At 34.4% G+C, this 110,366-nt stretch overlaps 1 protein-coding gene across 1 annotated transcript; it reads right to left on the bottom strand.

The window, feature by feature from the left end:
• Window positions 1-18,569: 18,569 nt before the first annotated feature.
• On the bottom strand, window positions 18,570-87,077 carry LOC129233726 (UTP--glucose-1-phosphate uridylyltransferase-like). Its single transcript, XM_054867703.1, has 14 exons — window positions 86,946-87,077; window positions 85,163-85,267; window positions 78,227-78,409; window positions 72,135-72,268; window positions 68,306-68,374; window positions 63,406-63,539; window positions 55,671-55,759; window positions 53,355-53,423; window positions 50,801-50,832; window positions 48,752-48,848; window positions 30,831-30,909; window positions 22,668-22,834; window positions 21,608-21,712; window positions 18,570-18,830 (listed from the first exon to the last, which is right to left on the bottom strand). Exons 1-14 carry the CDS (start codon window positions 87,075-87,077, stop codon window positions 18,723-18,725), a joined length of 1,503 nt encoding a protein of 500 aa, XP_054723678.1. The 3' UTR covers window positions 18,570-18,722.
• Window positions 87,078-110,366: the final 23,289 nt, after the last annotated feature.

A 110,366-nucleotide genomic window follows, 5' to 3' on the forward strand; every position in this document is an offset into this window, starting at 1 on the left:
CATGTTTTGAGCTTTCAGAAAACGTAATTGTAATTGAATATTTTCCCCTTTTTGGATTGTAATGTGCAAAAAAAGACTTTTTTTTTCAATAAATGTTTTTCTAATAAATTTTGCTTTTTTTTCTTTCTGTTTATTTTCCTGGTAGTTAGTAAAACTTTTCGCTTGCGTTTAATTAGGATGTTTCAAATCTAAATTAATGGCTGTTGGATTACGATATACTTACTAAACATATTTATTCCTTTCAAGCGTTAATTACAAAATTTTTATTTCTCATAAAAATCCTTCATTAACATTTTCCGCATTTCGTTAATGCTCCCATTATAACGCACAGCGTGCGAAATATTTCTTAATTACTTTTGGTGATTATGCTTATTATCTTAGCCAGTTTCCATAAGCTCTCGCAGTTAAGAAAATACTTCAAATTCTTCATTTTTGAAGTATTAACCAGATGTTAGTATTTGAGGTATGAGAATAGTTCTAATTTGTGGATGTTTTGAACGCAGTGTTCCATGCGAATAGGTAATTGTGTTTAAATTGTGTACTAATTATGAGTTTCTCAAAATTTTACACAATCTCAACCTTTCAGAAATTAAATTTATTTTCAACCTTATTTATTCTCTAAATATATGGACAAATCTAAGCCATTACAGCCAAATTTGATAAAAAATGTAGCCATTTAAGGTAGCTTTGAACCATGTGGCTCACTAGTTGCGCCATTTCGTATTTTTTAGCATATTTTGCGTTACAGCGTACGCAGAAGAAAAAGTGTTGTAGTTTGTTGGGAAGGATATAATATTAGTTTTTTACTTTCGACATTAAGAAATAAATGATGACAACATTGCAGATGTAATCATGGACGTAGGCAAAGGGGGGAAGGAGCAACTGACTTCCTCCCTTATGTAGAACCTCCGACTCCCACGCTCTTTTCAAATGTCACCAGAAATAATTTAAAAATTTTAATGTTAGGATTTCAATTTCGAAAAATTTCCGGGAGAGAGCAACATATTGGCATTTTCTGCCTCATCTGACCAAAAATAGCAGAAAGGTTTTTAGGGGGACAGGAGGACTGTAATTTCAAGAAATCTCTGAGGTCTCTATTGGAGGGAGGAACCTAAAAACCATTATCTTGTTGCTCCTATGCTTGCCGCTCCCTAACTGGAATCCTGGTTACGCCCATGCATGCAATGTACCGACAGTTTGGTTATTACATAGAGAGACTGCAGTTTCATCCCAGTGATGGACTCGTCAGTATGGAATAGTCAATAACCGACCTAGAGGCAGAAGTCAGTTCATTGGAGCTGAGAGTGCGAACAAACTGGTAAAGCTTGACAACGGTGAGATGGCGAACGAACTGGAAGCAAAAACGGATCACTTCATTTTAAAATAGTTAGAATCGGCGAGAACGCGCAAGGCAGTCAAGTCTTGCTGATCGTACCAACAACAAAATGCAGTGGTTCGTTTCCGCTTCGAGTTCATGTGCCATTCTCTCCGTGGTCATTCGCTAAATCCCACTATTGCTGCGGACTCTCGCTGGTGAGCTTAATTTACTTTAGCAACCAGTTTGTTGGCACCCTCAGTTTCAGTGATATGACATCCGCCTCTGGCTCAATTATTGATTATTGCAGACTAATGAGTCCATAATAAAAAAAACTGCAGTCTCTGGATGTCATAGTGGGCTGCCAGTATACTACATGTAGTTCTGTTTCAATCCTGGGTTAAGGGCCGTAACTTACTGCTTACTACACAGCTAATTACAAAATTCAATAACTCTGAAGTTTCAGTTAGGAAATTATTTAAGACTTCTGATTTGAAGTTATTGAAATATCTCGTCTTTCGCTTGAATATCTCATCCAAACTAATAAAGCATAGAGATCTAGTGGTGTTATGAATAAACATGATGAAAAGTTTTTATACTTTTAGTTGTTGTTGTTTTTTTTTTTTTTTTTTTTTTTTTGAGCAATCACATTGCTTATTGTTCTCACTTGACGGTTTTGATGTTCCTATGATTTTATTTCCCCCCCGCCATCCACTGCAGCAACAACGTCGACCGGCCTCACGATGCTACTCCTCTAACGAAAACCGTCTCCAGGTTGCGTCCATATCCTACACTTACAAGCATACAAACACGCACGCACACACTCAAACACATACACACACACGCATACATACTTATACACACACACGCACACATACACATACACACACATGTGCACACATACACGCGCACACATACACACACGCACGCACACACATACACCCACGTACCCACACACATACACGCACGCACACGCATACATACACACACCTACATACACGCATACACACACACATACACACACGCTCATGCCTGCACACAGACACAAACACACACGTAACTTCGAAAGACATAATTTGAATTCCAGAGGTCAAAATTCAAATTAATTGTTAAACTTTTTTTTTTCAGAGTGTGATCCTACTCAATCTCATCAAAGTCTTCAGTTCTTTGAGAAAGGAATAAAACAGTCTCTATAAAATTGTTAAACTTTGTTCACACCCACACCCACGCACACACAATGGATTGCTCGAAGCATTTAAAATAAGGTTTCGTGATTTTTTAAGGCTTTAGAAGGTCATCAAAATGTAATTTTAATAAGCTATTTTGTGAAATTTAAAAAACATCAAATTGCCAGTGGTTTGGGGACTTTTTTTGCGCAAGAGCCTTATACGACAAAAATAAAAAATTTTGCTCTTTTTTCTTTTTTTGTTTTTTGTTTTACCTTTGTCTCTGTTTCCAACCAACCGAAAAAAAAAAAAAACATTTTTACACGTCAAAAGTATATTGATAAACAGAAATGAATTTATTAAACGTGGATGCCTCAATTGCCAAATCGATTAACTCCACTTTTAAAGAAAAACCCTCATTTCTGTTTTAATAGTGCTTAAAAATCAGTAACCACAATAACGGGTAAACCACCTATGACCACATATAACTAATGAACACAATAACCACAATAAGCAAACATCAATGCTTAGTATGTGAATTTATATTAAAGTTTTGGTTCAGTACATTTCTAACTCTGTGATGGCAGAAAATGTAACACGAGGGGCAATTTACTCCTATGAATAACAGTCTATTCTTCAGATTCATCACTGAATATAATCATTTTCCAACCTTGTTGCACTTGTATGAGCAGATTTTTGCTCCAGGAGAGTCATGCACGTTTCTGCTTCATGTTTATCGTTGGTCATACTTCGTAGATCCTCGATTAAAACTGCAGTTTATGCAACCGTCCAAGTGTAGTTGGCATGGACAAGATAACTGTACGTTCTTTCCAACACTTATGGACGTAAGAAGCATTTTTCAACGATTACTTTGGACGATTTACTTTATTTGAGTTCATCTCTGCCAGGTGCAACAATTTTTCTACCTCGTTTACTTAAGTTACTTTTTAGTTGGTCAGTCCTTCTATGTTCCTTTAAAATCTTACATATCATAGATTGTAAAACGTTCATTTGAGTTGAGTTAAATATTTTTTTTTCTAACTTTAAGAAATGTTACAATAATTTAACTCCGTTTTTTTCCTATTTAACACTTTGACGACCCATTTTGTGCAACAAAAGGCTTTTAAAAGAGCGTAAAATAATCTAGGCGCCAAGTTCCGTACTTTTGACGAACTATCGGTTGACAGATATGCAAATATTTTAGCTACTTTTTAAATTCACATTTAATGAATAGATTATTCTAATTTTTTGACCCGTATAAAACATCTATCTACTTTTCCAATCTGTTAATGATCCATAAGTTGTTTAAATGATATCTGAAAAGTTGTTTGAATAGATTTACCCATTCATGAATAATGAGTTTCACTCTTTTTAATTTGCATGCTTTCATTTTTCCCGACTCAGATGCAAGTTTTGTTCAAACAGTTCTGATCTTCGATTATTTTGAATTTGGGTTGTATTAGTAAACATAACAAAAGCAGTAGGGTTTAAAAAAAAAACTGCTGACGTTGATTAATAGTAAGACAAAAACTCTAATGTAACAACAAGTGATTTCGCTGAAAGGTAACGAGAAAACCATGTTTTTTGGTTGAGTAATCATTCTTTGCTAGTTTTCGCTGGAACAAAGATAAATATCCATAAAAATGTTGAGCTAGTAAACCAATTAGATTCTATCCGGCCAAATCGGGAGCTTTCTTTTCTATTATTTGGCATCCATTAAAAGATATTTCTACTGGGAGAACAAAAAAGTGGTTCGCTACAAACCGGTTTGAAACAACACACAAAAGTAGATGACATGAAAATAAAAGGCATGAAAATAAATCTACACTGATAATTTAACTTCTTTTTTTAATATAATGTAATTTAAAAAAAAAAAATAGTTGTAAAGATGTCCTTTATTTTGAGTGAATTAGGGCAAGCGAGAACTCAGTGAGAAACTAGTTGAAACCAGTTGCTGTAAACTCGCGATTATCCGCGGAATAGGGTGGCACGGTAACCGCGGATAAGGGAAAGCCACGAACAATCCGAATAATAGGTGAAAAACGATACGACTGTATACAATACCTAAAAAATATGAATATCACTCACACACATACATTTTAATTATAGCTGAAAACATTGCTACACTGCATCTACTAACTATTCAATGTAAAAAATATTATGTAAAGGCTAAAAACTCACAATAACACAATCATAAGTTTAAAACACATTTAATGACTGATAACAATTTATTTTAAAAATTGTGAAAAGATCCATGAATAATCCGAACCGCGGCTAATCGGCTAATCCGAACTACGGATAATCCGACCGCCGATTAACGGGAGTTTACTGTATTCACATTTGTAGACCTGCTGGAGAGGAAAATGTGAGATCACTAAACTAAAAACCAACTCTTCACAGCGCCATCTTCAAAAATAATGGCGCCTACATAGTTGATTGGGAAACCGCGAAACTCTCAGAATCTCTTCCATAAGTTTCCTACTTTTCACTCATCCACAGTTTAGTTTCAAAAACAACCACCCGTGTAATAATAGAGTTTGTTACAGCTCTATTACCATCTCTGCTATACCTACTTTTCACTCATCAACAGTTTAATTTCAAAAGCAACCACCCGTGTGGTAATAGAGTTTGTTACAGTTATGTTACCATTTCTTCTATACCTACTTTTCACTCATCAACAATTTAATTTCAAAAGCAACCACCCGTGTGGTAATAGAGTTCGTTACAGCTCTATTACCATCTCTTCTATACCTACTTTTCACTCATCAACAGTTTAATTTTAAAAACAACCACCCGTGTGGTAATAGAGTTTGTTACAGCTCTATTACCATCTCTTCTATACCTACTTTTCACTCATCAACAGTTTAATTTCAAAAACAGCCACCCGTGTGGTAATAGAGTTCGTTACAGCTCTATTACCATCTCTTCTATACCTACTTTTCACTCATCAACAGTTTAATTTCAAAAACAACCACCCGTGTGGTAATAGAGTTTGTTTCTGTTTACCCCATATTTTCTTTTACACCAACTGACCCTATATATTTAAAATATGATTTTTTCTTTTAAAGCTAAAATTTATGATATATACCAAAACTAAGCCTTGAAACAAGTTTTTATTAATCGAACTATTGCTTGCAAATGTAATCAAAATTAAGATTAATTAAAACTAAGCAGACAAAATGATATTGAAAAAGAAAAATTCAATACCAGTCAACAGAAACCAGCTATAAAAATGACTTTTTCATCTTCTTACAAAATACCCGACTTTTGTTCGGTACCACTGTAATTCAATTTTGAATCTGATTTGAAAGCAAGAAATTAAAATAGCTAATCGCATGAAAATGAAAATAAATGTCAATTTTTTCTTTTGCACATCATTTATTTGACAAATAATTCGGAAGCTTAAATTCAATTACTGAATGCATTTCAAATTATATCCTACAACTACAATCTTCTTAAAGTCTCCTGTAATCTCAGAATTACTAATGAAAATATGAAAGAAAGTATCTTAATAAGATTTGAAGTAAAATGTTCTAATGCCAAGTTGAAAGGGATTAAGAATTCTATAATTTAAGAATTTTACATGGAGTAGTGTAAAAGCTATTTTTATTACACTTGAAATAATACGCTTATCAGCTAAAGGGAATTCGCATAAAAATAACTGGGGATTGGGATTTATTTCTGTTACATTAATGCAATTACAAGCAATCATCGACTTGGGCAAATAGCTCAATCCTGAGTTTTCTGTGCAAATAATAAGATAAGTCGTTATTAAAGTCTTTTATCACTGCCTTTGTACTTTACTCTGTTACCTAAATATCTTACAACGAAGAAATTTTGCATCTAATACAAAGTCAGAAAATTGGGGACATTATGTAACAACATACGTAACTAATGCAATCCTCAATATAATAGCCAAAATCACTGACCGAGTAATGTTCTGACGTCCCCGACAATGAAACTCGCGCCATAGCTTGCGTAGCGGCATCATTTCATTGTTGAAGCACCAAAAATTCAGTAAGATATTTATAGTTTGATAATATTATTTGGCAATGTTAGACATCCAGGGAAATGCTTTATTTTGACAAGGCTGAACTGGATCCGGTAACTTAACTGTTTTACTGGTAAGACTGTCATTTTAGGAGAATGAAGAAAGAAAAAAGTGGTCAACAATGAGCGCTATCTACTGGAGTTTAGGGTTCATCCACTGGAGTTATGATTAAAATTTCAACTATCAAAATATCACCAAACAGGCAATGGCTTCGTTTAAATGTAGAAGCAATTTTCACCCTTCATGCATTAACCGACGACTTTCTAGTACTTAAGATTAACAAATAACTGTTTCGTTTCAATGTTCCTCAGGAGAAAAATATTGAATGTGTCAATAAGTTTCAATATTTATTGAAATGGCATCTTCTTTTGTAATAATGTATTCTCATTTCTCAGAAATATTGCAGGAGCAACGTAACGGTTACATGGTCATAGCGAGTTATCAAAAATTTTGGTGCCAACTAAATATGATCCAAGTTACTGAGCTTTTAACTAGTGATGTGCCGGATCGTTAAAAAAGTAGATCCGCGGATACGGATCCGGGTCATTAGTGTCAAGATCCGCGGATACGGATACGGATCTCAATTTTTTTTACCCAATTCAACTATACAAGGGTAAAATTTGTTACGGAAGGTATTCCCGTCAGAATAATGGCAGTTTCTTTAAAAAATGTTAAATGCGGCAAAAATATAATCATGACTATGATTTACTCTTTAAAGAATCCTCCGTTAAAATTGAGGGAGAGTCGGAATTAATGAGCCAGCGCTACGTTAATACTTAGATGGAATGTAAAAAAATTATTTCTAGCTTATTCGGTAGATATAGGATACAGGAGCAAGAGTAAAGCTGCTACTGGACAGGCTAGAAATAATTTTCCGCATTTTATTTCAGCATAAATGCAGCGCTGACCTTTGAACGAAAAATGAACTATCAAAATCAGTTCATCTGTTTAGGAGCTACGATGCCACAAAAAGACACACTGATACACACTTTTAAAACTTGTTTCCCCTTCCTTTTTCAACGGGGGGGGGGGGGACAAATTGGCTTCTGAAATGATACCTTATAATTCAAATAGAGAATAAAACCTAATTTAAATGGTATTTAAGAGTCTTTCATTCAAGTATTTAAAACTTTTTTGAATGGAAATGATCCGTTTAAGATCCGTCAAAAAAGTAACGGATACGGAAACAGATCTTTATTTTCCCTCGGATATCCGCGGATACGGAAATCCGGAACATCACTATTTTTAACACCTCCCCGCTCGTTCCCGTCAAAATCGCGGGCTGAGCTTTCGTCTCCAATTTCTAGAGCCCGTGATATTTTGAGGCTAGAGCGCACATAGTTCAAGCTAAAAAATTCAAAAAATCAAAAATAGATTTGCATACAGTAAAATCTGTAAAGTTGACAACCCATGTAAGCTGACCACTTTTGTCAGAAACAGAATCGGCCCTTTATCATATTATCAATCTCAATAAATTGATCACTTGTCAAAGTTGAGAACGATACCGCACGGAAACTGGTCAACTTACATAAGTTTCACTGTATTGCACAAACACATTTATTTGTATAACTTTATTGAATCACAATAGATGCAAACAGTTTTCTTGAAAATAACGGGATTTTAAAGGGGTACGTAAACACATTTCCAACAAAACACATTTCCGCAAAACTTATATAAAAACCGAAAATTTGTATGTAAAGTCAAGTATCGACTTGGCATTTTTAGATTATAGAATAACATTCAGTCACAGCATATTGTTTTAAGAACTCTTAATATTCTTATGTAAGTTGAATTCAAGATACTACAAAATATCCTCCCATATTATACAAATACAAATACAAATACAAATGTGACGACCAGCAACAGGCACTGGGCCCAGCTAGGCTGGTCCTAGTCAATTAATTAGTCCCCAATGAAGATCAATGGCCCTCTTAAAGCTATCCACTCCCTTGCTCATTACCGCCTCTTCCGGTAAGCTATTCCAAGTGCCCACGACCCTGCTAAAGTAGTAGTTTTTCCTGATTTCCAAGTTAGCCTGAGATTTAAATAGCTTAAAACAATGACCCCTTGTCCTGCTTTCCCCGCAAAAATTTAATCCATTTACATCTTTCATTTTGATAAATTTAAATAACTGAATCATGTCCCCTCTGACTCTCCTTTGCTCCAGGCTATACATGTTAAGCCTATTAAGTCTGGTATCATAATCTAAATCTGAGAGTCCCCTTACTAATTTAGTTACCCTTCTTTGAACCCTTTCCAATACAAAAATATCTTTCTTCAGATAAGGCGACCAAAACTGAACAGCATACTCCAAATGAGGTCTTACTAAACTCCTATATAAAGGCAGAAGAACTTTCTTAGATTTGTTTGAAATAGATCTATTGATGAACCCAAGCATTTTGTTGGCTTTGTTACTAGCAATACTGCACTGTTGACTAAACTTGAAGTCCTGATTTATAAAGACACCCAGATCCATAACATTATCTGCCTGATTTATGACTGAACCCTGTAAACGATATCTCATACGCTTATTTCCAAGACCTAAGTGTAGCACTTGACATTTCCCTACATTAACTGCCATACCCCATTTATCTGCCCACTTAGTAATATGATCTAAATCCTCTTGCAGCTGTTTTACTTGTTCTTCATTTTCGACAATCCCCATAACTTTTACATCGTCAGCAAAACAATTCATGCTTCCAGAAATATTTTCATTGATGTCATTCATAAATATAATAAACAAAAGAGGCCCTAAAACTGATCCCTGAGGAACCCCACTTAAAACATCACTCCAATTAGAATAATTTCCTCTCACAACTACTCTTTGCTTCCTACCAGTAAGCCAATTTCTAACCCAAAGTAAAGTTTTTCCTCCTATTCCAATGTCAGCTAACTTGCTGAGAAGAGCAACATGCGGTACCTTATCAAAAGCTTTTTGAAAATCAATATAAACAACATCCACACATTTTTTGTTATCTAAAGCTGAGGTAACCTTGTCGTAGAAATGCAATAAATTAGTAGTACAGGATTTACCTTTCCTGAAACCATACTGCAAACTAGTCAACAGACTATTAGTCTCTAAGAACATCATGATCTTAATTTTGATCAAAGTTTCGAAAATCTTACAAATCACCGAAGTCAAACTTACAGGTCTATAATTCCCAGCAATACCTTTAGACCCCTTCTTGAAGAGTGGCGTTATGTTAGCCAGCTTCCAGTCCTCTGGCACCGTCCCCGAGTTATAAGAAGCATTGAAAATATTCAAAATAACATCCACTAATTCCTCTGCACACTCAACTAAAATTTTTGGATAAATATTATCTGGTCCCGGAGCTTTAGTTGCTTTAATCTTTTTCAAATGAAATAAAACCTCCTCCCTGGAAAATACAAAATCCTCAAGCTGTATAATAGCTTGTGTCTTGTTAGTGTCAACTGTTGAGATACAGTTATCGTTAAACACACTGGAAAAAAAGTTATTTAGAACATTTGCAATATCCCTATCGTTTTGGATTAAATTTCCATGCTCATCAACCAAAGGCCCAATTTGACTGTTTCGAGCTTTCCCGGAATTAGCGTAAGCAAAAAACCTCTTAGGGTTCCCATCAATGTCATCTGCCAGCCTTTGCTCCAATTCCCTTTTCTGAATCCGTACCAAATACTTAAAATTTCGCCTTGCCTTACCATACTGGAGCCTCTCCGCACTCTGACCAGTTTCTTTAAACTTACGAAAAGTGGCTTGCTTATAATTAAGAGCTTCTTTAGTCTCCCTGGAGAACCACATGGGCCAAATTTTGGTACTAACACCTTTTCTCCTAAATGGAACATAGTCCCTAACGGTTTTAGCAAGTTTATCCTTAAATTCCGTCCACTGCTGATCTACGTCGCTATTTTCCAACCTTGATGAAAAAACCTCTTTCAAGCTCTGCCTAAGTGCAACAAAATCGGTGTTTCTGAAATTGGGCACAAACCTAAAATTATCATCTTTGCACACTTCAAATTTAACCCGGAACCTAATGCTGTTATGATCACTATCTCCAATATGCTCCCCTACACTCAACCCCTGAACAAAACTACCTATGTCACAAAAAACTAGATCCAAAATGGCCTCCTCTCGAGTTCCCTGAGTTACAACTTGATCTAAGAAACAGTCACCAATTACTTTTAAAAATTCCTCTTCTTTGCCATTACCAGGATAAAAATTATTCCAATCAATACCCGGAAAATTGAAATCCCCCATTATGATAACGGATCCCTTACTAGACATGTCACTAATAATACGGTACATCTGTTCATCTTGTCCCTGGTTTGAATTAGGTGGCCTATAAATGTTTCCAAAGCGTAGCTTTATGCCCTTACTGCTCATCAACTCCAGCCAAACCATATCAATATCAGTAGGCTTATCATTTATGACCAATTCATTGCAAATAAAATTGTCTCTAACATAAAATAAAACCCCACCACCTCTTTTACCTACTCTATCCTGTCTGAACAAATTATACCCAGCAATATGTAATAACTCTGCATCAGATTCGGTAGCCCATGTCTCTGTAATTCCGATAACATCCAACTTCTCATCCATAACTATGCTTTTCAATTCATCCATCTTGTTCCTAATACTGCGAGCATTGGTATAGAAAACTTTAAGCATGCCTAAGTTGCTTTTATTTAACACCCTGAAATTTCCTAAATTACAATTGTTAACATTACTACTCTTGTTTGTCACTTTATTTCCATTTCTAGCAATACCCAAAAACATTACATTCTCTCGATACCTGGTGCTTGAACCATGCCCCCCATTCCAACTTAGTTTTTTGACTCCAAAGCCCTTAAAATCAATCCACTAACCATTTTGACCCCTGTAGAGCTCAGATGCAGGCCATCCCTAGCAATCCAATCCCGTTTACAGTGACTCCATACATCAATGAACCTGATACTGCGCTTTTCGCAAATTGACTTCAGTAGCAAGTTCATACACCTAGCACGTTGATTTAGCCAGCTCCTATGCACTCCATACCTGGGAAGCAAACCAACCACTTGGACATTCGTCGAAAAGCTGGTTGCTTTATCCAACAGGGATTCCCATTCCCTAGAAAACTCCTCATTTTTACTGTGGCCTACATCATTTGTTCCCACCCACAAAGTAACCATGTCCTCCTTATTCAATACTCCCTTCTTTTCAGCAACCATATTAACGTCTTTTACCCGAGCCCCTGGTAAACAACACCTAGCCACCTTACGCTTTACTCTCCCAACTGTGTTACCCACCTCCCTTACCATAGAGTCCCCCAAAATTACACCCTTAGTTTCCCAATCTAACTCCTCATTTGAAACTTCCCCCTGAATCTCTGGAACATTTATACCCTCTACAACTGGCTTACACCCTAATGCTAACTGGGCTTCCAAAACTAGCATCTTAAGTCTTAAGTCTGAGAGTTCAGCACATTTAGTGCAAATATAATCCTCTTCAAAAACAGACTCATTTTCCCCCTTATACAGGCAGAACATATGACATAAATCACAAGAGATCCACCTGTCCCCCTTCCCACTCTTTACCTCTTTCATAATGCATATAACACCCATTTCTACTCAGTGAATATGTTCCAAAAGGCAAAACAGTAAGATAAAAATGCAAAAAAACACAGAATAAATACTAAAAAACAGCAGTAAATAAACAGAGTTGCTACACCCAATAAAGCACACAAGATCAAAAACCAGGAGATCACCACATGTTAGGCTTAGCTCCAAAAAATGCAAAAACACTTCAAGAATACAATAACAGCAAAAATGAGCCCCCAAAACACAATAAAACTAAATTACATGATAAAGTGAAGTAAAAAAACCTAAAACTAGACAGTAATAATGAAAAATTATAGTAAAAAAACACTTATCAAATTAGCAGCAAAAAACACTCCCTGCATCACAGGCGCCCTCTAGCGGCCGAAAAGCAATTATGTAGCCATTATGTATGAAAAGCAATTATGTAGCCGATGATCGAGTAACGTGCGTGTTTCAACAATTAAACTCGCGCCACAGCATGATAATATGTTTTGGTAATGTTTAACATGCAGGGAAAGGCTTTATTGTGACAAGGCTGAACTCGATCCGGTCACTTAACTGTTTTACTGGTAAGACTGTGTCCTTTCAGGGGAATGAAGAAACAAACAAGGGGTCAACAATGAACGTTATCTACTGGAGTTCAAGGCCGTCCATATGAAAAATTCTAAGGGTAGGTGATCAAAAATTTTCTTTATGGTTAGCAGAATATTTTTCCCATGGAAACCGATTTCAGTACAGATTAGAGATATTAAAGTGTGACATTTTTAATAGCTTATTCATTAATGGCTCGAAAAGAAATTTCTATACATTTTAGCAAAGAAAAAAGCACTAAAAGCAAGGAAGTTCGCATTTCTAAGGGGAGGTTTGAGCCCCCACTCCCCCCCCCCCTATATGGGCGCCTTCGCTGGAGTTTAGGGTTAATCCACTGGGGTTAAAATGCCAATTATCAAAATATCACCAAACAGGCCATTGCTTCATTCAAATGTAGAAGCAATTTTCACCCGTCATATCTTAAACAATAGTTAAACCTTTCTTCAAACGATTCTATGTACAGGAATATGTTAAAAATGAAATTTTAACATAATATACTTAATAGAATCGTCTTTCGATATTCTAATCGTCCAACCATAATAAATCGAAAGCGATTTAAATTCGATTGAAGTATAAAGATAGCATTTCGTATACAAATCGGAGTTCCAAATGGACTTCCAAAGGTCGAATAAGCACAAACACGCCAAGCTGAGCGTCTTTGACGAAATTTCCATGGAACTTGGCACATTTGAAATGTTAATGACGAACGAAGTGAAACGTATTGGAAATAACGGCATTTTAAGTTTTGGAAGAAAGATAAATATTTACTAGCGTAAAGTTCATGGCGCGTGAAAGCAAATTTAAAGCATTTATCATTCAAATGGAAGCATGCACTTCAAAATAAAAGGAGTTTCTGGGAATTATATTATAAAACTTTTGATATAATTTGTTTGGTATTAATTCACTGTTTCATTCTTTGAGAAAAATTGCATTTATGGTATGAACATAGGTTTATTATGTGGATGCCTCACTTGCCAAATCGACTAAATCCATAAAACGAGCTGATGTGTGTATCACATGACTTCCTTTTATTCCAATTTTATGTCATTTTCTTATTATTGGCAGTTTTAATGTGATTCAATAGTTTACTCTCTAAATATCACCAACAGTGGCCAAATTGAAACCAGATTTAAAAAAAAAAATTTTTTAATTGCCAAATTTGTCGCCAAGTTATCTAAAAAACTTTACGTCCAAAAGACTGGCGATATATCGCCAAGTGTGCGCCAAATTATAACACCACTTGAGTTTACATCGAAATTAACAATGATTCCGCCTCAAAAAGGGTCAAAAGACTCCCTTTAGAGTATCCGAATGCAACCAAAAAGGGAGGTACACAACTAGACTCCACTAGGAGTCTAAGTACCAAATTTCAACTTTCTAGGACATTCCGTTCTTGAGTTATGCGACATACGTACTCACATACACACATACGCACATACATGTGACCAAGGACGGATCCAGAAAATGTTTAAGGAGGTGGCGATTGATTTTTGATACCTACCCTTTTATGAATTCCAAACCTTCGCCCCCTAACATCATGAAAGATCATCTAAATTTTTTATTTATTTTATTTTATTTATTTATTTATTTATTTTGGAATTTCCAATTCTAAAAAACTTTGGAGGATTTTACTGATCGCGATCTTTTACATTAACTTCATCAAAGGTGTCCTGCAATTTCGTTTTATTTTTTCTTTTACTATTTTGTACTTTAATTTGAAAAACTGTTCAGGGGAGAGCTTTCGAACTCCATCCAATTGGGGTTACCTAAGGTCGCTTAAATTTGAGTTTTTGAAACACCGAAAAACTTCCTATCCCTATCACTTAAGTGTTAAGAGATGTGCTACAGCTGCGTTTTCAAGGCAAAAATTCTGAAAATTCCGAAGGAGATTTTGGTGACATTATTGAAAACCGCCTTAAACTACGTTTCTGAAACCTCACTATCGAAAAGATGCCGAGTGAAATTCCTTGCATATCTCGGGTCAAGGAGGGGGCGATCACCCCTCCCTTGTATCTGTCCTTGACTGTGACATTATTTTGAGAAAAAAACTCGAAAACATTGTACTAAACCACAAGAAGCAAAATTACACGACGTAATTGAAAATATAAAGGCAAGTGAAAAAAAAGTGTCACGAAATTTGCAAATGGTGTGTCGCATCTCAACTCGAAAGATGAAGTGGCAGTGGCGCCCCCGTAGTAATTAAAGGCTTTTATAAAGAGTGCAATATTACTAGAGATTACGAATTTGAAAGCGACTTTTCAAATTTACAAAACGGTCGTTTTGCTATGTACAAGATGCCATTAAGTTGTGAAATTTGGTACAAGTTAGTTTGGACTCTAAAGGAGGGATGCTCTTTGAGGTACTTTTTTTTTCTTTCGAAATAACTTTGCTATAATAGTATTTTCATCCAGTTCTTTTTGTTTTCGGCGTGGAGAGGGACTTTAAGTATTTTCTCAAATTTAATGAGCTTTTTACTCAAACTCTACTTTCCACAGGAAGGGGAGCGTAATTTTAATTTTGTCCTAATCGTATCGTGCATTCTAATTTGTTTCTTCTGAACAAGAACTTCAAATATTTGCGAACCAAAAAAGATTGCGAAGCAATCTTTGGTGGTTGGTGAGCGCCAACGAGCAGGGGGTGGAGTCCCCTAGATAAATATTTTTTAAAAATACACAGGTAATATACTAAAAAAATTAAAAGGTTAAATCAGTCCCCCAAATCTGTCTTATGAAAAGAATAGGATTTCTACGGACATTCAGGGTAACTCTGGTACGTACTTTCTATCTTTCGAACTGTAATATTCGCATTTTAATATCACTGTATCTATTGTTTTAGAACTGAAAAAAAAATTCCTTAAGTACATAACTTATTCAAAATCAATATATAACAATTACACTCAAGAGTGCCCCGATGGAAGGTGACGGGAAGTCACTGTGAGCTCCCAAAAAAATTCCTTATTCGGCAAATTTATCTGACAACAAATTTTGATACCTCTCCCCCCCCCCCCCCCCCCCCCCGCAGCACCAGAATACTGTTTTTTTTTTTTTAAATTCATAATGGTTGCTGTAGGTTTTTTTTTTTTTAGTTAAATCAATGTAGGTACGTATGCATATTTATATTTTATCATCTGGTAAAATCCGGTGCTTCATTCGGTAAATTGAGAAATTCCCGCCACTAGTTAGAGGCGCCCCTGGCGGTGACTCGTGCGAATCCAGTCTTGGAAATCAGTACTATACCCTTAGAGAAGGAATCAAAATGAAGGAAGCAAGTCCAATCTTTGGCTTAGCAAAAGCTGACCCAAAAACCCCAAGTCACGTGCCTCGACAACGACGAATGGTTGACTCGTTTAAAGAGAAACAAGCGAAAGAAACCTGATTTCTTCAAATGATATGCTTTAAAATGGAGTGAAAGTCGTCACTCTCCATTTTATCTCTTCCCAATGACGTTGCAATGGGAACGGGTCAGATCAGAAATCCCTATTCTCGGCTTTCATGCGTTTCCGGTGTAAACACGTCATTAATTTTTTAGGTGTTGTCCGACTTAATCAGATATTTTGGAAGATGATCAACAATAATTGATTACTAGACATAACAAAAAATATGTGTTTACTAGCTGCGTGCCCGGCGTTGCACGGGCTACCTAAAAAATGAAAGCCGATAGAAAGATGCGCCAAAGTACATCATTTGTGACGTATAAAGACCACGGCTTGTTTGAAAAATCGGATATTTTAAAAAAATAATTAAAAAATAACTGTTGGGAAAATAAAATTATTTTCTGGGTCCTTGTTTTTTTTTTTTTTGCTTGTTCTATCAATTTCTGTGACTAAAAGTAGTACTCTTGTTTGAATTAAACAATCCTATTATCAAAATCTTCTCACCAAGATTTATATCAGTGGGAAGTGATTGTTTAATTTACACGAAGATTTACACCATTAATTTACACCAAGATTGTTTATATTACACGAAAACAGGAAAATTCACATTCTAAATCAGTACTATGCAAACTAATAATAAATTGCATGTAAATCACTCATTTACTTTACGACGTGAAATAAAACTTAAATGCTTCATTTATTGTATTTGTTATGATTCCCTAAAGTATTTTAGGTCGAATACTCCCGAAAGAAACATTACTTAATTCGAAATACACCGCCAGCTCAGACATTCCCAGCTCGACTGGGAATGTCTGAGCTGGCGATGTATTTCGAGTATTTCTGCCTAAGCCCTGGCTATAGGCATCACCACACTAGAGTGACTCTAGTGTGGTGGTGCTATAGGGCGGTAATTTACTTAAATTACTTAATTATTTGACTTGAGAAAAGCCTCAAAAAATCACTCATGAAACAAAGACAATATGAAACGTTAAATTAGCAATCGACGGAAAGCTGAAATGAAGCACGGTGCACCTCGAAAATAATAGTAGTTGTGACGCATGTTCAACAATCAGGCTTGAACAAAAAAAAAATCAGATTGCGGAAAAATAACCAAAAAGTAAACATTTTAAATTCTTCGATTTCAGGAAAAGCCTCAAAACAAAGCTCAAAATTTTATTTGTTCATATTCGAGGAAAAAATGGCAACAGATATTTTTTCTCAGTGATTTTCTTCACGCTACAAATTTTAATAAAAGTGTTGTTACGGAAAGTTGAGATGGAGCATTCAATAATAATTTGAATGGAGGAAAGCCTTATTATTTTACCTTAAAACACAAAATATGATGTTTTAATTGAATATTTATGACTTGAATTTCTCAATTCCAAAGATATTTGAATTTTTTTGCGCCGACTAAGTTTTTAGAAGCACCCCCCCCCCCTCTCCCCGCTCCTTGTAATGTTTTACAAATGAACTCCCTCATTGTGGCCGTGTGACATTTAATTCGCATCTTTACTCACGTGTTTTGGAAACGATAGGGTTGATAGCAAGCGTAGAGCGCCATATTTAATTCGCTTCTTGATTATCATAACGTGGGAATGCCACGGAAAGATGCGTCAAAGTGCATCATTTGTGACGTAATAAAGACAACGCAAAGTTTGAAAAATCTGGCATATAAAAAAATAATTAAAAAATAAGTTGAAAAAAAAGGTATTTTCAGGGTCCATGTTATTTTATTTATTTTTTTATTTTTTGCTTATTTAATCAATTTCAGTGACGAAAAGTAGTACTCTTCACTGAAGGAAATAACCCCATTATCAAAATCTTCCCACCAAGATTTATATCAGTGGGAAGTGTTCTCTAAGATTGTCCACACGAAAACAGGGAAACTCACATTCTAAATCAGTACTATGCAAACTAAAAATAAACTGCATGTAAATCACTCATTTACTTTACGACGTGCACGGTCCTCCTCGAAAATGAAAGTTATGTCATGTGACGCGTATTTAACAAACAGGCTTGAACAAAAAAAAAAAAAACAGCAAAATTTTGCTGCAGATTACGGCAAAATAATCGAAAAGTAAACAACTTAAACACCCTGATTACAGGAAAAGCCTTAAAACAAAAGCCTAATTTTATTTCTTTATATTCGAGAAAAAAAATGGCAACAGATCTCTCATCTCAATGATTTTCTTCACCCGCTATACATTTTAATAAAAGCATTGTTATGGAAAGTTGAGATGAAGCACTGAATAATAATTTGAATGGAGGAAAGCCTTCGAAAAATAGGGATTTGATTTTGAAATCTAAGAGTCATAATTAATAGTTTTTAATTGATATCTCCGCTAATTATTATCGGAGGATTATGTTAAATAGCCAAACATGAAGACGGGAAGATGACGAATCCATCGATACCTGGTTCGATGGTCAGTTCACTGTCGTTCGGGAGAAGAAGCTTGGACATAGATAGATAGATAGATAGATAGATAGATACTCAGATTTTATATGTATAAGATTGCTTTCAAATTTCATACACAAAATGGTAAATATAAACTCTAAACATTAAGATAAGACTTTGATATCATGTCAACTGAATGATGGGTACTCCAATAACTTTCATCATTCGACTTATTAATACGTTTATGTGAATCTTATTACTGATTTCATTTCTTTTCAGTGAGTAAGAATGCGAAGGTTGCCGGATACAATTTTGTTCTCCAGACACGCACCATTTGGAATGTCGATTCGATCGCCATGATTCGCAATGATGATGACTGTTCCCTGTAAATAAAATGGTTTTTTAGGTTAGCAATAGAGTAGTTTTTAATAGAGCCGCTATAAAATAGAAGCATCCATTTTGAATCTAGAAAAAACGAATTACTATACTGGCACAGTTACCGCTGTTTTGTCCAGAAAGTAATGTAAATGAGTCGAAAGAGTTTATAGATTGCTTCCAGCGAGCAAGCCGGTCATTGAAGGATCCACGGTTGGCTTTTTAATTATGTACTTTAGAGTTTCTTTGACTCTGTGAAATATCTCAAAATGATGTTTTTTCATGTTAATTTTCAAGTAGGGTAGCGAGAATAAGTTGAAGGGGGTCGCGTCAAGATAGTAGAGCGGCTGCAAATTTGTTGATACTTTGAATATCGGCAAAGAAGTTGGTCACTATAGTTTCCTGCAGATTGCAATCTCTAGAACAGTCATTTTTGAACTGTCTACTTTGTGTTCCTCAAAAACATTCAACAGACAATATATTGAACGTCGTTCTTCTGCCTTTCGCCCTGGCTTACGGACGGTAACTTACTGCTTACATGACTCTCGCTGGTGAGCGTAATGTACTTTAGCTACCAGTTTGTTGGCGCTCTCAGCTTCAATGAGATGACACCTGCCTGCAGCTTGGTTATTCACTATTCCTGACAGAGGAGTTCTAATAAGAACGAGAGTGCAGTCTCAGGGTATAATAGCCGGACAGTCTGGTATTAGTTGCATGTAGTTCAGTCTTAGCCCTTTCTTAAAAGTGGTAGCTTAATGCTTAAAATAATGAGTTCATGATTTCAGTCACACATTTTAGTTTGTCGGGTTATTAATGGCCTTTCAGAGCAGGATGCCGTATTTATAGCTGATTTTTTCATGCTTTCAAAAATCACCTCAAACCTTTAAAATCTCGTATAACAGAACGGCCGACTTGCCCTTCCGTGAAACGCGATGATCTTAGAACTTTAACTGATCTTAAATACAGAAATATCAAGACATGTTCGTAGCTTTTTCCAGAGTATACAGCGGTGAACTACAGAATATGCTATCTCACGATTATAGAAGGTAGATGAAAATGACAGTCGCCAAGTTGAACAAGTTCTGATGAAAGAATTGTTTTAAAACCATCGTAAATGTATAGAAATTTTCAAAAAGAAACGCCTTCTGGTGACAAAATTTTAAGCTATTTTCTTATTTGCGCGAACGAATTCTCATTCTTTCACTATGTTCTACACAAAATTTCGTAAATTTCTGAGCAATAGTTTCGCACAATTTTAAAGTACAGTGAAACCTGTGTAAGTTGACCACTTGCGGTGCACTACTTTAATGGTCAACTTACAGAGGTTGATTTATATGGTAATGGCTAATTCCGTGCCTGATAAAAACGGTCAACTTGGACAGGTGGTCAACTTCACAGTTTTTACTGTACAGTCGTTTAACTATGGACACACTGTACAACAAAATGTAATTTTTAAATTCCAAAAATTTTATTGTCTCGTTGGAGATTTAATTTCTTAGTCTTATTCCGAAGCGGAAACAAGTCCAACTCGTGATTGTCTTCAAAAAACAAAAAAATAATGAACAACTTAGCTCTGACCATCGCAATATTTAATGTTAGTAGAAAGTAAATGGCTTTAACTCTCATCATCATCATAACTGACTAAACATGTCAGTTATGGACCTAAACCATGGTTCGAAGATTTTTCCATAATGACTTCTGATTAATCTTTGATTTCCAGTTCCTTTTAAATGGTTGCGAGAAAATCATATTCTATCGAATCAGCCCGTCTCAACCGCGGTATTTTGATCTAAAAAGCAATAACGTTTTTATTGTGCTGTTCACATGCATTCGTTCACGTGGGTTAATGATGAGATTAACGGTTAATGATAAGAAAGAAAGGTCTTGAAGAATATTCAAGTGATGTTCAGTAAATTTTTTACCCCATGAGGTCCAAATTTATGTTCAGAATTTTTTCAACAGATGGCGCTTCAGATATTATGCCCAGAAGTTAAAAAGGAAGCATTGAAATTCACCGATTTTTTTTCCGATTGCGACATGTGATTGCAGCTGACGGTAGCATTTTTAAAAAATTGTTATGTAGTTTTGTTCATTAAAAACATTTTTAGAAAGATGAAATTTAGTATCTTTCTTTTATTTACTGGTTTACAATCTGCTGCGCCATCTATTGACAAATTTCTGAACTAAAATTTGCAACTCTGGGAGGAAAAATTTGCCGCCCATCACATGAATTTTCTGCAGTTTTTTTTTTTTTTTTTTTTTTTTTGTGTCATTAACCGTTTTTTCGGTTACAAATTGAAAATAGTCAGTCTATTTCAGGACACACTGTATTTAATAATGTTAGGGTGTTCATATGCACTACACAGTTCAAAATTGAATCTTCTCCAATTACCATTTTCATTCATACCACCAAGTATAAGTCGCAGAATCTTCCTTTCAAAAACTGCAATCGTGCTGTCCTCCTGTTTTTGGTAAAGTCAAATTTTCAGAAGTATAAGTTATGACAGGCCAGTGTACATTTCTACAAATTAAAAATGTAGGGCAATATTTGGGTTAAGAAGTTTTTTTAAATCTCAGGTTCCTTACTTAAGAGACAAAGTTTTTAATTTACAAGACCCTATTCAGGTATTAACTTGACTAGACAAAAAATCCTCTTCCATCTGATGAGTCAGACCATGGCTATCTGAGATCTGCCCTGCGTAGATAGACATGGTGAGACCATGCACCAGATGTTGCAAGTGAAAAAAAAGTGAAAACTTTCGTACAAATAAAATGAAACACTTACTTTTAAAGAAACTCCACGGCCGAAGGTAACGTCCCCTGAAACGGTTAAGTGATCCAGTTCTAACATGTCTGGAATGGTATCGAACCTCGATAAGAAATCACGAACCTATTTGAAGAAAAGTTGAATGAATATTATGACTATTTTAATTGTCAATTCACTGCCTACGTCAACCAGCTGGTTTGCAAATTACAGTCAGATCCCGATTTAACGAAACCCTATATAACGAATTTCGCGATTTAGCGAACTTTTCTTTTTCCCCGAATAAAATGAAAGCAAAAATCTCTATTTACCGAATAATAAACCCCGAAATAACGAATTTTTTTAACAGCCGAAAAAAAAGAGAACTATTTCGAGTGAAGTATTAAGGAAATTATCCAAATATCTATTACTCTGTAGTTTAAATTTTCAAATTAACTAGCGTGTAATAAGTCGTGGAATGCTGAATAACAAGTGTGAACTTTCTAATTACGTGTATTTTGCACAGTTGCTTATTAGGGGTTTTAGATAAGGTAAGTGCTTTTTTTTTTTAATTTCACACCCTGATATTACGAATAACCCCCATTTAACGTATAAAAGTTTCGGTCCCGGTGAATTCGTTAAATCGTATAAATTAATGGCAATACGGTAAATAAAGCTTAAATTTTCATCAATTAAGTAACCAAATAATTTCCATAAAAATACCGACAGGAGTCCCTAAAATTCTTGATTAAAGAGAGGTAATTCTTGGAATAAGAACAACGTTTCTAAAAGAATTGTCAATGGAATAAGGTCAAAAAGATTTAAGTACCCACCTTAATATACAAATTTAATTTAGTGCGTTAATGTTGTTTTGCTCATATAATCGCAGAAGAAAGCATTTATAGTTAACAATCGTTTAATGCATTGGGAAATTTACGTTAAAAATTTCCTTAACACTATTGGAAATGTTACGAAACTTTTCAGCTGTAATAAAAAGGTTGCTTTAGGTAACCAATGGAACAGTTTGCCAAGTAACCTTATTTGATGTTTATCGCCAAATTGCTGCATCATTGAAATTGTCACCAAAATCAAGCCAACTTACTTTCAGGAAGTGTTTGTCTCCCAGCTTGACCAGAGGAGTTGTTGGAAACAGCCTCAGCGGACTCATCGCCAAACTACCGTTCCTCATGTTGTAGATGTTGCTCATCACCAGCAGCAAATCCGAAGTCTTCTTTACAGGCAAAAAGCGACTGCGAGGTACGTTGATGCCTGTATATTGAAAATATATGAAGCACTTAATCTAATAGACAAACATTATATCGCATATACTCTGTAGGAAGTAATATAATAGATTGTGCTACTTTAAGGCTGGTTGCTCTGTTCATAGACGCATCAGTTTAGGTTTAGCCATTTTGGATCGGATTTTACATTGTTGCGCTGCTAGGGTTACCACAGCAAAGTTTCGGATTTCGCCAAATTTGCCGAAAATAATATTTTATTTGATAAACAATTCATGTGTGTGAAGGTGTGTGCCGCTAATGATTCCTTAGAGTGAACATTACCCAAACGCGACAACTCGCCAGAAAAGACAACCACTCAAATACGCGCTCCGATACTGATGCATCGAATCGTATAGCGTATCCTTAGTTCAAAAGGGGTCATCCACAAAATGATGTCATGCATTAGAGAGAATAACCAGAAGTGTTACATCACGCAAATTTTTAATAAGAATATGTTTATGAAAACAAAAACGTGACATCATGTGACAAGGGAATTGGAGGGGATCAAATGAAGGGTGACACTTTGTGATAAAGGGAGAGGGAGGGTCAAAACTGTTTGAAAAAGGTGTGATACATTTATGGAAAGCCACTAAATGAACGTCACGTCTAATTTCACCGTCTCAGACTTCTCTGACGTCTCAGGTTAATAGCTGGAGCACCAACTAAGTCAGGGATCGAAAGAGGTGGGGGGGGGGGGGGGAGTGAGGGGTAGCGTCCTAAATAGGTTTCTTTTTTGTTATTTGTTTAAGTTTTATTTTTATTCATTTTATTTTTTTTTATTTATTTATTTATTTGAAAATTGGGCTATATTTTAGGACATCAACATTTAAAAAAAGATGACCTCAAAAAATCGGGACGAATAGGTAACGCACACTTCTTCCTTCTGGGCGAAGTTACATTTCAATTTGTAAGAAATATTTGCAAGAAAAAAGCTTATTTATTTGAAATTGTTAAGATTTAATTTTTACTTTTGTGAAATAAATCAATCTATTCTGTAAGAAAAATCATTTTTTTATATTTAGCCTTTTCCCCCTTACCCAGTTGCCCATACGTCACACGTTCTGTAGTGCGCGTGCATTCGCATTTTACGTCACAGCAGTCTGAGACGCTGAGCTGTAACGTGGCGTTCGTTTAAATATCTTCTCGTGATATTTTTATTATTTTAATAATCACCCTTTACTGCTCACATTTGTTGTGTTTCGAAAAATTTAAAGAAAAAAATGAAAGAAAGAAAAGTTGTCAGTAGACAAACTGCGAGGAACTGGCAGTATTGAACTTCTAACGCAATTTTATTCTCCCACTAAAAAGAGAATTTTTTTTGCAAAAAATATCAGACCCAACTGTGACAACAAAACTTGTCACAATTTCAAATAATACCTCATACTGAAAATCAATTAACTCCATGCACCCGACCTAGATGTCAGCACCATACAGCGCATCGAATGAAAACCCGTTTTTCTCCCAGCCTATCTGGAGAGAGATCATTTTTTTCTCCTTCCCGCCACTTGCTCGGGTAGCCATGGAGAGACGCGGTCGGGAGAAGAAGGAGGCCTGGAAGAAGCGGAGAAAGAGAGAAGCTTTTCTTTGGTAGAATGACTCAAGTATGAAACAATAGAAAAATCAACTCTCCACCCCAAAGATCACCGTCTTCGGCCCAAGTGGAATTAAAATGCAGGCTTGAATAAAACACATAGTGCCCGATGGAAGCAGATGGTGGCCAGAAACGAGCAACTCTGAACATCTGAAACATAGCCCCGGCACGACTGATCACGTGTGAAAATGGCGCAACGACTTCCCACCGCCTGAGCCATTATCGTATTCCCGGAGCAAAGAGCCTGACACAGCGGAGCAGCCCCAGCGCAGCAGAGCAGCCCCGGCACGACTGCACGTGTGAAAATGGCGCAACGACTTCCCACCGCCTGAGCCATTATCCGTATTCCCGGAGCAAAGAGCCTGGCACAGCGGAGCAGCCCCAGCGCAGCCGAGCAGCCCCTGCACGACTGAGCACGTGTGAAAATGGCGCAACGACTTCCCACCGCATGAACATTACAATATCCCCGGAGCAAGGGTAGGAAACATCCTAGCACTGTTGGAGAAATGTCCGGCTCCCTCGCCGAGTAAAGGTGAAATCTGTGGCCGATAAGGCGAAGAATCTGTATCTAGTGCGCGTGTCACTCAAGCGAGGGCTCGTAGACGTCGATTCTACGGCCCGCGCGCGACCTAAGGTCGCTGCTATGCTCCAAAATACCTCCGGCGTCGTCGTACAAGTGTTTGATCTGGACTCTGTGGGTGAGATTGATTTTTTCTTGTACATGTCTATTTTCTTTGCCTTGTTTAACCCCTAGGCGCATGCATTTTACTTTCACCATGTTTGTTTAATCGGAATAATTTCTAATGATACCATAATTTGCAATCATGTTCATTTTAAGGTGTACACCTAGTTCAAGTTATTGTAATGTCTAATGTCTCCTAGAGAGAATAAAGAAGTGTTTTTCTGACCTAACGTTAATCGCTTTTGATGCAGCCTAACTCATACTCCTAACTCCTGTAACCAGGAGACTCTTGTACTAACCACTATACGCAAACAGTCCGACCTGCTGGCGGTAAGTCAACACCCCAGCATAACACCAACTAATAAAAAAACTGTATGAAGTACCTCATTTAAAAAAAAAAAAAAATCAGGCTATGCAAAATACGCTACTTGTTCAGCTGCTTTGTGTATTACAAATTATAATGTATGCGTTTAATTAGAAACTAATGGTGAACAAAAAGATTATCCTTATCAAAAAAAAAAAAAAGATTACAACTTCATTCCCTAAAGATAGCCAAATGTGTTTTACATTATGATCTCTTTCAATCAAAATTAAACTGCTGTTCAATATTTGGCGACAAATAAATTTTATTCCAATGTAAGCCATAGTGTTTTCTTATTTATTTATTTATTTTTTTATTTATTTTAAGGAAAGATTGTTAGGATAGTTTTCACCATTGAAACAATTTGTCATTGCCAGATTCAAGCTTATCTCCCAGACGACACGAACTAATGCGCAGGCACAGCTAAGACTACGAGAGAAAAACATTCTACGGATTAAGATCAGATGCAAGAGACAAAGTCAGTAACTACTTTCAGGAAAAAAAGGGAAAACAACAACTGTGTGAGTTCAGCTGAAAAACAACGTAACGTATGTTAGTTCAAGTCTGCATGTTTTTCACAAAAATTGTGCTAGAAAATTACTTGCACAAAAGAATATTTCAGAAGGAATAAATTACGGATAAATCATAGCATTTGTATCACAATATATAATTCAACTAGTATGTTGTGGCCATCACGAAACTTTCTTCTATATTTTTCTTTTTTTTTTCTGATCCCTCCCCATGCTTGACGAGGAAGCAATATTCCCAACAAAAACAAAATGACACATGCAAAAACTTGACGACTATCCCAATGTCTGAATTATTGCGAAAGCAAAGCAAAGAGCGAAAATTGAAAGTTATTTTAAAAGCCTTGCTTGAATGAATTACAAATATTTTATTTGTTAACAAACATAAGATGGCAACAGTTAAAAATTTTAAATCATTGCGATAATATTTCCTATCATTTCCATACAATTAAAATCACGAGAAATACGCAGACGACAATCTATTACGATTTATCTTTCTTATTGTTGCATTAATAAAAATATTTTTATTCGAAAAAAAAAAAATCAACACCTCTTGGAGCGATCGGCGTCAAAATAGAACCAAAGCCTGTTTACATATGGATTCACATATATTCCAAATTTCAACCAGAACGTAGCATTACTTCTTGAGATAGGGCACTCAAAATGGAAAAAAAGAACGGGTGATTGCGCTACCCCCTTTTTAGCTGTTGACACAAAAATAAAATCAGTTCTTATACCCACTAAGGGCTACTTGCCGATAAATTTTTCTTTCATTCCGTTCATTATTTCTTGAGATACAGCAGTCACAATTGACGACAAAAAACGTTCTATAGCTCAACCCCCGTTTGAGTTATTGACACCAAAATTGAATCAGCACCTGTTCCTGTTAATACCAACATATGGATCAAATTTTGTTTGATTCCGCCAGTTACTTCCTGAGGAATAGCAAGCACGCGTAACTCGAAAAACGTCCCATTGCTCCACCCCCCTTGGAGGAATTCGCGCCAAAAACTAATGGGCACACGTTCACATAGGGGCACATATGTGTACCAAATTTCGTTCGATTTCATGCGGTAGTTTTTGTTGTAGAGCGGCCACAAAAAACTGGTCACACACAGACGTGACACACATACACACACACATACAGACAGACAGACATTTTCCAAAAATGATCGAAATGGACTCAGCACACCTCAAAACGTTCGAATCCGTCAAAATTCGAAATTCGAAAATTTGCACGAATCCAATACTTTCTTCTATATATTAGATATAGAAGAAAGTAAAAATTGGTTTAAAGGAATGAATCCGGCATTAATACAGAACTCGTGAATTTAAGTATAGCTACAAAAAATTAATTCAGCAAAATATAAACGAACTTATTTTTAAACTTTTGAGTGCTTCATTTTTTAAGTCCTATTAGGTAGAGTTAAAAAAAACTGCTCTATAAAGATATTATCCTCTTTGTGCCTGTTCGCTTCTTTGCGCTTTTTTAACCCTCTGCTTCCCGCTGTGACTCTGGGGTTATGTCAAATTTCATAATTAAATTTGTCTATAAGAGTGTTATTAAGTTTTGACCAGCGGGACTTAAATAGTTCCAGAAAATGTTCGCTCTTATTTTGTTGGTGAATAACAAAGAAAATTTGCAGGTAATAAAAAAATGTCTTTGTGCATTGATAAAAATAAACATTATGATTTTATTAAACACGAGTGGTACCCGCATGGTTTTGCCCGTAGTAGAAAATTAAAGGGTCTTTTGGTTCGATTGTATATTTACACTAGTATGTTGTGGCCATCACGAAACTTTCTTCTATATTTTTCTTTTTTTTTTCTGATCCCTCCCCATGCTTGACGGGGAAGCAATATTCCCAACAAACACAAAATGACACATGCAAAAACTTGACGACCATCCCAATGTCTGAATTATTGCAAAAGCAAAGCAAAGAGCGAAAATTGAAAGTTATTTTAAAAGCCTTGCTTGAATTAATTACAAATATTTTATTTGTTAGCAAACATAAGATGGCAACAGTTAAAAATTTTAAATCATTGAGATAATATTTCCGATAAGACGATAATCTATTACGATTTACCTTTCTTATTGTTGCATTAATAAAGCTATTTTTATTCGCTAAAAAATAATGATAATAAAAATAAATCAGCACCTCTTGGCGCGATTGGCACCAAAATTGAACCAAAGCCAGTTTACATATGGATTCACATATATTCCAAATTTCAACCAGAACGTAGCATTACTTCTTGAGATAGAGGACTCACAATGGAAAAAAAGAACGGGCGATTGCGCTACCCCCTTTTTAGCTGTTGACACCAAAATAAAATCAGCTTTTATACCCACTAAAAGCTACTTGCCGATAAATTTTTCTTTCATTCCGTTCATTATTTCTTGAGATACTTCAGTCACAATTGACGACAAAAAACGTTCTATAGCTCAACCCCCGTTTGAGTTATTGACACCAAAATTGAATCAGCACCTGTTCCTGTTACTGGCAACATATGGACCAAATGTTGTTCGATTCCGCCAGTTACTTCCTGAGGAATAGCAATCACGCGTAACTCAAAAAACGTCCCATTGCTCCACCCCCCTTGGAGGAATTCGTGCCAAAAACCAATGGGCACAAGTCCACATAGGGGCACATATGCGTACCAAATTTCGTTCGATTTCATGCGGTAGTTTTTGCTGTAGAGCGGCCACAAAAAACTGGTCACACACAGACGTGACAAACATACACACACATACACACACACACACACACACACACACACACACACACACAGACATTTTCCAAAAATAGTCGAAGTGGACTCAGCACACCTCAAAACGTTCGAATCCTTCGAAATTCGAAAATTTGCACGAATCCAATACTTTCTTCTATATATTAGATATAGAAGAAAGTAAAAAAAAATGTATGGTGAGTTTCTCGCCAATTGGCTGGCCCATTTTACGGTTTCACTGTGATTCAGCCGATGAATATCGGCTGAACGGTCTAGGCGCTATGCGCGTCACAGACATCCAGACATCAAGACAGAGAGACTTTCAGCTTTATTATAAGTAAAGATTAGGAAATAGTTTTTACTTTTCCTTGATAGTGTACAGCAATTTCTGCACAATTTTCATTAAACATGTTTGTTCCCTTAACGTCCTGAAAGTTGTGAAATTTCAGCATATCTCCCATATTATTCAAAGTATCGGTTTAGCAAAGATAATTTAGATAGATACTCAAGGCCTGGAACAAAGAAACACAATTTTTTTTTTTTTTTTTTTTTTTTTTTTTTTGCAGGAAAAAGCAGTTTTAACATAACATTTGTGTACAAACTGTTGTTAACTTCAGAATTTGATAAATATTCAACATCCAATTACAGTGAAACCTGTGTAAGTTAACCACTTGTGGTGCACTACTTTCAACTGAAACAGGTGGTCAACTTACAAAGGTAGATTTGTATGATAAGTGCTGATTCCGTGCCTGAAAAAAGCGGTCAACTTAGACAGGTGGTCAACTTACAAGGATGGTCTACTTCACAGGTTTTACTGTATTTCGGATTTAAGGATTTTGTCAAAGATTGCAAAATATAATTAAAATCCGTAACTGTTTAAGACTTAAAGAAAACAACTGGTATTGATTGATTTAGAACGTAGCGTGCGATCGACAAATTACACCTAAGGCAGTAAGAACAGCCTAGCTGGGCACAGGACCTGTTGTTAATCATCACATTTGTATTTGTATTACAAGAACAAATTTCATATCATGATAAAAAAAATTTCTTTATTAATGTCAATTATGTCTTTTCTTTCCCCATATGGTTTCTAATATTTTGAGACTCCAACCTTTTAAAACTTTTTATTTCTCCGTTTTAATTTTATAAATACGTACATTTATTATGGGCAATAAACCTCCCATGTCACAGGTAAGCATCTTAAAATTTACTGTTTTATAAATGCTATTACATGTATTATAACTTAATAATGTTCATCTGAGGCAGTGAGAAGCAAAAGGATGTAAGCGGCAAGATTAAAAATTTGGAGGTAACCAGTACACATGGTAGGTGAACCTCTCCTCTATCTTGGGGCAAGAGATGGTACTAGTAGCCCTGGTAGTTGCTGCTATACAGCATGATTTTGAAAAATAAAATCAATGAAAGCTTACCAAGAACGTTTTCTTTAAACACGTTTTACTCAAAACTTGAAAATGTCCACTAACATCCCTTTGCTTCTCCCTGCCTCATCTGAACATCAACATTTCTCTAGTAACAATATTCAATTAGACTGTGTTACATATTTTAAGTAACTGCCCAAATTTTAATCAAATACGTTTTAAATATTTTAATGATTTTAACCCTACTTTGAAGGAGTTGCTTGGGGTCCAACCCCATCACAATTTGTACTCCTTCCTCCGGGAGATTGGTTTCTCCCTTTTAATTTAGTGCTTGTATCATTATATATGTGTCGTTATGTGATTTTGTCCTTTTCATATTTTTATTTTATATGGTTTCTTCTTTTTTGTTTTCAAAGACTTTATATTTTAAGCTACTTAGTTTTATGTTTTCTACTTCAACATACTTTTACTTTTAAAGTTTACTTGTTTTGTACTTGGATAAGAAATTAATAGTATAAAGTATAGAATTGTTTGGCGCAGTATAGCCCTGAAGGGCTCTTGCGCCATTAAATTCAAATAAACCAACCAACCAATATTCAATAAACGAAATAAATTATCATAAATATAGACACATTTTCCCAGGATCAACCATCAAAGACCGCTACTATAAAAATAAAGTTATTTTTTCCTTAAATCTTTTCAACAAATATATGCTTACCAAGTGCTCCTTCAAAATCTTTCATCGCAGCACCAGCGGCAGTTTCTAGCTGAAGAACGTTTATTCCAGTGTCTAAATGCTACAAAGATACGAAAAACTATTTAATGTTATGTCCCAGCAAAGAGGAAACTACTTTTAAAAGGAAAAGAATCTGTCATCTTCCTACGATGGTCTACAACAATAGAATCAAATACAAAACAAAAAGTCCTTTTTTGACTAAAAAATGAGCTGATGTGAGCCTCACGTGATTTCCTTTTATTCCAATTTAATGTCATTTTCCCGATATTGACAATTTTAATGTGATTCAATAGTTTACTCTCTAAATATCATCAACAATGCCCAAATTAAAACCAGATTTTTAAAAAAAATCTCCAAAGTTGTCGCCAAGTTGACGAAAAAAATGGGCGACCAAAAGACTGGCGATGTATCGCCAAGTGTTCGACAAATTGTAACAGCACTTGAGTTTACATCGAAATTAACAATGATTTCCCTTCAAAAAGGGGCAAAAGACTCCCTTAGAAACACCCGAATGCAACTAAAAGGGGAGGTGTACAACTAGACCCCACTAGGAGTCTACGTACCAAATTTCAACTTTCTAGGCCATACCGTTCTTGAGTTATGCGACATACATTCGCACATCCGCATATACGCACATACATACATACATACGTACATACAGACGTCACGAGAAAACTCGTTGTAACTAACTCGGGAATCGTCAAAATGGATATTTCGCGTGTACGTTCTTAGGCACTTATCCACGTGTGGTCGAGTTGCAAAAAAAAACTTAACATTCATTCGGAGGTGTGCAAAATGGAAATTAAGGTCGATTTTTGAGTAAAAATTTTTTCGCGAATACAATATTCCCTTTTTGTAAAAGGAAGTAAAAAAGACGACTCATACTAATTACTCTTGAATGATATAAGGGGTCATGGGGAACCTCGGTCGTTGCCCCCAGTCAGTCGTTGGCTGCGGACAACTAATAAGTTCTGGCTCAGTCGTACGGAGAAGATTTCTTTCCTCTTCAGCCTTATGTCCAAATTGTGAACGTGAAGATAACTTTTGGAGCCATCTCTCGGTGGTTACGTCAGTCAGCGTCGTTTTAGTGTCCGGCATATCAAGCTCCCGAATTTGGAAGTGGGCATGAGCTGTGGTACGGATAAGGAGGTGAAAGTGTTATCTATTTAGATAGCAGCGTACGTGCCTTTTGCAGCAATAGCAGGGAAATTATGGTGCGGTAAGCATCGTCATGTGTTAGTTGTGAAAGAGTATTCATAATGGTGGTTCTTTGATTACTACTCAGCAAAGAATTTTGTGCTCGGTTCCAGTTTCCCCTACATGACCCAGTTCCAGATAGAAAAAAAAATCATGTTTTGATATCAAACATTGTCGTGAAGCTCGACATATATTTTACGGATCTCCTCTCTTTCTCCACTATCCTTGATCTCTATGTACGCAACGCTGACCTCCATTCCTCTCGGACAGAAGAAGAAGCACTTCGGTCGAAATGTTTTAAAAATGTGTATGGCAACACAGAGTTGAGCTCGGCTGTGGCGCACGTGGGAAAAAGTCAGTTGAGCCACATCCGTTGCCTGTATCGTCGTGTCTCCTTTTTTTTCTCTTCAACAATTATCATCACCCGTCTTTTTTTTTTTTTTTTTTTTTTTAATGGAATATATATAAAATAAGTTCTACATCAGATGACCGGCGGACATGTAAGAATCGCCTGAACGCTCCACTACGGTCCTGAATAGTGAAAGATATAAATGACCCGAGAGCGTGGAATTTCGCATGGACTCTTCAACTGCGTTTCGTGAATGAGAAAGAGGTCCTCTAGGAATGGATCGGGCAGGGCTGCCCGCTGCTCACCGGGATCAGAACTGTGCCATACGAACTGAACCATGCCCAAAGTGATGATATGAAGCGTTCCATTGTGTGATCGTCCATTTATTTTCTGGAGTCCGGATATATGTGGAGTTAATGGAAGGAGATCGCCGGCATCCGCACCAGCCAGTCATGTCCCCAAAGTAACAGTAAATGTATCGTCTTTTTATCTACAATTTGTGTCCTCATTTCTCCAGGTAACATTTTTATATCTCCAATCCCAGATGATAAGTCACCATGGATACATTACCTTTTTCTATGCATGTGCACAAACTGGGGAGGATCGTGATACGAATGGGTTATACATACATATTTCACACAACGCAAAAATCTAAGTCCTTTAACAATTTAATTTAAAATTCTACTACAACTTCCCCATAAACATTAGAGCCACAGGTACTGCACTAAAACACAAACTCCCAGCCGATTCAGGATGTTTCTAGCTAACGTTTCACCAGACATGTCTCATGCTTCTTCAAATAAAGAAGTAGTTTATAATTCTTTCTAAAATTGCAAGAGCACGAATGAAACTTCTGAACTGATGCTTACCCCCCCCCCCACACACACACATAGAAAATTGGAAAATTTAGGAATTGTCCGTAAATGATGTCTTACATTTTTTCAACATATTTGACCCCCTCCTCCACTTTGTCACAAACCGTCATAGGTAATACTTCATCTTACCTCCTCCACTTCATTTGTCACATCACCAAATTGTTATGCAGATGTGCAATGTCACATTTCTTGTTGCCCTCTCCCTCCCCCTTGTCACAAACTCACATTTTCATGAATGGCCTTTCCCTTAAAGCGTGACATAATTTGTGGGCGGTCCTTTATGTGGAAGTGGATGGGAATTGAATAAAACAAAATTGATTCTTTTTTTTTAATAACTCTTTTTGTTTATGGTTGCGAATCAACTTTAAATGTATTTACAAAAGAAAACATACTTCTTTTTTTCATGCTCCGTCTCAAAAAAAAAACCTTGTGACTAATAAATACATGTCTTAATTTTTTTCATGAATTTAAAGCCCACTCCTTGAATCCCCCGGGAGCTAGTTTGGAACTCGATGGAATTCATTTCCATGAAGCACACAGAGATTCCAGCACTTGTTAAACAATTGGCTATGGAGACCACATCCATGAAATTCCGCATTCTTCTTTGAAGATTTATACAGATGGTATCAGGGGTGATGGGGGAATTTCGAAGAGTGGAGTGTACATTCCTATTCCTACCGGAGCTTTGGAGTTCAAAATTAAAAACCCAGGTTTTTACTCTGTGTTTAGATCGGAGCTTATTGCTCCAATCTAAAGACTCCGATCTTGCCAGAGAAAAGGCTCTGGATATTTTGAATCTTCTTCAGAAACTTTCGCCCGAACACAGTATTCATTTCCAGTGGATTCCTTCACATGTCGGTGTTGAAGGCAATAAAAGAGCAGACTCCCTGGCTGCTTCTCACTGCCTCATATGATCTCGATATTTATTTCCATGTAACATTCCAAATTTTTATTTCTCCAAAATACGTTGTTTTACGCCAAAATGGGAGATTTAACATTAATTTATGTAAAATTACCAACTTTAAATTAACATTAATTATGTTTCTTATGATGATGAAATTTGTATGTAATCAAAAAATGGAAAATAAAGTGATTTTCCAGTTCTATTTACATGTGCCAATCACTGGATCACAAGGTGTCATACACTTTGTTTTCATTAAAAAGTATTTTTTTGTAACCGCAAACACTGGTATTTGCAATTATTTTATCTAGGGTATTCAGTTGTAACATTATTGTATCATTTTTATCTAATCCGACAAGAAAAACATTTTATTTGTAAAATATATATATATATATATATATATATATATATATATATATATATTTGAGCAATCACGATTGCTTATTGTTCTCACTTGACTGTTTTGATGTCCTTTGATTTTATTTTCCCACCGCCACCCTCTGCAGCATCACTGTCGACCGGCTCCTCACGATGCTGCTCCTATAGCGAAAGCCGTCTCCAGGTTGCATCCATGTCCTACACACATGCGCAGACATACACAACTACACACGCACGCACACAAACACATACACACATACACCTACACACACATACACACAACTACCCACACATTCGTGTCTGCACACAGACACAAACACATATGCCTACACACACATACACATACCCCCCTCCCCCACACACACACATTCATATACACAACTACCCACACACTTATGCCAGCACACAGACACAAACACAAATGTCTACACACGCATACACATACCCCTACACACAAACACGCATATCCCCCACACCCAAACGCACACGCCTACATACACACACTCGTGATTGCGAAAAACATAATTTGAATTCAAGATGTCAAAATTCATTTTTTTTTTTTTTTTTTTTTTTTTTTTTTAGATCCGATTCTTCCGTCAAACGAAATTTTATATTTTCATCGATATTTATGAGAGTGAAAAAGGACATTAAAAGTCACCACTTCAGGTTATAAAGATCAAAATTTACCTGCACGTTTAAAATTTATCTCTTAAAGAGATAGAAATGCAACTTTTGCTCCAACTAACAGAAGAAAAAAAAGAAATTCCACCACTCATTCAGATTCTCCTCTCTGATCCCGAGGTAGAAAAAAAACTAAACAAAGAGAAGCGGGGGAAAATATATGATGGTACACAGCTGCTTTCGTGTGATATAGAGTAGGTCTTCTGTTAAAGACAGCTCAGATTGAACCCCAACAACGCAATATATATTGATATTACTCTGGGCGAAAGTAAATCCGTTTAAAGATTCAACGACTTGAGTTTGGATGGAGAGATGGTGGAAGCAGGCGCCATCTGTTGATGAAGTGTGGCAGTTTTTATTGCCGGAATATTTTAATTAGATCACGGGTACGTCTGCAGAAAAACCGAATATTTAGCATAATTTAGAATTGCGAGAAAAACTTCAATGTACTTGATCTCCAAAAAGAATAAAACACAAAAAGTAGGGTCTGGTGGGGGAAAGTGGTCAATGGGGTAAAGTGGTCATACTTCAAATAAACGGCTATAGTTTGTAAATTAAAGTTCGAATGAATGTGAAAATTTTATTTTAGAGTAGGGCAGTTAGAAACTACATTTTGAATACAAAATTTTACAACTGGCAAAATCCTATTTGGTAAAAAAAAATATTTTGCGTAAATATGAAAATTTTCAAAATATAAACACCTATTTTGACTTCCTTGGGAAATTTTGTTTATTATAATTAGGAACAGATTGACTGCACAGGAAGCTTCTTACATGTCTCAAGAACTCTTACTCATACGCAGTTAGCTGAATCTGTTTTAGATAATTTTTTAGAACAATTTAAGTAAGATGGGGTAAAGTGGTCATAATATTAGGCTTAACGAATACTGTTCTTCTAAAGTCACTTAATATTTAAGTATAAGGCAGATATAAATTAAATATTAATTTTACTTAATATGTATTGTTTTTACAGTAAACGGGGCTAAATATTCGAGTATATTCGCGTATATACGCATATACACTCGTGTTCACATAAATGCGCCAATAAATACGTATATGGGTGTCTGCCAGTATTTTTTATCCATACAGCTATACATTCTACTATACATGTATATGCTCGCTTATACTCGTATAATATAAGAATACTTATATACTCAGGTAGACACGTATATACGCGTACGTACTCGAGTAGACACTTACGTACAAGCATAAGAAACACAAGTATACAGGGTGAGTTTAAACTCTTGAGCAAATTGTTAAAAGGTGTTAAAGGGGAGGATAAGAAGCAAGAATCATAAAGAACATATGGTCACAAACACAATGCTGACGCGCTACATGCACGCAAAGCCAGAAACTGATGGATGCAAAAAAGTCACAAATTTATATATTACACAAAGACAATTTTACACAACATTTTAGGTCTTAAGAAAGTTTTAAAGCGATTGATGAAATTAGTGACGTGCAGCTGTGATACATGCGTCGCAATCACAAGTCAATCTTGTTGCAATAACGAAACTTTTGAAAAACTTTCATCAGTCGTTGCGCTTTTGTTGCGATGCGTGTATTAGAGCTACTACAGGCCGTAACTTTTAACAACTTCTCTAAATATTTCTTAAAAACTAAAATGTTAGGTATAATCATCTTTGTGCAAACAATTTGTGCCCTGCTTTGCATCCATCAGTTTCTGGCTTTGTGTGCATGTAGCTCGTCAGTGATTATAACTTCCTTATGATTCTATGCTTCTTATCCTCCCCTCTCACACCCCTTTGATTTTTGCCCAAGAGCTTAGATTCACTCTGTGGGCCGACATGTATATAAGCGTATATACTCGTGCTTCCAGATGATACATACGTGAGTAGACACGTACAAAGATGCACTGGATGTATCGACGAATTAACTTGTGTATACCCGTATATGTATGTATGTACACTTATATATGCGTACATACGTCTACTATACACATATATACTCAAGTATGCACTTATTTTCTCGAGATACAAGTGCATACGCGCATATGATGTTCGTTTATACGCATATATACTCGAATATACACGTGACACGTATGCACTTCTGTATGTAATTACGTATACATGCTTATATACTCATATATACACGTATATACTTGAGTAGTCACATGTATGCATGTATCTGATGTATACATGTATCTACTCATATAGGAACGTGTTTACTCGTGTATAACAAACGACACGTATATATTCGTATATACACGCATGTACTCGTGAATCTACTTGTAACTATAAAAATAGCCGAAGTATACAAGTATTAGGATTATTTATAATGGTTTTACATCTATTTTTAACTATGACCACTTTACCCCATGCTATGACCACTTTCCCCCACCCCATGGGGTAAAGTGGTCATAAAAACATAGGGAAAAAAAGTGCTATAAAACTACTAAAATCAATATTTTTCTTCCTAAAATTCAATGTACCGTGTTCATTAATACTGCAATGTAAAATAACAACAAAAAAAGTTCAAGTGTTTAAAGAATTTGTTGTACTTACTATCCACCTAAATTGAAAACCTACGATTTTATGACCACTTTACCCCACCAGACCCTATAAAATGAGAGTTTTTTTAAAGGGTGATCATTCATAAAATGACGTCACAATGATGTCAACTATTGACCCCCTTCTCTCCTTCGGCAGAAAGTATCACACTTCACCTTACCCGATCCCCTCCCCTTGTCACATGTCACGCTATATTACTTAAACATATCGTTGTAAAAATAATTTTTAATTCAATAAAAATGTATCATCAGTTTTTCTTGCACCCCTCTCCCTCCCACTTGTCATAACTTCACAATCCCTGCTCCCCTCGCAAAGTCTGACATCATTTGTAGACAACCCCTTATTTCACACGTTCGCCTGCAGAAAAACCGATTTTTTCGTAAAATTTTAGAATAGCGAGAATAATTTTAACGTGCTTAATCTTTTAAATTTTTTTTAAGGTATGCAATGAGGTTTTTGGATAGCACAATACTTTTAATAATCACATGTTGATATTATAATATTTTCCCTGTATTCGGAAGTCATATTTTATTGGACGCTGTTCGGTGTAACGTCTTGGAATCTTTGTGCTTATTTAGAAACATTTCCTTTCATTTGTACTTCAATAAAGCCTGAATCGTTTCGATCTTCTTTTGAGCTATGGATATTTTTAAAACAAATACCAAGAAGCTTGTTACGGAATCCAGAGACTACAGTTTCAGCTCAATTTTGGAAAGTTCCATAGCCATAGACAGACTATGTCCGTTACAACAATTTTATTTTACTGCTATCTACAGTGCTGTAGTTGGAGGGAACGCCATTCCCCGTAATATTTGTTTTATTGCTGTAGAAATACTGCAAATTTAATGTTAATCGGTTTCAAAGTACCTTTTTTTAAATAAAAATGTCTGTTTTTAAAATTAGAGCTTGCAAATGAAATTAAACTTGACTTTTTTTTTTCGGCCAAACGAAATTTTTTTTAACTATGACATGTATTTTGTAAAAAAGTGCGTTCCTCCAAATATTTATCTCCAACTACAGCACTGTGGAACTACACTACAGTTATCACAATAAGTTGGATACCACTATGAAACCGAAGAACAGGGAAACAAAGCACAGACCAAAAAAAAAACGAAGAAGAAAGAGAGAAACTGTGAAGTGATGTTGTCCTACGACTTTACTAATCCAGTGTTAGGCATTTACAGGAACTAGTTTTCTTTTCTTTTTTTTTTCTGGTATGAGTTTAGGAAACTGTTATTAAAGTTAGGTGGGCGGAAGTCAAAGGGCTGACTCGGTGTGGGGGGGGGGGGGGGGTACTTCGGTGCCCCAGCAGAATCCAAAATATTTGGTACTGAATTTGACAATAACATGCTTAACCATCGAGACATAGCGTCATCAGTAACTTCCACTTGCACAATTTAGACATGAGCTGATGGGGAAGGAAATCTTCATTATCCTGTGCTCGTGGTAGCTGACACACAGGGCTTTCTGAGCACGATTTAATGAGCACGTTCTCCATATACTTTGCCCACAAATGATGTCACAATGATGGTGGAGAAGGAGTTGTGAAATTGTGAGTTTGTGACACTGGGGAGAGGAGGGATAATAAGAAGTGTAACATCACACATTTTTTTATTTGAACATGCTTATAAAAAAAGGGCGAAACGTGTGATAAGGGGAGGGGAGAGGATAAGGTGAAATGTGCCTTTTTGTGACACGCGGGGAGCGGGCATCAAGTTTGTTGAAAAAAATGTGACATAAGTTATATAAAGGGTGTTTTTTTAGAGGTATAGAACTTTAAGTTGGCAACAATGTTTGATATGTGTGCCATTTTGATAGCTGTCACTTATTTTGTGTTCAGTTCGATTTGCCATTTCATGATGAATAGACAGCAAGGCGGTGCAACATGCCACACAGCGCGTGTCACAATTGATTTATTGAAAGAAACGGTCGGTGAACGAATAGTTTCGCGTAATGGATCCGTGAATTGGCCTGCAAGATCATGCGATTTAACACCGCTGGACTACTTTTTGTGGGGCTATGTGGAGTCTCTGGTCTGCACCGATAAGCCACAGACGATTGACGCCTTGGAAGAGAACATTCGCCACCTTATTACTGACATACGGCCGCTAATGCTGCAAAAAGTGAGAAAATTGGACTTTCCAATTGGACTTTCTCCGAGCCAGCCGAGGTGGCCATATGCCAGAAATCATATTTAAATAAAAATGGCAAAAAATCATGTTTCGAATAAAGCAACATTCATGGCAATTAACAACATTTAACTGTGTTTTATTTGAACCTAAAGTTCTCTACCAAAAAAAAAAAAAAAAAAAAACCCTCTATATGATCAGCCCCTGAGTTTTTAAGACTGCCTAAATACTACCCGCTCTTATTATTTACTCTATGTGAATGTGGAAACTCCTGTTGTTGAAGCAGATCGCAGTACAATATCCCTCCAGCGAGTTCATATATTAATATCCGTATCATGTTGCAAAATGCAGAAACATCAATGTTGACAACGATACTAATATAATCATTGATATCTGATTAGTATTAGAAATGGAAATATTGAAGTTCGATAACATCGATGTTTCGGCGGCATTAGAGAATACATTAATAAGATATCATTTTTACGAGGAAAAACTTTTTCTGTAGAACTAAAGCATTAAAATCTAAATTGTAGGCTTGAGATCTATTAAATTTAATGTTAAGAACATGATGGAGTATTCAAATTGTTAATGACTGCATAAAACATCTTATTCTTTAACAAAATTCGGTACTTTTTTCTTTCAGTTTGATCGTTCGTTGCATTTGCATGTATTCTGCGAACTTTTTTAATAATTATTCTAAAGATTATTTCAGAATTTCTGTTAGCGTTTAATCAGCTAATGAAAACTAAACAAGAAAAAGATTTCTCCATAATTTTCGATACTAAAAGATTTCTGTCTAATCGAAAGAATTTTAACTTAAAATCTTGTGCAATACAACTTTATTCAGCCGGTCCTCGAAGATTTGGATTTCACAATTTTGCGGAATAAATTCGTAACTTTTTAAAAAGTTTTATGTTGACACAAAGGATTCCATTAAAATTTCCTCATTACACGCATGAAAATTTTGAGGGATATACCTATTTCTGATTTTGCAGTTATAATGAACATCGTTAGGCCGACTCTTGGATCTCGATTTCTTTTATGTTCGTGCTCACCTAGAATAATTTTAAACCGTGATAGCAAGCGCGCAACAATAACTGCGATAAATATGTTTTTTTTTTTTTTTTTTTTTTTTTTTTTTGCAAAAAAAAAAAAAAAAGATTTTTTTACCGCAATGAACTTTAAGTCTGCTTATTCATGAATTCGCTTTGAATATTATTCGGCTTTCGTTTCTCCAATTCGTTTTCGGTCCCAGTAGTCCGGATATAAGAGGTTGTACTGCAGTCAAAATGTTTTTTTTTTAAATATAGGGGATGGCGGCCCAAAGCGGGTAGGCCTTCGTAACCCCCCCCCCCCCCCGATGGTGTGTAAGCGGCGATGCATACGTATGTCGTGCTTACATGAACTCCCCGAGTTTTAATCAGTCCCAGTGAAGCAGCAGTTGCGCAACCAGACTTAAAATTTAAAAAAATTGATACATTTCTTTTTTTTTAAAAAAAATAAGTTTTGTAACTTGTGATTAGTCGAAGACCAGCTAATTTTTTTTATTGACAATAACATTACGTTATTCTGACACCATCCACCTACAAACAACGATTGTCATTTCGTTTGTTTCTTTTTTAAATGTAGTGTAATAATTATTGAAATAAAAAACGTGCCTTCGGGCAAAGCGGGTTGGACAAAGCGGGTGTAGAATTTAATCATATATTTATTTATGATATCTTAACTCGTGTGGTGACTTAGATTTTCTATTTCAATAGGATAAGTTATTACTTTAAAATGTTATTTTTTAGGATGGCAATTAATTAATCTATTAATTTAATCAATTATTTATTTATGTTTTATAAACAAATGTGCTGATTTTAAATTAGATAAGCACAACTTTTTAATATTATTTTTTTAAATGGCAGGTAGGTAGTAAACAATTTTAATCATTTATAGCTTCATATTTGATTGGTAAATGTAACAAATCACAATGGTAGGGCAAAGCGGGTTTTTCAAATGTTTGTAAAGTTTGATAATAAATAAATATTGAATTTGAAATAATACAGAAATCCCTTTTTGTTTTCAAGTTCAAGAACCCTGCTAGGAAATAGAACCAAAATTGTTGCAATAAAAATCGAAAAATTACAATTTTCGAGCGTTCTTCGAAAACTTACCGGCTTGGGCCACCCTCCCCTAATTCTATAAAAAAATAAAATACCAAAAGCCTGAAAAAATTACATGAGCACATATAACTCTATAGTGGATAATTAGCTAAATCCTGTAAAAATTCTAAACCCTAAAATCTTTACGCAAAAATTCTTTCAAATGAAAATATTTAAACCTTGGGCTTTAACTGTTAAACGGGCTGTATGCGATGACTTTTCAATTTCGATGACGTTTAGGAAAGAAACTCTAAAACTTTTTTTTTTTTTTTTTAATGTGATTGCACAAAACTTTCTCGTCTACTGTAACGATTCTTTCTAAACTTAGTTAATATTCTACAATATCAGTCAGAGTCAATATACAGTCATTCCATGTCATGTGACCTCGTGATCCCCGCTCGACCATCTCCAATTTAGACGAAATTTTAAAGAGAAAACTAAGCTATGCAAATTTTTTAGCTTCCGAGATCCAAATCCTGAGAATCTAGGATTTCCTAGAAAACTGATCCAAAATGGCGGATCAGCCTGATATTTAGGGAGCTTTAAGTACGGTATGTTGTTAATACATTCAAGTATTTTTGTGAATTTTCGTTCATTAACTTTTGTGTAGTACGTATGGTACCGCAGACCAGGGGCGGCATTTCAACATTTCATTTGGGGGGTCGAGTTTTTTAAACATGAATTTTCTCAGTGTGGAATAAAATGCGAGTACATTTTTTTTTAAGTAAGGTCATTAAAGAAATTCAAATTTTAATATCCACATTTTTAATTTATTTTATAGTCAGCTATAACAGAAAAGATCTTGATACTACCGTTTTCTAAAGTAAATTTTTAATGCACGATTTTTGGAATCCAGAAGAAGAGGAAATCTTGGTACTATATTCCGTCAATATCCAGCGGCATGCTCTTGGCAGTATAGCTGAAGATGAAAGTCTCGCTTGTCCCATCATGCACCAAAAAAAAAAAAAAAAAATCTCTAACCTTCTGAGACACGAAAATGATCTTTCACAGTTAGCTGAGTTGATTGGAATTGGTGAAAAAATAATTGAAACTACAAAGTTATGTTAGAAAACGCATCTTTAAAATTTTTCTCTTTAAAAAAAAATCATGCAAGTTTAAAATTTGTGCTCTAGTCTTCATTTTTCATCATTGAAGTACACTGGCTCTTCGCAAAACAATTCTTTTTGATTCGTTCAACAACTTTTACTTGTACCTGAAATATTTTATTTATCTTGTTCACTAACCTGCACATATAATATTGAACTTAGATTTATCACTAAATCTTGTGTTAATTTCATTAGAAACTGAATGAATCTATTATTTGATACAAAATATTGAGTCAATCATTTGACTTTGCATCATCATGTGGATTTTTGTCACTTTTTTATTTATTTATTTTTTAATATGTCCAATAAATCCAAATTAACAAGAAGTTCTTAATAGGAGCTCGATCAAGAGTTCTAGCTTTAACTTTTAAAGACCATTTTGTACCTCATCCAGCAAAAGTATCTGTTGATGCACGAATTGTTTTCAAAAATAGCGTGTCTTTTGTAAGAAGTTTCCATGAAAGTATACAATATATTGAACTGCTCAAATATGCCTCTTAACAGGAGGATCAATGTTCACTCACTAACTGAACGTACATTTAAAATATGAGCTCAACAATGAACTCAAAATACCAAGAAACTTCTCGTAAAAATCGGGCTAGTCACACTGCACTGCCCTTTCACATTGGAAGCAGAAGCATCATCTTAACACTGCACTTACAAGTACTATGAGACATTTAAACCATATGAGGAAATTTCTTCTTTAGTTGAAACAAACTTATTCTCCATCTATTTTTTTATTATGAAAGTTCTGAAAATGATTCATGAATTTCAAATTTTTTATCCAAATAGCGAAAAACACTTGCTCGTGGCTGGACAGGTCTCGAGTTTCATCAACTTTTACTAAAGATCATCTGCAGATTTTTTTTTTTAACTTCCTATTGCATATGATCACTGATTTGCGCGTTAGGTAAATTGAATTTCCTGATTTCTTAATATTCTGCGCAAAATATTTGGGGGTGCAACCGCCCCCTCTTGCTCCCCCTATTTGCCGCCCCTGCCGCAGACAGAACAATTATGTTTTTGTTTCTCTCACATTTAATTTTCTAACTAACATGTAACAAGAAGAATAAAAAACTTCCAGACTAATATTAGTTGTAAAATTACTATAAATCGGTTCCCATGGCAACCACCATTCATTATACATTATCAAGTCAGCTTTTCGCGTGAACGACAGGCAGTGTTTCAAGCTGATTTTTTCATGCTTACCTGAAAAAACACCACCGGAAAAAAAGAGTTATTTCTAGATGGAAAAATCTGTTCTTTTTAATGGTACCAACAAAAAGAAGATGCAAGGTGATAAACTTCAGTCACAGTGCATTGAAAATAGTCTATTATTTCACTTGAACGATTTTGATAGCCACTTTGGAGGACAATATCTTTCATCAAATAGACATTTAAGCTCTGCAACTGTTAACCATTAAAAACAAGTATCTTGACAATAGAATCACGTAGTACGATCCCTTGAATTATCTTTGTTCAGAATTTATACGTCTAAAATTCAGGAAAAAATTTCCCACCTCGCATTTTCGCGAGTTTGCATGCATGCTACACAAAATCTAATGAGCTTAAACTCACAAAAATACTTGAAGGTATTAACAGCCGCAAAAGTACTTTAAGCTTCAAAAATTTCAGGTTTCCAGCATGAAAAAACGTTTCTGAAATCTCAGCCTAAAGATGGCAATTTATCACGAAAAGCTGATCCGCCATTTTGACTCACTTTTTTGTGACATCCTAAATCCTCAGGAATTGGATCTCGGAAGCAGAAAATTTGCATAGGTTAGTTTCAAAGGCATCTCTACACATCAATAAAATCTCATCCAATTCGGAGATGATTGAGCGGGGACGATTTGAAACATTAAGTCAGCTGACGTAGAATGACTTGATACTGTAATATGATACACATAATCCAACGCAAAAATGTATCAGTGACCAATTTGATGATATTTTATAAGTACACTGTAAAAAAAATTCGGAAACGTTTCTGAGTATATCGTGCAGCTGCGGTTCATGAAATTTTCAAAAACGTTTCTGAGTATTTCGGAATTCTCTTTCTGTAATGTCCGGAAACGTGTCCGAGTATTTCGGAATCCTCTTTCTGTAATGTCCAGAAACGTGTCTGAGTATTTCGGAATCCTCTTTCTATAATTTCCAGAAATGTTTCTGAGTATTTTGGAATCCTCTTTCTGTAATTTTCAGAAACGTTTCTGAGTATTTCGGAATCCTCTTTCCGTAATTTCCAGAAATGTTTCTGAGTATTCTGTGCAGCTGTGGTTCATGAAAGTTTCGAAAACGTTTCCGAGTATTTCGGAATTCTCCAAACAATTTTCAAAAACGTTTCTGAGAATTTCGGAATCCTTTTTCCGTGTTTTTTCTAAAAAATAATTCTTTTTTAATAGTATTGCATGCCATATCAGTTTCAATTCTTTGATATCTAAGAGCAATGAAACAAGCAATTTTAGAATCATTCGTGGATTTTTTTTTTCTGAATTTCTAATGACAAATAGCATGGTTAACAGCATAACATATGCACAGTTATAAATTTTTGAAAATTTCTGAAATAATATAGTAGTTTCATTCATAATCACAAAATCGTCGGGGGAGGGAAGGGGAGCACTTTCTCAAAAGTGGGATTGTTTGTTAAACAATATTAAACTTCAGTTTTTCTCTCAATATTTTCAAGACAAAATTATCAACATACTGTATTTTTAATGCAGAACTTAAAAACATATCTTGTATCAAACTTGATAGCTTTTATTTTCGGATAAAATTTGACAGAACTTACCTACACTTTTCGTTCCGAAATTATTTCACGTCAAGTCAATTTCTTTGACGAACAAAGTGTACCGAAAAGTACCAACAGAGAAATTGATGAATTTAAATATGACACCAAAGTCCCCCTGCTGGAACCATTCGGGTTTATTCCTCTGTTCTTGCCCTTTTCCAGTTTATCACAAATATAGATACTTAATCAAAATAGGTTACTGATTTAGAGTGTGCGCAAAATGCATTATATATTTTATTTATTAAAACATTGAACTCTATTACATGATTATTCCATTTCATATATACGAGAGCTCCCCCCCCCCCACACACCATAAGAGTGATGGTGCACCCATAAAATGATATAAAGCGCCCCCCACCTTAAAAAAAGCAACCCCATGAAAATGTCAATGGCACAGTCTGCGTGGTTAACGCCCCTCGTCTTCTCACCATATGTGCATTGCATATTAATAACATAGTATTTAAAAACTGATCACTTTTAAAACGATGACATGAAATAATATTACTTTTTATTTCAGCATGTAAATGCAGCTGTTCCATTTTTGCCACTGACTCATTCCTCCTGACTGTCCTACATTAAACTAGTATATCCACGAAGGAAATGTTATTTTCGGAACTAATGTCAAGGAATTTTTTTATTGTTAACCACATTTAACAAAATGAATAAGCAGATGAATTAATTTCATAACTATGTTCTTACTAATAGATAACATGGTCATTTTCTAATGGTATAAATATTTTTAAATGAATGAATAAATTATAATAAAAAAAGATAAATTATACCGGCACATTTTTTGTGAAGCATATTACAATACTAGAAAATATTTGCATTACCATATTTCTAATGAATTAAACAATTGATTTTTTTTTCTTTTTGAACCAAAATGTATGTACATCCAAGTATTTCGAAATAACTTTTCTGTGATTGCTTCTCAAATATAAATCTTACTTCTTTTGCGTAATTAATCAGTTTCAGTTAGTTACAACAAATAGTACACCGCGCACATAGGTATGTAGGATAACTTTAAATTAATTCGATAAACCCAAAAACAGTTACAATTGGAGCCTCATCAAATGCAAATCAACAAAAATATAAATGTATATAACAACATGTTTTAAAATATTCATTAATACTTACAAGTGAACATGAGCGGAAGAAAATCTAAGTACCTCCATTACAACTGAATAAGTAATCCAAAGGGTTTCGTTTCATTAAGTATAAACACGGATGTTGAAACTATTCACGCTTGAACACACAATATATATCTAATTATGGTCGCATTGGAAATTGTAAAGAAGCAAATGGTTATTAACTAACTTAATAGCTGCGTACATCGTCTAAAAAATCAAGGGCAGTCCAAAATGCAAAGGCGTAAAATTAGTTTCGACACATTTCACTACTCTCTAGACATGAAATAACAAGCAATCCAATGCTCTGCAGCAACCATAGATAAGAAAAAAAGAAGTTCTCGTTATTTCCGACTCATTGGCGCCTGTGTTGGAAGGATGAAATAGGTATCGAAGCGTTGCGTCATCACTTCCGCTTCTAGATATCTTGAAATAACAAAAAGCTTTCTGAATATTGAGGAATTCGCTATTGGATGAAGGATTCCTACTATTTCGGAAACGTTTCCGATATATCTAGAAACGTTTCCGAAATTTGTTACAGTGTAGGGAAAGTTGGGGAAGAATAGGATAGTGTAGAAAAGAGTTATATACCACCATTTTATCAAATTATTATGATAAACCGCGCAGAAAGTCCTTCTAATGCTTTTGTAAGCTGAAAAGAGGCATTTATCCTCAGGGCTGAGGAGTCGAAGGGAAAATGACCGATTCTAGATCCACTCCAACCCTTGGGATTTCAGGACCTGCGACTCTGACTCCTTTACTCCAAAATCTGTCCGGCATCCATTCCACGACTCTGGCTCCACCTCCACAGCCCTGTAAATCCTTAGTTTGAAAGAGTTCTGTCAAGTAATTTGAGTGGTTCTCAGAGATTTTTACTTTTCCGTGTTTTAAATCTAAAAAAATCTTCTAAAATAACTGCTCTAGTTCAGCGAATTTTAAGTTTTGAAGTGTCACAAAACTGTTTGAAAACATAATCATACATTTTTTCTTCCTTTTACAAAAAAGGAAGTATTGCATTCGCGAAAAAAATTTCACTCAAAAATCGACCTTAATTTCCATTTTACTCACCCCCGAATGAATACTGAGTTTTTTTTTTGACTCGATCACACGTGGATAAGTGCCTAAGAACGTATAGACATGCGGAATATCCATAATGATGATTCCCGAGTTAGTTACACCGAATTTTCCCTTGACGTCTGTATGTACGTGTGCGTATGTATGTCGCGTAACTCAAGAACGGTAAGTCATAGAAAGTTGAAATTTGGTACATAGACTTCTAGTGGAGTCTAATTATGCATCTCCCCTTTTGGTTGCATTCGGGTGTTTCTTAAGGGGTCTTTTGCCCGTTTTGGGGGGGGGGGAATCATTGTTAATTTCGATGTAAACTCAAGTGGGGTTATAATTTGGTGGACACTTGGCGATATATCGCCAGTCTTTTGGTCGCCAAGTTTTGTCGCCAACTTAGCGACAAATTTGGCGATTTTTTTTTTTTTTAATTTGTTTCAATTTAGCCACAGTTGGTGATATTTAGATATTAAACTATTGAATCACATTAACATTGCCAGTAATGAGGAAATGATATTAAATTGGAGTAAAAGGAAGTCATGTGATGCCCAACATCAGCTCGTTGTTAGTAAATATTCCCCTTTTCGCTAGATAACAATCATTTTTGACAAAATCTTTTTATGCTGATCTCACCTTTGGATTCACGATGACTTCCATATTCAATCTTTGTTCTTCAACCAAACTGGCAATTGTCTTCAATTTCATCCACAAGTTGTTTGTATTGAAAATTCTAGAAAAGAAATAAATAACTTTACAGATACAGAGTTCAGTCATTCTGAAGAAAAAAATGAGATTTCCTCCGCAGATCCTCTCTCATTTTTATGGACAATCTTAGGTGGTATGTGGTGCATTTCGTTTGAGAGGCTGTGAAATACATTTTTAAAATATAAAATCAATGAAGCATCTTCGCCGAAGTTTGAAGAACGTTGTGTCTGCGTGCTACCGCCATTTTTTGACATAAACAAAGAAACCTAAAAGAAGAGAGAGGTGGCACACAGTGTGTCTCTGCAGCTAAGAAGCATTTTTGCCCGAGGTCAAATAATTGTGACGATTTGCAAAGAGCGATGAAAAATAATATGTGCTAGTGTGTTGCTAAGCATAAACCAACGTCAAGAAACATTTTTGCTGAAACACAAATGATTATGACGGTTTTAGGGAGGGGTGGAAAGCATAATTGCTGCCAAGCGACAAGCAACACAATTAGCCATTTTCCGGAGTGAAAATGATGATGATTTATAGGTAGAGGTGAAAAACAGTATAAATCTGCCCCTAAGCAACAAGCAGCATGAAGAAGCATGTTTCTGGAGTGCGAATGATTATAACGATTTACCGAAAAAGATGAAAAACAGTATAATATGTGGCTTAGCAACAAGCATCACCAAGAAGTATTTTCCTGGAGTGCAAATGATTATAACGATTTATAGGAAAAGAGGAAAAACAGTACAATCTGCGGCTTAGCAACAAGCATCACCAAGAAGCATTTTTCAGGAGTGCAAATGATTATAACGATTTATAGGAAAGATGGAAAACAGTATATACCTGCTGCTGAGCAACAAACAACACCAAGAAGCATTTTTATGGTGTGAAAATGATCGTGACGATTTGTAGGGAGTTCTAGAAAACTATATGTGTCTGCCACTTAAAAATTTTTTTGCTGGAGTTCAAAAGATCATGACGATTTGTGAAGTACCTTTTGAATTTGTGTCCTAATGCTGTTGAGTGTGCGAAGAAAAGTCAACTTTGCTGACTTAAAGCCTATACTCTAATTGTGTTATGTGTGTAATGTATTTTCTCATAACAAAGCTACAGAGTTATTTATGTTAAAATACTATAAGTCAAATTGAACTAATAATTTGTATTATATACGATGCTCTGTACACTCACTCAAATAGTTTAAGTTTTAAATACTAAAATGTTGCTTGCAAAGCAACATTAATCAAAAATAAAACGTCCTTTCTTCGTATTTTAAACAATGCTTACGTTCAAAGAGCACAAACGGTAGCGACCGGTTGGTTATTCACGTGACAGCAATGACGTCAGCGGTTACTAACCGGTTGTTCACGAACCAATGCTTTATCAAACGCTTTCGGTTGATCACCAGTTAATTGCGAAAACATGACGCAGACGAATAACACGCAGGTGAAAAATACATATAATTGGTCAAAAATGTCACGTGGTTCCATCAACCAACTAGAGTTGCGGTCGACCGGTAGATCAACCGATGAGGCTCATAAAACGACATCGGAAGCAACCAGTTAACCGGTAGCTCTCAAGAACGCTGCGATTAGCAACCGGTTACTCACCGGTCGATTGGTGAGGTTCGTCGAACGCAAGCAATATGTAGCAGGCTCATAACAGGCCAAAGCATTTGAATTTTCACAAGCACCGACTCAATTGCAACAGTATCAAAGTTAATAAAATTCAAACTAAGCGTCTAACAATTTTGAACAAAGTACTTCATGACTCAAATCAAGCTAAAATCATTATTACATTCTTTCACATGTCAAAAATTCGATTATATGAAAAAATAGCCTTGAAGACATATAATATATCTTCTCTCTCTCAGATATTTTAACTGAACCATAAAAGGTTTTGATATTCGGTGTTGCCAGTTTCACATCGATTATTGATCTTTTAAAAAAGAATGTTATTTTATTTATTTCTTTTTCTTTTTATACTTACTTGAATTTGTTAACACTTTTGAATTCGTCCACCTGGAAAAGAAAAACGAAAATTACTCTAAAAGAGTGTTTTCGCATTTAACTAAAGCGCAGTTGAATTCTGTAAAAGAAGTATTTTAAGCCGTGCTGATTTTTTTTACGCGAAATTTCTAATAAAAGCTCTCAACAATTATTGATCATCGATATTTTCTGCCTTTCTGTAAAAAATAAATTTTGAAACTACTTCCAATTTTCGTTTTTGTGGGGAACATTGCAAGAAATTATTGATTGCCAGAACTTTTCAGTGCAGTTCATTGGATACATTTTTCAACCGAAATTCTATAAGAGATTTAATACTCCTTTTTTGTTGTAAAAAAAGTTTGTTGTGTAGCTCGAAATTCATCTTTTGTGAGTCGCGATACATGTAATTGAACGGAGCCACACGCCAACATTTTTACAGAACAATATTTCATGTCACATTATATTCAAAGGTTTGCTAACAACTAATCCATTTGTAAATGTTTTTAAAATTACATATTTGACATTGAAATGAAAGAAATATTATGTAGGAAAAAAACACTGCTTAACAATTAGTGAACATATTTAAAAAGGTTAACAAGAGCAATTTAATAGAACAAATAGGGAAATGTGGGGAAAAGTGAAATAGAGAAGATAACTGTTTCAAAGTGAACAAATTAGACATTTATTTTGAAAATTATAGCACATAAAGGAAGAAAAAAGTATTTTGCAATAAAAATTGCATTGAAACATTTTTAATTTTTGCAGTTACTTTGTGCTTTAAAGAAAAATAAGCGGAAAATTTTACTTTTTTTTTTTCTCATGGAGCGCAGCGAAAAATGAATAACTTTTCTATTGAAATATTTGATATAATGAATGTGTAAATAAAAAGAGTGAATTATCGAAAAGATATTGAAACAATAAACTAATTGGTTAAAATATTATCAGATGGATGGCGCTAAAAGCAGAGCAAAAATTTTACCATTTCACTTTGCACCACATTTTCCTACTTTGATGAAAATAAGAGAACAACTGTGTCTCTTCTAAAGCTTGACCGCGAAGAGAAGGCGGCTGACCTTGAAGCAAACACATCATTTGTGTCGTTTGTAATAGGTTGAATGTTATTATTTTGTGATAGATAGGATGAGTAAGAACGACTCTCACTTTTAGGGGCTTTCTGGTTGATTCCACCTATTACAAATGATACAAAATGAGGTTTCGCTTCAAGGTCACCCGCCTTCTCTTCGTGGTCAAGCTATACCTTTACCTCTCAATTTTTTAAACCACGCTTAAATTATTGCATCGCAATTATTACAGCGATTTGAATCATTATAGCGATATTTGGATTTTCGCGTTGCAGTGCACATAATGGGGTCGTTTCCTTCAGTCAAAAGTACTACTTTTAGTCACTGAAATTGATGGAATAAGCAAAAAAAAATAACATGGAGCGAGGAAAAAAATTTCATTTTCACAACGTTTCATTTTTAATTAACTTTTTAAAAGGTCCGATTTTGAAAATAAGGCGTGGTTTTTATGACGTCCCAAATGATGTACTTTGGCGAATCTGTCTACCGTGTTTCCACGCTATGACAATCAAGAAGTGAGTTAACTGCGCTCTACACTTGCTATCAACCATATCGTTGCAAGTGCACGTGAGTAATGATATTGCGCTCTGTGAATGGCATCAGTGAATGGCTTTTCATCATTTGTGACGCCATCGGCAGAAGCGTAAACAATGAAAGCGCATCGATTGAAATAATTTTTTAAAAATATTAAACTCAATCAAATTATTTAAGAAATGTTCAGATCCTATGTTTTTAAGCATGCTCTCTCAGAAAAAAATACTTTTGAAATTTCGGAGACGACCCCATTAGCATCTATATATTTACTAAATATAAAGATTTTTAAAGTTTAATAAATTACTAAAGCGCTCTCAAGAACTGGCCAGCTGTAATTCCTTTTATATGCGAAATAGGCTGCGATGAATTAAATCAGATGGGCTTCACAAACTTAATGAAGTACGGTAAAAGTAACCGAAGTCACTGAGAAAAGCATCAATTTTTTTTTTTTTTTTTTAATGTCCGTTTTATTTTTTAGTCATTGTACAATATTATGTACTAGTGGTAAACGCACAGTTTTGCCCGTAATAGAAAAATTAGAAGGTCTTTTGGTTCGGCTGTATATTTACAAATAATGTATGGTGAATTTTCTTGCTAATTGGCTTGTACCCATGTTACAGTTCCTCGTTATGATAATTTCGTATCTTGCCAATTGGCTTGTGCCCGTGTTACGGTTCCACGTTATGATAATTTCGTAATTTACTCGTTCATCTTATAATAAGTTTGTTCTTAAAATTGGAATAGAAAAAGAACCACATCGAATTTTCGAAAAATCGCTTCGAGGTGCACACCCCTATGCTACGAACTAACTTTGTGCCAAATTTCATGAAAATCGGCCAAACGGTCTAGGCGCTATGCGCGTCACAAAGATCCTGACAGACAGACAGAGATTCTGACAGACAGAGCTTTATTATTAGTAAAGATTATAAGTAAACTCACCTTGTCTTTTGGCACTTGAGGTAGTTCTAGTAGACGAATCTTGTTTTCATATTGGATCAAGGTTCCACCCTAAAAAGTTTTCAAAAGTGAAATCGTTTTTAGCAAGGTGAAAAGCTGGATTATTTTATATTTTCAAAACATTTAATACTTTTTCGTTAAAGAATAACTTGTAAGTTGTTTTAATAAAAGTTACATTTCGATAAAAAGCTTTTAAAATAGAAGCCTAAATCGTTTATTCAAAGCATTGCTTCCACACTAAGTTCAGAAGTTTAAGGAAAAGAAAGACCAAATAAACTAAAAATGAAGGAAAGCTTTTTATTCCGTTAAATTCTAGATCCAAAATGTAACAGAAAAAACATCGATGTGCTTGAAAATAACATATATATTTTGGAGAGTATATAAAATAACTTCAAACTTTTTGAGAAATAAATTTTATACACGGTAACGGCACCAGTAACAGACATGCTTAACACATCGCTCTCAGGTTAACTCAATTTTCCGAGCCTTTTAACCCCTTAACGATCGGATAATTTTCAAGAAAACGGTCTGCATTCATTTTTTCATTTTCAGTATTTTTTACATTAAAATTTTTAAAAAATTTAAAATTTTATGAAAAGTCAACAAGAAAACCCAAGCAAGCAGCGAAAATTTAAGAAATGCGTCTTTTATACATTAAAAAATAATTTTAATATTTTGTGTAATATAAGTAAAGATAAGTAAATTTTCTTGTGTGGTTAAGTTCAAAGCTTGAGATACAGAGATCAACGTAACAATCTGGTAAGTTAGAACCAAATTTCATTTCTTCATCTCTGCAATTACGGGCGAGCGGGAAGGGGTTAATGTATTTAGATTTTTAAAACTATTTTTTCGCTCATGCAACTACATCTCATCTAATGTTTGGCTGCTTTTGGATCCTCTAAATTAGTTAATTCGAGTTTTATTTGCTCAACAACGAAAAAAGGTCTGACCTCCAGTAACAGACACCGACAATTCTGATGATACCCAGTAATAGAAAGGATGAAGAAAGGATAAGTAATGGACAGAATTCACTTCAAATCTGAACCGGTATCTCCCTAAGGTCTTCGATCTGAAACCTTATTAAATTGAAATAAACATAAAACACTGACAGACCTCGTGGTGACTGCTCATAACCTGTCTTGTAAATACCAACACAATACAAACACATAAGACACCAAACACATAAGACACCAAACACATAAGACACCAAACACATAAGACACCAAATACATAAGACACCAAACACATAAGACACCAAATACATAAGACACCAAACACATAAGACACCAAACACATAAGACACCACCCATACAACCTAACACATAAGACCACTGTCTTGTAAATACCAACTGGCTCATAAAATTTACTCTAATAACACTAGATGGTTGCACCGTATTCATGGGTCGCAGCAACATCAGTTTTACCCGCCTAAGTTTCTTATTATTCAAATCCAAACTTACGACTGTATGTTACCTGACCATTGTCTGTTACTGGTGCCGTTACCCGTTATTTTTCCAACATTGTTAAAAATTATATAATACATGTTACCGTTAAAGTATGAAATCCGTTATTTTATAGAATACCTAGTTATTTCATGGAATAACTGATCGTGTCCGTTAAAGTGTAAAACTCTCTTGTATTTCATGGTTTAACTAGTTATTTCATAGAATAACGATCTGCAGCCCGTTAAAGTGTAAAATGATCTATATCATATATCTTGCACGACAAATACATTCACCTTCCACCCCTACTGCATTTATGAACTATTCTATGCCATAGGGAGAGAACTTGTTTAGCGCGTTGGCGCCAGTTCATTCCGGTTAATTGATTGCTTGAGCGTACATTGCCGTCATTTTAGTAATCCTTGTTGTAACAAACTATTTTATGGTACGTTTCCATAAATATCATTTATACGCTGCATAAATTAGATAAATTGCTTCTTTTTCATTTTAATTATCAATCATTAGTTTATTTAGAGAATAACTGGTTATTTCATTTTAGACAAATTGTTTATTTTACACTTTAACTGTCTCTCATTAGTTAATTTATAGAATACCTAGTTATTTCATAGAATAACTAGTTAAAGTGTCAAAGTAACAACATATTACACACATTAACGGACTCGATCAGTTATTTCATGGAATAACTAGGTATTCTATAAAATAACTGCATTATATTCTTTAACGGTAAAACATACATTAAAACGCATTTTTCTGTATGATATTTACAATGATATTTACATAAAGAAATATATTTTCTATTATAATTTATTATTATATAAAAAAATCGTTCACGTACCTTTACATCACTTTTCGTTTTATCTGTTAATTCCATCACAAATTCATGACCTTGAGATTTTGTCGGATGTACAAGTGATTTTAAAATGTCTAAATAAAGTTAAGGACATACTTTACTGCGAAGTAAAAATTAAAAAATTGCCAGACATACATCTTCAGTGAATAGATAGAATTGTATTTTCTATAGATAAATAGATAGAGGCCGACAAAAATTGTAAAATCTTTGGTGTCAGTAAATTTACAAGGTCCGGCTATTAGTTTTCAGGACTGACGTAACTGTAGGAGAACGAAAAGCCGGAAGATGACGCTAATGATTGCATATTGAAGAGCGTTTTCTTGCGCACGTGCGGTGCAATCGGCGTCATTCTAAAGTAAGAAGTTCTCGTGGAAAGGGCGCACTAAAACGTAGCTCTCAAATTCCTGTCCTCGAAGCGAAACTGGAGCAAAGAATTAACATTAAATTTTGCTTCAAATTCTGCAAGACAGTTGCAGAAACATACGAAATTTTGAAACAAGTTTACGGCGGGGAAGCGTTATCCCGCTCAAGAACTTTTGAATGGTTTTAACACTTTCCGGACGGGCGCGAAAGCGTCAATGATCCTCACACAGGTCGGCCGCAGTCCGTACTTACGCTGGAAACAATTGAAAAATTTCGCATTATGGTGACAACAGGAATTGAAGAGGTACGTTTTACGGTACGGTGCGCCTTTCCACAAGAACCACTTACTTCAGAATGGCGCCGATTGCACTGCACATGCGCAAGAAAACGCTCTTCAATATGTTATCATTAGCACCATCTTCCGGCTTTCGTTCTCTTACAGTTACGTCAGTCCTGGAAATTAATAGCCGGACCTTGTATTTCTCAGAATTTATAGGAAGGTACACAGTAGGGGGTGAGCTAAAGAATATTTTTTTATTTTTATATGGATGATGGGTAGTGCAGAAACGGTGCCATTGGTGGAGCAAAGTGCACGTAAAAAATTTGAATTTTTTTCTAAAATTTCTTGATCTGCCGCAATTGTGTTGAAGTTGCAACTATTTTTTGATGTATTTAAGCAAAATTATGCAATGCCCATTTTGCAAATTTATTAATGTATTCTTTCCTTCGGAAAATTTAAACAATACTCAAGTAAAATGCTATTTCTCCTATAGAAAAGTTTCAAACTTAATTTTATGTGTTTGACTTGCTTACATTATGTGTTACAGAAATTATATTGCAACTGTAACGAAAACCCTTTGAAGCGACCTCCCCTACTCTAAGCGGCCGAAATTTTACGAAACGGAGTGGTAGCCTCTCAGAGGGGTTTCACTGTATTAGAAAACTTTGTGCGGCGCTTTATTTGCTTTGCGTTCAAAACCAACGGAACAACCCAGAACTCATAATCAGTACGGATCCAGGGGGGTCTAAGGGGGACATAGTCCCCATCCCCATGAGGTCGGAACTTACACTAGGTAAAATCTAAATTTCGGAGATTTTTACTACTGCAACACTTTTGCGAATTTCAGTTTGTATTATGTTTAAATAAATATACGTATACACTACATATATATAGTGGCGGAGTGGTGGATAAATTTGGGGGGGAGGAGGATAAGAGGGCTATAGTTCCCTCCCATGAGGTCTGAACTTACACTAGATAAAATCGAAACTTCAGAGATTTTCAATACTGAAATACTTTTGCGAATTTAAAGCTGTATTATATTTAAGTAAATATATACACTGTACAATAGTGGCGTATTATTGGAGGGGGGGGTGGATAGAGAATGTAGCCTCGTCTCCTATTTGGTTAAAACTTACAACAGATTAAATTTTGATCTGCAATGGTATGGAAAGATTTGGAGGAAATCCTAGGCAAAAATGATAAAGAATTAAAATATAATGATATCATTTTTTTTTCTAGCAGATAAGAACGAAAATCGTGTTGCCATTACTACAATTATAAATTTTCAGAATTCCACTTAAAAAATTAGCAAAGCGAGAGAATGGAACATTACATAACTTTTGAACTTGCTCTTAATAATTTGTGTTGAAAACTATTCCGTTTCCAAAAATTGAACTGATTCAACAAAATGTCCATCGAACATTTTTGATTCATTACGCAATTAGCACAATATTTGCATATTGGAAAATAATTATTTTCAAAAATGATTACTTCAGGCATCAAAAAAACACCAAACTATCCGAGATCTGAATGCTATTCGATGCAATTATTATGGTTAAGAAAATGCCTACACATGCAATTACTCGAGAAAATGAGGTTTTAATACTTATATAACATTGCGTTTCGAAAAAGAAACATCAATTGAGACAATCAGAAGCAAAGAGATGTAATGGACTTTTTAAAGTTTCGAGTAAAACACATTTTAACTTCAGATCCTTAGTAAGCTTTCTTTCGTTTTTTTCTAAATCATTCAAGGCAGCATCCACCAGAGTTATCTAAAACAGAGGAGAATTTATCCCACCATAATTGTACTGATTATCTCCAAATTTTTAATTTTGGTCCTTTGCTTCTCACTGCCTCAATTGACCATTTTTCCACACACAAAAAAAAAATCTTATTAACTAGCTCGTTAATTCGATATAAATAATGGTTAATGGGGTCGTTTCCAAAATTTTAAAAGTATTTTATTCTGAAAGAACATGCTTAAAAACATAGGATCTAACCATTTTTGAAATAATTTGTTTAAGTTTAATATTTTTAAAAATTTACTTTAATCGATGCGCTTTTATTGTTTACATTTCTTGCCAATGACATCACAAATGATGAAATGCCATTCTGTGTTGCAATTCATAGAGCAAAATATTTAATTTGCATCTTTACTCATGTGTATTGGCAACGATATTGTTGATCGCAAGCGTAAAGCGCAATTTTAATTCGCTGCTTGGTTATCATAACGTGGAAACACGATACAAAGATGCGCCAAAGATAATCATTTGTGACGTCATCAAAACCACGCTTTGTTTGAAAAATCGGACATTTAAAAAAAATAATTAAAAAATAACTGTTGGGAAAATGATGGAATTTTCTGGGTCCATGTTATTGTTTTTGCTGATTCAATCAGTTTCAGTGACTAAAAGTACTACTTTTGACTGAAGGAAACAACCCCATTCGCAACTCCAACGAACTATAGGGGGCACTGAAGTCACTGTCTAATGGCGGAATTGAAAACTAAAACAAACGCACATGGTAACGAAGAAAATGCTAAAAGTGTTGTGATTTTTGTTCGTACGTATGATTTTTTCGCTTTATTCTTTTTAAATTAATTTTCAAAGTCTTGTGGATATTCTGGCCCACGTAGAAAGAAATGAGAATTCAAGAAGCATTACTAAACGTCAAAGATTAATGCAAACTACGTAGTTCGAAGTTCTAAGCAGCTATTTCCACGATGTTGAATTCGATATTTATCAATTTTTGATAAAACTAAATAATAATTGTGGCCTGACAAGAATAACAATTAATGCTAGAAAATTCAATGTGACATTACAAATTGTTATCGGAAGAAGATGATACTTTTTTGCCTTGATTGGCTAGAGCTTATTTTTTTTCCATTTGTAGAGCTGAGTTATTTCTCTCGAATTCCCGAATCGGTTCATTTAAAAATTTTCTGTTTCGATTTTTCTAATTTCTGAGTTACGATTTAATTGTGTCATGTTATGCAAATCATCAACAAAATTCTCACGATTATATGGTGGTAGTTTTCTTTTCAGTTGACTGACCATTATTTTCCTTTCACTTATCGAATTCTGTAATCTTACTACCATTTTATTCCACTCATGATAAAAATTAAAAATGGTTTAACTAAAAACGCGAAATCTCGCCAAGGCTACTTTGCTCGCACTATACAAAAACTATAACCCTAAACAAATTTGGCGAAACCTTTCAGCTGAGAATAAAAGGAATAAAGTAAATTCTTTCTCGGTTATTCATTTTGTTCTACGATAATATATTCAAGAAAATATTTTGCATACTGTCCATTCCAACTAAATGCTGCTGTAAAATATGGTAAGTTTAATTAATTTAAGATTAAAAAAAACCCCATATTCTTACAAATTCATACAAAACAATAAAATTTTTTACCTTGTATAACGTTATCCAAGTTTGTTAATCCAAAATTTTCGCTTTCACCAATTATTAAGGAAATAATGAAAACTAACATTATTTTGAGAAGCTCGAGAATACTACTAAGGGACGAATTAATTTCTGTAGCTGAAAGCAAACTAAGACACATCGATTGCGTTAATAAATACTCAGAACAAACTGCCTGTGTTTACGTCAACAGACACACGTTGTTACGCAACGTGGCAATGCTTTAGTTTCATTTGCAGTTTTGTAAATCACCGCAAGGTAGCGTATTCGAGCGCTGGAGTTCCGAATTGTTAAATGGCAAGTGCGTTTTCAAGTTGTCATGTAACCTATTACAATTTTTTTAAATTTATATTTATTTATTTATTTATATATATATTTTCTATTCATTATCATTTTTTTTACTGAAATCTATCTACGTCTTAAATCTACAAATTATCACCCCATAGCCGAACTGGTTTTTAGCTCTGTAATCTATCTACATTTTAAAGCTACAAACTATCACCCCATAGCCGAACTGGTTTTTAGCTCTGTCAAACATGCAATATTTTCTTTTTTCGCTAGCATTTTAAATGAAGTTATTTTAAATAATGAAAAAAAAAATCGGCCTAAATTTATTAATTTCATTTGGAAAGAACCGCGACACTGCAACCAAGTAAATAGCGCTAAAATTCCAAGATTTCCGGTATGGACTTGAGCTTGTTGATTCCTGGTTGGCTAGAAAATCAAGCAGAGGGCGGAGCCAATTAGTTGGAGGATAAATTCTCGCCAATTCATGGGCAACATTTTTCATCAAATGTCAACACTCTCTAAAATCTCATGTCTCGTCCTTTTAACATCAGATGAGGCTAGGGCGACGTTGTATCACAGGCCAAGATCGACATCTTTCTTACTAAATACCTGATTATATGCTACATTAAATATATAAATTAGAGTAACTCTGATCTCTTTAGTAACTCTAGATCAACAAAGAATTTATAATGAAACAGTCTATAGCTAGGAATACCTAACTTGCCAGTGTCGTAATGCTTTGATCAGGATCTGAGTAGCTTTCACAATGCTGCCAGGTTAGGTTTGCCCGAACTGTGTAATGTAAAGTTGAATTTTTCTTTGAGACGCTGTTTAGTTGTCAATGTTCTATCCCGAAAATGTAATGAAAGCGTTACGCAAAAGATCACTTGGATAAAACTCTCCTACACATATTTATGCGCGAAACTTGTATCAAACTCTTTTGCAAACTTAAGGTCATGCTTCCCTGTTGCCATGACCAGGGTTCGAAAATGTCATGATATTTTCGAAAATATCCGATATTTTAATATACGCTCTATAACAAAACAAATCGACGCACGAAGAAGCAATCATCCGATCGCTTTGAAATTTTGTATGCATGAGTGTTTTGACCAGATAAGCAAATAATTAAAATTTGGTGTCCAGTGAATGAATAACTTGATCTCCAGCTCATCGAAACTGCGCATCCAGCAGATGTATATAAAGAGCAGTTCTTCACCAGTTGTTAAAAATTTCGGTTTGATTGCGATTCAGATTACCTTTCAACAACTTAAAAATGCCTCGTCGCATGGTTCTTGCTCATTACGAGCAACTGTCAGAGTTTAAAAGAGGTCGTATCATTGGATTGAAAGAGGCCGGTTGGTCAAATCGGAGAATCGCTCGTCATTTGAATCGAAGCGATGCGGCGATTCTAAGATGCTGGCAAGGATGGGTGGAAAATGGCAGAGTTCAGCGTCAGAATGGTAGCGGTCGACCTAGGGTCACAACAGATCGTGATGACAGAGTGATTGTCAGATTAGCTGTCATAGCCCTTTCTTCAACTCTATGAACCATCAGACGTTCAACCGAAACACTAGTGTCCATCATAACCATTTACAGACGGTTGGGACAATGAAATCTACGCTCGCGCCGACCGTTACGCCACCTGCCACTGACGCCTACACACTGCCGAGCCAGATTACAGTGATGCATGGCTCGATCAGGTTGAAATGGTGCCGACTGGGAACGTATAGTCTTTAGCGACGAATCCCTCTTCCAACTGTGTCATGACGATCATCGAAGACGTGTTTGGAGACACCCAGGGCAGAGGGGGATCCTGGTTTCACTTTTGCAAGCCACACTGGCCCTCAACAAGTCATTTTGGTCTGGGGTGCTATTTCCTTTGATAACTGGACCCCTTTGGACGTAATTAAAGGTACACTTACTGCACAGTGGTATGTCGACGACATCCTAAGACCTGTTTTGCTTCCGTTCCTTTTGCAGTACCCTTGGCTGGTTTTCAGCAGGACAATGCCAGATAACATATGGCACATGTTGCTATGAACACTCTGCAAGCTTGTCAAACTCTTCCGTAGCCTGCCAGATCACTAGATCTCTCTCCCAACGAGCATGTCTGGGATATGATGGGAAGGCGATTGCCAAAGAATGTTGATAACCTCGTCTGACAATTGGAGCGAATTTAGCCGGAAACACCGCAGGAACCCTTCGGGAGCTTTATCGGTGTTTGCCACGCTGTGCTTCAGCTGGTATCTAGGCTAGAGGCGGGTCAATACCTTATTAAACTTGTTACTGTAACTCTGACATAAATTATTCAATTGTTCTGAGAATTTAATCATTTACTATTTTGTGCTTCCTATCCACAATTTTTGTTTCAATCGGATCACTCCTTCATGGTGCGTTGATTTTTTTGTTATAGAGTGTATATATCCGATATTTTCAATAAACGTAAACTAAAGTCTTCAAAATAGTAAATGCATCCTCAAATCACTCTTTATTTGCTTAATTGTTATTACAAAATGTAGACTTAAAATTAAGGTTTCTTTCATTATTTATATCTAATATTTCATTTTACATTTTTATCAACTTTAATGGAGTTAATTTAGCATTAGCTGTTTTACTCATTTTTCTTGTTAGCCACTTTTAAACAGTTATATGATTCAGAAATAAAAAATATGCATCAGTCGATGCAGTCATAAGGCATTTCCTTTTTTTCTGAAAAACGTTTAATAATTAAACTAGGCACTTTTAATATGAATTAAAATTGTTACATTACTAATAATTTTATGAATAAAAAATTAAAAAGGAATATTATATTACTTTGTTATATTTATGATGTACTAATGCATCATAAAAATATAGTACATAACTTTTTGGCTATTTTAATAATAAATGAACAATATTACTATGATTAATGTAATTTTTATATTGAAAATATCATAATTGAAAAAATAAATATCATAAATGTCAAAATATTATGATATTTTCAAAATAAATATCGGATAAATATCGTGATACATATCGACTGACATTTTTCGGCGAACTCTGGCCATGGCATATTTGAAGGACACCTGTACTTTTACACGAAACATACAATTAACGTCTAATCTCGCAGAGGTTAGACAAATATACTACAGTAAAACCTATAAAGTTGACCACCCTTGTAAGTTGATCACCTGTCTATATTGACCACCAATTTGCACCAAATTTGGCTGAGAATCTTGTAGCAAACCCTTTGTAAGTTGACCACCTGTCTAAGTTGACCACTAAAGTACTGCACCGCAAGTGGTCAACTCTACACAGGTTTCACTGTATTTTTCCATGATCAACTGTGTAATTGCAAAGAAGGATCAACACCAGAAAGGATACTAAGGTCAACTGTCGCACCCAAATTGTCAATGTTTGAAACAAAACAGTATTCTCGACCAGTGTTAAGGAACATCTCCAGTAGTCCGGAGTTGAAGAAAGACTCGTAGAAATCACCATGGCCAGGTGGGTACCATCTGAAATGGGAACAGAGTGCTTGAAAAAATAACAAAAATGGAGATAATAATGCTAAATAGGAAAAATAGTGTGTATCTAACAGATTGATTGGAGCTCTAACGTGAAACACATTTTATTGTTATACCTATGTTTAAGATAGAACTTCTTTGTATACAACATTTTTAGTTTTTTTTTCTGGTGCTAAAATTATTAAACTGCTTGATGAACTGGCTTTGGAGCAAGCTCCATAACATTGGTCGTGTGAAAAAAAGTCTTCTCTTAAATCGATCCCTGCTACTTTTAATGTCTGTCCTTGTGACTTATTAATGGTTATTGCAAAGCAAACTTTAACAGGAAACTGCACTCTTCTAAATTGAAAAGGATAGTCCGCCTGTGATGATGTTCTTAAAAACTTCGTTTCTAGTTTTGAAAAAATAAAAGCAAAAGACAGAAACATTATGATTTGACTTGAGAAAAGCCTCGAAGAATCACGTGAGAAACAAAACAATATCAAATTCGCAACTCCAACGAACTATAGGGGGCACTGAAGTCACTGTCTAATGGCGGAATTGAAAACTAAAACAAACGCACATGGTAACGAAGAAATGCTAAAAGTGTTGTGATTTTTGTTTGTACGTATGATTGTTTCGCTTTATTCTTTTTAAATTAATTTTCAAAGTCTTGTTGATATTCTGACCCACGTAGAAAGAAATGAGAATTCAAGAAGCATTACTAAACGTCAAACATTAATGCAAAGTACGTAGTTCGTAGTTCTAAGCTGCCATTTTCACGATGTTGAATTCGATATTTATCAATTCTTGATAAAACTAAATAATTGTGGCCTGACAAGAATAACAATTAATGCTAGAAAATTTAATATGACATTACAAATTATTACCAAAAGAAGATGATATTTCTTTGCTTTGCTTTGGCTAGCGCTTGTTTTCCATTTGTAGCTGAGTTATTTCTCTTGAATTCCCGAATCGGTTAATTTAAAAATTTTCTGTTTCGATTTTTCTAATTTCTGAGTTACGATTTAATTGTGTTATGTTATGCAAATCATCAACAAAATTCTCACGGATATATGGTGGTAATTTTCTTTTCAGTTGATTGACAATTATTTCTTTTTACTTATCGAATTCTGTAATCTTACTACCATTTTATTCCACTCATGATAAAAATTGAAAATGGTTTAACTAAAAACGCGAAATCTCGCCAAGGCTACTTTGCTCGCACAATGCCAAAATTATAACCCTAAACAAATTTGGCGATACCTTTCAGCTGAGAATAAAAGGAATAAAGTAAATTCTTTCTCGGTTATTCATTTTGTTCTACGATAATATATTCAAGAAAATATTTTGCATACTGTCCATTCCAACTAAATGCTGCTGTAAAATATGGTAAGTTTAATTAATTTAAGATTAAAAAAACTCCCGTATTCTTACAAATTCATACAAAACAATAAATTTTTTTACCTTGTAGAACGTTATCCAAGTTTGTTAATCCAGAATTTTCGCTTTCACCTATTATTAAGGAAATAATGAAAACTAACATTATTTTGAGGAGCTCGAGAATACTACTAAGGGACGAATTAATTTCTGTAGCTGAAAGCAAACTAAGGCACATCGATTGCGTTAATAAATACTCAGAACAAACTGCCTGTGTTTACGTCAACAGACACACATGGAACGCAACGTGGCAAAGTTTTAGTTGCATTCGCAGTTTTATAAATCACCGCAAGGTAGCGTATTCGAGCGCTGGAGTTCCGAATTTATAGTTCGCTATCGACCAAAAGTTGAGATGAAGTACTGAATAATGATTTGAATGGAGGAAAGCCTTCGAAAATAAGGGATTTGAATTTCAATGACAGGTTTTTAATTTCGCAGAAATTAAGGGGTTTTATCATAGACTAATAATAAGAGTAGACCGAGCTATGGCAACCCTTTTGCTGCTCATAAACCAAACCATGTGACTGGTGGATATCCTAGCAACAGCGGGCGTTAATCGTAGCAGACGATCAACGCCAGCGCGAAATAAAATAAATATAATTGATGGAACACGGAAGAATGATCTTTTATGGAGTCCGATTTGTAAATTTGTTATTCTATGTTGTAAATATTTTGTTAATATAGTGAGTTTTTCGTTTAGATAGCATTGTGCATTTTCTTTAGTCAATTTCAATAACTCTCTAAGCAATAAAAGATGCAAGCGACCAAGAAAAATCAGCAAACGGTAAGATTTTTACCTACAGTTTCAATTTAAGATACCGATTAGTACATTTTTGCGTTAACGCAAAACGTTTACGCCTTTTCGTTCACGCCAACGCTGACAGCTCCAAATGAAATAAAAGTTACCGAAAACTGATCAAAAACTATTACTAATGTCAAAATAATGCATAACTAAAAGAAAAACAGTTCAATCTCTGCACCTGGAAGTTTTTTTTAATGAAAACACATTGTCTTAAAATACATGTCGAGTGCCAAACTATAGATAATGCTGCCATCTAGCAACCATGCTGCCAAAGTCTTCGCCAAGCCCTTCCACTAGTCACGTGATACATCTATGAACCAATTTTCTTTATCAGCAAGAATGAGAAAGCTCGGTCTACTCTTATTATTAGTCTATGGGTTTTATTTAATTTCTCCCGAAGGATTGATTGGAGCTCTAACGTGAAACTCATAACGTTGAAGCGCGAAAAGAACATAAAAATTATTCTATGCATCTGCCGATTCAGCATAAAGGGCATCTTTATTTTACTCTTCACTAGCATAAATTTGATTGATAACCATATGCAGTCAGTGATGCAGCGAAGGGGTGGGGAGCACCCCCCCCCCCCCTCCAGAGCCATTGGTTTTAACATAAATGCAAATTCTAATACAGTAGTTTATGCACATGAAAAGGCCTGTTTTGATCAAAAAAAAAACCCTTCAGAAGGTATTTTTGATCAAAAAATTCCCTCCAGAAGGTATTTTTCATCAAAAAAAAAAAAAAAAAACTCTCCAGGCGATAATTTTTATTAAAAAAAACCATCCAGAATTTATTTTTAATCAAAACCCCCTCAAGAAGGTATTTTTGATCAAAAAAACCGTTGCAGAAGATAGTTTTGGCTACGCTAGTGTACGCAGTAATGGTGTCCAACTTTCAGCGCTCCGAAAGGATTACATACTTACAAGCTGTTTATTACAATCTCGATCAAGCAGGGATGTAAATATTAAAAACTATTATAATTAACATGCATCTCATTTGTGGCAATCAATCTCAAAATTTTAGAAATAACGTAATAATTAGGGTAACGGCACAAGTAACAGACGTGTTTAAGACATCGCTCTCAGGTTAACTAACTTTTCTGAGCTTTTTACTGTATTTAGACTTTTAAAACTATTTTTCTCTCATGCAACTACATCTAATCAAACGTTTGGTTGTTTCTGGATCCTCTGAATTAGTTAATTTTGTTTTTAGTTGCTCAATTTCGAAAAGCGGTCCGACCCCCAGTATCAGATACCAACAACTCTGATGATACCCAGAAACGGATAGGATGAGGAAAGGATGAGTAATGGACAGAATTTCCATTTTCTCTTCAAAATGGGCAAAAGTTCATTATTTTTCAATCTGAAACCTTATTAAATTCAAATGAACGTTAAACACCGGCAGACCTCGTGGTGACTGCTCATAACCTTCCCCCACTGTCTTGTAAATACCAACTGGCTCATAAGATTCACTCTGATAACACTGGATGGTTGCACCGTATTCATGGGTCGCAGCAACATCAGTTTTATCCGTCTATGTTTCTTATTATTCAAATCCAAACTTACGACTGCCTGTTACTGGACCTTTGTCTGTTACTGGCGCCGTTACACTACTGATTTAAAGTATGAATTAAATGATAAGGAAGTTAAAATTAAGCTCATATGGGGTAACCAGGCGTAGCAATTTATCTTGCATCCTAGGTGTTATTTTTTACACCCATTATTGGTATTAATGCAAAAGGATGACGTCAGAGTCCATACTGATGACTGGCCGAAAAAAACAAAACAATAACACAAGTATTATTTTTAAAAGCATCTTAGGCTTCCTTCACTCGAAGAAACTTAGTTGAATCAACTTTCGAACAAGCAGTTAGTTAGCAGGATGTGTAACCAGCTAGAAAAGTGAAGGAATCGCCCGGCATCCTTCACACGCCGGCATTTCCCCATTACTGGCAATTTTAATGTGATTCAATAGTTTACTCCCTAAATATAACCAACAGTGGCCAAATATAAATCAGATTTTTAAAAAAATCGCCAAGTTAGTCGCAAAGTTGGCGACAAAACTTGGTGACCAAAAGACTGGAGATATATCGCCAAGTGTTCGCCAAATTATACCACCACTTGAGTTTACATCAAAATTCACAATGATTTCCCCTCAAAAAGGGGCAAAAGACCCCTTTTGAAACACCCGAATGCAACCAAAAGGAGAGGTGCACAACTAGACCCCACTAGGAGTCTACGTACCAAATTACAACTTTCTAGGACATACCGTTCTTGAATTATGCGACATACATACGCACATACATACGTACATACAGACATCACGAGAAAACTCGTTGTAATTAACTTGGGAACCGTCAAATTGGATATTTCGCGTGTCTAGACGTTCTTATGCACTTATCCACGTGTGGTCGAGTCGAAAAAAAAACTCAACATTCATTCGGGGGTGAGCAAAATGGAAGTTAAGGTCGATTTTTGGGTGAAAATTTTTTCGCGAATACACTACTTCCTTTTTGTAAAAGGAAGTAAAAAGTACTCACGATTCTGGATCAGGATCTCTTAGACTCCGACCGATTGGCAGCAAACTTTCTTTATTAAGCCTAGGATACCTGAAAAAAGAAATCAACAGTTAAAAAATTAAATAAATTCCTCTTTTTAATGTTTTTTTTTCTACTTTTATACACTTGATTTTAATCATTTCTTAGTTTAAAAAGTTTGAGGAAATAATTTAAGGGAACACAGGATCTTAATTTTTACATATATAGTTTATGAATGTTTGACCCCAGCTTTATCAAATACAGCAGATTGTTCTGAACAAAAATTTGTTTGTATAGTTGCTCTTCAACTTACTTAAACTCAAAAGAAAAAAAAAATGAGTATGTGTTTTTCTTATCAATACCAGTCTAGAAGTTAGTTAACAAAGCATTTAATTTCAATGCAAAATCAAAAGGTATTGCTCAAAGTTTTGGCGCAGTTCAATTCTAGTATTATAAGTATACAAGGAACATTGAAAATAGCGCCCCAAGAAAGAAGAGAGGTACAATAGCGAAATTTTGCAAATAAGAAGAGTGACATCTGATATGCAAAAGATCCAAATTTGGTATCAATGCGCATGACCGTTTCCCTTACAGTATCGGGTGAATGGGGTCGTTACCAAAATTTTAGAAGTATTTTTTTCTGAAAGAGCATGTTTAAAAACATAGGATCTGACTATTTTTTAAATAATTTATTTAAGTTTAATATTTTGAAAAAATTACTTAAATCGGCGCGCTTTCATTGTTTACACTTCCGTCATGTGACATCACAAATGATGAAATGCCATTCAATGTTGCCATTCACAGAACAAAATATTTAATTCGCATCTTGACTCACGTGTATTGGCAACGATATGGTTGATAGTAAGAGTAGAGCGCAATTTTAATTCACTGCTTGATTATCATAACGTGGAACTGTGTTAGAAAGATGCGCGTTTTGTGACGTCACAAAGACCACGCCTTGTTTGAAAAATCGGACATTTAAAAAAATTAATTTAAAAAAAACTGTTGGGAAAATAAAAGTATTTTCTGAGTCTATGTTTTTTTTTTTTTATTGTATCAATTTCAATAACAAAAAGTACTACTTTTGACTGAAGGAAACATCTCCATTGGGGAAAAGGTGCTGTATAAATCAGTGCATAATTTAAGATTTATAAATGTTACGATTACATCCATATTGTTGGAGAACCTTAATGAGTAAAGGATGCCAGGTAGACAAATTAAAAAGCGTTTGTCACAGTTAAGCGAGTTTGAGAGAAGTTTGATCATCTGCATGAAAATTGCAGGCTGGTTGACGAGCCGGTGTTGCTACCCTGATGAATCGTTCGAAGTGTTCCGTTAGAAACTGTTGAGGGCAGGGGACACGAGATGGTACCCACGTGCGAAAAACCGGGTTTACAGCGACCAGGAAGACGACGAGGCGAGAGGATCGAAAGATCGTGCGGCAAGCGGTCGGGGATCCCACAGTGACTCGTTCCGCCATACAAGCAGACTTAGGTATAACAATTGTTCCCGAAGCATTTCTAGACTTTTGCGGAAGTGAATCTGCTGTCCAAGCGCTTTTTTCGTGTACTCTCTTTCATAGGCAACTACGTCAACAATGGTGCAAAGCCAGAGTGATGTGCGATGTCACTGACTGGCAAAAAATGGTGTTCATTGATGAATCCCTGTTTGTTTTGGGGTCAGATGATAACCGCGCACGGTTGTGGAGGCGTCCTGGAAAAAGGTACCATCCAGTGGCGTGCGGATCAATATTTTTTAGGGGACCAGTTGGTTACGGTAAATTACGATACACAAAAGTAAAAAGATTTATAGATATATTATCTTCCCTATTATTATCAACTTCAGTGTTATGCTACAAAGTTGATGAGTGACATTGCTCACTAAGATGAAAATCTATTCGAGTTTTGCCAAAAGTTTTCAACTGAGTAATGCCATTCCAGGCGCCTTTTTCCTTTTCAAAAAGAACGCAGGGCTAGCAAAATAATTTTTTTCTTGTCTTACAAGCAGTCAGCCATTTAACAGTCTCAAAGTAATCTTTCTTAAAATGCCGATTGTAATTTTTTTGCTTCGTAAATATTGCTACTAGGTCAGGAGTATGCTGCTCTGTGAAATTATTTAAGCTTTCTCTTGGAAAGTCAAAGCTCCGAACGAACGGTGTGCGAGAACGTCCAGCAGACAGCAATTCTCTTCCGAGCTCCGGGGCAGTATGTACTGTTGCGCATGCTCCTCAACTACGTCCAGCTGGGGACTTGTTTTTTCGACCGAATCCCCTTCCATTACAAAAGAAAAACACAATGGACGCAGGAAAATAACTTTGACTAATGAATTTGTTGTTTCCTGAAGCTCACATAGAAACCTGTACACTAGGTACGTAAACAAAAATTTATCCGCTGGATTAAAAAATGCGTGAAATAATCAAATAAGCTTTCGAGCGAACGCCAAGGATCTAACAAATTTATATGAGATCTGGGGAACAGGTTCTTAAGAGCTAGTCCGTCGGACAAGTCCATTTAAGACATCGCACACAGGGGAGAAAGGGAGAAAGGAGCAGTAAAGGAAGTAGCGCTTTCTAAATGAACTTGTTTTTCTGCTCACGTTTTTTCTTAATAAAATATTCTGCAAGGTAATTTTTTTAAAGGGGCAAATATTTAAGGGACCAGCCTAGTCCCTCTGGTCCATGGGCGGCACGCCACTGGACCATCCCACCCATTCTATCGGATGACACACTGCCCACACAGCGGCATAATGGTCTGGGGGGGGAGGCATACCCTATGATAGCCTGTCCACTCTAGTTGTGGTACGTGGAACCTTAACGGACCAGCCTTATGTTAATGACATTCTGCAATTACATGCAGGACTGTTCCTAAATGGTCTCACAGGGGCAATTTTCCAGCAAGAAAATGCTCGCCCGCGTGCAGCTAAAGTTGCTCAAGACTTTTTACTTCCTTTTAAAACTCTTCCATGGCCAGCCCGCTCCCCCGACTTCTCCCCTATAGAGCATGTATGGGATCAGCTCAAACGCCAGGTGCCACCGTACTACTCTATGCAAGATTTAGAAGTGACTGTTAAAAATCTGTGGGTCCATCTACCTCAGGACAACATCAGACGTTTACTTAGCTCAATGCCGTACCGTGTTGCGGCATGCATTGCAGCAAGAGAGAGTCCAACGCGCTATTAAGAAAGCACTGTACTTATCTCATTTCTTAGCCTGTATTTGTTTAATTGTCTAGATTTTGGGATCAAGTGGATCTCTCACCTGATTTATTCTGTAACTTTCACTTCAATCCAATGCTTCTTTCTTGGGGCGCTATTTTCAATAGTCCGGAGTGTAATTTTGTATACTTTTTGGCAGTTTACTACGTATCCCTTTATAGATTTTCGCGAACCCCATGTAGTACTCGTACCTCTCAATGATAACCATCGGTTGAAGAGACAGCGAATTTTGCATTTGCATTGAGGAACATCTGAGAAATTTTACGACTGTACCAGAATTGGTTTCAGAAACAGATGAGAAAACAACAGTTAATTTGATGCAAGGGGTCGTTCCCAAATGATGTCAAGTCTTGGAGGAGGCTTGCGAAATTGCGACAGTTTACGACAAGGGGCAACTAGAAATGTGACATCACACATTTTTGTAACAAAATATGTTTATGAAAAACAGCATGACGTGTGACACGGGGAGGGGAAGGGGTAATGCGAAATGTGACACTTTGTGACAAGGGTAAAGAGCGGGTCAAATTGTTGAGCGAAAAAAAAGTGCGGCATCATTTGTGGTTAGCCGCTAAGAAAGAATCTACCATAGTTGGCTGAAAAGAACTGCAAAAGGCAGTACCTGCTTTGATTGAAAGAATAAATCTTGATTCGAAGTCCTCTGTATTTTGGCAAAACTTTATGCGTCTCTTCATCTGTGTTGAAGGAATTCATTAAAACTAAAGGTACGTCGGTGTCGTAAGTTTTGTTCAAATGCTGAAAGAGAAATGGACCGTTACGAAAATCATGAGACTGCACTATATCTGGGAACAAAAAGATTTGCATTTACAGTTATAACAGTTTCAGTGCTGATCCATACATGGTCAGCACTGGATGGTTTTACATTGCAATCCATCCGGGGTTACCATACCCTCTACTAAAAGCAATTTTCTTTTAAGGAAACTCCTTTTTTTATTTAATTTTCTCATGTGCACGAAGTGCGTTTTTTTTTTTTTTTTTTTTTACCTCTTATGCTCAAAAGTTCAAAAAAAAAGAAGAAGAAACTAAATTTTTGTCAAACAAATGTCATTTTTGTCTCACATAGTTTACTATATTTGTCGATAGTGTACAGTGGCGGATCATGTGATTGTGAGGCCCCAGGCGCAGCCTGATCCTGAGGCCCTCACAACAAAAACGATAGAGTCTTACTAATATTAACAATGCTGGAAATCATAACTTTTTTTATTTTTTGAATAAACGAACAAGCTTGGGGGGGAGGGACAGTTACATTCTTATTTAAAAGGGAAAAAACGACATTTCTGCCCCCCCCCCCAAAAAAAAAAAACATTACAGTGAAAAATTTTGCTTCCTATCGTAATTTAGTCAGCACAGGGGGAGAGATCCACCGAGCCCCTTTTCTGGCATTTACAGGGGACGGAGTGGTGATTTCAAAAATTTTAGGATATAATTTCGATAAAATTTTAGGACAACAGATATCAAGTGTTTTTTTAAAACTTAAACGTAATGTATAAGCTTGATTTTCGCAGTGGATGATAAAACGTTTCAAATTCAATCTTGAAATTACAATACAAGGCATTCAATCTTTTATTCTTTTACACAGTGATCAGTATGAAATGAAGTAAAAATAAATGTACATATTTCCAATTGCGTCTGTCAACTCGCTTTGTTGTTGTTGAAAAAATGTCCTTAAGAAGGAGGGATTTACAGTAGAGTGCAAGGTGCAAGTCCAAAATTTATTGCATTTTTTTTTAATCAGATAATCTGATACTTTTTGGTATCTCAGAATCATCAAAAATACCCCTGTAAATTCCAGATAAATCGTTTAAAGACGCAAATGAATAATTGTTTTTTTATGGCAACTAAAACTATAAGAAAATCTCTGTTTACGAAATTTTTTCTTGGAGTGAATTTGAAACAAAAGCTTTTGATTGCTTCATTATAACCAATACGTTTTCAGTAAAAGACAAAGAACATGGAATTAAAAATGCAGCTTGATTTTGCAAGCTACTTGTCAACCTCTTTGTCTCGTCGCATCAGCATGAGACAATACCTGTGAAAATAAAATGCTTTAAATTCATCCCTGTCTGCATGGCACCATGTGCTAATTTTGCATCTATTTCTTTATGCCTTTTCAACTACAGGGAAGAGAATTTCGTTTCCCATGGCATTTAAATATAACAAACTGTTATTCACATTTTTAAAACAAAAAGTTAGTTACTAAATTTAAAAATTATATGTGCAAGAAATGATCCAACTTCACTGAACACAAACACAAATAAAAGCAAACAGAGTCTTTGTATTGGAAGAACAAGCTAATGCTCAGATTACAACGCAAGATAAGCATTATAAAAATGAATATTACTTCCCACTTGGGGACAAACCATTTAACTTTTGTTCTAAATAAGCGTTTTGAACTAAGTGCTTACATTTGGGTTCTTATTTTGTTGTATATCTTTTTTGTAGAAGAGGAATGACTGCAAGATTTAGAAAGTACAGATAAAACAGTTTTATATTGAGCATTTGTTTTTGTTAACTGCACCCCCCCCCTTCTCTAGAAAAAAAGTAGCAGCAGATTAGGTTTTTCTCTTTCTTAAAAAAAAAAAAAATCTTAAGGTCTACGAAGTTGATTTTGTCTTAAAATGCAGGCATATCAGCATGAAAAGTTTTATTTTTCTGCACAAGTAGGGAACATAGGGTGAACATTATAGAAACTTTAGGAATTTTAGGACAATTCCTAATCTTGGGCATTTAGCAAAATCTCAGCTTTCCTCAGTTTACCAATGCAAGTATAATTCAGTTGTGCAATCAGAAAAAAGTCCAAGGAGGGCGATGCACTTAGCAAAAATAAGAGAGAAAAAACTTGTGATCTGATAAGGAAAGGGGGGTCCGGGGCTTCTTCCCCGGAAAATTTTTGAAACTTGAAGGTTTAAAAACGCCATTTTAGACTTCCTTTGCTGATGTTTATGGACAAAAAGGTGAAGTTGTCTCAGCGGAAAGTGGTAGAAATTGAAGCCTTAAAAACGCCATTATAGGCCATTTTATTAACGTTAGGGTAAAGGATGGAGCCCAGGGAGTGCCCCGAATATTTAAAAAAAATCGAAATTAATTCCCTCCCCCTTCCCAATTTCGAGATTGAACTTTTAAAGAAAAATTTGGAGACAAAATTTACATGATAAACAGTTTTACGGGATAGAGGTGCTGGGGCTCTTCCATGAAATTTTTTTCTCAAAATTATGATCCTAAAAACTTCAATAACATTTTATATTCAGGGGCTATACCATTTAAATTTTTTCTAAGTGTAGTTTAAAAAACTTGATTTTTTATGATATTAAAGAAAGTCTGTTCAGGGACCTTTGCTTGAGTATTTTCTGAAATTCAAAGAGTTCATCGGCTTTCGGAGTCCTGGTTGGTAGGTAATCCTAAGGCGTACGCTAAGAAGTGGGGTGATGAGGAGAAAAGTATAATGAGTTCGCAACTGTGAACGAATCCAAGTGAAATTCTTACTCTCATATTTTTACTTTTCCTGAAATTAATTATATACTTGTGAAATTCAAAATTCGTAATTTAATTTCCTTTAATATTTGAAAATTCTGATTCTTCAGAGGATTTCAAGCAAATCTTAAAGCCTATGTTTTTTTTTATAATCATTACCATCTTTTTTTTTTTTTTTAAAGCAGTAAAACATGTTCTTTAGTACATGGCAAATATTGATGTACACTCCTGAAAATAAAACTGAAACACTTCAATAGTTGGGGAGAAACTAACCTGGCAGCATTAAGAAAGCTACGCAGATATTAATTATAGCATTACGATGCTGTCAGGTTAGGTTTGCCGTTGTTTTTATATAAAGCGTTTGTCTTTAATAAGTAAATCAATCTTAAAGAAATTGAAATTGTAAAATATATTACAACAAATGGCACCAGTGAAAGAAGGAGAACACTCAAAATCAACTACTTTCGCAGCAGAGGCATTTAAAATTTTTATACTAATTTTATAAAGCGTATTTGTAATGAATTGACAAATGGTTCTTTTCTCTGTAATGGAAATATAATTTAAAGAAGAATTAACAGTATGTTCTTTTTTCCAAAAGCAATACCTTTGTACCACTTTAATTGTAGCCTATTATATTTCAAAAAAAGAAAAAGAAAGAAAGAAAGAAAAAATTCCCGCCATTTCCAAACTGCTTATTTAGTTAAATACGTCATAAAACTATCTTGTTACGGGTTGGTCACTGGTGGGAAAGTGGGAAATTTAGCAAAAAGTAAAGAAAGAAAACACAGGAAAACACAGCTGTGCGCTGTGCCCAGCGTGTGAAAACGATTTCGATCTGCACCCCCCACAGATCTGTCTCTTCTCCCTTCAGCATTCTAGATAAGGAAAGGGGATGTAATTGTTAGTCAAGAAGAGTGACCATTCCAAGAGGTCGAGTTTTACAACCCATGTTGTAAATCCTGCTGCCTGCTCCCTTATTATTTAGAGAAACAAAGATTCGGGCATAATCGCTCAAATGACGATTGGTATATTTTGAGGACTGATATAATACTGACACAAAAATGACGACTGGTTATCATTTGTTTGTGAAGAGGGGGGGGTCTCACCCCACTCTACCCCCTTTCGACACTTCCTAGCTATATGGCTATTCCAATTAAAGCAAGTATCTTCATGTGTATATCAATAGTACTTTTTTTGCATTCTCCTTACTCAGACGAAGGCGACTTGTAAGTGGTCAAAGAACTCGTTGGAACGGGAAAAGTTCTTCTGGCAAGTAGGCCCGGATGTATAAATTTTGGGGCCCCCTACAAAAACTCTGTAGGGCCACTCCCCAGAGACCAACAGTGTGTACATTCGTACAGTTAATAAGAACTTAGTGCTAGTGTTTTTTTTATTTATTACTATTTTTCAATTTCTTGGGACATTGGGCCCTTTCAAGTCGTGTCCCCCCCCCCTGCACTGCGTGGTTTGCGGGTACGCAGATCCGGGCCTGCTGGCAAGACTAACTGTATTTTATCAGAATAATTTTGTCGAGTATTTTACAAAGATAATTTTATGCTGAAATTGTGGGAAGAAAAAAGAAAATCCAAACTCTAGGGAAAATCCAAACAAAGGCACCTGAAGCCAGGGGCCCTCTAAGACTCAGGGATCCCTATTGAAAGCAATCAGCCCGCGCCTGAAATTCATGATTAAATATCAATTTTCATGAGTTTTGAACATTTTCCACTCAAAATTATGGCTTTCCACGACAAATTCTCAACACAAAAATTTTGGTTTTTAGGAATAGGCCAGTTCGCAGCTCCGAGGCCCCCTGCTTTTCTGGAGGCCCCAGCTAACGCCTCATGCGCTTATGCGGTGATCCGCCACTGATAGTGTATCAATCATCAAAAAACTTCTCCAGGTGCAGGATCAACCAAACACCACAATATCCTTCCATTGTTTTGAGCAGTGTATTACCTTTCCTCTGTCGCCAGTTTCATCTTGGCAAGTTTTCAAAAAAAAAAAAAACATTTTACAAATTGATAATCTTTCTTGAGCATTTTCGGTTCCTAATCATTCTTTCTCTATTCCTATTTTACGACTAATGGTGTACACGAATTGATTTTAAAAATTAAAGATGGGAAAACAATATTTAGCACAATTTAGGAAATTATGTACAGTAGGGGCAGGTTCTCCAAAAGAGGATGCGCTAATATATTTTAACCTGCCAAAAAGGAAAACAAAAAGAAAGAAAGAAAATTCATTTTTTTTTCTATTTAAAACCCTAGACAATCGGAAAACGAGGATATTAATCCAAAAGAATAATTAGGAGGAGTTTAAAAAAATATTTTTCTGAAAGTGAGAAAAGTTGTATAAAATTGGGTATGCATATAAAACAATAAAAACAACAGTTCAATTCAAAAATTAACGACAAAAGGCAGTGCAATTGCGGTTCTGCGCATTTTTGGCACAACACAAGAAAACCGCAATGGCGTTTTAAAGCGGTTTTTTTTTCTTCTTTTTTCTTTTTTTTGTAATGAAACTGAAATAGTTAAAATATAGGACAATAGTAGACCAGTGCAAAACATTACAGTTTTAACAAACTCCAGATACACTTACTCTAAGTACACAGAGTGTACATGGAGTTTTTACTACGTTGATGTAACTGTAGTCAGGAGTAATAATGATTGTTTCAATCAGAGGTAGTTTAATTTTTGAAACGTGGCAAACGCGAACAAAAAACTATAATAAGCGTTTTAATATTTGGTGAACGTATTTAAGTATTACAGCACTTCTTTAAAGACAAAAATTGACAAATTCTCCCGCAACGAAATTACTTTTTCCATTATTTCTCCTCCCTAGATAGCAGCACAGGTCTGCCTTTCGAAAAATACAAGCGGAAGTTTGCAATTTAACCAAGTAAAAATCCAGTTCGATTAAGTGTAATGTTTTCAATGTTATTCCGGTGATTAAAATTGCATTTCGTTAACATTACATAATATCAAACTTAAAACTCCTCCCATAGATCACATAAGGTTAAAATGCGGTCAATGTTTCTGATCTTTGAGAATTTGAGCATTATATAGTACTATATTCTTTATCATATAAAATACGAATAAGTTTCTTTCAATAGCGGACGTCATGTCACTATAAAGTACAACATTCACTAAACATTTAAAACAGGAACACATTATTATTTCTGCCAATAAATGTGTCAAAATTGGAGAACAAATTCTTACTTACTTCTATTTGTTGGACGGTAAGGTCAAGAAATGTAAGCTCATTTCTAACAGGTATAACAGATTTAGGACCTATGCAGCCCATAGTTGTTCCTAATCCTCCGTTTAGCTTCACAACAACAAGCTTACTCAGCATACTTCGTATGTCTTTGGACTCGGGTGGGGTTAGAGATTCATATTTTATTACCTACGTTAGAAAAAAAAGAAAACTGAAACAAAGAAATAAAATTGCAGCGTGCGACATATATAGATTGATTGATGGCAATATAGATACTAAGGCATATAGCTAGATATAAGGTTCCTATATATACGCGCCGACGCATCAGCTTAAGATTAGTCATTTTGGATCGGAGCGCGTGTTTTGAGTGGTTGTCTTTCTGGAGAGTTATCGCGTATTGTGATTGTCCACTGTGAGCAATTATTAGCGGCACGTGAATTGTTCATTAAATAAAATATTATTTTCGGCAAATTCGGCGAAATCCGAAACTTTGCTGTGGTAACCCTAACAGTGCAACAATGAAAAATCCGATTTAAAATGGCTAAACTTAAGCTGATGCGTCAGCCTATCTATATAGCGGCTCTAGCTAGATATATAGACCAACAGATGCACACAGGAGGAGATATAGATAGATTAGTTAATAGACACGAGTTAAATTTATCCAGTTTCGAAACACGTCCCAAGCTTACATACTCCTTCATTAAAACACTATAAAACTAGAAAAAGATAATTTTTGTAAACAATAAAAACTGCGTTCTTGTAGCAGCAGCTGCATGACATTCGGCACTACCCCGCAACACCACGAATTCGCAACTCCAACGAACTATAGGGGGCACTGCAGTCACTGTCTAATGGCGGAATTAAAAACCAAAACAAACACATGTGGTAACGAAGAAAATGCTAAAAGTGTTGTGATTTTTGTTGTTATGTATGATTTTTTCGCTTTATTCATTTGAAAAGATTTTTCAAAGTCTTTTGGTTATTCTGACCCATATAGAAAGAGATTAGAAACCAAAAAGTATTACGAAAGTAAACAATTAATGCAGAACACACAGTAAGTTGTTCTGAAGCAGCCATTTTCACGATGTTGAATCGGAATTCATAAATTTTTGGTTCGCTTCGAACGGCATTTTCATTTTGTACCGTTTTTTCTATACATTAGTACATATTAAGTTCAGTTTCGTGACATTTCCGGCATTTGTTGACATTTTTGTCACATAGTGCACATACGTGGCAGACTTCAAGAGTAACGTTTAACACTAGATAATTTATTTCTATGACTATATGATTGGATATCTAAAGAAATCATGCATTTAATTCATTCGTCATGGAAATGATTTACCTGATATGCGAAATCTTGTCAAGATACATTATTCTTTTACACAATTTTAAAACCATAACCCTATAAACAGATTTTTGGCGAACTTTTATTTTTTATTGTTCAAATTCTTAACGTTCTTTCTGGATTTTTCAATTTGTTCTGCGATAAATATTTTCAAGAAAATTTATTCGCATACTGTCTATTTCAGTAGGATACTGTAGTAACAGAGGTTATTTAAATCATTTATGTCGAATTAGGTTAAGGAAAAGTGTCCAGTCAATGTTGTTAAGTTCGTTTTTTTTTTTTTTCATCGAATTGAAAAACTGATATTTATTCAAATTCACTCAGAACAAAATAAATAAAATGTGTACTCACAGTTTATATATGGTGGTAGTTTTCTTTTCAGTTGATTGACCATTATTTCTTTTTACTTATCGAATTCTGTAATCTTCCTATCATTTTATTCCACTCATGATAAAAATTAAAAATGGTTTAACTAAAAACGCGAAATCTCGCCAAGGCTACTTTGCTCGCACAATTCCAAAACTATAACCCTAAACAAATTTGGCGAAACCTTTCAGCTGAGAATAAAAGGAATAAAGTAAATTCTTTCTCGGTTAAACATTTTTCATTTTGTTCTACGATAATAAATTCAAGAAACTATTTTGCATACTGTCCATTCCAACTAAATGCTGCTGTAAAATATGGTTAGTTAAATTAATTTAAGATTAAAAAAAACTCATATTCTTACAAATTCATACAAAACAATAAAAAATTTTACCTGGTATAACGTTATCCAATTTTGTTAATCCAGAGTTTTCTTGTTTACGCTTCCACCATTTAATACTTTTTTGAAAGAAATAAGGAAAACTAACATTATTTTGAGAAGCTCGAGAATACTACTAAGGGACGAATTAATTTCTGTTGTTGAAGGCGTTCTTAGACATGTTGAATGCGTTACTCAGAACAAACTGACCGCGTTTACGTCAACAGATACACGTGGAGCGCAACGTGGCAATGTTTTAGTTGCATTCGCAGTTTTATAAATCACCGCAAGGTAGCGTATTCGCGCGCTGGAGTTCCGAATTGAGAATTATTTGCAAAAAACACCTAAGAAGGAATAAACGGAGACCTATATACAGAGAATATAGTGTCGATGGCTAGAGCAGTCGCCAAAGCCCTGCTCTAGCCAGCGGCAGAGCAGGGCTTTGACTTTTTGTTGGACATGACACCAACCAATCTAAGTAGGTAGGCCAAGGGTGCCCCCCCCCAAATTCAATGGCGCAAATCCCCCCCTAAAAAAAACTTTTCTCAACTCACTTTCCCTTTTTTATTTTTTAGTTTTTTTTTTTAATTTTATTAATTTTTAATTTATTTTTCTAATTAAATTTATTTTTTAAATATTTTTTATGAATTTTTTTTTCTAATTTGTTTTTTCTTTTTTGTTTTATTTATTTTATTTTAAAAGAAAAGTTGTGTGCTACGCCAAAAACATATGCACATTGCACAAAATAAATGAATGAATTAAAATAAAAACAGAATAAAATAAAAATAAACAATTTAAATACAAAATAAATCAATACATAAATTTAAATTTTTTCCATTAATAAATTTAAATAAATAAATAAATAAATTTTAAAATCCTCCCCGAAAATTTTGATGGCGCATCTTGCGCCATAATCCCCTCTCCCCCTCCCCTGTGGGCACCCCTGAGGTAGACCATCGTTATTCCTGACACAGATCAACAATAATTGGTGGAACGAGCAAGAGATGGCGTCACAAGTTATCTTCAACGTTTGAATTTTGAACATGAGGTTGGAGGGGAAAGAGTTTTTTCCCAACTTTCTAGACCCAAACTTCCCAGACAGTAGACAGTAGGATTTTTGGGTTCACAGATTACTACGAGCACGTAACTTAGCATGTATATATAGCTAGTTCAATTGATGTAAGTCTTTTATAGTCTCAGGTATCGGGCCCGCGATTCTTCTATCGCAAGTTTGATGTCCTAAACTGACCCGTTGTTTAGAGGAGTCATCCCCCCCCCCTGGCTTTGGATGTATTTTCATGTAAGAGGCTATGGTTTTGTGGGGGGGGGGGTAATTTTCATAGCGTATATGCCCTTTATTCTCCTCCCACCTGAAAAATTTGAATTGTCGGGCCTGGTGTCTAAGCTACAAAGCCTTATCACTAAACAATAATGGATATCTTGTAATTTTCTTGTGTAAAAATTTCCTTGATACCTATAATCAAGTTTCAAAAAAAAAAGGAGGGGGAGGAGGTTCCTCAAAACAGGCCGAGATCCGATGGTACACTTATAGATTCTAGCCAGAATGAATGAGAAACGTGCATTATTATGTATTTAAGAAAGCCTAAATAATAATTTATAATTGTTCTGTGTAAAATTTTTACTACTTGTGTAAAATTAATTTGTAAATATTACTGTTAATACATATTTGTGTTTGTACTCCATACTAAACCAATTAAAAAACACTGCGGACAGTGCCTTTGGCGCTCTTTAGTGTTGAATTTAATACTAACTCATGTTGAACTATAGTCAAGATTTTCTTAATGTTTTGTTATGACGTTTGTAATTTATGTTTTATAATTTGTAAGTTTAACTTTACTTTTTAATTTTGCTTACTGTTATGTATGTGTATTTTGTTTGTTAATAAATTTTATCTTATCTTATCTTACTATCTTATCTTAAAGTCTTACCTTTTAATGGTTCCAAATCTTTTATCGCATTCTTACTATTAACTGTAAGAAAGTATGGGAAAGACAGAACTGAGTTTTTGCTTGCGAAAACAAAGCGCATTTTTTAATTGTGTACGTACACAAAAGCAGGTGCTTTGTCAAATTGCTTTACTGCTCTACTTTGAGGCATGGAACATTTTTTCAAAATCTGAGAGGCTGGGTTGACTCAAATAAAGTCACTATGCCACAAAGCGCTAAAACACGACCGTCATATCCCAGATGGAGTGTCATTGATATAAAAATTATACTCTGTAATTAATAGGAGTGATGTTGCAGTCTCGCCCCTCTTGGAAACCCTTTAGTATCTTTACTAATAATAAATCTGAAAGTCTCTCTGTCTGGATTTCGGGATCTCTCTCTGGATGTCTGGATCTCTGTGACGCGCAGAGCACCCAGACCGTTCGGCCGATTTTCATGAAATTTGACACAAAATTCGTTCGTAGCATGGGGGTGTGCACCTCAAAGCGATTTTTCGAAAATTAGATTTTGGTCTTTTTCTATTCCAATTTAAAGAACATTTTAACGAGCAAATTATCATAACGTGGACGAACAAATTACCATAACGTGGGCGAGCAAATTAACATAGTAAATTGGCGAGAAATTCATCATCCATTATTTGTAAATATACAGACGAATCAAATGACCTTTAAATTTGCTACTACGGGTAAAGCCGTGCGGGTACCACTCGTCAGAAATAAGACTCAGCATCAGTGGAGGAGCTCTTTTTCCATTTTTCTGTTTAATGGTGCTATGTTGTTTTTCACTTTTAAATGCATTTCGCCGTAAAATTGTCAGAAAAAGCTCTTCAAGAGTTTAAATTAAAAAAATTTTATAAGCTTTTTTCTTTCAATATTTTAATAAACTAAATTCCGTCCCGGACGTATTATTTTTTCATTTATTTATTTTTTAAAGCTACTTGAATTCGTTCCCAGTAAGCAAAATATCTTGCCTCAGTATTGCATAAAGGTTGACGTGCAAGAAAAATCATCTTGCATTAATGCTGCCTCAATGTTGTTATGTTACTCCATTTATGCTGTCAGCATGCTGCCGCAATATTGACTGACAAGGTGTATGCAGCATAATATCAGGAAAATATCAAGGTATGCTGCTTTTGTAATGTTGCATACGTATTGATATGACAGGATAATATCAAGATGTTGTCATGATAGCATGAATGCAAGGTCTAGGCAAGATGATCTTGCTTTTGTAATCTTGCATACGTATTGATATGACAGGATAATATCAAGATGTTGTCATGACAGCATGAAATCAAGGTCTAGGCAAGATGATCTTGCTTTTGTAACATTGCATACGTATTGATATGACAGGAAAATGTCAGGATACATTGTCATGACAGTATGAAATCAGCACGTTTGCAAGGTGTTTTATCTATTTATTTTATTTATTTATTTTATTTTATTTTTTGTATTATTTTCACTTTGAAGTCCAGAATTAAATTTCATTCTTTAATTATTTCTGTTATTCTTCAATTTAGTTTTCTAGCCTAAGAATATTTTCTTAAAGCTGACATCTGGTCGGAAATTCATAAAAATGTATTAATAGTACTCGCAATTTAATTTAAAAAATGAAAGTTTCTTCGTTTTGCGTAATACTTGACTTATTTTTTAAATTCATGCTTCTAATTGTATTATAAAGACATAAAATGCCTAGTTAGGAATAATTGCGGAAGTTTTTTAACACATTTGGGAGTATATAAAGCAAAATAATAAATAAGTAAATAAATACAATAAAGTACATTTCCAAATGGATGTCAGCATTGAAAATATACCATGGTAAAAACACATGAATTTATCTTAAAGAATAACATAAATAACCATTGAATAAAATTAATCTTACTCATGAGATTGAAGTGATAATACGAAATTCTGGGCTTCATGTCCTTTGTTTCAAAGTCTAGGGACGAAAAAAGTTATTTTCGGCCATTTTTAACGTTGATCACACATCGTCTGCGATATGATTTGTTTAGTACTATATTAATAAACAAATGCAGTTATCAGTCATTCATAAGTTATTCCTAAAACTATACGATTCCACACTAATAACTAAGCAACCAACTTAACGAAGCCTAAAGAAATGCAACGCCACGTGCAGCTCCTCTGAACCGACTGAATCAAATTAGAAACGAAGGTCCACCTGTTCTATTGTGTACTAATTACCTTGACGGCGACAGCATGAAATCAATATCATCTTGATGGCGTCAACATGTATGCAATGTTGTTATTGTAAGGTAATATCAATATTGATATTTTAAGATGAATGCAATGTTGCATACGTGTTGTTATTTTAAGGTAATATCAATATTGCTATTTTAAGATGAATGCAATGTTGCATACGTGTTGTTATTTTAAGGTAATATCAGTATTGATATTTTAAGATGAATGCAATGTTGCATACGTGTTGTTATTGTAATATTGCTTTTTAATCTTTATGCAAGCTTTATGCAGTATGAAACACGTAAATATTGACGCCGTCAGTATAATATCAAGATCTGTCAAGGTTGATGCAAGAAATTTTGCTAGTAGGGTTAATACGTGTTGCCAAAAAACTTTTTAAATTTTTGAGAATTAAAACTTGACATTACTTTATTTAATCATTTTCTCCTAGTTTTTCTTACATTCCGCATACAGAAATTAAAGAAATATATTTTATCAATAAATATTCCATTTTCCAAATAAATTCATGATAAACGTTTGCATAAATTCAATTAAGATGAACTGTAAAATAAAAAGATAATTTTAGGTTGAAAAAAAATTAATTGAAATTAGATCTCGCGTTTCGTTGATAAGAATTTTCAAAATTAATAGAATTAATCAGAGACTCTTAGAAAACGTGAAAATGAAACTTACCGCTTCTTCTGGAACAGGTTCTACTTTATCCCACTGCACAGTGGTGCCACCTTGTAAAAATTGTGCAAACAATCTCTGAAATGCTTTAAATTCTTCCATTGTTTTCTGAAAGCAAGAAAATGTTTAAATTAAAAGTAACTCTTCACAGTAGCTGGAACGTAATTAAGGGTAGAGCCGAAAGATCCCTGGCCCCTACCGAAATAAAATTGTTGATTAGAAAAGGAAAAGTCCTACCCAGGGTCTGATTTAAATGTAAGATCATCAAGCACGAGCTTTGTGGCCTAGGGGGGAAGGGGGGGGGGCAAAAAATTCATAATGAATGTTTTCAATTGTTTGGAGCTATAATTTTTTCTAAATATTTTTTTATTGTAGTGTAAGTTGAAAAATTAAATTGTTATTGCTGACTCTGTTTTAACAAAGTTTATGAGTTCAGCGGAAAACTAACTCTCCTCCATAGAGTGAGAAAACTATCTGGATTGACATCTAGCATACACAGAATGAGACCACGCAGATGTAACTCCATGTTAGTACAACGCGCATTATTACTGCTCAAGGTATTTATTTTGTTTCTATTGGTTTTCAATATTTCATGATATTTGAATTTTTTGTAATTGAGTATCTATATACATGGTCCGATCCAAAAGCAATGAGCCTTCGTTTAAGAAGACAGATTTATTGAGTTGATCGGTACAGCTGACTAATAGTTTTAAAAATAGTCACCTCCTGCAACAATGTACTGCTGTAGGCGGTTTTTAAATGACTCAAAGGCATCCCTGAAGCCTTATTCGGGGATGTCTGCAATGGCTGCCTTTTGACATGTGCTTGAATGTCCTCGATGGAATCGAAAAGTTTTCTTTTCAGAGCTGATTTCATTACTGGAAACAATAAGAAGTAAGAAGGCCACAAGCTCGGACTGTAGAAAGGCTAGAGTACTGCGGCAGCGTTGACTCGGACCTTCTTCAGTCAGAACTGTCGGTACAAGTTTCGTGCAGACGTTCCGCATGTGACACTTCTCCGTAACAATGCGTTGCACCGTTGTGTCCGATAAGTCCAATGATTTTGCTACTTGGTAGAGACTCAAACAACAGTCCGTGTTCAAAAATTCACGCACTCGTTGCAAATTCACGTCAACACGGGTCGAGGATGGGCGTCCAGACTGGGGTGCGTCAGTCAACACTTCCCGGCCATACGAAAGTCGTCGTTCCACTTTTCTACTTGCGAATGGGACAGACACTCAGTCTTAAACGCCTGTTGAAGCAATGCGAACGTTTGGGAAGGCAACCGGAAGCAAAATTTGCTCTGACGAACTTTCCATATCGCCATTTTACGCACCACCGTATAGGGGTTACTGTTAAAGCTGATGGCACCGCTCCGAAAGCTAGGAGGCAGCTGACTTGCGTTGCACTGTATAGTCAACAACCCCCACCACCGTCGCTGTCAAGCGGAGCGAGCTGCAGGGTGTGAATGCGTCAGTATAACGTGAGGCTCATTACTTCTGGATCGGACCATGTAAGTTACAAATTACAAATACATTGATTCAGAAATTAAATACCCTCAGTAAGTCCTCTCCAAGGATAATTTGGGGACATTTGAAAACATTTTTGGGGACACATAGCAAAAGACAAAAAGATGTGCGATTGAGCACGTTCTTCGGTTCTGCGAGTCAAGTTTGTTGTGGTTACAGTCCTGAAATTTCTAAATAGAGCCGTGATTAAGGGGAAAGCCGAAGGATCCCTGGCCCCTACCGAAATGAAATTGTTGATCGGAAAAGGAAAAGCCCTACCTGTTTTTCAGAAGTGGAAGGCGAGGTGTTGAGTACTTTCTCCAGTTCCTTCGCCAGCTCATTTTTAGCATCTTGCTTTGTTAGCTGCTTGAACTCTGAAGAGTCGCTAATTTTTCGCTGCTTGCCAAACATCTGAAACAGATTAAGACACTTTAGGTTTTTTTTTTTTTTTGAAATGTATCAAGAAACTTTCTTACTTTGCACCAAATACAAATACAAATGTGACGACCAGCTAGGCTGGTCCTAGGTCAGTTTATAAGTTACCAATGAAGATCAATGGCCCTCTTAAAGCTATCCACCCCCTTGCTCATTACCACCTCTTCCGGTAAGCTGTTCCAAGTGCCCACGACTCTACTAAAGTAGTAATTTTTCCTTATTTCCAAGTTAGCCTGAAATTTGAATAGCTTAAAACAATGACCCCTCATCCTGCTTTCCGTGCAAAAATTTAACTCGTTAACATCTTCCATTTTGATAAATTTAAACAACTGAATCATGTCCCCACTGACTCTCCTTTGCTACAAGCTATACATATCAAACCTATTAAGTCTGTTATCGTAGTCAAAATCTGAAAGTCCCCTTACTAGTCTAGTAACCCTTCTTTGAACCATTTCCAATACAGAAATATCTTTCTTGAGATAAGGAGACCAAAACTGAACAGCATACTCCACATGAGGTCTTACTAAACTCCTATATAAAGGCAGAAGAACCTTCTTATAATAATATCACAATCTATAAATAATACATTCCATATCCCCACGTTTTAATTACAGCACTCCACTTAATTAAAATATTCGTATAATTTCACCAGGAGGTGGATTATTTACGGGATGGATTTTTTTAGAGTTTAAACGCTCTCCAAAATTTTTCGAAACGATTCCAAAATAAAAAATGCTTTATTTATTGTAATTTTTTTACTTGAAAAAAATGTCATGACTATTTATTTTTTTATTTTATTTTATTTTATTTTATTTTTTATTTTATTTTGTATTTTATTTTATTTATTTATTTATTATTTTTATTTTTATTTATTTATTTTTTTTTTTTTTGGTTATTTATTTTAAATTTCATTTAAAATTGTCATAATTATTATTATAGAATTCTTCAAACTAGGTGTTTTATCTGCAGCATTTATTTATGTTGCAATTATTGCGAATATAATTTTTTACAAAACAATACAGGGTGTTCCTTGAACACCCGACGCCAACAAAACATCAAAATCAATATTTTAAAAAAATTTAATTCAAAACTGTCAAGCTCTAAATATTTAACATATTTTTTATTAGTGTAAAAAATATAAATTTAAGAAGTGTTACTTCGAATGCAAGAATAGGGTAAACACATCTGTTTTTTTTAATTTATTTTTTATTTTTATATTTATTTATTTATTTATTTATTTATTTTTATTTATTTATTTATTTTTATTTATTTATTTATTTATTTATTTATTTTGAGTTGTTAAAAAAGCATATGAAGTAAGAGCAGTACCCGCACGGCGATGCCCATGCTAAGAATTTAAAGGAAGTCCGTTGAAAAAATCCACGCTATCCCCCCTTCTGATGTGAAATGATCATTTTTCTTCAACTAAAATGCGTACACACCTTTTCAAAAAACCTATTAAAGTCTCTTTGGTACTTAAAACTATTCGCCAAAACACATAAGTAGCTTTAAAACTCAAAATAATCCTTCAACTTTATAGTTCATCACTTATCGCGCCAAGCAACCACGCTACCGTAACCCTGCCCTTTAGCGAGTGAAACGGTTTTCTTTCTGCAATTTAAAATGTTTCACCAAATAAACAATACTATAATGAAAACGTTACAAAGAACAATCGCAATTGAATTATACGATAAATCAAGTTATTTACTTAGATAAGTAACCATCTTCAACTATAAGAACAAAAACAAACGTTGAAGAAATAAGAAAATCGAAACCCAATAGGAAATTCCTACAAAACAAATTATGTACCTGAATATCGAAACAAAAACGCATTCAAAAATCAATTCGCTGACTCACAACAGTCCCACACAACTCAACTCCTCCACTTCTCCCCCGAATGATAACAAGACCTTCTTGGTTTTGGTGAGAGATATGGAGTGACTTTCCAACGCCATCCAACCAAGAAACTCGGAACAACAGCTGACTTGATTGAAATTTTGACAAAATACAGTAACACTATCAAAATCAACATTTTGAGCAGATAATTAAGGTTGATTACAATTTGAAGAAAAACATATAAATGATTTTTTTAAGTACACTTTTGAAGAGGAGATGATGCTACTTTCAAAAAAAAAAAACAGTCTCACAATAGCGTAGAGTCTGCCGCGAAATATGGTTCCTCGCAGCTATCGACACTGTCGGCCAGCGCCCTCTCGATGAGTTAACTTACCCCGCCATCTACTAGCAGTTCATAGAACTAGACAGTAAGTAAATTAAACATTTAATTTGCAGTTTCAAATATTTCGGGCTATCTGATTTTTTTTAAAAAATAGCCTATAGCCTTCTTCAATAAATGGACTATTCAACACAAAAAGATTTATTCAATTTGAACTAGTAGTTCCAGAGATTAGCGCGTTCAAACAAACAAACAAACTCTTCAGCTTTGTATTATTAATATAGATGTATAGATACGTCATGTTTTACATTTGCTTATGTTAATGCCCTAAAAGTCGCATCATCTCGCTTAAATAACCTATTGTAACAGTGGAATAAACGAAGGAAATCAAACTTTATAGATCATATGAAATGTAATTTGTAAAATGCTCCCCGAAACAAAAGCGTGGTTACGGCCCTCAATTTTACTCATAAGTGTCCGAATAAAAATAATAGTATTTTACCTAACCTTGAAGACACAATCTTGAGCTTTAGACAACCAGCATCAAATACAAAACAACACACGATGATATAAAAGAAGCATATGTAAGTTGAAAATGATGAAAAGTTTTCCTCCAGCTGAACAAAATCAAATACTAACTTCTGAGGAAAAAAATTGAAAAAAAAAAAATAATAAAAGCTGAAACGAAAATTCAACCTACCAAAGATCAAGCGATATTTGTGCATAACGCAAGTGAGGTTTAAAAAATCACGAATTATCTTCAGTTGTAACTAAAGATAATTTCTGAGAATGATATTGAACAGTAAACTATCACTTCAACGTTAAAATGTTAGGCATTATTAGAAAATTACGTAATTTTATTTTGAATCACAACAATTTCTGAAAAACAGTTACTAATCTAAGATAAAAATGTTTAACCTTCTCAGAATTCCCCTTTAGTACCAGAAAATGTTGAAAAATATAGGGACGATAAGGGGCTCAGAGAGGGGATTGTGGTTCAAGCCTTTTTTCTAATGAACCCGTGATTTAACCAAGGACGTGCACACGGGGGGGGGGGGGGGGGGGGGACCTGCTGACCCGGGCCCGAGCCTGAAGGGGGCCCAATATTTTTTAAACTAAGTGTGAAATTTAGGTGTAAACAATATGGAAGGGGCCTGGAAAAATCATTTGCGACGGGCCCCAAAATTTATGTGCAAAATTTAACCACAGCTTCCTAAGCATCACATACAATCGAGTCCACCTATTGGTCGGGTTGTCCTATTTTGTCCATCCGCCGGAAAAAAAAAAAAAAAACCTGGAAAAAACCGCTCCGGACAAAATATCATTTTCTCCATTTTGTCCGCTATTTCAGTAAACTGTAAGTACTTATTTAAAAATTCAAAGTTTGAAAAAAAAAAAATACATATATAGGTTCTTACCATTTAAGTAATATTTTAATGTAAAAATAGCAAACATAAATTTGTATATAAATAATTGATAGTAAAATATTTTGGAGTGAAAGTGAAAAAGTAAGAACAGTTGAAAGTTATGCAAATTTGTATATAGGGTGTTCCGTTTTAACCTGCAAGACCTTTATTTTTGCATTGGTTAGTCCTAGATGTATACTTCCAATTGCAAAAATATTCAAAATCAGATGCAGAGTTAAGAGTCCTAGATGTATACAGTGAAACCTGTGTAAGTTGACCGCTTGCGGTGCACTACTTTAGTGGTCAACTTAAGCAGGTGATCAACTTATAGAGGTTGAATTATATGGTAAGATCTAATTCTGTGCCTGAAAATAGCGGTCAACTTAGACAGGTGGTCAACTTACAAGGGTGGTCAACGTTACAGGTTTTACTACTTCCAATTACAAAAATATTCAAAATCAGATGCAGAGTTAAGGTATTAAAAGTTTGAAGCAAAAACAAAAATGAGTCAAAAAATACGAAATTTAACTTTTTATACGGGCCCTAGGTCCCCTAACTAGTATTTGGAAAAATAATCTCTATTGAAAACTATTACTAGCGCAAAAAACATGACATTTGTGCGACCAGAACTCAAGGAGATATTATCGTTTGAAGTTTTAAGGGACCATACAGAAGATGAGATTGGATCTTATCGTTCTTTCAGAAGAATGACAGGTCGTCAAAGTAAGAAAAACAAGGTATTTATATTTTTCATTGCTATTCAAAAATAAATGCGAATGTTATGCCGTGATACGCAAAAACACACATCAAAACCTCGATTAATTTGAAAAATCACATTCTATGCACACATGTAATTTTAAACACTTGTTAACTACTATATTTTCCCCCAAAAGGTGTTATTGACGGCGAGTGAAAAGTGGTGCAAGTCACAAAAAGCTTTGTTTCATATCTCGGTGAACATTGGTCTTACTAATTTTAAACTTTTAGTGTTGGAAATGTTTTCCAATGGAGATTATTTCCCTAAATATAAGTTAGTGGACATGGGGCCCGTATAAAAAGTTAAATTTTGTATTTTTTGACTTATTTTTATTTTTACTTCAAGCTTTTAACATTAACTCTGCATCTGATTTTGAACACTCTTGCAATTGGAAGTATACATTTAGGTCTAACGGTTGCGAAAATAAAGGTCTTGCAGGTTAAAACGGAACATAATAACGAACCGCGAGTAACGCTGACGTCATCAACAATGAAACTTGCCCCACGGCATGATAATTTTATAATATTTTTTGGTAATATTTGAGATGCAGGGAAATGCTTTATTTTCACAGGGCTGAACTGGATCCGGGAACTTAACTGTCTTACTGGTAAGACTCATTTTAGGAGAATGAAGAAACGAAAAAGTGACCATCAACGAACGCTATATCTACTGGAGTTTAGGGTTAATCCACTGGAGTTAGAATTAAAATTTCAACTGTCAAAATATCACCAAACGGGCAATTGCTTCGTTCAAATGTAGAAGCAATTTTCACCCGTCATACCTTGACGGGCGGTTTTCTAGTTAGCTAATGACTGGCAAAGAAACAACCATGAAAATCGTGAAAGCATATGAAAGCATGTGCACTTCTTTTTACTTCCTTTCGCGAAAAAATTTTCACTCAAAAATCGGCCTTTGCTCACCCAAAAATGAATGTTGAGTTTTTTTCGACCCGATCACACGTGTATGGACCCAAGAACGTATAGACGCCCGAAATATTCATTTTGATTTTTTCCGAGTTAATTATAACGAGTTTTCCCGTGACGTCTATATGTACGTATGTATGTACGTATGTGCATATGTGTGTATGTGTGTATGTATGTCGCATAACTCAAGAACGGTATGTCCTAGAAAGTTGAAATTTGGTACGTGGACTTCTAGTGGGGCCTAGTTGTGCACCTTCTCTTTTGGTTGCATTCGGATGTTCCTAAGAGGATCTTTTGCCCCTTTTTGGGGGAAAATCATTGTTAATTTCGATGTAAACTCAAGTGTTGTTATCATTTGTCAGATACTTGGCGATATATTGCCAGTCTTTTGGTCGCCAAGTTCTGTTGCCAAGTTGGCGATAAATTTGGCGATTTTTTTATTTTTTTTTTAAATCTGGTTTCAATTTGGCCACTGTTGGTGATATTTAGAGAGTAAACTCTTGAATCACATTAAAATTGCAATAATAGGGAAATAACATTAAATTGGTGTAAAAGGAAGTCATGTGATGCACACATCAGCTCGTTTCACAATAATTTACATCCCTGAAATTCAAGTTCAAGGAGGTGAGCTTTCCAAATAACCCCCCATACTTGGTTTTTAAAACCAAATCTATATATGTTCTTATTTTTCAACAAAAATCTCACAACTTCTTTATGGCTGAAAATGAACAAGGGGGCTGTCTTGTACCATGGGAAATAAAATGTGATGTCATTACTACCATCTGTTAATTAGAAGTGGCATTTTGTGTTAGGGGAACGGAGGTGAGAATTTATAGTGTGACGTGATTCCTTATCCTACTAAAACGAACTAAAACACAATTTAAAAAAAATAATAAATATACTTAAACAATTAGTATTCGAAACACTTGTGAAAAAAATAATAAAAAAACGAGCTGATGTGTGCATCACATGACTTCCTTTTACTCCAATTTAATGTCATTTCCCCATTATTCGCTATTTTAATGTGATACAATATTTATTCTCTAAATATCACCAACAATGGCCAAATTGAAACCAAAAAAAAAACTCCGCCAAATTTGTCGCCAAGTTGGCGACAAAACTTGGCGACCAAAAGACTGGCGATATATCGCCAAGTGTCCGACAAATTATAACGCCACTTGAGTTTACATCGAAATTAACAATGATTTCCCCCCAAAAAGGTGCAAAAGACTCACTTAGGAACATCCGAAAGCAACCAAAAGGGGAGGTGCACAACTAGACCCCACTACGAGTCTATGTACCAAATTTCAACTTTCTAGGACATACCATTTTTGAGTTATGCGAGATACATACGCACATACGCACATACGCACATACGCACATACACACATACGCACATACATACAGACGTCACGAGAAAAGTCGTTGTAATTACCTCGGTGATGGTCAAAATGGATATTTCGCGTGTCTGTACATTCTTAGGCACTTTTCCGCATGTGGTCGAATCGAAAAAAAAACTCAACATTCATTTGGGGGTGAGCAAAATGGAAATTAAGGGCGATTTTTGAGTGAAAATTTTTTCGCGAATACAATACTTCCTTTTTTGTAAAAGGAAGTAACTAAGTGTAAACTTTTAATTAAACAACTTATTAAGCAACATAAACAGTCACACCAGGTATGTGACATGTCACGGAGGTGAGAATTCACATGCACATGGTAAGAATTCCCATAGTTTTTAACCAAAAATATATTAAAATAAAAATTATTGTTAAAAAATTGTTGGCAGGTTTAAATAGATTTATTTTTGATTAAAAAAAACATCGTTAAATGAATTGTTCCTTAAAGTTTTTGCCGTAAAAGGCGAAAAAAATTGTTAAGCTCTCTTTGGGGTAAAAATACAGCAACTCAAATTTTATTTTTCCTCTGTTGCCAATATTTTTTTTTAAACTAAACAATAATAAATAAATTTTAGAAAATACATACAGAAAAGTTACACTTTTTGATGAATGACCCATATAATATACATTTTGTGGAGAACCAGAACGAAAAAAACTACGGTTCTAAGCCCTGTTTTTTTGTTTCTCCAAAAAAAGCATTAAAAAAGGAATTAAGTTAGTTTGTTGTTCCAACGTTTCAAATAATAAAACTGACACAAAAAATCGCTGTTCAACACATCCCTAATTTTAGTAATATATCTTTCGCGCTAAATTAGACGAAACGAGAGATCCCATGCATTCACTCGCTGGAATGAGATAACCCACGATATCAACTTACTTTCATATGCATTCGCGTTATCTGCATTCTGCGTACAGCTGCCTTGGCACGTGTTTCAGCAGGAAGTAGGTCAGCCTGTCTGTTGACAACTTATTATCCCATTGGATAATAGGTGCTGCAACTTGTTAATAACGGAAAGTGTACGCCACTATAGTTTTTTCTCTTTTTACGTCCTTTTACAAAAAAGGAAGTATTGTATTCGCGAAAAATTTTTCACTCAAAAGTCGCCCTTATTTTCCATTTTACTCACCCCCGAATGAATGTTGAGTTTTTTCTCTTTTTTTTTTTTCGACTCGACCACACGTGAATAAGTGCCTAAGAACGTATACACACGCGAAATATCCATTTTGACGATTCCCGAGTTAGTTACAACGAGTTTTCTCGTGACGTCTGTATGTACGTATGTATGTATGGAACACTTGGCGATACATCGCCAGTCTTTTAATCGCCAAGTTTTGTCGCCAATTTGACAACAAGGTTTTTTTTTTTTAAATCTGGTTTCAATTTGGCCGCTGTTGGTGATATTTAGAGAGTAAACTATTGAATCACATTAAAATTGCCAATAATGGGAAAATGACATTAAACTGGAGTAAAAGGAAGTCATGTGAGGCACACATCAGCTCGTTTCTTTTTTTTTTTTTTTGAACGATGTAAGAAATAATGTATGCTACTCAGGGCCAGATTAAGGCACGGGCATTTGGGGGGCACCAAGGCTATTGGTAAAGTTTTAATTTGGCTCATTTCATATCGCACTGTAGTAAGATGTAAATATTAAATCTAGAAAAAAAAAAACCTCCCTTAAAAATTTAATCTTATTCGCAAATCCCAAAACAACTCCAAATTTAGGAGTGAGCTATCACCCCTAAGCCAGGGCTAAGACAGAACATCATGCGATATACCAGACAGCCCGGTTATCAGATCTAGATTGCAGTTTCGTTCTTATTTAGAACTCTTCAGTCTGGGATAGTGAATAACCGAGCTGGAAGCATATGTCATTTCATTGAAGCTGAGAGCGACAACAAACTGGTAGATAAAATGAATTTATCTGAGTCACGAGTGTCAATTTACGAACCTTTCAAACTTTAACAAATCACACAAAAATACATGCAAGGGCGGATCCAGAAAATATTCGTGGAGGGAGCGACTGATTTCCCCAGATATGTACCCTTTTATAAGTTCCCAAATCTCCAAATCCTAACATCACGAAAAAACGTCTCAAATTCTTTTTTTGAGCAATCACGATTGCTTATTGTTCTCATTTGACTGTTTTGAATTCCTATGATTTTATTTTCCCACCGCCACCCTCTGCCAGCACCACCGCCGCGTCGACCGGCCTCACGACGCTGCTCCTCTTGCGAAAACCGTCTCCAGGTTGCGTCCATATCCTACGCACACACGCATACACACACACGCCTACACACACATACACACACTCATGCCTGCGCACACACACATACACACACTCATGCCTCCACACAGACACAAACACTTATGCCTACACACACACACACACGAACGCCTACACACACATGTGCGTACACACACAGCACTGCATACACAAGACGCATACACATGCGTGCACACACACACACGCACCCACACACATGCGCCTACACAAACACACACGCTCGTGATTGCGAAAAAAATAATTTGAATTCAAGATGCCAAAAATTCAAATTAATATAATTTTTGAGCAATCACGATTGTTTATTATTCTCTCTCTCTCTCTCTCTCTCTCTTTTTTTTTTTTTTTTTTACTTTCATTTTTAAAAATTTCCCGAGGAATTTCTGAACTCGTCCCTTTTCCATAACATTATCAAAGGTGTCCTACAGTTTGGGCTGATGAGTCGGAGGAAAAATGGCCGACTCCGACTTCAGGAATTTTAGAGCCTTCGACTCCGACCCTTTTACTTCAAAATAAGTTCGACTCCAGCTCTGACTCCGCAAGCACTAGACAGAGTTGCGGACTTAGTGGGAAAATGACCGACTCCGACTCTGGAAGTTTTAAACCTTCGACACCCGACTCCGACTCCACAACCCTACCTAGATTTGCGGGTTTTTTTTTTTTTTCTTTTTTTTTTTTTTTTGACTTCAATTTGAAAAAAAATGAAGGGGAGAGCCCCCAACCCCATCGAATATAATTTAAAACCAGAAATAAATAAACACTTTTGTGCAGAGAAGTAAATGCAAATCAACAACGTTTTAACTCACAAAATTAGCAGATTACTGCATACACGTGTTTCGGGGTTTCAGAGAACCCCTTTTTCAATGCAAAATAGTGAGCTTTTCGATGTAAAGACATCCGGTAAAAGGCTTTTCCATCAAACCATCAACGGGAAAGATTTATTCTGTCGAAATGAACTGAAAAATATTCCGATGCCGCGCTAGTGAAATGAGATTTAGTATTACGAAAATAGCAACAGAAAAAAATGGCAACACGAGACGTTGAGAAAGAAAACGGAAATGGATCTATGCGGAAAGAGATATGTGAAACTGATTTCGAAATCAAAAATAGCATAAGAAACTGAATGCTCTAAATAAAAATAACTTAATTGGGCATTCATCCCTTCTATTCCGCGAGGAGTTTGAAACATCTTTATTATATCTGTCAGTCAGGGGTGCCCCCACTAAGAGCAAGTGCACTTCCCCCTCCTAAATATCGCACCCCTCCCCTACAAAAAAAAACAAGAGCCTCCGCCCCGTCCCCCAAAAAAGTGAAAAATATTTCTTAAAATAACCCTTTAAAAATTTCACTGGCGCAGTCTGCGCCATGAAGCCCCCCCCCCCCCTAGGTGGGCACCCCTGTATCTGTACCTGTACTTTACAACAGTAACACCCAATGTCAATAATATTGGTTTTAAAAACGCGCGAATGATGGATGTAGAATCCTCCTCAGATATTTTGGGAGGCTAGATAATACTGAACCAAAGAAAAAAAAATCGCGACCAAGCATGGCGAATTGTGTGTAATTTGTCCTCTTTGAACGTGTTGCGTAAGTGTGGGTTTCTCGTTACGGATAAAATGGCATATGGTGAAAAATTTAAAAAAAAATAACTTCATGCAGGCCAAGTTTAATCACACCCCCGTCCCCTTTCTGTGCTTTTATTCAAGTGTGGAAAATGTTTTGATTTTCACACCCAAAATGTTTGTTTAGCAAATCTTTGTATAGAAAAGAGCAAATATGCCCTATTTTTTATTCAAGACTCTTGGAAATTTATTAAAAAATCAGAGAAAATACATCCTGATAGAAGAGATAAAAAGAACGCTTCACAAAGACGCTAGTAGTAGACGGAGCGCTTCAGGTGACACGCTCTTTCTACTACTGGGGAAAGATGGCGGAGAAACTTTTTTCGCGGTGGCAACATCTTGGTTGGTGGCAGAAGTTCCTCGGGGAAGATTATGAGTTTCGGATTTGGACTTGGTATTTTTTTCGCACATTTTGGACTTTACCGTTTTTTTCGATTTAGATTATTTTTGCACATTTTGGACTTCGATTATTTGCTGCCTTTTTAGAATTTGATCATTTTCACACATTTCGGACTTTGACATTTTTTCACGAATTTTGGACTTTATGATTTTTTCTGATTTAGATTATTTTTGCACATATTGGACTTCGATTATTTGCTGCCTTTTTGGACTTTGATCATTTATTTTCACACATTTCGGACTTTGACATTTTTTCACGAATTTTGACTTTATGATTTTTTTTTGATTTAGATTATTTTTGCACATATTGGACTTCGATTATTTGCTGCCTTTTTGGACTTTGATCATTTATTTTCACACATTTCGGACTTTGACATTTTTTCACGAATTTTGGACTTTATGATTTTTTTTTTTTTTTTGATTTAGATTATTTTTGCACATATTGGACTTTGATCATTTTCTCACATTTCGGACATTGACATTTTTTCACGAATTTTGGACTTTATGATTCTTTCTGATTTAGTATATTTTTGTGCATATTGAACTTCGATTATTTGCTGCCTTTTTGGACTTTGATCATTTATTTTCACACATTTCGGACTTTGGCATTTTTTCACGAGTTTTGGACTTTATGATTCTTTCTGATTTAGTATATTTTGGTACATATTAAACTTCGATTATTTGCTGCCTTTTTGGACTTTGATCATTTATTTTCACACATTTCGGACTTTGGCATTTTTTCACGAGTTTTGGACTTTATGATTCTTTCTGATTTAGTATATTTTTGTACATATTGAACTTCGATTATTTGCTACCTTTTTGGACTTTGATCATTTATTTTCACACATTTCGGACATTGACATTTTTTCACGAATTTTGGACTTTATGATTTTTTTTATTTAGATTATTTTTGCATATTTTGGACTATGCTCATTTTCACACATTTCGGACATTGACATTTTTTCACGAATTTTCGAACTTTGATGTTTTCCCCCGATTTAGATTATTTTTGCACATTTTGGACTTCGATTATTACGCATTTTAGAACTTAGTATTTTTTTTTCACAATCAGTGATAAGAATTGAACCTTACTCTCTTTCAATCATATTTTTTATTTTCCCACCTATTCCTCCCATGCTACGTCTTCAAATGCCACGATTTAATTAATTTTAAAGCTTACAATCAATTTATCCTTTAGTATTAATTAAGACTTATCATTTAAGAATTTTCAATATATATTAGAAACTATCACTATTATTTTACTTAGTAACAAAGCTTTTTTTTTACTCCAGTTAGGATTTGTCAAAACATAGTTTTTACCAGTTAGATTTAATTCGCCGATTTTGTCAATTCAAAGTAATTAATTCTGTTTAGTATTTTTCATCTATATTTTACTTATTCATTTTTTTTCAATCAATATTTTACTTATAAATTTTATCACGCCCTTTTTTTCGCGCATTTATTAAACTTGTTAACTAATTCACATTAATGTATATGAAATAGTTTTTTTTATTTGCGCAAGAGACTTTACCATTTTACTTTACCATCTACAAACACCAGTAACCGAATTTCATCGAATTAAAAAAAAAATCATATTACAATTATTCTTCACAGTAATAACGTTTTACAATTAACTCAGAATTTATTAAAACATATACATTCTCCCTCTAGTTAGAATTTATTTAAATATAGAACATTCAAGAGTTAGATTTAATAAAAGTAATTCTCCGATTTAATAATTAACTTAGTCAATTCAACGCATTTAATTCGGATTATTTTTTTTCATATTCAGTGCAATAGCTCACTTAACTGAATCATTTTTTTTTCATACGTTTCACTATTTTCTCATACATTTCACTATTTTCGTACATTTATTAAACTTGTAAAATACTTTACACACACTACAATATTAGAAAATCTTATTGTTTTTTAATACGAGAAACATTTTTCCGCTTTTTACTTTACAATCTACTAACACAATTTACCGAATTTCGCTTAGAAAATCTCATTAGTAATATTGTCTAACTTGTATTTTTACTTTATTTATTTTACTTGTTTTTCTCACACTATCAAAGATTTTTCAATAATGTTAGGATTCATTAAAACAGCCAAAGTTACTTTCATCATTTTTAATGTATCGTTTTATTTAACTTAACCATTTTTCCACATACGTTTTTATTATTTTCATACAATTCTTAGACTTGTAAAATAAATTACGCTTTAATATATTCAAAAATACACCAGCAAACTGCGTTTTGAAGACAGGAGCCTTTACCATTTTAGTTTTCCATCTCCAAAGTCAAAACACAATTTGCCGAATTTCCCTTAAAAAATCTTATTATTAATGTTTTCGAACTTGTATTTTTCACAGAAGCAAAGTTTTTCACTCTAAGTTAGAATTTATTAAAATAGTAACTATTCAAGAGTTATGAGTTAATTAAAATGAATTAAACCTATCATTTTTTTTTCACATTCACAATTATTTTATTTAACTTAATCATTTGCTTACCCATTTTATTATTTTCACGCATTTAATAAACTTGTAAACTAATTCACATTAGTATATTCGACATAGTTAATTTTCTTAACGCAAGGACTTTACAATCTACAAACACAATTTCCGGAATTTTACTTAGAAAATCTTATTACTAACTTGTATTTTTCACAGTAGCAAAGTTTCCCCCCCCCCCCCCCCCTAATTAGTATTTATTGAAATCGCAACTGTTCAAGAGTTAGGTTTAATTCGATTTAATTCATATTAATTAATGCATATTATTTTCTTCATATTCACAATTATGTATTTTATTTAACTTAATCATCTTAATCATTTTCTTGCCCATTTTATTATTTTCACGCATTTATTAAACTTGTAAACTAATTTACATTAAACATAATCGACCTAGGTATTTTTCTTAGCGCAGGAGACTTTACAATCTACAAACACAATTTACAGAATTTCACTTAGGAAATCTCATTACTAATGTTTTTAAACTTGTATTTTTACTTTATTTATTTATTTTTTTCACGCCACCAAAGTTTTTTCAATAATGTTAGACTAGGGAAATTGCAGCTTTTCAAGAGTTTGATTCAATTCTTTTCAGCCAAATTTACTTTCTTCATTTCAATATAATTCTTTCATCATTTTCAATGTATCATTTTATTTAACCTCAACCATTTTTCCTCATACGTTTTATTATTTTCATGCAATTCTTAGACATGTAAAATAAATTACGTTTTAGTGTATTCAAAAATACATCAGCATAGCTATTTTTTAAGACAGGAGACTTTACTATTTTACTTTACTATCTACGAAGCCAAACCACAATTTGAAGATTTTTAACTTAAAAAATCTTATTATTAATGTTTTAGAACTTGTATTTTTCACAGTAGCAAAGTTTTTTTTCACTCTAGTTAGGATTTTAACAACTATTCAAAAGTTAGGTTTAATTCGATTTAATTAACTCAGATTATTTTTATATTCACAATTATTTTATTTAACTTAATCATATTCTCACCCATTTTATTATTTTCATACAATTACTGAACCCATAAAATTCATTACGCTTTAATATATTCAAAAATACTTCATCACAGTTCTTTTTTAACACATATATCATTTTTCAGAACACAATTTATCGAATTTCACTTTGAAAATCGTATTATTAATACTTTCAATCTTCAATTTGTACTTTATTTATTCACTTATTTATTTTTCTTTCACACTAGCAAAGTTTTTTCAATCAAGTTCGGCTAGAGAAATTGCAGCTTTTCAAGAGTTTTACTCAATTCGATTTAATTCATTAAATTGACATATATATTTTTTTCTTATTCGCAATTATATTTTTTAACTTAATCGTTTTCTTATTCATTTTAATGCTTTCACGCATTTATTGAACTTACAATGTAACTTACGCACTGTTATATTCAAAATACTTCATTATTATTATTATTACCATTATTATTTTACCATCTACAGACACCATTAACAGAATTTTACTACGATATTCAAAAATCTTAGTAAACCTAATGTTTTCTGGACTCACATTTTTACTTTATGTATTTTACGTACCACCAAGATTATTCTTTTCAATTATTCGAATCAATTTAACTCATGTAACTAACGCAGATTTTCAAAGCAACTACAGAGATAGTTTACGACTTTTAAATCAGAACGAATACTCAGAAACGATATTTTTACGAAACTTTAGTAAGTAAGCAATTTCAAATGCTTCCAAAGCGTTTTCAGAATATACTTAAACATAGAAAATCCTGGTGAAAGGATATTAAAGTTTGTTCAACACATTTTTCAACTTATTACAATTATTATTTCCATAATCACTTTCAAGAATTTTTCAGTTGAACATTGAAAACATAAGTTTAACATAAAGCACTTAAGCATATAAATTCAAAAAATTTGGAATAGAAACATAAATCTTCAAGACTTGAATATTTACGATTAAACAAAACTCAAACATAAATAAAATTTAGAAACAGAAACATACAATCTTTATAACTTGAACATTAAGAAAGAAGGAAAACATAATCCTAAAAATTTCCTTCACATACAATTAACTAATTAAAAGTAAAAATCTTTGAAACTTACCCCAAGTTTGCTGAAATGATGTTTTTTTTATAAAAGTACTGAAAGAAGTTACAAACTGTGAGTCGTTATCAAATACACAACATCAAAATATTGTAACCTCAATTCAGCCCTTATTTCAATCAAACCAACAGTCATAACGGAAATAATTTTTCCCGTATGCGACACCGATTTACGCCAGAGTTGTATTAAAATATTTTAATTATTATTTTCTTTTCAAATTTTTAATGCAGAATGAACTCTCATACAACCGACAGACACGAAAAACCAAACTGATCTGATTTTTACGAAGCCTCGCAAACAAACTTCCCCTAGTCATGTGGTATCATAGTTAGTCATCGATGAGGAATGAATCAGTCTGATTTTCCTATCACGTGTGAGAAAGCAAGCCCTTTACGATATGCACAGCTCCATTACGCTATGCGAAATGTACATGCTAAACCACAATTATTGAAATAATTTTTTTTCCGAACTTAACTGTTTTCAAAAGTATATTTATCCCATTCGTTTAACATAACTCGCACATAGTCAGAGACTTGATTTTTTCAGTTCATAGTCATTCTGCAAGTGTATTTTTACATTATCACTGCTTATGCATTGCAATTATTTATTTTTCGCTACATAATTGTTTTCGTATTTCCAACTATTTCAACGATTTCCCGATCGAATAATAGGACTTTGATTACATTTAACAGTGTTTATTTTCCATACTTTGAAATTTTCAAAAGTATTTTCTTTTCGCTTCAACGAACGAAGTATTCAAATTATGAATTTTTCTTCTCACTTATCAGTTGTTCTATTATAATTTTTTCTAAATATATTTGTACTGGCTAGCAATCAAAATATTTTTACCCGAACTTAACAGTTTTCAATAGTTGGTTTATCCCATTCGTTTCTCACGCACAGACTTGATTTTTCCAATTCATAGTCATTCAATGAGAGTATTTTTAATATTTTCAATGCTTTTATGCATTACATTTAATTATTTTTCCAAAAACACAACGATTTTTGCATTTCCAATTATTTCAACGATTTTCCAAAAGGACTTTGATCGTATTTAGCAGTGTTTATTTTCAATACTTAGAAATTTTGAAGAGTATTTTCTCGTTTCAGCGTACGAAATATTCAAATTTAGCTTATGTATGATGACGAGAAACTTTATAGTAATTGCAACACAACAATAGTTTTAAGACTTAATATGCATTATGTAACTTTAGATACGAGTTTTGTCGCTCATTACTGCATTGATACAGCTATTAAGTAATTTCATTATCTCTGCTTATTACTTACAACTCAGATTAGTTTAGTTGTACACTATTAAGGTGTGCAATCTAAGACTAGCGAAATTAATTCATGTAACCAGATGTTTAGTTAAAAGTTATAAATCGAAGAGCATAATTACTGACAACATTACAATTTTTGAATCAAATATTCGGAAATTGTGAACATGGAAAAAGTTCAAATGCTATGTCCATATACTTATACCAAATCACCCGAAACGAAAGTTTTTACAAATTTAAAGATTTTATTACAATTCTCAATATGTTCTACCATTTCAACAACAACAACAAAAATATATATCCAAATTAGGATTTTCGATATCATTTTTCAAGAAACCATTTTTTTTAAACTAACACTTATTTCAATTTTCATTTCATATTTCAGAGTTTTGCATCACATTTAAGGAAAATCACACAAACACCAGTCAAATGCAAAGTAATGAATTCTTCAAGTTTTTATAACTTCTGTCCTTCTATAACAAATTTCAAATTGTTAACGTACGCATACTACAGTATCATAATATACTCAAAATCATAAAAAAGTTACAAACTTCGAGACTGAAAAACTGTAAGACAATATTTCCAAAGTACGTTCGAGAATTTACCCAATTGAACCAATGTATGAAAATAATAACACCTTTTAATTTTTTGATAACATTGTTCAAAAATAGAGATGGTTAATTAAGAATTTACAAAAAATTAATAATTAACAGAAAACCTGAAAATTTAAAAAAAAAATAAATAAAATAATAATTATTATTAAAAGAAGAACTTTCACGAAAAAAGTATAGTACCCATAGGGCAAGGTCGTAAAGTCCTCTTGTATCACTCTTTTGTTGTACCTTATTTTGTACAAACTATTTTAAATTTTATTGATAATTTTTCTCCTCTTTGACTCCCTGCAAATTTTAGCCGGGTTATGAACGTTGATGGAGGGGGGTTCGTTCTAGTACGAGCTGCTTTATTGAGTCAAAGTTGAGGAGCTGGATGTTCCTTTGGTTTTGGGTAAACACATCACGTATTTTACAGCAATTCTCCTCGTCTCTTGTTGTGTAAACAGTTTTTCGGGACACCTGGAATTCAACAAGAAAAAAAAAAAGAAATCAGCAAATCACCAAGGGAAAAAAATATTTAGGACTTATATTCCAGAAGAAAAAAAATACGCACCAGACACAAAAACTGAGATGGATCCACCGTCCAATTCGTCCTTAAAATATCCTAAAAAGTTACCATGAACGGGGGGGGGGGGGGGGGGGCGTTGGCACCAACTCAGTTTTTTGTGTCTGGTGCGTATTTTTTTTCTTCTGGAATATAAGTCCTAAATATTTTTTTCCCTTGGTGATTTGCTGATTTCTTTTTTTTTTTCTTGTTGAATTCCAGGTGTCCCGAAAAACTGTTTACACAACAAGAGACGAGGAGAATTGCTGTAAAATACGTGATGTGTTTACCCAAAACCAAAGGAACATCCAGCTCCTCAACTTTGACTCAATAAAGCAGCTCGTACTAGAACGAACCCCCCTCCATCAACGTTCATAACCCGGCTAAAATTTGCAGGGAGTCAAAGAGGAGAAAAATTATCAATAAAATTTAAAATAGTTTGTACAAAATAAGGTACAACAAAAGAGTGATACAAGAGGACTTTACGACCTTGCCCTATGGGTACTATACTTTTTTCGTGAAAGTTCTTCTTTTAATAATAATTATTATTTTATTTATTTTTTTTTTTAAATTTTCAGGTTTTCTGTTAATTATTAATTTTTTGTAAATTCTTAATTAACCATCTCTATTTTTGAACAATGTTATCAAAAAATTAAAAGGTGTTATTATTTTCATACATTGGTTCAATTGGGTAAATTCTCGAACGTACTTTGGAAATATTGTCTTACAGTTTTTCAGTCTCGAAGTTTGTAACTTTTTTATGATTTTGAGTATATTATGATACTGTAGTATGCGTACGTTAACAATTTGAAATTTGTTATAGAAGGACAGAAGTTATAAAAACTTGAAGAATTCATTACTTTGCATTTGACTGGTGTTTGTGTGATTTTCCTTAAATGTGATGCAAAACTCTGAAATATGAAATGAAAATTGAAATAAGTGTTAGTTTAAAAAAAATGGTTTCTTGAAAAATGATATCGAAAATCCTAATTTGGATATATATTTTTGTTGTTGTTGTTGAAATGGTAGAACATATTGAGAATTGTAATAAAATCTTTAAATTTGTAAAAACTTTCGTTTCGGGTGATTTGGTATAAGTATATGGACATAGCATTTGAACTTTTTCCATGTTCACAATTTCCGAATATTTGATTCAAAAATTGTAATGTTGTCAGTAATTATGCTCTTCGATTTATAACTTTTAACTAAACATCTGGTTACATGAATTAATTTCGCTAGTCTTAGATTGCACACCTTAATAGTGTACAACTAAACTAATCTGAGTTGTAAGTAATAAGCAGAGATAATGAAATTACTTAATAGCTGTATCAATGCAGTAATGAGCGACAAAACTCGTATCTAAAGTTACATAATGCATATTAAGTCTTAAAACTATTGTTGTGTTGCAATTACTATAAAGTTTCTCGTCATCATACATAAGCTAAATTTGAATATTTCGTACGCTGAAACGAGAAAATACTCTTCAAAATTTCTAAGTATTGAAAATAAACACTGCTAAATACGATCAAAGTCCTTTTGGAAAATCGTTGAAATAATTGGAAATGCAAAAATCGTTGTGTTTTTGGAAAAATAATTAAATGTAATGCATAAAAGCATTGAAAATATTAAAAATACTCTCATTGAATGACTATGAATTGGAAAAAATCAAGTCTGTGCGTGAGAAACGAATGGGATAAACCAACTATTGAAAACTGTTAAGTTCGGGTAAAAATATTTTGATTGCTAGCCAGTACAAATATATTTAGAAAAAATTATAATAGAACAACTGATAAGTGAGAAGAAAAATTCATAATTTGAATACTTCGTTCGTTGAAGCGAAAAGAAAATACTTTTGAAAATTTCAAAGTATGGAAAATAAACACTGTTAAATGTAATCAAAGTCCTATTATTCGATCGGGAAATCGTTGAAATAGTTGGAAATACGAAAACAATTATGTAGCGAAAAATAAATAATTGCAATGCATAAGCAGTGATAATGTAAAAATACACTTGCAGAATGACTATGAACTGAAAAAATCAAGTCTCTGACTATGTGCGAGTTATGTTAAACGAATGGGATAAATATACTTTTGAAAACAGTTAAGTTCGGAAAAAAAATTATTTCAATAATTGTGGTTTAGCATGTACATTTCGCATAGCGTAATGGAGCTGTGCATATCGTAAAGGGCTTGCTTTCTCACACGTGATAGGAAAATCAGACTGATTCATTCCTCATCGATGACTAACTATGATACCACATGACTAGGGGAAGTTTGTTTGCGAGGCTTCGTAAAAATCAGATCAGTTTGGTTTTTCGTGTCTGTCGGTTGTATGAGAGTTCATTCTGCATTAAAAATTTGAAAAGAAAATAATAATTAAAATATTTTAATACAACTCTGGCGTAAATCGGTGTCGCATACGGGAAAAATTATTTCCGTTATGACTGTTGGTTTGATTGAAATAAGGGGCTGAATTGAGGTTACAATATTTTGATGTTGTGTATTTGATAACGACTCACAGTTTGTAACTTCTTTCAGTACTTTTATAAAAAAAACATCATTTCAGCAAACTTGGGGTAAGTTTCAAAGATTTTTACTTTTAATTAGTTAATTGTATGTGAAGGAAATTTTTAGGATTATGTTTTCCTTCTTTCTTAATGTTCAAGTTATAAAGATTGTATGTTTCTGTTTCTAAATTTTATTTATGTTTGAGTTTTGTTTAATCGTAAATATTCAAGTCTTGAAGATTTATGTTTCTATTCCAAATTTTTTGAATTTATATGCTTAAGTGCTTTATGTTAAACTTATGTTTTCAATGTTCAACTGAAAAATTCTTGAAAGTGATTATGGAAATAATAATTGTAATAAGTTGAAAAATGTGTTGAACAAACTTTAATATCCTTTCACCAGGATTTTCTATGTTTAAGTATATTCTGAAAACGCTTTGGAAGCATTTGAAATTGCTTACTTACTAAAGTTTCGTAAAAATATCGTTTCTGAGTATTCGTTCTGATTTAAAAGTCGTAAACTATCTCTGTAGTTGCTTTGAAAATCTGCGTTAGTTACATGAGTTAAATTGATTCGAATAATTGAAAAGAATAATCTTGGTGGTACGTAAAATACATAAAGTAAAAATGTGAGTCCAGAAAACATTAGGTTTACTAAGATTTTTGAATATCGTAGTAAAATTCTGTTAATGGTGTCTGTAGATGGTAAAATAATAATGGTAATAATAATAATAATGAAGTATTTTGAATATAACAGTGCGTAAGTTACATTGTAAGTTCAATAAATGCGTGAAAGCATTAAAATGAATAAGAAAACGATTAAGTTAAAAATATAATTGCGAATAAGAAAAAAATATATATGTCAATTTAATGAATTAAATCGAATTGAGTAAAACTCTTGAAAAGCTGCAATTTCTCTAGCCGAACTTGATTGAAAAAACTTTGCTAGTGTGAAAGAAAAATAAATAAGTGAATAAATAAAGTACAAATTGAAGATTGAAAGTATTAATAATACGATTTTCAAAGTGAAATTCGATAAATTGTGTTCTGAAAAATGATATATGTGTTAAAAAAGAACTGTGATGAAGTATTTTTGAATATATTAAAGCGTAATGAATTTTATGGGTTCAGTAATTGTATGAAAATAATAAAATGGGTGAGAATATGATTAAGTTAAATAAAATAATTGTGAATATAAAAATAATCTGAGTTAATTAAATCGAATTAAACCTAACTTTTGAATAGTTGTTAAAATCCTAACTAGAGTGAAAAAAAACTTTGCTACTGTGAAAAATACAAGTTCTAAAACATTAATAATAAGATTTTTTAAGTTAAAAATCTTCAAATTGTGGTTTGGCTTCGTAGATAGTAAAGTAAAATAGTAAAGTCTCCTGTCTTAAAAAATAGCTATGCTGATGTATTTTTGAATACACTAAAACGTAATTTATTTTACATGTCTAAGAATTGCATGAAAATAATAAAACGTATGAGGAAAAATGGTTGAGGTTAAATAAAATGATACATTGAAAATGATGAAAGAATTATATTGAAATGAAGAAAGTAAATTTGGCTGAAAAGAATTGAATCAAACTCTTGAAAAGCTGCAATTTCCCTAGTCTAACATTATTGAAAAAACTTTGGTGGCGTGAAAAAAATAAATAAATAAAGTAAAAATACAAGTTTAAAAACATTAGTAATGAGATTTCCTAAGTGAAATTCTGTAAATTGTGTTTGTAGATTGTAAAGTCTCCTGCGCTAAGAAAAATACCTAGGTCGATTATGTTTAATGTAAATTAGTTTACAAGTTTAATAAATGCGTGAAAATAATAAAATGGGCAAGAAAATGATTAAGATGATTAAGTTAAATAAAATACATAATTGTGAATATGAAGAAAATAATATGCATTAATTAATATGAATTAAATCGAATTAAACCTAACTCTTGAACAGTTGCGATTTCAATAAATACTAATTAGGGGGGGGGGGGGAAACTTTGCTACTGTGAAAAATACAAGTTAGTAATAAGATTTTCTAAGTAAAATTCCGGAAATTGTGTTTGTAGATTGTAAAGTCCTTGCGTTAAGAAAATTAACTATGTCGAATATACTAATGTGAATTAGTTTACAAGTTTATTAAATGCGTGAAAATAATGAAATGGGTAAGCAAATGATTAAGTTAAATAAAATAATTGTGAATGTGAAAAAAAAATGATAGGTTTAATTCATTTTAATTAACTCATAACTCTTGAATAGTTACTATTTTAATAAATTCTAACTTAGAGTGAAAAACTTTGCTTCTGTGAAAAATACAAGTTCGAAAACATTAATAATAAGATTTTTTAAGGGAAATTCGGCAAATTGTGTTTTGACTTTGGAGATGGAAAACTAAAATGGTAAAGGCTCCTGTCTTCAAAACGCAGTTTGCTGGTGTATTTTTGAATATATTAAAGCGTAATTTATTTTACAAGTCTAAGAATTGTATGAAAATAATAAAAACGTATGTGGAAAAATGGTTAAGTTAAATAAAACGATACATTAAAAATGATGAAAGTAACTTTGGCTGTTTTAATGAATCCTAACATTATTGAAAAATCTTTGATAGTGTGAGAAAAACAAGTAAAATAAATAAAGTAAAAATACAAGTTAGACAATATTACTAATGAGATTTTCTAAGCGAAATTCGGTAAATTGTGTTAGTAGATTGTAAAGTAAAAAGCGGAAAAATGTTTCTCGTATTAAAAAACAATAAGATTTTCTAAT

This window comes from Uloborus diversus, unplaced genomic scaffold, assembly GCF_026930045.1.
Source record: "Uloborus diversus isolate 005 unplaced genomic scaffold, Udiv.v.3.1 scaffold_662, whole genome shotgun sequence".
Classification (NCBI taxonomy): domain Eukaryota; kingdom Metazoa; phylum Arthropoda; class Arachnida; order Araneae; family Uloboridae; genus Uloborus; species Uloborus diversus.

Coding starts and splice junctions, on each gene's coding strand:
- LOC129233726 (XM_054867703.1), bottom strand. CDS start 87,077: ATGTTTGGCAAGCAGCGAAAAATTAGCGACTCTTCAGAGTTCAAGCAG. Junction 55,760..63,405: donor GGGTGCGACAGTTGACCTTA/GTATCCTTTCTG, acceptor AACTTTATTTAG/ACATTTTAAAATCACTTGTA. Junction 21,713..22,667: donor GAGACAAACACTTCCTGAAA/GTAAGTTGGCTT, acceptor TTCTTCAAATAG/GTTCGTGATTTCTTATCGAG.